The sequence below is a fragment of the Phacochoerus africanus genome, chromosome 11, assembly GCF_016906955.1.
Source record: "Phacochoerus africanus isolate WHEZ1 chromosome 11, ROS_Pafr_v1, whole genome shotgun sequence".
In the NCBI taxonomy this organism is placed as follows: Eukaryota; Metazoa; Chordata; class Mammalia; order Artiodactyla; family Suidae; genus Phacochoerus; species Phacochoerus africanus.
The window spans coordinates 6470365-6592260 of NC_062554.1; the positions used below are offsets into that span (position 1 = coordinate 6470365).

General features: G+C 55.6%; 1 protein-coding gene across 3 annotated transcripts; it reads right to left on the bottom strand.

The window, feature by feature from the left end:
- Positions 1-56384: 56384 nt before the first annotated feature.
- Positions 56385-121438, bottom strand: PDE2A (phosphodiesterase 2A). 3 transcript variants are annotated; one of them, XM_047752178.1, is made up of 31 exons: positions 121252-121424; positions 110301-110362; positions 87892-87981; positions 84352-84440; positions 76891-77000; positions 76117-76172; positions 70849-70908; positions 70065-70218; positions 69824-69876; positions 69552-69626; positions 69406-69447; positions 68801-68869; positions 68417-68547; positions 65654-65765; positions 65141-65180; positions 64947-65010; positions 64478-64550; positions 64169-64346; positions 63819-63931; positions 63133-63210; positions 61942-62064; positions 61421-61491; positions 61016-61138; positions 60650-60737; positions 60370-60417; positions 59332-59406; positions 59066-59165; positions 58753-58865; positions 58354-58392; positions 58097-58203; positions 56385-57786 (listed from the first exon to the last, which is right to left on the bottom strand). In XM_047752178.1, the coding sequence occupies exons 1-31, from the start codon at positions 121268-121270 to the stop codon at positions 57576-57578; spliced, it is 2766 nt and encodes a 921-aa protein (XP_047608134.1). In that variant the 5' UTR covers positions 121271-121424; the 3' UTR covers positions 56385-57575. The 3 variants fall into 3 exon arrangements, with proteins under 3 accessions (XP_047608134.1, XP_047608132.1, XP_047608133.1); XM_047752176.1 differs by lacking the exon at positions 121252-121424 and adding an exon at positions 111344-111536; XM_047752177.1 differs by lacking the exon at positions 110301-110362 and having other exon boundaries at positions 121252-121438.
- Positions 121439-121896: the final 458 nt, after the last annotated feature.

The following is a 121896-nucleotide window of genomic DNA, read 5'->3' on the forward strand; positions in this document are numbered from 1 at the left end:
CCCTCAATCCCTAGCAACCACCAATCATTTTAAGGTCTCCAGAGCTCGGCTTTTTCCAGAATGCCATCTAGCTGGAATCATACATATAAAGGCTTTTCACCTTGACTTCTTAGTAATGTGTATTTAAGGTTCCTCTGGGTCTTTTCATCACTTGGTAGCTCATTTCTTTTTAGCGCTGAATAATACTCAGTTTTCTGGATGGAGCACAGCGTATTTACCTGTTCACCTCCTGAAGCACATTTTGGTTACTTTCAAGTTTTGGCGATCATGACTAACGCTGCTGTAAATATCTGTGCAGGCTTTTGTGGAGATACATGTTTCCCTCTCCTTTGAGGAAACACAGCAGTGTGATGGCTGTTTCTCAGCCTCTTTCTCCCCGATCAGGTGGCATAGGATGGGCGGAGAGTGGGCTGGGGTTGAGTATTTCCCTTCCCCCAGGTTAGTTAGGTTCTGATAATACCCCAGTAGGTTAGACTCTGTTTCACTAGATTCTCAAATCTAGGTAAGGCAGGCCTTGTTAAGAAGGACAGAAAGTTCTTGTAAATTTCAGAAGGGTTCTCTTTCCTCTCTTCAAGCCAGAAGCAGGAGTGGGATGGTTGTTTATCCAATATTTATTCTAAGAACCCAGTTGAGCTCTTGGAGGTAAAGCTCACAATATTGTGGTGTCCCACCCCCCGAAGTGACTGAGTCCTCTTGAATCTTTGACTCTCAGACTTGTTCACCCTGAGCCTCCAACGATGCGTCAATTACAGTTTAGATTTTCCCACCTTGGCACTTGTTCCCAAGGAGGCGTGTTTGCTTGTGAGTCTCTGCTCTGGTAAACCAAAACTTCCTGTATTTGTCTGTGTGTCTCTATAATCCTGGAGGCAGTGGTTTGCTTGTGTCCTCCCAGTGCTTACAGATCCAAGAAGAGCTGCTGATCTGTCAGTCTGTTCAGCTTTTTACTTGTTGGGATGGAGTGGCAACTTCTAAGCTCCTTACGTGTGGAACCAGAAATAGGAAGTGAATTAAAACATTTTCAACAACTGGTTTTTCAATTTAACTTTTTCCATTTGGGTAGGCATGGGCAGAAAGACAAAAGTGGAAGAAAAATTCTGCCTCTGCGCTTGAACTGAAATTCTTCCCCAGGTCTCCAGCCTGCAGGTCTGTATTTTGGACTGGTCAACACTCCACAATCAAGTGAGTCAATTCCTTAAAATAAATCCTAGTCTGCATATGCACACGTCCTAGTGGTTCCCCTTCTCTGGAAAACACTAGTCCAGACTGATACTTTATAAAAATACAATAAAAACAGCAGTATGGAGATTCCTCAGAAAACTAAAAATAGAACTACCTTTTGATCCAGCAATCCCACTCCTGGGCATCTATCCAGAGAACACCATGACTCGCAAAGACACATGTACTCCGGTGTTCACTACAGCACTATTTGCAATAGCCAAGACATGGAAACAACCTAACTGTCCATCGACAGAAGAGTAGATCAAGAAGATGTGGTACGTATACACAATGGAATATGACTCAGCCATAAAAAGGAACGAAATACCGGCATTTTTAGCAACATGGATGGACCTAGAAACTATCATGCAAAGTGAAGTCAGTCAGACACTGAGACACCAACATCAAATGCTTTCACTGACATGTGGAATCTGAAAAAAGGACACAATGAACTTCTTTGCAGAACAGATACTGACTCACAGACTTTGAAAAACTTATGGTTTCCAAAGGAGACAGACAGTTTGGGGGGGTGGGGGGATGTGCTTGGGCTGTGGGATGGAAATCCTGGGAAATCAGAATTTATCACAGATGTGATAAATTCATTTGAGTAATTAAAAAATACAATAAAAACAAATTTCTAGGAAAATGGCCATATGCTTACATACTGTGGCAATGTCCAATTTATTTATTTTTTGTTTTGTCTTGTTTTTGTTTTAGGGCTGCACCTGCGGCATATGGAGGTTCCCAGGCTAGAGGTCCAACCAGAGCTGTAGCCGTCAGCCTACGCCACAGCCACAGCCACACCAGATCCGGGCCACAACTGCAACCTACACCACAGCCCATGGCAATGCTGGATCCTTAACCCACTGAGCGAGGCCAGGGATCAAACCCACAACCTCATGGTTCCTAGTCAGATTCGTTTCTGCTGCACCATGACGGGAACTCCGAAAATGTCCAATTGTTATAGAAGTTTCTAAATGCCAGTTTTCAGTTTTCATATTTGGCTTATCTGATTGGTAATTCCATATTTAGTTCATCAGGTTGGCAAATGCACACAACTGAGTTCTCTGTGGAACACACACACACACACACACACATAACGGAAGAAATTTTCACATGCTGGGGTATAGGGAAGTCATTCTGGCTTAGACATGATTTAACAAACTTTATGCTAACTAGAACAGCCTGTTTTGTGACCTACTAAACATACATTGTACACCTGTTTAAGTTTGAAAGAAAAAGGTACACTGAACAAAAGTAAAAAAAGTTTGTTTTGAAGAGAAAGATTAAGTGCCTCCCTCCCTGGGACACCCGTGCTAGTATTCCTTCAATGCTAAGGCTCCCTTCCCAGGTGACAGGGCCATACCTACCCACTGTATATGTGCTGATCTTTTTTGAAATCTGGAAGAAACGCGCCCCTTCATGTTTGACGGTCTTTTGTTCTGACTATTAACCTGTGCTGAAAACCATGCCTCTCCAAAACAGTTCCTCAGAGCTCTCCGAGAGGCTGTCTCCCAAGCTATAGTCCTAGTTTGGCTCAGATGAAACTCTCCTCTATTCTTACTATAGATGGTTTATTGTTTTTTTTCCCCATTGACACACACAAAGACAAAATTAGATCTAATGTTTTTCCTCAAAAGAAGTTCCACATGGCTCCGAGATGAGCCCATTCACCTTAGTGCTAAGTGAAACCACACACGGATGGAAGAAAACAGGGTGAACTCCTCCAGCACGCGGGGATGGCGAACATTTTTCTAACTCTGACTCAAGATCTAGAAGCAAGAGAGGAAAAGTAGGAAATACTTTACATTAGCAATAAGAAAAAAATCAGAAATCATGGCAAACACAATAAAAAGACAGAGGACCCACTGAGAGAAATATTTACAACTCCTATCACAGACCAAGGATTAATTTTTCTAATATGCAGAAGGCATTTAAGAATTGAGAAGAAATAAAACCAACAATCCTATGAAAAATGGGCGCTAGAGGTACAGTCAACTCACAGAAAAAGAATTACAAGTAGCCCTTAAATATAACAGAAGTTATTTAACCTTGCAAATAAGAGAAATATAAATTTTAAATACACTGAAATATTGTTTCTCCCAAACACGGGCAAAAATCCATCTCAGACATTGCAGTTTCATCTCTAGAAATCCAATTTGGACCTCTTTAATATCGTCCATGTCACCATTTAATGCAATCAATCTTTCCTCCAGTGTTTTGAACTTATGAAATACAGTTGTAACAACTATTTTCATGTCCTTGTCTGCTAATTCTAATATCTTTTGTTCTCTGTCATTTCAATTTCTGATTTTGCTCCTCATGACAGGACATATGTCCCTGGGGCTTTTTTTTTTTTTATGTCAACTTTTTTCCCTCTACCTTCCAAGTTTCTTATGAGTTTTTCCATTAACAAGTGCTAAGCCAGAGCACACAGACTGTGGGGAGAATTGTTCTCAGCTGTAGAAGAAAGCGGTGGTGCTACTAAATTGACAACAGGTGGCCAGCATGCACGCACACATGTGCACACGTAACAATACATATACATATATACATAAGTTGCCATTGTGCTTACCACGAGGTGTATGTTACAGCTTTGATGGCTAACTGCAATTCACATTCTTGCAAACAAATTACGCCATACATTCATCCTACTGCCAGGGGTTTTTGTTCAGCTGAATATTCTGCCATGTTTAACAGCTGATACCATCATAGAGAAAGATCAAATTAAAAATCAGGCTAAAGTTGGACACAAGGAGGGGGAAAAACAAAAAAACCAGTTTCTTCCTGTTCCCTTTGGATCTTTTGTGTAGCCCATCTCTTTGCTGTCTTTGCTTCTGTTCCACATGAGAATTCCAGGTGTGCTCACGAGAGCTTTAAACAAGGACTTTCGTTTCTCACTTCTACCCTCTTTTGGTTTCTTTTCCAAAACATTCATCACCTTATTTTCTCTCTTTCCCTCTTTCTCACTGAAACACAAACCCTCCTCTCTGTCACACTCCTTCCCTGTTAATACCTTTTGAAGACAGCCAGCAAGAATTTTGAATTTCAGGTTTCAAAAACAGGATGCTGATATGTAGTTAGATTCCAGACACTGTGGTTTTTATCTTACTGGATAGTAGGTATTTTGTTTTCCTGTAGCTATTCTTGGGCTTCGTTCTGGGACACAGCTAAATTATCTGAAAACAGCTTGGTCCTTTTGGGTCTTGTTTTCAGGATTTGTTAGGTGAGACGAAAGAGGCATTTGGTGCAGGGCTAATTATCTCCCTCTACGGAAGCAAGACCTTTCTGAGTCTTCTCCTGCAGTGAGAGGCCGGGGCCAGGGTATTTAATTAAAAATATGCAGGTTATGACCTGCTGAGTGAGGAGGCACAAGCCACCCCACGGGGGTGACAGGTTGCTCCCCCGGCTTGGGAGCTCCCACTTTGGGTTCAAAGTGCAGGGTCGATACACTCAACCCAAAGCAAGTAGAGTCACCACATGGATGACAATTTGCAGATCCCAGAAGCAGGAAGCGTGTGGGGGCAGCAAAATGAGCGGGGGTAGAGGCAGTCCCATGTCCCGGTCAGCGGTGAGCAGGGGACCCAAAGCAGGGTAGCGAGCACCGATTACGCATACGGTGGGTGGGGCAGAGGTCACCAACTCTTCCCAGGCTTAATTATCAGCGGTTATTTTAACAGATGTCCCAAGAAAGACAAAGTGGGAACTTACAGCAGGTGTCCCAAATGCAAGTCTTTATCTAAATGTCCAGACTCGGTGTAAGCAGGGTTATCATGGTGTAAAATGCCTGGGCAGCAACTAAGAAAAACAAGTCGTTTTTCTCAAAAGTTGTTTTTCTCATCACAATTGACCCCGTGATGCCTAGGCATTAATCCATAAGGAAAATTACACACACCGTCTGAATGCTGGAGATATTTAAAACCAACTGGCAGGGTTCTGGTCATCAAGTGTGTGAACTATTGGAGCAAGGCCGAAACACCCATCCATGGCATCAACAGACAAACGACAGTTTGAAATCCTCTCTGTCACCAGTCCCCCATTTGTCGTGGTCCAGCCAGGAAAGTAAATCACAGCCCTTGGGTAAAGTTAAGGTAGGTCTTTGATTAAAAATGTAGGCAACATTACGGACTTCCTGTACCCCGGGCCATCTTGTGTAAATCTGTCTGAATTTGTCCAGAATTTGTCCTGTACATGTGACAAGTTGTGCCCTTTAGAGCTCATACACCTCCCTTCGTGGCCAGTGAGTCATCGAAAGCTAAAGTTATCCACAACCACCTCCACTCAAGAATCACACGGGTGCTGCACTAAGGCTGGGCATTGGTGTCACAGCCCCATGTGCTCAGCCGGGGTGGCTGACAGGTTGGTGTCGCCTTAACAATCTGATGTTGTATGTCCAACATGGTGGCGCCTAGTCCAGTCCCAGTAAGGGTCGTAGCACCCTTATTCCAATGCAATGAAGCCCAACACAATGGAGCTGCAGGCTACTGATGGCAGAGGGGCACAGGGAGGGATGTATCAGGGATTCTGTTCAGTGATTGGTACGGGTAGTCGCGAGGAGACGAAGGCACATTGGCGTGAACAGACACGGTTCCCTGAGGGCGGCACTGAGACAGATACATTGCAGGGAAAGAGACGTGCACACACACAGAATCACTGTGTGACAGCCCCAGGCCACTCACAGTGGACACCGACTGCCCTATCAGGGACGCTGAAACAAGCTGGGACTCCCCCTGGATGGCCGGGCCGTGAGGCCGAAGACGACCACGGGGACTGTGCTCGTTGGGATGAGGTGTAGGCCACATTCATCCAGGTGGAGCTGCTACCTGGACAGATACGGAGGATTATAAAGGGCACGTGACGGCTCCCGGCAGGTGCCACATACAGCATGGCAGAGTGTCCTGCATGGGAGCAGCTGAACACCACAGAGTACCCAGACAAGCACAGGGACACAGGGGGTGCCTTCTGTTGGGTAGACAGCGACAGGGTCAGTAAATCAGCCCAAAGACCACTGACTCAGAAACAGTCTTTGCTGAGCGGATGACATTCGCAACAATTCCAGCGGCCCCCGAAGTGAGCTCCCATTTGTGCCCATTGTATAAACTATTGTGGGGCCTGAGTGGTGACTGCAGAGAAGGGTCCCCTTAGGTGGTGGAGGGAGGTGACCCTGTGGCTGCGGCTCTGGAGGATGTAGGGGGGCAGGGGGAGGGGGTCCTCCCCGCAGAAATTAAGTTCAGGAACTCCCAGCAGGATGCGTAACATGGGCCAATCTAACAGGTGCAGTGAAGGCGAGCAATCTGTGACGTGTTTAAGGGACTCCTAACTGCCATGGGGGTGTGAGACCTGACACAAACCATATGGCCTTGCGCTCCCCAAACGCGCAGCACAAACAGCAGCCTAGCGAGCACCGCCTCCTGCCAGGCAGCAAGCGCTGGAGTAAGATGGGTAAACACACAGTTAACTCTGCAAAATGCCACTCAAGGGGGTTCCTCAGCAGAGAATTTAGATAAACGAGGGCTCAGTTTAGCAATCAAGTCCCGGAAAGGGCTTACCGTCATCCGCGCCAGGTCTTCCTGGAGTCATCTCTGCCCTGGTGGAAGGTTCCAGAGGCAGCACGCAGGGTGGTGCCTTGCAAATGATGGAGCGGGGCTCTCCTCCAAGGCAAAGGCAGCTTCCACCTACGAACAGTCAAGGTTGGAAGCACATGTGTAGCCTTCAAGAAAATTTAGTTACATGCTCCCAACAATTTAATGTTCAGCCCTGTATTACCAGAGTTGAGTCTGAACTGCAGAAGCTGACGCCAAAGAGGATTGAAATCAGGGCAATGCAAGGGCCAATGGCCTTAGGTCAGGATGTCGGCGACCACTTGGGCAGGACTGGGGACCGTGACGCATACGTGACATCGTCCCATTTAAGACGGGGGATTTCGGGGGAGTTCCCCGGTGGTCTAGCCGTCTGGCGCTTTCTCTGCTGGAACCCTGTTTCAATCCTCGGCCTGGGAACTAAGATCCCACATCAATCCTCTGAAAGCTGCGCTCCACCCCACCCCACCCCCCAAAAGATAGCCAGCTTGAACGCCCCCGCCCCCGCCCCCGCTAGTAGTTATACCTGGTGGCATTTCAGGCACAGCCCCTCTGTGGCTGACTTCGAACAGGCGCCATCCCCAATCCTGGGGTGCCATACTGCACCAGGTAGAGTTGCCTCTGACGGGTTAGAGCTGGCTCCCCAAGTTCAACACCCCAGACCCGCCTCACCGACACAGTGGGCCCAGTCGCCGGCCTCCCGTACAAGCACTAAGCTAGAGGAACTGCCTTTGCCCCCTGAGAGAGCAGCTGGGACCTAGAATCCTCCGCTGCAATGCTTGCACCTGCACCACCATCTCTTTGAGCAAGAGTATGCAAAAAAATCTACAAGCTACAAGTGAGCCAACAACTGCACGCCTGCGCAAGGCAACCTCACGCATGCGCAGATGAGGAGATTGTGACCACTCTCCAACCGTCCCAGGGAGGCAGTAATGAGCTTGCCCACCGTGTCTGAGGGGGCGGGTGCAGAGATTAGGGATTGCATGCGTCCCCCCACGTCGTTGAACCCGCTGCCCTAAGAGGGCTGAACAGTCCGCCCAGCCCACACCTCCCGCCCAGCCCGTCATCCTGTCCCCTCCCCTCGCCCCATTTAAGGGACCAGCTGGCTCTCCGCAAAATGAACAAGAGCATCTGCTCCTTGTTGCCGCCTCCATGTGCTGAAGCTCAAACCCCAACAAAGACCTGCCTGAAATTCTCATGTGGCCTCTTATCAATTTCTGTGGATTAAAGGGTCCAAGGGCCCAGGGAACATTAGGACCTGATCCTCGCCCTGGTGCTTGCTGAGGAGGAAAAGGCAGAGCCCTACCGTCCCGGGTGGCCAAACATCAGGATTTTCCCATATGGTTATAGCCCATCGCCTCCGGCCCCGACACCCAGAGGGGGTCTCCTTTAGAGACTAATAGGCAATACACTCACCTTAGACTGGGGCCTGCTCCTGGGTCTCTGCAGGGGAGTCTGACCTCTTACGGCACCAGCAATGTAGGGGGATTTGCAGCAACAGGCGGCAACAATCATACTCAGCAGCCGCAGACCCCCAGCAAGCCGCGAGAGACTGAACAGTCTGGGAGAGAAAGTTAGGGTGCCATTCGCACCTCCAAGGCACTGGGGGGGGGGGGGGGGCCACATACTGTGCCCACCTTTCTATCCTCCTTGTCGCCAGTTGTTCTGAGAAGCCCAAACAGGTGTGTTGAATAAAAAAATGCAGCTTAAGCCCTGCTCAATAAGGAGGCACAAATCATCCACACCTGAGGGCAGGTGCCTCCCTCAGCGTCCTGGCTTCCACTTTGGGGAAGTTAAACCCACAGAGGGTTGTTTTGATTGAAGGGGAAGTGTCAATAGACTCACACGTAGGAAGTAGAGTCAGTCAAAAAATGTATTACTACTTACAGATAATAAGAAATATAAGAAGTGCTCTCCCCACCCCCACCCAACAGCCACCCCCCCCCCGGGGGGGGGGGGGAAGCAGCCCTGCAGCCTAGGTCATGAGATGAGGGAGCAGGAGATAGACAGCCGAGGAGCAAGCACATTTACTTATAGGGTGGTTGGGGTGGAGGTCCCTAACTTGTCCTGGACTTAACTTTAAGTGTTTATTTTAAAAGATGCAGGCAAAGCAGGAACTTAGGGAGAGCATCCAAAATTCAAGTCCCTATCTAAATGTCCATCTTCTGAGTATGAGTGTCATACTGTAAAATGTCTAGGCAGCAACTGAGAAAAACAAAATTGCTCTCAAACGTTTTTGGAGTTCCCACGTGGCACAGCTGGTTAAGGACCTGACATTGTCACTGCAGCTGTGAGTCAGGTCTGATCCCTGGCCCCGGGAACTCCATATCCATGGGGCAGCCAAGTATCTCCTGTATATAAAAACAGATGAGGATTCTTTAAACAGTTTCTGCCTCCTTTGGCCTTTTACATTCTAGGCGTGCTGGGAGGGAAGAATATCTCCTTTTTGATAAGATTCTAGTTTAAAATGCCTTACTTTTAAGAAGCAAACAAAATTCTATTATTCCTCTATATTCTTTGCTACACACAAAACACATTTTATGACTTTTGGGCAGCCCGTCCTCAATGCCGCATTGATAGAGCTGTACACACACGCACAGAATGACTACTCTGAAGCTAATTTCCTCAAACAAAAACTTATGACAATTATGTTATTATGAACTTTAATAATTCTCTCCAGTCCTGAGCTAACCTATGCAGAGTATGGATTTCACCAAGGTATAGACTCCACTAGACGGCACTTTATTTTCCTCACTAGATATGCGGTTTCTATCTTCAAAAGAGAGCAAAAAACTTTCTTTGGGTACAAGTTGATCAGGTCAAAAGATGACCACATTGGTAAATATTCTAAATGTATTATGTTTCAGAATTGGTCTCCTACATGCTCAGGGACTCTGGTGATGTCTTGAGAGCTTCTTATGCGGAGAGGACCTGACCCAGGAGTTCGCAGCATTCCTGGGTGTGAAACTGAGACGTGGAAAAAGGGTGGTTTAAGGTCACTTCAGGGGCAGTGGAAGAGGAGGCACTGGACTGGCCAGGAGATGCTTAGATATTACCTGGGTAGAGATTGAGATGGTCTCAGGAGCCAGTTTTAGAAAGAGCAGTGGGGAATGGACAATCAAGTCTATCTCAAAAGGCTTCCATTCAAGGTCTCCTTATGAGGTCCCCCAGTCCTCTGGAGGTGCAGGAATGAGGCTGAACGTTCCAACCCCCTAATCAATTCGTCTTTCTGGTGACAAGCCACACCCTAAGAGACCGCATCCTCAGTCATCTCATTAGCATAAACTTAGCCGTGATGGAAAGAGCCTGTTTTGAATAACAAAGACACTCCTATCACCCAGGAAATCCCTAGGGTTTTAGGAGCTCTAAGGGAGAGAGAGCTGGGAAGGAGAAAGGAAGAGCAAATAGGTTTCTTATTTTACCATAAGAAGGAAACCACTTAGAGCAGAAATTGGCACAACATTGTAAATCAACTATACTTGAATTAAAAAAAAAAATGTTGGAGTTCCCGTCGTGGCTCAGTGGTTAATGAATCCGACTAGGAACCATGAGGTTCTGGGTTCAATCCCTGATCTTGCTCAGTGTGTTAAGGATCCCGCATTGCTGTGAGCTGTGGTGTAGGTCGCAGACACGGCTCGGATCCCGCGTTGCTGTGGCTCTGGTGTAGGCCAGCGGCTAGAGCACGGATTCGACTCCTAGCCTGGGAACCTCCATATGCCGCGGGAGCGGCCCTAGAAAAGGCAAAAATACAAAAAAAAAAAAAGAAAGAAAGAAAAAAAAATGTAGGCATTCCTGTCGTGGCTCAGCGGAAACAAATCTGACTAGTATCCATGAGAACACAGGTTTGATCCCTGGCCTTGCTCAGTGGGTTAAGGATCCGGTGTTGCCATGAGCTGTGGTATAGGTTGCAGACATGGCTAGGATCTGGTGTGGCTGTGGTGTAGTCCAACAGCTGCAGCTCCAAGTCAACCCCTAGTCTGGGAACGTCTGCATGCCACAGGTGTGGCCCTAAAAAGACCAAAAAAAAAAAAAAAAAGGAAACTACAGGGCTAATTCTAATTTTGGATCAGCTTCATAGTTTATACCAATTCCATGATTTAAAAAAAAAAATACTAAAGACCGGGGACCACAACTGCCATATGTACATCGAGCAGAGTTAAGACTTGTCAACTGAAGGAAAAATGCACAAGGTAAGGGGTCTGAGTTAAGTTTTATCCAGAGACTTACTGGGGACTATAGCCTAGGAAGTACTTCTCAGTAAGTGCTCCAAAGAGATGCAGGGGGGCGAGCATATCTGTGGTTTCTGGCTGGGGAATACATGCATTCAAGTATACAACCTGGTAAGAGATTACTACCCGTCACCAAGAATAGATATCTCAGGTTAATGACGCTAGCGCTTTTCTAGGTATGGAAAGGTGCAAGCAGCTGGGTTCATTAAAATTCTTCCTGAGATACATCAAGCTATCTAAGAGATCTGCTCTCCCAAGCACAGAACATCCTGTTAGCATCTTTCATTTCCTCCGAATCACAGGCTGCTTCCTTCTGTTATTGGCTTAATCTCTTCTGTCTGAAGCACATAGCGCGCAGTTGGTCGGCGACTGCAGTAAACTAATCTCTGCAGAACTGGATGGTGAGCAAATTGCTATTTGTTCTTCTTTTGTTTGCAGACTCCTCCCAATGTGTTTATGAGATTACACAGGAAAAATACAATGTGGGAGGGCTCCCTTTACAATCCCTCCAAGAAATGGTAGCACTCAGAGCCCAGTGGTTTAAGGATCCAGCATTGTCACTGCAGGGGCTTGGGTCGCTGCTGTGGCACAGGTTCAGTCCCTGGCCTGGAAACTTCCACATGCCAAGGGTGTGGCCAAAAAAGAAAAAATAGCAAAGCTCTCTAAGATGAGGAATAGTTCCCTAGAGGCCTCATGGTTAAGAATCTGGCATTGTCAGCACTGTGACTCAGATCACTGCTGGGGTGTGGGTTCAATCCCTGGCCCAGGAACTTCTGCATGCCGCCAGCGTAGCCAATAAATACATAAATAAGAGACACTTCTACCACAAGAACTTCACTCTAAGAAAGAAAGAGTCCAATGAAGTAGAAGGAACAGAAACTCAGGCAGTGGAAGGGTTGCCGGGCATGTGTGGTCCCTACACTGCAGGCTCCCTCCATGAATCACAGGCTCTGAGTTCTTCCAGATCCAGCCAAGAATATAGTACAATGTTGGGGAAAATAGGATCACAGGCCAAAGGTGAGAGTTAAAATTTTGTTCCTTGCTAAGAGGGCCATGCAGGAAGGAATAGGTACGGGCTCACCAAGAAGCAGCTGGATGATACTCTCAGACCCGTGACTCACCTTGCCAGGGATGTGGTTTGTGTCCTTAAAACAGGAGTAATGGAGTTTATTTAGGTGCAGTTAATCACAGGCAGTTTGCGTCTGAGCAAGAGATTACAACACCGAAATGTTTTCTGTTGTGTTGACATAAAATCGAAGCCCTATATTGGCAAATGCTGAGACTCATTTGTCAAGAAGACAAAGAACGCACCTTTGCAAGAGGTCATGGTACTTTTCTACGGGAACAAAATGGAAAGGCTCGGCTTGGGATCCCTACTGGAAATAGCAAAGCCTTTGGAATCAAAACGGGCTCCGAGACCATCCTGTGGGCAGTCCGACCTGGGGAGGGGAGGGAGGGACCACTGCGCTGTCAGCATCGCCTGCGAGCTCTGTCTTTCTCCAGCTCTGGGTTGCTCCGTATTCTGCCAAGGCCAGCTCTCAACTCTACGGGAAGGAGCAAAACCTATGCACAATGAGGATCTTCTCATTTCCTCAGCTCTGGGTAGAGGAAGAAAACGTTTCCCTTCTTCTCTTCAAGGTTCTTGGGCTGCCCTGATAATTAAATTGGCATAAGACAGATTTACAAGAGAAAAACCATTTTAATTTCATACGTACGGGAGCCCATAAAAACACGAGACCTAAAGAATTGACCGAAGCAGGCAGCGTTTATACCTTTCAGTCAAAGAAACAGTGAGTTTGGGAAGGACTGACAAGACAAAGAAGTTTGGGCTTGGGTAGTAAATTAGTAAAGGCGGAACAAGATGTGTGGACACGGCCGTCTTGGCAATAAATTTCCCATCTCCAGTGATAAGTATGTCTCTCTTCCTCTCAGTACAGGGAGGGTAACTTTTACGTGCCTTCAGAGGAACAAAGGCAGCCAGAGTGTCCTTGCGCTGGCTATTTCATAAGTAAATGTAATTCAAAATAATTAGTATGCCCAAGTGGCATATTTTGGGGTGGCATATTCTGCTGCCTGCGGAAAGGACGGATAACTGAAGTTACCTGCTTGCCTCGCCTTGTTAAATGCATCTTTTGTGTAAAGAAGAGGAAAGTGAAAAACAAAGTATTAAGTACTGAGGCAAGCTGGTCCTGGGGAAAGCTCATAACTCTGGTATTCGGGAGCCCTAGCAAATTGCAAGACCTACTTGTAAAGACTATTGAGGACTTGCCGCTGTGGTGCAATGGGATCAGTGGCATCTAAGGAGCCCTGGGACGTAGGTTCAATCCCCAGCCCTGCACAGTGGGTTAAGGACCTGGCGTTTCACAGCTGCGGCTTAGGTTGCAACTGCTCCTCAGATCTCACCCCTGGCCCGGGAACTCCATGTGTGGTCAGATGGCCAAAAAAGAAAAAAATGAGTAAGAAGAAAGACCACTGATAGCATACTTTTGAAAGGAGTCGCAGTATTCACCTAGGAGGAGAAAATACAATGAGACTATGAAGGGCTTGCGGGATCTCATGGTTTTCGCTAACAAGTGTCTGCACAGTAAAAAGCTGTCTACCTGGGAGGGTGCCTTTTTCCATCGGGGGTCCTCTCTCAGGCAGGACCAAAGCCAGGTTCACCGCAACCCTGTATGTAAGATTCAGACCGTGGTTTCCAGGGCATCCAGGCTAGTCGTCGAGGAGGGATGAGAAAGAGAGGAGCCTGGAATAGTTGAACTTCACAGATTCGAAGCTGGGCTCTGCCAGCGCAGAAGGGATGCGCTGACATACGTACAATGAAGCTACATTTTCACACCTCACTTTGAAGGCATGCGTTCCTTCGCAGCCCCAGCCGACCTTGAGGATGGCATCGGGCCTCCGTGCAGGGGCTCGCGTTTCAATCCTGACTTGGTGTCTGAAAGTACAGGTGACATTTCCTGCCCATGAACCCCTGGCGCCCCCTGGCGCCCCCTGCGCTCCTCCCACAGCATCTGGAGGCAAAGAGGCCTCGGAGGGTGGGCTCGGTGAATAGGGCCTGGTAGAAATTGTAAAGATGAGATCAAGAAGCTAAGTAAACGCTATGAAGCTCAATTGTTTCAGAGTGTAAGTAGTATGCAGCCATCCCGCACACACGCGTATGTCATTCATGAGCTATGGGACCATGGCACGTGGCATGTATATCATGCTGAGCCAGGCACACATAAACTGGCTTCTGTGGAGGATGGAGAGCGTGCCGGCTCCTCGGTCAATGTGACGAGAGTGTAGGGGCAGAAAAGCTTGCCCTCTTCCCTTCTAGGTTCTTTGGCTGGTCTAAGGATTACACTGACATAAGACAGATGAACAGGAGAAAGACAAAGTTGATTATGTACGTACAGAAGTGCACAAAGACGTGAGACGCAAAGTCAAGTCACACGTGTGAGGCTTATAAGCCATCCTGGGCTAAGAAATGCAAGAGGGATCTGGGGCTTCAGAGGGGAAGAGGGGAAGTCACAGGAAGATAAGAAGAGCACATGTCTGCTCATCAAATGTTTGCCCTGCAATGTAGATGTTGTCTTTCAGATAAAAAAAAAAATCATCTCCGGTAATAGTTTCTTCTCTTATACAGGCCCCCTGTCTGAACTCTTTTAGGCAGTTAAGGAAGAGATAAAAGTTTTTCCTGAGTCTGCTGGTTCTTGATTGCTTTCACCTCAAACTAATCCACATGCCAAAGTGGCACATTTTGGGGTGGCGTATTCTGCTCCCCTTCAAGCGACACTGCTCCTTCTCTACAGGTGTCTAATCGGGTGGACCTAGACACGGCTGACAACGCATTTGATGATCAGTAGGTCGGCGGTACCGAAGAAATGGAGGAAGAGCACCCCAGCTGTTACGAGAAGAACTGGAGGCATATAAAGGCTTTTCAACCGAATGAAAATGGGTATCAGAGAAATGGAACTACATAAAGAACACAAATAGTGCTTCAAAGAAACTCAGTGATTTTCATGGCACAGCTCTAGTGCCTCTTCTAGCAGGGACAGCACAGAATTTAATAGAGCCGTGAGAGGATTTCGCAACGATTCAGGCAGTTTACCATTCAAAGCCTTCCATTCTTATCTGACAAGAGCTGTTCAGCTTCTTAATCAAGGAGATTGTTATACAGAACATAAATGCTCTGTCCCCATGTCTCATTACAATGGGAGTGGAGATGTATATTTGGGGGGATTTATCGTATCGACTTTGTCTAAAAGAAGAGGTACGTGTCCTTTCATTTGGAAAAAATGCCATTGGAACGTCTTTAAAATCACCACTCGCTTGGATGTTCCCATTAAAGAATATTCTTGCTGCCCACATGAAGAAGTATTGATTCCAGGGTATAAGGTATATCAAAAAGTCACTGAAAAAGGAAAAATAACTTTGAAATGACACTTGATGATCCCCCAAAAGATGAGTAATTTCTATAATAGCTTGAAAAGTAATTGGAGGACGGACGACTTCCAAGGTCAGGAGTTCAGGTGAGTCAAGGTCTGTGCTTGAGATGGGAGTGGCGGGACCACCCGGAGGGGAGTGCTATTTTACCAGAAGCTGCCCAGAGCAGACAACTGTCAACAGTCCCTGATAAAGAACTGGTGTTCCAGAATAGAAATCAGAACTCAGGCCTGGAGACTCCTGGCAATGCCAGTCCAGCTAAGCCTCCAACCTCCCCACTGGGCCAAAAGACCTGCTGGGCACCAGGGAACACAAGTCATGGAAAGAACCAGAGCGTGTGGCAATGACAAGGATTAGGGGAGTTGGGAAACCTGATTCTAGGCAGAATGGTGTGGCCACTGAAGGAATCCAGACAAATATCCAGGTGCCTGAACTGCAGCAGGGGCCGTGGTGATCAATGGAGGTCAGGGAACTGGTATTTCCAGGAGGTGTTCCAGGAGAAAGAGAGGGAAAAGTGTGTGGCCAGAAAGGAGGATGAGGCTGCTGGACCTTGAGATCCCCAGTGTGGATAGTTTGCAGGTTCTGAGTAGGTTAGAAGACATTTCCATCAAAGCGGGTGGCTAGAAAGAAGAGGAAATGAACAGTATTGGAGCCAAAGAGATCAAAGATATGAAAGGTTTGGGGAGTTCCTGTCGTGGCTCAGGGGAAACGAATCTGACTAGCACCCGTGAGGACACACGTTCGATCCCTGGCCTCGCTCAGTGGGTTAAGGGTCCAGCATTGCCGTGAGCTGTGCTGTAGGTTGCAGAAGTGGCTTGGATGCTGCATTGCCATGGCTATGGTGTAGGCCGGCGGCTACAGCTCTGATTTGACCCCTAGCCTAGGAGCCTCCATATGCTGCGGGTGAGGCCCCAAGATGAAGACAAAAAAAAAATAAATAAAAGTATCTGAAAGGTTTTGCATGAGTGGTCCATGTAGGAGGCCACACGCACAGGTGATACCTGGCCTGATGGAGGTTAGAGATGCGAAAACCAGAGCATACAAACCTCTGCGAAGGCAGATCAGAGATGTCTTTCTCTAGCCATGGAAAGCACAGAGAAAGCCTTACGTCTCCAGCCCCGGGATAGTTGAGAAGTGCCACCAGGAGCAGCCTCTCCTTTACCCAACCTTTCCCAAGGTGCCCTGGCTCTCAGGTTTCGGTGCATTTACACAGATTGTTCCTTCCGGCCTGGGGTCTTTGATTCATGTCATCTTCATCCAGGCTAAGACACTATTAGTTCACTACTTGCCTTTTAAGATGTCGCTCAAATACCACTTCCAATGGTAAGCCTTCATTGATAATTTCAGGCAAAATTTATGATCCAGGCCCCAGGTCTGGGGTCAGATGGCCTCAGTGGTAACCCAGGCTCAACCACCACGGGCCCTGTGACCCTGGCCTAGTTACCTCCAATCTGTGCCTCAATTGCTTCCTTTGCAAAATGGAGACACAAATAATAAATACACAGTAGTGTTTCTGGGAGAATTAAGAGAGAAGTCTATCACTTACTGCCTGGCACATAGACATTGCTTAACAAGTACTGTCTTTTTTCCAGGGAGAACCTTGTGCATGTCTCAGGCATTCCATCTCTATGATAACCATGTTTTTAAAGTCTGGGGATCATTTTAATGCCAGAGCTATTTTCTCGCTGATCTGCTTGCATCCAGAGCCTGACATTAATTCCCGGCTTGAATCAGGGCCCCAGTACCTGCTGTTGAAGTAAGTTAAGTTTTGTTGAGATGCCAGGATCCAGCCAGAAGTGGAAGCGAGCTGCCTAGGGACCAAGTGCACAAGTTTCAACCAAATTAGTCCTTAGGCTCTAAACGGATCCTGGAAAAAAAGAGAACTATTCAGAGTGGAAATGGGACCACAGAGCGTGTCTACTGGGGCACTCCATGCTTCTACAGAGAGGAATTTTTAATTTGGATCAAGCCTAAGGAAAGTCTGATGGCCACGTAAACCATCCAGCAGCAGAAAGCTGGACTGGAGTTGGTATTCATTCAAACTGAGGCAGGCTGAAGACCCCAGGAGAGGAAGCCAGATCCCACCAAGAGTCAGACTCCAGTTAAGACTGGTTAGGAGAGGAGAGAGTATCTACGTTGGTGCAAAAGATGAACCTACATGAGGTCCAGACCCAGAAACACCTTCCTGGGTAGACAAAGACAAGCACGGAAGGGCCCCACAATGGCCAGGGAGCCACGGGCCTCGGGTAGGGAAAGGCTCCCTGAGCCAGGTACATATATCATGGTACATGGGGCTGTGGGAGAGGCTGAGGGGCCCATCAGGCCTGAGAGCTCATTCAGCTTGAGGTGATCTTAAGTTCAGAACCAAATGGGTGCGTCCTTATGGTCCACCCTTTCCCCGGGGTCCCTGAGTACCTTAGGAGTCCATGAAAGGCAGGAGGAGAGTCTAGTTGCTGGCCAAGTATATGGCGTCCCTAGAGCCCAACCTCTTAGTTTTGGGTTTTTTTTTAGGGCCACACCTGCAGCACATGGAGGTTCCCAGGCTAGGGGTCAAATCAGAGCTACAGCTGCTGGCCTACACCACAGCCACAGCAACGCCAGATCCAAGCCACGCCTGCAACCTACACCACAGCTCACAGCACCACTGGATCCTTAACCCCCGGAGCGAGGCCAAGGATGGATGCTAGTCAGATTCCTTTCTGCTGAGCCACGACAGGAACTCCCCCTCTTGGGATTTGATCATAATGTAAAGCTCAAAAAGCTTGGGAGGCTCCCATCTTGAGCAACCCTATAGAGAACCCTTCCTTCTCTTCCTCTGTCGGCAGGACCCAGAGAAAGCCCTACGTTCCTTCTGCTGCTGCCTTGCCACCTGGTCCCGCTGCTCCTCCCTGATGAGCTGTAACCCTCCAGGGCCTGGTGCCTGGTTCTGCCTGGGGGTTTGTAAAGAGGGATGGGGGAGGGGAGGCAAAGGGGCAGGGAGCCGACTGGCTTGCCAGCATCAGCAGAGCATCGGACTTTCACATTCACCCGCTCAACCAACCACGGATTGAAAATACGGGGAGGAAAATTGAAGCAATTTCCACAAAGCAAAACTTGAATCTACCATGCACCCAGCAGCTATTTACATTGGACTTATATGGTATTTATAACTATTTACACGGGATTTACATGGTATGAGCTATTATAAGGAATTCGAGGATGATTTGATAGATATGCCAATACTATGCCATTTTATAGAAGGGACTTGGGCATCCTTGGATTTTAGCATCTGCAGGGCTCCTGGAACCAATTGCCCACAATCATTGAGGGATGACTGTATTCGGAGGGGCTGGGACACAGGATCATTTTTGGAGTCCACGTCAGTGCACATGTCGCCTAAGACCTCTGAGGGACCTGCAGGATCTGACTGCAACAGTGTAGGCTCCATCTTCGCATCTCCCAAGTCCCCAGCCCCGTGACACTTGGCTGTGATTAAAAAGCAATGTTTTTATGCACTGTCAGCAATCTTAAAAATGCAACTTCGTTGTGCTGAATGTTATAATCCAAAGAAAAAACCAGTTATAATCACACCTTGCTTAACGCTGTATTTCTACAGGTTGTATAACTCGCTCAAGGCGTTCTCCCAAAGCCTTCGATTCAATGCTGGCATTTTCACAGCTGAGGCGGTTCATGTCTTACCCTTGTCACAGGTATTCCTGAAGCCCAGATTCATGGAGCCAGAAACACAAGAGCTGTCTCAGATCAATCCCTCTTCCCACACTGCCCCCTAGAAATCGCAGCACTTACCAAGCTCTGCCACCTAAGTTTAATAATAGCTCCCAAATCTATTCCTTGCTTCTCACTCAATTATCCCTGTGGAAATAGACAGGCACATGCTGATGTGCAGAGAGCCAGGACATCTAGCCCCCGAGCCTGGACCAAGGCTGGGTATGACTCAGAGGATAGAGGACTTACCACTCCCTGTGGAGGAATCCCTGCTCTTGGAGTTCCTGTCTTGGCTCAGTGGTTAATGAACCCACCTAGTATCCACAAGGACGCAGGTTTGCTAGCTGGCCTCACTCAGCAGGTTAAGGATCCGACGTTGCCGTGAGCTGTGGTGTAGGTCGCAAATGTGGCTTGGATCCTGCGTTGCTATGGCTCTGGTGCAGGCTGGCGGCTGTAGCTCCAATTGGACCCCTAGCCTGGGACCCTCCATATGCTGCGGGTGCGGCCCTAAAAAGCAAAAAAAAAAAAAAGCAAAAAAAAGAATCCCCCTGCTCTTGGCCTACCAGCTACTGAGACAAATTACAGAGAAATCCTAAGTAAAATCATATCATAAAATGGTATGATAACAGACAAAAAGATCTCAGAGAGAACAAAAGCTCAAGAAGAAGACCCGAGCAAGTCCAGCCCTCCAGATGCGGCAGGGGAGTCTCACAAACCAAGGAGGCCAGGACAGTTAGCAAGTCCAAGCTTACCCTGTCCCACGACAGGCCCATAAATCAAGAGAGGAGGTGTTGGGACAAAAGGAAGTGTGACTTTATTTGGAAAGGCAGCTTAACTGGCCTAGCAGCCAAGGATTCAGTGTTGTCACTGCTGTAGCTGGGCTTCAATCCCTGACCTGGGACAAAAAGCCAGCAGACTGAGAAGATGGGGAACTCGTGCCCCGAAGAACCATCAGCCATCTTACTGGAGTGAGAATCCGGCTTCTTTTATTCTAAAAGGGGAGGGAGGGAGGGGACTGGTTGTTGCAAACTTCTTGGTGTGAGAATCCTTTGTTCTTCTGTCTGTGCACCCAGGTCAAGTCACAAGGTTCCTGTAAACCTCCAACAGGATGAATGCTATTCTCCGTTCTGCAACTTTTTACCTCTCTGAGAATGGAAGGGTGTTAGATCTTTAAGGGTCAGAGCCTTGAGAAAGGGTTATCCTGTATATTTCAGGCTATAGGCAACATTCTTTTTTTTTTTTTTTTTTCTATTTTAGGGCCACACCCACAGCATATGGAGGTTCCCAGGCTAGGGGTCAAATTGGAGCTTGCAGCCGCTGACCTACACCACAGCCACCGCAACACCAGATCTGAGACGCTTCTGCGACCCACACCGCAGCTCATGGCAATGCCAGATCCTCAACCCACTGCGAGAGGCCAGGGATCGAACCTGCATCCTCATAGATGCAAGTCAGATTCATTAACCGTTGACCTACGATGGGAACTCCAGGCAACATTCTAAACTTATAGCAAAGGCAATAGAATGTGAAGGTCAGGAGTTGCCATCGTGGCTCGGTGGTTAACGAATCCGACTAGGAACCATGAGGTTGCGGGTTCGATCCCTGCCCTTGCTCAGTGGGTTGGGGACCCGGTGTTGCTGTGAGCTGTGGTGTAGGTTGCAGACTCGGCTTGGATCCCGCGTTGCTATGGCTCTGGTGTAGGCGGGTGGCTACAGCTCCGATTCGACCCCTAGCCTGGGAACCTCCCATATGCCGCGGGAGCGGCCCAAGAAATGGCAAAAAAAAAAAAAAAAAAAAAAAAAGAAGGTTAAAGTAAAAGGAACAGGTCTAATATGGAGTCAGATGTGTTCTTCTCTATGACAGGATGAGTCATTGCATGGTATTGGGACGAATGGCTCTCCACATGACAGAAAACGAAAAAAGGAACTGGGAGTTCCCACTGTGGCTCAGCAGAAATGAATCTGACTAGTATCCATGAGGATGCAGGTTCGATCCTTGGCCTCAAACAGTGAGTTAAGCCTCCGGCGTGGCTGTGGCTGTGGCTGTGGTGTAAGCCAGCAGCTGTAGCCCCCATCCGACCCCTAGCCTGGGAACCTCCATATGCCGTGGGTGCAACCTAAAAAGACAAAAATAAAAAATAAAAATAAAAATAGGCAGAGCCTCCTTGCCTGCCTGCTTGCATCTCTCACAAGTGTCCTATCCTAATAAGTCTATTTTTTGCAAAAAAAAATAATAATAACAAATTTTAAATAAAAATTAAAAAAATAAAGGAATTGGAGTCCTATATTGCACCATACATGCAAATAATCACAAAGAAATTAAAGGCCTAAATATGAAAAATCCACTCCCAAAACTATTACCAAACATAGAGAAGAATTTTTTTTGAACTTCAGAGAAGGAAGATATTTCTTACCTCAGAGTAAGACTCCTCATCATAATTCTCTGATGTAAATCCTATGACTTTCCGATTTTCTGGTCGGGGCAGTGAGAGGTGCTGTAATTGGTGGAAGAGCAAAACAAACATAAGAAACAAGGGAAGGGAACAGAGTGGGGGCACCGGGGACTGTGGAGGTGTTGAGGGGTTATGCTGATGAAGCAGTGAAAACTAGCATTCCAGACAAGAGGGATGGAGTCCAGAGGTCCACACGCCGCTGGCAACGATACAGTCTACGGTTCTTTGGTTAGAACCAGAGTCTTCAGTTAGAATCTGGCATACAGGGGTCCTAAAAAAATTCATGATTATCAACTTCAGCAGGAAAGAACCACTCGTGAAAAAAATAAAACATTCTATTTTACTACCTCCTCGGGAAACGCTTCCATAAATCGAATTTTTCCTTTAACACAGCTAGTAAATGAAGCCAGTGTCAAACATGTAAACTGCTCAACGACAAAAGATACTGCAAACAAACTTAAAATGCAGAAGCAGACCAGGAAAGATCTTTGCAAGATTTATAACATGGAAAGAACATCTGTTAAGTCAACAAAAAGACAAACAAAAAAGTCTGGAAAACACATCAACAGGCAATGAATCAGTGAGAAAAACCGACATTTAAAAATGTTCCTTTTTATATAAACCACAATAGACATGCAAATTGAAATGGAATATTACTTTATACCTAAAAGATTGGCCATTAGACCTTATCAAGCTGTCGCTATTTAAGCCATAATCTCATCCTAGATTTGAAGCTGCATGAGATTACATACCTCTGGTTCTTTTTTTGCTTTTTTGTTTTTTTCTTTTATTTTTAGGGCCGCACCCGTGGCATATGGAGAGTCCCAGGCTAGGGGTCAAATCAGAGCTGCAGCTGCTGGCCTACGCCAGAGCCACAACAACGTGGGATCTGAGCTGTGTTTGCCACCTACATGGCAGCTCACAGCAAAGCTGGATCCTTAACCCGCTGAGCGAAGCCAGGGATCGAACCTGCCTCCTCATGGATACTAGTCAGATTCATCTCCACTGTGCCACAGCGGAAACTCCCCCATACTTCTCTACAGCTCTGGTTCTTTTTTCTTTTTTTTTAAACGACCCCCACCTGTGGCATATGGACATTCCCAGAAGTCAAATTGGAGCTGCAGCTGCAGCCTATGCCACAGCCACAGCCACATCAGATCTGAGCGGCATCTGTGACCTATGCTGCTGCTTATAGCAATGATGGATCCTTAACCCACTGAGCCAGGCCAGGGATTGAACCTGCAGCCTCACAGAGACAACATCAGGACATTAACCTGCTGAGCCACAATGGAACTCCCATACCTTTGGTTCTTACATTTTCCTTTCAGTGGCCCCCGTTTATCTAACATCCTAAGAAGGAGGGTTTGAGGCCATAGCGGATGTGCTGTTTACTAAGCAATACGGTGACGTAAACTCTACTATTTCCACACCAGTGCCCGCTCTGGCACTGGTTTTCATTCAGTTCAGCAATGCATGAGTTCAGAGTGTGGGAGGCCTCTTATCTTTTTTTTTCTTTTTTCTACTGCCTCCAAACATCCACCGACCAGACCTCGTTCTATGGGTTCCATCAGACCTCTCTCTCTTCCGCCGCCTCTGCTTTTCCCTTTGCACGATCGCACTTGCACAAACTCCTTTTTGTTCCAATCATTGCCTGTCCGCCCATCAGACAGGAACCTGCAGGAGAGGTCAGCCGTGGGCGGAGGCTCGGGCCTCCTTGGAACACCTGCCCTATGAGGGAGGAGCCCGCTGGGATTCAGAGTCATTCTGAAGACACCTTTGCTTTCTCCTTAGTCTGCTCAATAAATTGTGACTGGACTTAAACACAAACCCTAAACGGCAGAAGACAAGGGTCTGTGTTCAGGCTTCTCCTGTTCTCTTGGGCACCAGGGGTCTCGTCCACCCCAGCCATACCCAGACTCAACAACCTGTCCAGTAGTTTCCACTACGATTGTTCACCATCAGGGGGATTCTGGGAAGAAATGAGACATGTATTTTCTGGGGGAATGTTTCTGCTGATTGAAAAGCCAGAAGGTTTTCAGGGGTTATGGGCTGGAGCTTGAAGCGCAAAGAGCAAGAGAAGAAAATGGAGGGGGCAAAGACGAAGACCAGCCAAGGTTTCATGGAGAAGCCACTGGAGGGGCTGCTTTAGGAAATAAGGTTGTGATAGCCCAGAGCAACGATGCTTGTGGGAGTCTGGCTCAGCTCGTGGCAGGATCTGGCTGCTTGTTGTGGGTTCACCGATGCCAGCCTGGAGGGGCAGGTGGGAGAAGCCAGAGGTGCCTTAGGTCCTAACTGCTCCCCGGGATCATGAGGCACAGACAGGGCTTATTTACTTAGGGACAATGTGATGTCATAGTCACAAGGGTCCGATTGTTAGGATGATCGGTTATACACCCTGGTTCACAAAGTTCCAGCAGGAAGGGTTCAAGGGGGAGCCCCAGACACGTTCGTTTTGATGGATCTCTCACCTCAACATTCACAGCCTCATCACCCCTTTCTGCCTGGGAACCGTAAGGGCCAGTCTCATCTTGGCCCCTGTTTATGAAGCTGAGGTTTTCCAGATCAGCCACAGAGAGCGCCACACCTTCCATCTGTAATCCCGTATCCCACTTACCTGCTGAAGCGTCTCCGTGTGCCCCCCCGGAACTCATGAATGGCAAGTAAAATGCCCCTGATGGCTGCCCTCGCCGTCCTGCTCTAACTGGAGCATGACCTTCCAAGGCTGCAGCTAAGGAACTCAGAGCGAGCCTTGACGCCTCTCTTGCCCTCATGCCTCACATCTGGTCCATGAGCCAAGTGTGCTGCTTCTACCTGCCAACTGTATACCAGATCCAACACAACCACCTGTCGCCACTGCCCGCTATGACCTTGGTCTCAGCCCCAGCTATTCCTCACCTGGGTGATTTCAGGGATCTCTGCTGCAGACAGTAACCAGACTGTCTTTCTCAAACCCCTCATTGTTCTCCTCACTCTTGCAGAGGATGGATGATAAAAACCTCATTTCGTAATTGTAATGTATACATGTAAGGATAACCTGACCCCCTTGCTGTACAGTGGGAAAAAAAAAACCTCATTTCCAGGAGTTCCCACTGTGGCTCAGCAGGTTACCAATCTGACTAGTATCCATGGGGATGCACGTTCGATCCCTGGCCTCGCTCAGTGGGTTAAGGATCTGGCGTTGCCGTGAGCTGCGGGGTCCATCACGGATTCGGCTCGGATCCCACCTTGCTGTGGCTGCGGTGTAGGCTGGCAGCTGTAGCTCAGATTCGACCCCTAGCCTGGGAACTTCTATTTACCTCAGGCGTGGCTTTGAAAAGCAAAGAAACAAAAACAAACAAGCAAAAAATCCCACCACATTTCCTAGACACCACTGCCACTAGGACGTGTCAGTTAGTGCCTAAGGACAATCACACACACACGACACAGAAGTGTCGTGTTGTGGGAAGTGGAGGTCATCCTTTTGCCGCTGTGACGGCCAGGGGCAAAGGCAGGCGGACGGGACTCTGTTGGGGGTGAGAGCCTGGGCTCCCTGTGCCTTGCGAGGCCTCTCCACCAGCTCCGTGGAGGTGAGAACCAGCTGTGGACACAGCGGGAAGTGCCAGAGGAGAACGGTTTTCTGCCACTTGGGTTTCATCACAGAGGTGAGACTTCAAGGTCCTGTGCCAGGGGGACCCCTGCCCTCTGCTCCTCCAGCCCTTTCAACAGTTTCGCACGCGTCTCCTTCCGTCTATGGCATCTCTTTCTGCGTAAAACACCTGAGCAGAGCCAGCTTCCCTCACAGGACCTGCACGGACACAACCTCCTCACTCACCTCCTGATCCTACTCTCACCCACCACAACGGCTGAGTCTAAAAATGTCCTTTCTTTGCTCACATCCTCGGTGGCTAACAGCCAAAGTCCTCACGATGTTCCGAAAGAGCCATATCTGATGTGACAGCCCGTAAATATTCGGAGCGCCTCTTCTTCTGCGCTCCCACCGCTCCAGCTGCACCAACCTCCTTGGAATTTCGGAGACGCAGAGGCACGTTTTTGTCATATTCTCAGCTTCAGAGGCTTTGATTTGAGATCTTGGTGCCTGGAGTTTACTTCCCCCAGATATCTGCCTGGCTGACAGCCTACTCCAGGTCTTTATTCAAAGGCCTCCTTCTCCGTGAGGCATATGCCACGTTGATCCGAGATTGTAATTCCCACACACACAACACACGCACAAACACACCTCCTGCTTTATGCTTCTCCTTAGCATTTGTCACAAAATAATATATATATTTCACATCGCAACATGCCTGCTCCACACTCCTAGTCCTTCTTGTCCTGCTCTATGTATTCTTTTTGCCATGGCAGGTATACCTGCAAGCATCCTATACCATTTATTTGTTTGTTGCCTGTCTCGCCCCCATTTCTAGATTTTAAGCTTCAAGAGGGCAAGGATCTCTGTGTATTTACCTTACCGATCAGTCCCAAGCACTTGGAACAATGCCTGGCATATATTAAGGGCTTAGGAAACCTTTATTGAATAAATGCATTGTCTTCATTCTACAAATGGGGCAACTAAGGTGCAGAAGAGGATGTCCAGGCATCCAACCCAGAAGAGGTAGACCTGGACTAAAATCCAGGGAACGGGGGGTAGAGGAGGGAACTGCGTTAACTTCATGGGTTTTATTGGGACTTCCTATTGTGACTCAGCAGGTTAAGAACCCTACTAGTATCTATGAGGCTGTAGGTTCCATCCCTGGCCTTGCTCAGTGGGTTAAGGATCCGGCATTGGCACAAGCTGTGGTGTCGCAGATGAGGCTCAGATCGGGCATTGCTGTGGCTGTGGTGCAGGCTGGCAGCTGCAGCTCCGATTAGACCCCTAGCCTGGGAACCTCCATGTGCCTCACGTGCGGCCCTAAACAGCAAAAAAAGAAAAAAATAAGTGGTACAAATACACAATGGGATACTACTCAGCCATAAAAAAGAACAAAAGAATACCATTTGCAGCAACATGGATGCAACTAGTGACTCTCATACTGAGTGAAATAAGTCAGAAAGAGAAAGACAAATGCCATATGATACCACTTACATGAGGAATCTAAAATATGGCCCAAAGGAACCTATCTACACAACAGAAACACACTCAAGGACAGAGAGAACAGACTCGTGGTTGCCAAGGGAGAGGGAGTGGCATGGACCAGGAGCTTTCTGAAGGCTGACCTTTAAGGGTATTACTTTTTTCCATTTTCATTGCTCTATTATATTCCATGGTGTGGATATATGATGATTTATTTGCCCATATTCTGCTGCCCATGTTGATCTTTCCAAATTTGAGCTGTTTGGAATAATGCTACACTGAACATCATTGTACATGGCGTATACACACCGTCTACCTGTGTACACATGATTTTACACGTCACTCAGCTCTGTTGGGTACATACTTAGGAGCTGGTCTACTGGGACATATGATATACACATATCTCATAAGCTGGTGTTCAGCTTTAGTAGATACAGCCAAAGAATCTTCCAGAATGGTTCTATTAGTCTACACTCCTACCAGAAGCAAATGAAGCTCCGACTGCTCCATTTTGTCATCAATACTTGCTTTTGCTGATCTTTTAAATCTGGCCATTCTCGTGGGTATCTCATTGTGGTTTTATTTGCATTTTCCTGATATCCGCTGAAGTTGGGTTTTTTTTTCCCGTGCTTACTGATCTTTTGATATCCGCTTTTGTGAGGGGACATTCATGCCTACTGCCCAGTTGTCCACTGGGTTTTGAGTATTTCTCTTATTCATATGCTGGAGTTCTTTATTTATTCTTTAAACGAGCCCTGTTTTGGCTATATATGTTGCAAATATCATTACCCATGCTGTGGCTTACTTTTTCACTCTCTTAAAGGTATTGCTTTTATAGAAGTTTTTCATTTTAATGTTGTCCCATTTATTCTCTTTTTTTATGGTGGGTGCTTACTGTGCCCAGTTTAAGAAAATCTTCTCTATTCCAAGATTAAGACTTTTTCCAACGTCATCCTCTAGAAGGCTTGTTATTTTGTCACATGTAGATCACCAACCCACTTGGAACTGATTTGGGAGTATGACTGAAGGAGAAGTCAAATTTCATCGTTATTCACATAGAAATCCAACGAAGCGCAGATCGGGGTTAGAACAGAGGACCAGCCTGCGGCTCTGTACGACGGCCAGGAGTTTCCTGGAAGCTGTCCTATCCTCCCTGGACCTCCACTGAGAAGCCCTTGGTCCTTGTGGTTAGAAAAGCAGAGATTCATAGCCAAAGGCTGTTCGATGGATGGGGGATATTTTCTTTGAGTGAGAACATGGAATCGAAGATGAAAGTCTCTGGCACCTGTCAGCCAGGTAGCACTTAGCAAGGCTTAACAGGGTCCCTTCCAAGGAAGTTCCAGCCACATCTTCCTGTGACAAACGATACGTGATCTCAGTCAACAGCCTTTGCCATTCCTCTGTCTATGGCGGTCAGGTGCACTGGGTATAGAATGCTTAGATGTGCATCCTTAGTGCTTTGAAATAACTGACACAACATCCCCTTGCCCACAAATGGTATAGCCGGGGAGTGCCCGTGGGGGAGGAACCAAAAATTGCACAGGCCCCCCATAGCTGGATCAGGTGCAGAGTCCTGGTCTTCACTGGTGGCAATGTCATGCTCAGGAGGGTGTCTGGCCCCTCTAGTCCCGTTTCTCCTTAAACCCTGACGAGTTCATCTTCTTTAGAATTCCATTTGTTTTCTGGCTTTTTTTTTTTTTTTTGGTCTTTTGTCTTTTTAGGGCCACACCCACAGCCTATGGAGGTTCCCAGGCTAGGGGCTGAATCAGAGCTGAAGCCACCGGCCTACACCACAGCCACAGCAACACAGGATCCAAGTCGCATCTGCGACCTACACCACAGCTCATGGCAATGCTGGATCTTTAACCCACCGAGCAAGGCCAGGGATCGAACCCGCATCCACACAGATGCTAGTCGGGTTCACTGACCTCTGAGCCACGACGGGAGCTCCAGAATTCCATTTTGAAGTTTCACCACCTTCTCTGATTCCAGATAAATAAAGGCCTGCCTGAATCAACAGGGCTTTACAAATTATTCATAGACAAGGTTAATCCAAGCTTAAAAATAAACCTTTAGAAAAGCTGCAGAACTCTTTGCCAACAGACATTGTGTCAATGCTTGCACCTGGACTTGCTTTAAAAGTGCATGCAGTTATTAAAATCTATTCATGGGTATAAAATTATCTTTTCCCAAGCTGGGGCCGGTTTCGGAGGGGTGGCGGCGGGGGGGAAATAGGAGTTAAGTCTCTCTTCTCATCTTAACAGCTTTTTCCCACGTTGTAGTCTTGAAAAACATATAGTTCTTATAATAATGTTGCAAAGTGCTGAGAATTCTTGTGCATTCCAACATATGCTCACCATTTCTGGATTCCGTGTGTTTATGGATGTCAGGCTCAGGGTGATGGGCCCAGGGAACGAGAAACCCTTGGTGCTGCCTCCCGGCCATCTAGGGCACACTGAGGGTGATCTGGGCAAAAAGATGCCCTGCTCCGTCCCCAAAGGCCATGAATACAGAGCCCGATCTTAGAGTGAAGCAACATCTGAAAGAGATGCTGGGAGATGCCAGTTGATTAAAAATGAGAACAGAAGTGTCTGAGAAGAGGAAATGGCCAAAGCCTACTGAGTTATTCATCAGAGAAAAGGTATTTTATGGCCGTCACAATAAAAGGTAAAATGAGACCAGAGGAAATTTTAGTTCCGGAGTTCCTGTTGTGGCTCAGTGGGTTAAGAACCTGGCTAGGATTCATGAGGATGCGGGTTTGATCCCTGGCCTCGCTCAGTGGGTCGGGGATGCCGTATTGCCCTGAGCTGTGGTGTAGGTCACAGACACGGCATAGGCCGGCACCTGCAGCTCCGATAGGATCCCAGGCCTGGGAACTTCCATATGCTGCAATCAAGGGAAGGAAGGAAGGAAAAGAAATTTTCGTTCCTTCCCTAGTGAGGAAATAGTGGGTATTTTTTCACAATTGTCTAAGGTCATGGAGTACTCAAAAGCACGGTGAGAACCAATACAAACGTGAACAGAATTTTTGTTGTTGTTGTTATTTTAGGGCTGCATCCATGGCATATGGAAGTTCCTGGGCTAGAGGCTGAATCAGAGCTGTAGCTTCCAGTCTACACCACAGCCACAGCAATGCTGGATCCAAGCCATGTCTGTGACCTACACCACAGCTCACGGCAAGGCCGGATCCTTAACCCACTGAGCGAGGCCAGGGATCGAACCCACATCCTCGTGGATGCTAGTCAGGTTTGTTTCCTCTGAGCCACAATGGGAACTCCCGTGAGCAGAATTTAAGAAGTGAGACTGCAGATTCAGGAAGTACAGATTTTGCTACCAGAGCAGAAAATAGAGAGGAAATCTCACTACCCCATGTTACCAGCGGACTGCATAACCCAAGGCCGTTTTCCTTTCCTCTGAGCCACCCGTCACTGTTCGGGAGGGGTTTTCAGCCCCTACCTGTGCTGTATGCGTGCGCACCACCTCAGATTCTCTCCGCCTCGCCCACAAGTCCCACCACATCTGCAGGGAACTGTCCCCTGCCGGCTCCTGTTGACACACTCTCCCCAGATGTGCTCGGCCTCTTGCTTCTCATCTAATCTAACACAGGGCCCTGGAAGCCTGGGAGAATCCACGTTCCCCTCAGGCCTGTGCAAGCCGGAAGGGCAGGGAAGTGCCACTTCCACGGGGACAACCCTTAACCAATGGAGGTCACAAGCCAGAGGAGGCAAATGTCTCTATTTGGTCTCACAGGTGGACGAGCCTGAGCCTCACTTCATAAAGCTCGCAGGGCCCCACAGAATCAAGCCGCAGTCGCCCAGGCCACGGGCCTGGCTGCCTGCCCCACTCCCCCCTCTAGGCCCTGACCTTCTGCAGTTAGGACCCCTTCCCCAACAGGCCGCCTAAATGTGGAGTGGGGGGAACTACTCCCTTCTGTCCAGTCACTGGAGCCTGGGAATTAAACTGACGAAAGACAGATCAAGGAGAGAAAAAGGGTTTACTTCTAGGTGTAACACGCATCTATGCAGTACTGGTGATGAGTAAAAATCTCCGGCTTTGGAGTTCCTGTGGTGGCTCGGTGGTTAACGAATCCGACTAGGAACCATGAGGTTGTGGGTTCGATCCCTGGCCTCGCTCAGTGGGTTAAGGATCCGGCGTTGCCATGAGCTGTGGTGTAGGTTGCGGATGCGGTTTGGATCCCGCATTGCTGTGGCTCTGGTGTAGGCTGGTGGCTACAGCTCCGACTGGACCCCTAGCCTGGGAACCTCCATGTGCTGCAGGTGGGGCCCTAAAAAGACAAAAGACAAAAAAAAAAAAAATTCAGGCTTCTATAGCTAACTGAGTAGCTGCAGAGGAGGGGAAGAAAGGGCACTTAAAAACAAACAACTTTTTAGAGATAAACAGGCCCCTTAGGAGAACAGACCGGAGACAGGACAGTCTTTCTAAGGAGATCTGGATGGATGCGGCGCCAGTTTCTAGCCTCCAAGATCCAACTTGCTCCCAGGGCAGGGATTTATGACACTTGAGTTCTCTTGGGAGACTCTGCTTTTAGCAGATAACAGGTCCCGGGAACTCAAATGCCTCGGCTCAAAATAGCTATTATGCTAAAGTGGCAGATTTTGGGGGACCATATCCTGATCCCCTTCAAATGTGAGCCAAACGTCGCAGGTTAAGCACATACTCACATATCGTCCAAACAATATGCTGAAACGAAAATGTCTAGCTTTTTAATCATAATATTATCACCCTTATAATACAGCAATGTTTATTTGCTTTGTTTAATTTACCCTCTTAATTGGAGTATCTCAAAGACCAAATGTGTTTGTCCGTAGAAAATAACACACAGGTTAGAAATGTGCCTGGGGATTATATGGTAACCACATACTTTATTTTCCGTTTCTCTGGATTTTAATGTCTTTCAAAATCTCCAGAGAAGTTCTCTTATAACACAGCAATTAAGGATCCAGCATTGTCACCGCAGGGGCCGGGGTCACTTCTGCGGCGCAGGTTCGATCCCTGGCCCAGGAACTTCCACACGCTGTGGGCGCGGCCAGACAAAAAAAATCTCCAGATAAACCATAGTAACCTAGTAATTAGCTTAATATTTCATCACCTATGATTCAGAATCATTTACAGATTTTAGAAAACATACAATGATAACAATCAATGATTATTGATTATAAGCATTTGTAAGAGAAATAGAGTAGTACAAGCAACAATTTATAAACTCTTGATTCTTTAAAAGAAGTCCATTTCGTTTAATCCTCATGTGCATACGCCTACCTATTAGTGTAACTGATAATCAATAATCAGGAAACTTGCAATTTCCACTTCCTTTAGCTTTTGGTGGGGGGAAAGGAAGAAGTTACGTTCAAAGTATTGTAGGGGCTAAAATATCACACTTGCATGTCCATTTCCCACTGAGGTAAATGCAAGAAGACGACGCTTTTAACTAAAATGCACAGTATAATTTATTTTATCAAAACGTGGCCTCGCCTGAGACGATTCAGGGCACAGGTACGAGCATTTCATTTCCTGCTGTTTATTTACTTTTCCATTTTACGTCTGTCTGTTGGCGAACTTAGCCTGTAAAACTCCGAGTTGATAAAGGCGCATTGTTATAAAATACCTCGGGGACAAAAAAGGCAGATGTCCGTCCATCAGATAAAGGAGGCACACAGGCAAGACTGGACGGCTGGCCCTTCTTCTCCCGCCCCCCCCCCCCCCCAATTTCCAAATCACAAACAGCAGCTGACTTCAATGTCCGAATCTGTTCCATCCAGCCCCATCCTGGCCGTGAGGGCCTCGGTTACACTCGCTCGAAGATTAATTCCTCAAGCGAGCAGGATCCTACAAAACGCACATTCCTACCCCGAGCACATTCTTTCTCTTAACCGCGAGGATTCGCAGGGGCCCCTGCTGCTCGAGAGTCCAGGATTTTGACGCCTGGCATGATTCTCAGTCAAACAAAACCAACAGAGGACACGCCCCAAGGGTGAGGGTAAGACAGAATCGGTGGTTGGTCCCCCACGTTCGTCTTGGGAAACCCAGCCTTGGCCTGTGCTGCGGGGGAAGCTGAGCTAATGAACATGCCAGATACCCACTCAGGAGAAAAATAACATTTTTCTCTCAGAATTCAAACGGCTGAATCGTTCCAGGTATTTCCTTAGAAAATGATACAATGAGAAACATGCAGGAGATGCTGGCTGAAGCGTTTGAGTGCAGGAGCGGATAGAAGCGGGGAAAGGGGTCATTTAGGGGCTTGGGGTAGATACATACACACCGCTATGCAGTGACCAGACACTGTAAATTCATACTCTCTCAAGAAAGGCATCAGAACCAAGCGGGCTTGCTGAACCGTAAGACCATCAGTAAAAGCCCAAGATATGCCTCAGGTCATGAAATGAAAGATAAAATGAGACCTGCATTCAAGTTCAGCAAGCTAATCATCCTTCAAACCAAGAACCGGGAGGGCCCCTTGTGGCTCAGCGGAAACGAAGGACACAGATGAGGACACATATTCCATCCCTGACCTCGTTCAGTGGGTGAAGGAGCTGGCGTTGCTCTGGCGTAGCTCGGACCCCACGTTGCTGTGGCTGTGGTGTAGACCAGCAGCTGTAGCTCAACCCCTAGCCTGGGAACTTCTAAAGTGGATGCGGCCCCGAGAGAGCAAAAAAAAAAACCCCAACCAACCCAACAAACAAAAAAAGACCTTCATGATACGGAAAACCTGAGATGAGGCAACGTATCTTAAATGTAGGTTACCAGCCTTCTGCTGATTTGAATAAGCATCCTGACAGTCCTAGTTTGACTTCACAGGGTCAAATACTCTCTTACCCAGTACGAAGGAGGAGCTAAAGAGGTAAGCCTGACATCTGGCTGAAGAATGGGGAAGGTGGTCTTTCCCACCCCCACTCCCCTTGGATTATAAAACTGCTGCCCACCTAATCCTCCGGGCACAGCCTCCTTGCCTGCCTGCTTGGATCCCTCGCAAGCACCCTTTCTTAATAAATCTATTTCTTGCCTATCACTTTGTCTCGCCAAGTTTCTTCTGTGCCGAGACACAAAGAAGCTGAGCCTCTGTAAGTCCAGATACCAGGGGTGTGATTCTAATTTAAAAAAAAAAAAAAAAAACGTGGGTTCAAGTCCCAATCTGGGTTTAGGCTGGGTTGGAGTCAGAGGTGTTGCTGTTTCAGAACTACCGTATGATCCAGCAATCTCACTCTTGGGCATGAATCTAGAGAAAACCATAATTCGAAAAGATACATGCACCCCAATGTTCATTGCCCACCATTGCAATAGCCAAGACAGGAAAGCTACCAAAATGTCCATCAACAGAAATGGATAAAGAAGACGTGATAAAGATACATAACAGAATTTACTCAGCCATAAAAAGCAGGCAATAATGCCATTTGCAGCAACATGGATGAACCCAGAAATTATTAGAGCAAGCGAAGTCAGAAAGACGAATATCATATGAGATCCCTAATATGTGGAATCTGGTAAGAAATGATACGAAAGAACTTATTCACAAAACAGAAACAGACTCAAAGATTTCAAAACCAAATTTATATTTACCAAAGGGGAAATGTGGGGGGAGAGGGAGAAATTAGGGGGTTGGGAGAGATACATACCCACTACTATATATAGAATAGATCCGGTAACAGGGAAATTTACTCAGTACTGTATGGCAACCATACAGGAAATGAATCGGAAAAGGAATGGATATAAGTGTATATACATAACTGATGTACTAATTAATTTTTTATTTACACCTGAAATTAACACAACTTTGTACGTCAACTATATTCCAATAAAATTTAAAAAAAAACATTTAGGGACTGTTTCCTTGTGGCTCAATGGAAATGAGTCGGACTTTATCGTGTCCATGAAGATGCAGGTTCAATCCCTGGTGTCGTTCGGTGGCCTTGCTGTGAGCTGTGGTGTAGGTCATAGATGCGGCTTGGATCCGCAGTTGCTGTGGACCCGGCAGCTGGGGCTCCAGCTCCTATTTGGACCCTTAGCCTGGGAACTTCCATATGCGGAGTATGTGGCCCTAAAAAACAAACAAAACATGGAGCCTGTCGCGACCCACTCAAACCATAGACAAGTGCGGCCACCAGGGGGCGTGATGAGCACCCAGCGCACCGTCAGACCAGCCTGGGCTTGTTTCCCTTACTTTGGGAAAAAGTGGGTCATCAACATGATTAAAGGGGAAAATACCCTTAAAGAGACTAAAACTAAGAAACTGAAGTGCATGGTCAGTAGTCTGTGTACACACTGTCACTTACTGGTCATACGCTCCAGATAATTAACCAAGGGACCAGTTACTTTGGAAAAAAGAGAACTCTGGAGAGGAGAGGGAGGAGCTTGGGGGTTCCCAGCAGGAGAATTCAAACGAAGACTATGCTGAATCTCTGTCTTCAGTAAAATGTAAGCTGGGCGGGGTGTCTTATGTGAAAGCAGCAAAAGGAAGCCCCGTCATTCCCAGACCTGGGAGGAGCAGAGCTGTGGCTGTGGACCAGCCACTTGGCAGAGGCATCAAGGCCTCCTTGTATTTATTCCACAGAGTAGTAGAATTCTTTGAATCTTATTAGAATTTTTAGTACTGAAGCATTTCTTAAAACCTTTGTGACCCAATTTTTGGCTTGGCGTAAATTTACATATCATCCGGCCGGATCTGCATATTTATTTTGTTAAATCAGCAGGAACCTTGAAGCTATTAAACCGTCGATTTTCCCATTTCCAGTCCAAGAACACTTTGAAGAACGGGCTTAGACTTGAAAATGGGAATCGTTGTTTAAATTTGTCTTAACAACCTAGTTTATTTTCCAAGGTTATTTACACATATTCTGTTTTATTATTTTAAAAATACAAAATTTACCTTTTGCACAAAGGTCTTCATGCTCGATGGAATAGTTTCATTTTTTTTTTCACTTGCAAGTCATTTTTCCAAGTTGAAAACTATTACAAGATTCATTCTTTTGCAGACTAATTATTTAAATGTATTAACATAAATTACAGAGTGCAACTTACAGCGCAAGGCTCTTTGTTTACATGGTGTTTTGCAATTTGGAAGGTTTTCTTTTATTTTTCTCTCAGCCTAGAGGGCTCTTCATAAAGGGCTAGCACATTTATAGTACTGAAAGTGTGGCTTGAACTTGGGTTTTTTTTGTCTTTTTTGGGCCGCACCCGTGGCATATGGAGGTTCCCAGGCTAGAGGTCAAATCAGAGCTGTAGCCGCTGGCCTACACCACAGCCACAGCAATGTAGGATCTGAGCCACATCTGCGACTACACCACAGCTTAAGGCAATGCCAGATCCTTAACCCCGAGTGAGGCCAGGGATCGAACCTGCGTCCTCATGGATGCTAGTCGGGTTCATTAACTGCTGAGTCATGATGGGAACTCCTGGCTTGAAGTTCTTAATCCTCCACCCCCACCCAGGGAGACACTGAATCTTTTCATATAAACCTACAACTTACATAGAGGTCTCCAGAAACCCCTGAAGTACAAATAGGAAACCCAATGAGATTGAGAGACATTACAGAAGTATTTTCTACAAATCTACAGAAGAGGTCTAATTAATTAACTCATTCCTGCGTTATCTGTGGTTTCCCCAGACCAATCCTCTGGAAACCAGCCGGCTGAAATATCTATTGGGGTTCCCCACTCCATATCTATTGGGGTTCCCCACTCCCAACACCTCAATTCACACCACTTGAAACACAACAGAGCTGGGCTTTTACAAGGGACGCCAACCTCTCACTCAAACAACAGAAGAAGTTATTAAATTATTGAACAATCTAAAGATTAAGCAGCAGCATTCTTCTCCCCTCAAGGAGAAGAAACAGCACATAAATTCAGAAAAATACACAGCTGTCCCAGCTTCCCTGAACCACCAGTTACCTTTTTATCCTCTAGGGGGCAGTAGTTCCCTGTTCCTGGGAGAAAACAACCTCCGATCTAGAGTTTTGCCTCTTGGAGACTCCAGGGAAAATTCACTTAGCTGGGCCTTAATTTGAACAGGAAAAAAAAAAAAAAAATCACTCCAGCTTCAGAACATAAAATTCTAACCTAGAAACTAGAAATATTCATTCCGGGAGACAGAAGCCCCAAAGCTCTTCCACCTGCTCTTAACTGCAGGCAGGCTCCCAGGTAAGATTCCACCTGTATTCCTGGGATTCATACCCATGAACATCTGGCAGAAGCCACAAGACAATAATTCACAACAACCAGAAACAGAAACTGCACTTTTTCACTTGTCGATGCTCTGGAGACAGCCAGCTGCAACTGGATGTCCTTATTTTGAACTGGTTAGAAACAGGTCTCAGAGGCAGGCAGGTACCCCCAGAGACCCAAACAGGTTGCCAGAGCCTGGGATCCCTCTGAAAACAGCGCCTGAGAAAGCACTTGCCTGGAGAGCAAGATCTGAGGGTGCAGGAGTGAGGAACCGGTAGGGCAACCAGTTGGCCGGGGACAGAGGGGACAGAGATGCAAGACTTTCGTTTGCTCAAGTCGGGAGAGACCCAGGCAAACTGGGACAAGCCGGTCACTGTAGGAGCCGGAGTGACAGCCGCAGAGGAGGGAGACCAGCTCGAAGCGGAGCTGAGCAGTTGGTTTGAGCCCCTGGGACCTTCTAAGGTACGTCTTGGAACTGGGGAGCGTTGGTCCCCCAGTTCTCACCCCCCACCAGTTAAGCACTGCCCCTCGGAGCATCCATTCCACCCACCTTCGGGGCTCATATGCACGAGGCCCGTGGGTTCCCGCAGGCATTTCCCCCTGTGGCTTCAAAGAAGCCCCGGGCAGAAAGTGAGAGAAACACCATGCAGCGGAGCCCCAGCACGAGGGGGCTACACCCACCCAGACCTGGTTGCAGCAGCAGTTTGGCTGGAGTTGGAATTGGACTGACAGGGTGGGAGGCGGGGCACCAGCGTCTAATACGTGAAGATTAATTTCACCTCCCTTTGGTTGGCTCATATCTGAACTCTGCATGGGGTCACCAACCCCTGCTCCTAGCTTCTCATTAGTTTATTGTTTATCACTTTAAATGAGATACAACGCGCAGACTCTTGTTTACATAAGTTCTGCAGGAGTTCCTGCGGTGGCTCAGCGGTAACGAACCTAACTAGTATCCATGAGGCTGCAGGTTCGATCCCTGACTTTGATCAGAGGGTTAAGGATCTGGCGTTTCGACCCCTAGCCTGGGAACTTCCATGTGCCACAGGTGCGGCCCGGAAAAGCAGGAAAAAAAAAAGAAAAAAAGAAGTTCTGCAGCGTGGTTTTATTTTACTTCCTGTACGTGGAGGAAGATGCCATGCCAGGGAGCCCCTTCTGGTGAAAAAAGAGGCAATTCGCAGGTGTTTGTAACCCTCCCCAAAACAGAGATATCAATGCAAAGGTCACGACCAGTTTCAGTCATTAAGGCCACCAGTGGAATCACAGACTTTCTAGAGGTTAAGTTGTACTTATGAGACAGGGCGACAGTCTCTGAAGCCTAGACGTCTTGCCAGTTTTTTCTGAACTCATATTTACAAGGTTGATTTATATAGAGTCTCAAATTTCTGTAGACCTTTTCAAGCTTTGACTACAGAAAATTTTCAGAATCCCCTTGTACTATCAATAACCATCAACTTTTGGCTCTTCTTCTTCCATCTCCCTCCCTTAAGAATGCATGAAGGAGCAAGCAACAGAAAAACTAATTATATGATCTTTACAAATAAAGGCACTCTTTGGAGTTCCTGTCGTGGCGCAGCGGAAATGAACCCGACTAGGAACCATGAGGTTGCGGGGTCAATCCCTGGCCTCGCTCAGTGGGTTAAGGATCCGGCGTTGCTGTGAGCTGTGGTGCAGGTCACAGATGTGGCTCGGATCTAGCGGTGCTGTGGCTGTGGTGCAGGCTGGTAGCTGTAGCTCTGATTGGACCTCTAGCCTGGGAACCTCCATATGCCACAGGCGCGGCCCTAAAAAGCAAAAAATAAAGAGAAAGGCACTCTTTGTCTCAGATTACATAAAGTCTAGAGATAGGCAGTCCAGGCTGGTGTGCATCTGAATGACATCTTGAAAATTCGGCTCCCTCTACCGTTTTGGTCTTCCGTCTTTAATTTTTTTTTTTTGGGGGGGGGTATGCCCACAGCATGTGGAAGTTTCTAGGCCAGGGATCAAACCTGTTGCCACAGCAGCAACCTGAGCCACAACAGTGGCAACACCAGCTCCTCAATCCGCTGAGCCCTCGGGCAACTTCTTGGTCCCCGTCTTTAGATGTGGTTGCGAGATGGCTGCCAAGCCTCTGGAAATCACATCCTTGTCCCAGGAAGGAAGAATAAGGAAGAGCAAAAGGGACCCCAGGATACGGCAACTACCTCAGGTTTCCTCGAGAAACCTTTGCCCAAATCCGTACTCAGCGTGGTCCTACTTGTTGCAAGGGAGTATGGGAGGTGAGCAGTTCCTGTCGGCGGAAACAAAGCCACCCTGTACCGGAATCGGGTGCGTGAGTCACGAAAAAGGGGCCTCTGCCCCTTTCCTCTCCATGTCCTTCTCTCCGCTTCCAATGTCCTCTCTCCCTTGACCGCCTCGGTTACTCCTTTATTCAACAAACACGCATTCAGTACTGGCTGCCGGTCCCCAGGCTAGGTCCTGGGGCTCTAAAGAGAATAAAAAGTAATATTTGGTCTTGAACAAGCCCTAATCGCATCTAGAGGAGAAAGCCAATACATAATATCTAAACTCGCTAAATGCAAAGTCACACAAACACACTATTTAAAGATACAGAAGGAAACTCTCAAAGCTCTAAAACCAGAAACGGTTCAAAGGGGGCTGCCTCTGGAGGCCAGGCTGCGACAGGAAGATGAAGAGCGGGTATTGCTGATGCCATTATAAGCCCTTCTGGGCGGCTGGGCGGCTTTTTTTTTTTTTTTTTTTGTAACTGTGTGCTTCTATAACTTTGACAAAATATAAAAAGCAATTCTGAAAAATAATGCTGTAGCAAACATCTTTGTGCATAAAGAATGGCTGCCACTTTTGGTTATGTTTTCATGATGTATTCTTAGAATTTCTGTGGTGGAGACGGCAGATACGAATCTGTTTCCAGAAAGGAGGAAAGACTGTGGAGCTTAAAGGGAGTGACATATGTGAGCGCCCAAGCACGTCGTGGGCACTCAGGACACATTGGTTAGAAACAAATAACTCACCCAGCCTTTTGCCCGGATTCCAGCCCCTCCCCACAGCTGCCAAGTGCAGCTTTCTTGCTGATACTCCTCTGGGTCCTTCGCTAAGACAAACAGTATGACAGGGAGTAATCCTGTGCCAGCGTCCATTCGGGTTTTTGCCGGTGGGTATTTGGGACCGGTTCCTGGAAGTGGGTAAGTGCACATGGCATGTTGCTGGGTGTTGCTGGGTATTGCCGGGTCCCCTCCAGAGGGGTCATACCATTTAGCACTCCCCTGCCCATGATGGGGGAACATGCCTTTTCCTTGCAGCCTCATCAAGAGAAACTGTTGTCCGACCGTGGGGCTCATGCCATGTGATGGGTGAGACATGGTCTCGGTGTGAATTTACAATTCCAACAGCTGTTTGCCATTTCTCCCCACCACGGCCCATTCTAAATTTCCCTCACCCTCAGGCTGCTTGCCAAGGGGATGGCCCAGACCCTTGTCCCTGAAGGATCTGAGCCCTTGGTGGCCTTGCCTTTGTCAGGCCAGGGATGCCTCGGTGGCCCCGGCGGTGGCACAGACGTACCACGACGCGACCTAGGGAATGTGACCTCCAGACACTCCCCTCTCTGAATGCCAGCAGCCCTGCATCTTTGTGACAATCAGGGTCGTCACCATCGCAAGTGACTTCTGCCTTCTGAACCTCTGGTATGGAACCCAAAAGTGACCGGCGGCAGTTATAGGTTTGGGTTCTGTGGGACCCTCCTGTGTCCCTTGGTGAAGAGCTCACCCCTCCCGGAGTTCCCATGGTGGCGCAGTGGTTAACGAGTCCGACTGGGAACCATGAGATTGCGGTTTGATCCCTGGCCTTGCTCAGTGGGTTGAGGATCCGGCGTTGCGTGGGCTGTGGTGTCGCAGACGTGGCTCGGATCCCACATTGCTCTGACTGTGGTGTAGGCTGGCAGCTACAGCTCTGATTAGACCCCTAGCCTGGGAACCTCCATATGCTGTGGGTGTGGCCCTAGAAAAAGAAAAAGAAAATAAAAAGAGCTCGCCCCCTCCCTGGGAGCCAGGGCTTCTTTCCAGCAGAGCCTAAAGTGGTAGAAACGGGATTCGAGCAGCTTCTGCAACCTAGACCACAGCTCACAGCAACGCTAGATCCTTAACCCACTGATCGAGGCCAGGGATTGAACCCGCAACCTCATGATTCCTAAGGTGGCTTCGTTTCCACTGAGACATGACAGGAACTCCAAAACTGTCAGACTTCTGACTACCTGATAAATACACTGGCATAGTATCCTCAGTGTGACACATTCTGCTTCCAAAATCCAAAGGACCCATCCAACATGTATCTCCTGCTTAGCAGGGAGGAGCAGAAGGTATGATAACTTGTTCTTGGCCTCAGAACGGATGTCCCAGCATGTCTCAGACCTAGACCCCCTAAAACCTTCGCCTATGTAGCAGGCGCCTAAATCCTTGAAGAGTTTATCTCCCCGTGCCCTGGCACGTCTGGGTCTTATTAGGACCATATTTCTGTTTACCAGGTCCGATCAGCATGATGTCATCAATACAGGAGACCCGTGCGGTGTTCTGCAGAAAGTCAACGTGACTGTGGTCTGTGCAGGCGACACTGTGACAGGGAGCAGGACAATTATCACCGTCTTGGGGCATGACTGTGAATGGCTACTCTTCCCATATACCTCGAAAGCCTCTGGGTTCTCCTCACTAATGCGGCTTGCGAAGAACACAGGGACAGATCCAACATGACCTAGCATCACGCAAACGGCTTTTGCAGACACAAATACAGACGGATTAAAAGGAGGATATACTTGGAGTTATCACCCCTCTAGCTTTAAGTCTTTAAGGGAGAGATTAACTTCTAAGCCCGAATTAATTGCGCATCTACAGATTCAGAAACTAAAAGCATGGTTCTAGTTTTAGCTACTCAATGTGGGGCATGGTTGTCACGTAGAAAAAGCTGCATTGGACATGCAGGCTGGAAATATAGAGGAGAAAACTTGGAGTTCCCATTGTGGCGCAGTGGTTAACGAATCCGACTAGGAACCATGAGGTTGCGGGTTCCATCCCTGGCCTTGCTCAGTGGGTTAACGATCCCATGTTGCCGTGAGCTGTGGTGTAGGCTGGCAGCTACAGCTCCCATTCGACCCCTAGCCGGGGAACCTCCATATGCCGTGGGAGCAGCCCCAGAAAAGACAAAAAGACCAAGAAGAAAAGAAAACTGAACAGGGCGTGCAGATTTTGGAGTCGGAAGATGGCAGCTGAAGTCAAGGCAGCGGATGGGGCTGTGCTCGGACATCATGGAGACTAAGCACAGCGCGAGTCTCCCAAAGTCAGGACTCGACTACGGTCAGTAACTCCTGTCTCAGAAAACGGCACCACCATCTCTCTCCAGGCACCCGAGCGGGACACATCACGCTGCCTTTCGGGACCTGGCCCCGGCAATCGCACCCAATACGCCCGCAAAACAGAGTTTCGGGTGCTCCTGACAGGTGCTATGCCCTCTTTCCAACACCACGCCTTTGCCCGTGTACGTTCTTCTACCCCGAACTCCCCCTGCAGCCCCTTCCTCCCATATTTACCTGCCACTTCAAGCTCATGTGTCACCACTTCCGGGCAGCCTTCCCTGACCCCCCTAACCTGAAATTGGGCTCTCCTCATCCCGTAGCATGGGGCACACATCCCTGTCGGGATTGTTTATCTCCGCCGTGATGTCACATCCTCCCCACGTGCTCTGTGGCCACGAAGGGCATGGACTGTGACTTGTTTTTCAATGGAAGTACAGTTGGTTTACAATGCTGTGTTTGTTTCAGGTGCACAGCAAAATGGTTCATATATCTATATGCGTGTGTCTGTATATACATATGTATATATTCTTTTTCAGATTCCTTTCCTTTATACATTATTGCAAAATATCGAGGCGCGGTCCCTGTGCCCTCCAGTGGTCCTTGCTGGTTATCTGCTTTATATACAGTAGTGTGTATATGTTAATCCCAAGCTCCTCATTTATGTCCCCCCTTTCCCTTTCGGTAACCATACATTTGTTTTCTATGTCTGTGGATCTATTTCTGTTTTGTATATAAGCTGATTATGTCCTTTTTTTAATATTACATATAAGCAATATCATATGGTATTTGTCATTGACTCACTTCACTTAGTATGATAATATCTAGGTCTATCCACATTGCTGCAAAAGGCACTAGTTCATTCTTTTTCCTGGCTGAGTTATATTCCATTGTATATTTATGCCACATCTTTTTCATCCATTCCTCTCTTGATGGACATTTAGGTTGTTTCCATGTCTTGGCTATGGTAATAGTGCTGCAATGAACACTGGACTGCACGTATCTGTTCGAAGTATGGTTTTCTCTAGATAGATGCCCAGCAGAGAGATCATAGGATCATATGGTGGCTCTATTCTTAGTTTTTTAAGGAACTTCCATTACTGTTCTTGAGAGTGGCTGTTCCAATTGCCATTCGTGCCGACAGTGTAGGAGGGTTCCTTTTTTCCCACACCCTCTTCGGCAATTATTATTTGTAGACTTTTTGATGATGGCCATTCCGACCAGTGTGAGGTGATGCCTCAGTGTGGTTTTGATTTGATTTCTCTAATAAGTAGCAAGGTGGAGCATCTTCTCCTGTGCCTTTTAGCCAACGGCATGTCTTCTTTCAAGAAATGGACCGTGTCTTTTATGTTTATGTACTATCAAGAACTTAGATACACACTGCCACATATAAAATAGATAACCAACATGGACCTACCGCATAGCACAGGGAATGATACTCACTATCTTTAAGAGCCTCCAATGAAAGAGAAAGTTCAAAAAGAATCTATTTATATACATATGTATAACTGAATCACTTTGCTGTGCACCTGAAACTAACCCAAGGCAAATCAATCATATTTAAATAAAAAAATTTTTAATAAAAATTTCAAAAAGAACATAAGAGTATTTCTCTGGGAACAAAGACATCTAAGCAGGGTTCTGCTTAGGATGGGGAGATTTCAGAATCTGAGAGAAAACAAGTCTGATTATCTTCTTTCTAGAGAATGCATAGCAATCACTGTTGATGGCTCATGCAACACTCATCCTCACACACTTCCCTTGTTCCCCTAACTACAGAGGCTAGAAAACTTAAATTGTTTCCACCTTTATATTTAGTGTGGCCAATACGGGGAAGCAGAAGTCTCCTCGAGCCTTCTGGGAAGGCTTGTGCTTCTCTGATCAAAAGGACACATGAGCTGGCCTCACTGCTATCTCCCTTCTTCCTGCCAGGAACCCAGCTGTGCAGCCACCTTGTACCACGAGGCAACCAGCCAGCACACCAAGGGCGGCAGAGTGAAAAGCAGCCACGAGCCTGAGCCTCTGATGGCATCTGGGAAGCTCTGCCCCAGCCTTGGGCGTCCTGCCTCCAGACCTCTCCTCGTGTGAGATAATTAAGGCATCTGATTGTTCGAGACACGGCTTGTCAGGTGTTCCGGGGCAGGGCAGGAAGCAGTCCTGACCGAGAGAAAACGTACAGAGCGGCAGGAGCTAACTGCCAGAAGAGAGGTCTAAGTCAAGGCCGTGCTGGAACCAGCGTTAAGGACAAACCTATCAATTAGGGAATACAGAGGGTGGCTGTTTTTCAGCTCAGCTCCTGGTTCTGTGGGGGAGACTTGGAAACAAGAGATGGAGCCTCTGTTCTTAAAGCGTTTACAGCCACGTGGGAGGCGGTCTGATGAAATACCACACCGAACAGCAGGCAGCCAAGAGCTGGGTTTTATAAGCTCCAAGGAGGGGAGGCTTAGTGCAGGGGCAGTGGCTCAGACGGGGGTGGTTTTCTGGAGGCTGAGGGGCTTGAGCCTCGAAAGATGAAGGGGGCTTGCTGACTCATCATTAGCCCATCCATGATCTCTGCCTGGAGGCGTAAGGATGCTACAAGGAGGTAACCTGCTGACAAGGCCCTGGGGCACAGCAGCGGCTCTTTAAGTCTTAATGCCCTTCTGATTCTCCACGCGAGGTGCTTTAGGGGGATGCTTCCTCCCTCTCAGATTCATTTACTTCACGCATATCTACTGAGCCTTTACCGTGGATGAGGAATGGCCTCCGATGCTGTGGATACAGGTGTGGGCAGCACACACAGTACCTAACCTCAGAGAGCTTCCGCTCCAGGGAGGGAGGCAGGTGGCAAATGAGAGGAAAACCACAAGGTGACCCTGCTTCCCGGAGAGTGTGGCAAGTACCAGAACTCAGGAGGACACCACCGCGGGTACCACATTCCGCCTCTGTGCCCAGGCCACCCCCTGCTGCTGCGGCGGCCATTCCCCCCACCCCCGCGTCTCCAGGCTCATCCACCGCCCCATCTCCCTCTCTGCACGTCCCACGCAGCGTGTCCGAAGCTCCACTTCACACGGCCCGGCCCTCATCCTTCGGGGCGGCTGCGCCATCGTCCCAGCCAACACCCTCTGCCACGCCGATCTTCTCCTCAAGGTGGCAGCACTGATCCCTCAGCCTAAGGGGCCCCTCCGGGAAGCGCTCCCGCACGTCCAGAGCTCAGGGACCACGCAGTGGATCACCCCAAACTGGGACACAGTGAGGAGGGACAGGGCCGCTCTTAATAATCACCTCAGAGGACCGGCAAACCAAGGCGTGTGTGGCCTCCTAGCCAGAGCCCAACGCTGAGGTCGGATGCTCCAGACAGCCGCTTCCTCTGTCACCTCGCCGTTTCCCAAACCAGGGAACACCTGGGAGGTATCAATAGGGACAAAAAAGAAACTACAAATTCCACATCGGACTGATTTTGAGAAACGCTGGGTCAATCCAAGATGACCAGGTATTAGTGAGAATATCACATGTCCTGTCACCCCAGCCCATCTGACCATGGAATCCCTGTGTGGAGAGCATCGTGTGGAAGTAACACAATTGGAGAAATGCTGTCCCAGGCGAATCGTTCCTGGAGTTTGTCTTCTCTCTGTCCTGGTGTTTAGTACTAAGACGTGAACAGCAGGATGGAGACAGGCTCATACCCAGCTCTGCCTCTTTCCAGCTGGGTGCTGTTCTGGCTGCAAGTAACCCATCAGCAGAGATTGTGGTCCATCATTCTGACAGCAACGACGCCTGAGCTAAGAGCTTCTGGCCCAGCAGTGTTTTCCAGGACCCAAATGTTTTCCATTCCTTCACCCTGCTGTCTTCAGCGTGTTGCTTAACTCGTCTCGTGGTGGCAGGATGGCTCCAGCACCTCCGAGCACAGCACACAGAAACAAAGACCTCCTGCAAAGAGGGACATGTCCTCCACGTGTGTAGCCTTGACCACTGATTGTTAGCAAACAGTAAGTTTTCCAGATGCCCCATCTCCATCTCCAACACACACACACACACACACACACACACACACACTCACACACACCCTCACACCTCTATAGAAGACGTCTCCTCCCCAGGTCTCTGGCTAAGCAGGGTGACCAACCAACCCAGTCTACCCAGTCTGCCCAGTCCACCCCGTCTGCCCAGGACTGATGTTTCCTGGGATCCGGCACTAACAGCACTAAAACCAGGACATTCCTGGGCGACTTGAATGAGTTCGTAGCTGGATGGGAACGGACCTGAGCACTGCCTACATCCATCCACAGACAGGGGAACGGATGCACCACGATGAGCTTAGACGCATCGGGACTTAGACGCCGAAACAGGCTAGGGAGCCAGCTTTCCTGAATGCAGAATGAGAACCACCTGCACAAACTTCCCAACTCCTCACGGCGAGGAAGAGGGAAAGGCTGCTGGGGCGGCGCTCAGCAGCGCTGCCTCTTCTGGGAAATGAGATGCAGTGGTCATTCGCTCCCGGCGAGGTGGCGGGGAGGACTGGATAGGACAGGTGACCGTGCCTTACACGGAAAACCAACAACAGCATCTTTTTATTAAGCACTTACTGTGTGCCAAGCACGGTGCTAAAGCTATTACAGTATTCTCACCACATCCAAACAACATTCCAGGAGACAGATGCCACAGAGATTCCTGAGACACAAAGAGGCCGGGTAATGTGCCCAAGGTCATACAACGAGAAAGCCATGGAGCCAGGTCTCAAAGCCAAATTGAACACTGTGATGACCATATATTTTTGGGGGGGCGGGGTGTGAGGGGGGTTTAGGGCTGCACCTGGGGCATATGGAAGTTTCCAGACTAGGGGTCAAATCCAAGCTGCAGCGCTTAGCCTTCGACCTACACCACAGCTCAAGACAATGCTGGATCCTTAACCCACTGAGCAGGGCCAGGGATTGAACCCCCGTCCCCATGGATACTAGCCGGGTTGGTTTCTGATGAGCCACAACAGGAACCAAACCATGCCTCTCCATCTCCCTGCCCCACTGCCTTGCAATGTTAATTTCCTTCCCTTTCATCTCCAGCACCCGGCACAGGCCCGGCACACAGCAAGCCCTCATTAAATACTCTTTGAATGAGTGGATGGTAACAGCTGATATCCCTCAATCATAGGGTTTATACAAACTTTTGCCTGAATTTAGAATTTTCTCCCCCAGATTTGGTCCTCTTCCAGGGATCCTTCTCCCAGCAAACAGCACCACCATCTAGCCGTTTGCGCAACCAGAGAACTAGGAGTCGCCATCCGCCTCGCTTTCTCCCACACACCATGTCCAGCGCATGCCCAAGGCTGTCTCTCAAATCTTTCTTTCCATCCCCGGTGACCCTGGCCCACGTTCAGATGGCGTTCTCACCTCAACCGCTGCAAGAGCGCCCTCCCTGGTCGGCCCCCAGCGCTGAAGCCGCCCTCCAGGCCCCTCCCCATGCTGCAGCCGGCGGGGGTGGGGTGGGGTGGGGCTGTCTCCGTTTCTGCCCAGGCCCCCCGGCCTCCTGAAACCCCTTAATGTTCATTCCTTTGGGGCTAAAGCCCCAACTCAGACACAGCCTGGCTTCCTCCTGCCTCGTCTCTCACACACCACCCCCTCTCGCCTCGTAGTCTCCCAGCCGCCCCTCCACTGACCTTCCCGAAGTCCCTCCAGCCGCAGGACCCCCCCTCCGCCTGCGACCTCTCACCTCAGGCCTCAGCCCCGCCTCCCTCTTATTAAGGCTCCGCCGACGACCACCACGACCAAGTCGGATCCCCCCACCCCCCGCAGAGGCTCTTGTAGCAACACCTGCTTTTCCTTCGTGGCCCCGGGGGCTCCTACGCAGATCTACGTCTGCTTCTGAGTTGGTTCTGTCACCCCTGACTCGGGCCCTTGGACCTTTGAATCCACAGACATTGATGAGAGGCCAGGAATTCACACAAGGCTTTAGTGGGGCTCGTGCTGCAGCAGAGAATGAAAACACAGAGCAGGTGCCCTGCGTGCTCCGAGGACGGTGGGCTGGTTCCTTCAATAGCGTGTGTGGGGGGGGAATGGTGGGTAAGGCAGGAGGGGTGGCTTAGGTGGCCTGCCTGCCCCCCCCCCCTTGGTGGTGCTGTGTGCAGGGACCACACGCAGTGCCCTGCTTTTGCTCTGGGCACCTCCGAAGTGGCAGTTTGTTTGTGGGGGGGGGGTTGTATCCGATGGTTCCTCGTTGCCCAAATGGGCAGGCCCTCATAGTGTCTGCCTTCTGCTGCTGGAGGTGACAGGTGTCCAGCAGCAGGCACTCCAGTCAAGGGTCCCGGGCCCCAGCCTGTCTCAGTTTGCTTGTCCATCCGTCTGTAAGCCTGGCATCTGTTTTTTTGGTCGTTGTCCATCTCTGCCGTCCCTCCACTGCCCAGCCAGGGATGGCAGAGTGTGTTTTCAACAAATGTGTGTTCAATTCATTTCAGTAACTAGTTGATTAATCAATAAATTCACATGTCACCCAGGTTACTGTCAACCTCCTCAGGCAGGGCCCCGCCTTAATGCACCACCACAGGCTGCCGGCAGCCAGGGCACCCGTGGGGCTGAGCCTGGGGAAGAGTGTAAGGAACATTCCGAGGGACAGTGACCTCCGGGGGGGTGGGGGTGGGCGTGTAACTCCTGTGAGGGGGGTGAGGCAAGCAGGACAGGAAAGGGCAAGAGCTGAGGACAGAAGTGGCCTAAGGGGACCCCAGCCTCGGCCTGGTGGGGAAGGAGGGTCTGGAGCATGAATCAGGGGTTGTACTGAAGCGATGTCCTATTTTGAGGCAAGAGGACCCAGCTTTTGTGTGTATGTCTCATTTATTTATTTATTTGTCTTTTGAGGGCCGCACTCACAGCATACGGAGATGCCCAGGCTAGGGGTCCAATCGGAGCTACAGCCACCTGGCCTCCACCACAGCCACAACAAGAGGGGATCCAAGCTGTGTCTGAGACCTACACCACAGCTCACAGCAATGCCGGATCCGTAACCCACTGAGTAAGGCCAGGGATTGAACCTGTGTCCTCATGGATGCTAGTCAGATTCATTTCCACTGAGCCACGACAGGAACGCCATGTGTGTGTGTCTCAGATGGTCTTCAGTGACTAAGTGTCCTGCCAAGCGGCCCCAAGACTTCAAGGGGGGAAATGATGGTCAGCCACGTCCCGTCCTCTCTCCACTGCATCCACCCTGTGAGTGGAGGTACCCTGCCCCCTGCCTCACCTGCTGTGCCCTTTCCTAACAAAGCGCCACAAACCGGGAGGCTTCGAACAACAGAAATGGATTGTCCAGCTGCAGCTGCGCTGGATCCTGTTAACCCACTGTGCCGCCGAAGTCAGATTCTTAACCCACTGCGCCGCAGCAGGAACTCCACCGGTGATAATTTTCGATTGGTTCGATGATGATAGAATATGAATTCAGTTCTCTCTCTCGATCCTTCTTTTATACGCTGCTTCCTGGCGAGTATCATCTTGCCTCCTAGAACCTGCTGGGGTTTGGGAAGCCGGTTTGTTTTGACTGATGCTCAGAGCCGGTCACGCCAGCGTGATCCTACCGTGGACATGTTTCCTCTGATGGGAGGCCGACTGCTGGTCACGCCGGCATGGTTTTGCGGAGAAGATGATTTTCTTCCGCCGAATGGGGTAACTCGTGCGTGACCAGGATCATTGCAGAGACACGCCTCAAGATATGCAGGTTGGCCCCAGCCGCCTCGGAGGACGCAGTCACTCGGGGCGGATTCATAGAGCCTAACATTTCATTTAAGCAGTCAGTAAATTCTGCTGTGTGCCTACTCTGTCTTAGGCTCTGTGTTGGGCACCATACGCTCCCCTCAAGGAGCTCACATTTTATGGGGGAAGAAAAACCATTGCAACCAATGGGATCAGGGCTTCAAGGGAACCGCCGTTTGCCGAGGAGGAGGGGGGCAGGGGAGGGAAGGATGGGGAGTTTGGGATTCACAGAGGCACAGCAGAAATGACAAGGGCCTACTGTGGCTCCAATTCCACCCCTAGCCTGGGAACTGCCATATGCTGAAAGTGTGGCCCTCAAAAGCAGAAAGTAAACAAACAAAGCGCTAAAATACCACTAACCTAGACTTCAGTAGCTGCAAAAGCATCCTTCAAGGATAAAGGGAAAACAAAGATATTCTCAAACTAACAAAGCCAGAAGAATTCGCCATCAGCACATCTGCACGAAAGGGAATGCGCCAAGAGTGTTTTCAGGCGGAAAGGATGGTTCCAGATGGAAGCCAGAAGATAACACATCAACAACAGAGGCAGATAAATAAAGATATGGAGGAGGTCCCGTTGTGGCGCAGCGGAAAGGAACCCAACTAGGAACCATGAGGCTGCAGGTGCGATCCCGGGCCTCCCTCAGTGGGTTAAGGATCCGGTGTTGCCGTGAGCTGTGGTGTAGGTCAAAGACGCGGCTCAGATCCCGCGTGGCTGTGGCTCTGGTGTAGGCCGGCAGCTGTAGCTCCAATGGGACCCCTAGCCTGGGAACCTCCATATGCCATGGGAGTGCCCCTAACAAGCAAAATAAATAAATAAATAAATTCCCATGATGGACTACACAAGATACATGCATACAGAATAACCGTCGTGAGGTCGTGATTTCTCGCAGCCAGAACATTACTACCCAGCTGTCTGTCAACATTCCCCCGTGGTGACCACGCTGCAACGACAGCTAATAACACAGACTTACATGCCCGTCAAAGATGGACTAATAAAGACTAGATTTTAGGAGTTCCCATCGTGGCGCAGTGGTTAACGAATCCAACTAGGAACCATGAGGTTGCGGGTTCCATCCCTGGCCTTGCTCAGTGGGTTAAGGATCGTTGCCGTGAGCTGTGGTGCAGGTCGCAGATGCGCCTTGGATCTGGCATTGCTGTGGCTGTGGTTGTAGGCCAGTGGCTACAGCTTCGATTAGACCCCCAGACTGGGAACCTCCATATGCCGCAGGTGCGGCTCTAAAAGATAAAAAGACAAAAAAAAAAGACTAGATTTTACCCTCCTGCCTGAAAGAGCCGCAACAATAAAACTGGACAAAACGGATGACATAAAGGTTTTCAGGGCACTGGACATGGTGAATGGGATCCTAAGATAGGCAGAAAATATGCAAATCCTACCATGGTCCCTACAGCGGGGCGGGAGGGGGGCAGGGTTTCCGGGCCACCCCACAGGCCGAGTGAACCCAGATGAAGCCTGGAAGTGCCCCTGAATTGAGGAGCTGGGTCTGGGAGTCTGAACAGGCCAGCTGGCGAGCGCGCACAGGGCAGAGGGCTAGAGATGAAAGAGCTGCAGAGAGAGAGGAGTGTGGGGCTTTGCAGAGGGTCCCCCTCATTGTTCAGCTGCATCTTGATCAACACGTGCTTTGGAGTCCCGACTCTGCCACTTCCTAGCAGTCAGCGTGGCTGTTCCGAGCACCTGCCCTGTGCCAGATTCTGAAGGCGGACGTGGGAAACGGGAGCTGAGGCAGATCTGCTCCTGCCCTTCCGGGGCTCTGGGTGCACGTGAGGAGAGATGCTGCCTGCACCCAGCAGGCACAACCACCCAGGGTGTCTAAGCTGAGAGCCAGAGGAACGGTTCAGGGTGGATGTGAAGAGAAAAGAGGGTGGCTGTTCTAACCTGCACGGGCCCCTCCCCACCCTTGACCCCAGCACAGCACGGATGGGGGGGGGCGGTGGTGTGGGAGACACAGACCGGCTCCCCAGGTCTAGTGGGCAGTGTGAGTCCTAGGTGGGGCCTGAGGAAGCAAAGCCTGCCCCCCGCCCCTGAGGAAGTGGGGAGACCCTGGACCAGGACCTGGGAGGTGCTCCCCATCCCTGCTCCGCCGCTGGATGGTTGTGTGGGCTTAGCGGTCTCTGCCCTTTCCCGGTCCCAGTTTCCTCATCTGACCGGGTTGGGTGGGTGTGCCCCCAAGCTCCTTTCACTCAGGGAGGTTCCCACCAGCTGAGCTTCTGGGTCTCAGTGTCTCTTGCCCACAAAGGGGACAATGATCCCTGCCTATCCTTGGGAGAGCCTCCCAATCAACTGGTCATTCTTTCCCTCCAGCTGCTGCCCAAAGGCGTGGAGAAGCCCCCAAGGTGATGCAGAGATGGGGGACCCGCCATGATCCACTGTCCAAGGTCCCAGGCGACGAGGCAAGTGCCCTCTGCCAACCCAGCAGCTCACTTTTAACTCCCCCAACTCCCACCACCCTGTGCCCCAGCCTGTTTTTGTTAGTTCCTAGAATTCCACGCTTCCTGGTCGGTCCTATGGTTTCTCCAGGGGCGATTTAGGGATGGAGCGGCGGTCATCTTGTCAGGAAGTTGCAACCCTCCAAGCCCCCCTCCTCTCACCCACCCCACCAAGCACCCCCAACCCCCCTCCTCTCACCACCAATCACCCCCAAACCCCTTCTCTCACCCACCCCACCAATCACCCTCAACCCTCCTCCTCTCACCACCCCACCAAGGACCCTCAACCCCCCTCCTCTCACCCACCCCACCACTATTCAAACTTGATAGTGTCCTTGCATCCTGGAGGCACCCATCCTGATGTGCCCCCAGAGAACAATCCGGCTGTGTCCTCTATAAGCGGATTTACCCACAAAACTTCGCGGAACCCGGCAGCCTTCCCTCACCTCCTGTACCTTGAAGGCCTCCAGAGAACACATCACCCGGGCTTACAGACAGCAAAAGAGACCAGTGAGGAATCCCAGTGCTCAGCCTGCCAGGAGAAAAGGGAGTCTTGGAGGCGCTGCCCAGAGAGTGGGGGTTCCAGTGCTCCACCAGAACCCTTGTTTGTGTTTCGGGAGAGAGGACTCAGCAGTGCAAATTCCTGCCGGGTAGGAAGCCTCCCGGACATTCTCCCTCCTCCCCCTCTCCCGAGGCCCACCTCAACCCCAACTCTCCCTCTTCTCCGCAGGTGCCAGTCCAGAGTCTGGCCGGGCTGCCCGACTCCCCAGAGGGCCCAACTTCTTCTGCTCAGAACAGGCCTAACCCTTCTCCTCCCTGCACCCCTGGCTGCAGCTCAGGCTGTGACCAGTATCTCGGGCCATCCCCTCTCACACGCACCCCCCAGGGCGCTGGGCCACCTCACGCCATCCTCTGGCCTCCCCTTCCCACCTGCAGGCCCAGCGCACACACGCACCCCTGTCTCAAGCAGACTGAGCCCTGAGAGGCTGAGCCCCGAGGGCGCGCTGAGGCCTTGGGCACGACCCCCGTGCCTCCCACCACCCGGCCCGACCTGCCTGGGTCTGCAAAGCCCTCTCCTCCGGCCCAGTCCCCGCCGTCCTAAGAGCCAGGGCCCCTGAGCCCCAGCCTCCTCCTGAGGCCCCTTCATGCTCCCGCCTTCCTGCTCTGCATCTCACGGCGCAGGACCAAGCCTTCCAGGCTCCCTCTCGCTGCTTCAGGTCAGGAGGGGTGCTGCCCACACCTGACCCGGGCCGCTGAGCGGCCCACACCCCCGGGGGCCACGGGGTCTCCCTCGGGTAGAGGTGATGGACCCCAGTCCTGTTCGGGGAGCAGCGAAAGCGGCCAGAGGCTCGCGGGAAGCATTTCCCATCTTCCCTGTGGAGTCTGCAGACATTCGGTGTAGACTGTACGGTCTACATCGAGAGCGTGTCCGTGTGTAAGAGAATGAGCATGTGAGTCTGGGTGTGCGTGTGCCTGCGTGAGAAGGCACCTGCGTGTGCAAGGATGACACCCGTGTGCGCGTGGACAGGTGGCAGGCTACCCCGCCCTCCCACGTGCCCCCCCCAGACCGCGGGGGAGGTGAGGCCATCGGGGGGTTCGGGGCGCCACCTGGTGGCTGTGAGCTGCACTACAAGCCACCGTCCCCTTCGTCGCCTTCCTCACGCCCCACCCGCCCCGGCCACCCGGGGGCGCAGAGTGGACCCCAGACCCTCTCTGGGGCCCCCACCCACTTGCTCACCACCCCTACCCTCCACGACAGTCCTCCGGAGGCAGACGGGGACCCCGCCCTCCTGAATCTCCTTCGTCTGTCCCTGAGAAAGAGCCCTTGGAGAGGAGGCAGGCGCTCACGGCGCCCACGGCCGATTCCTTAACCTCCTGAACCTCAAGCTTCTCGGCTACAGAAGGAGATAATAGTATCTAGGCACAGAATCAAGGTGAGGTTTCCTGTAAAAGGAAACCATTCAGTTGGGAGGGCACGGCAGCAACCAGAAGCCCGGGGCCAAGCCTTGCCTTCTCTGAACGGGGGAGGGCTGCCCGCAGGCTCAGCGCGGGGCAAGGCCCTCCTCCCATCTGTCCTCCCACTCCCACTCCCGTCCCCTCCCTGGCACCCCCAAGCAGCTGCCCTGCCCATCTCCCCAGGGAGCTCACCTCACCTGGCAGCAGGGGCTCCACCCTTCACCTGGCAGCAGGTGAGAGGGGCGTTGAGCTGCGGGGCGGAGTTTTCCGGGGCCCTTGCGGGTCCTCTCACCGCCCCCGCCCCCGCCCCCATCCCATTGGTCAGAAGCTCTGTCAATCCGACGCGTCTTGCACGCCTGCTCCCTCGCCCCGCCCAGGGCACGGAGCCTCCGCCCCGGGACGACCCCCGCCCACCCTCTCCCGTGGTTCTGGCTCTGCCCACCCCCTGGAGCTTTCTCAAGAGCACGTGAAGCCAGTCTCCGCCCAAAACCTTTCCCGGCACCCCTGTGCCCACAAAGTCAGGCCGAACTCCACAGCCGGGTATTCCTGGCGCCCCCTGATCCGGCCTTAGCTCGCCCTCCACCCCTGGTTCCACTCCCGTTCTCCGTGCCTTTGCTGGGCCGTTCCTTCCAGGACGGCCTGTCCCCCTCCGCCCGCAGGACGACACCCCCTGCTCATCTTCCAGCCCGCGCTGTGGTTTTCTCAGGCCCCACACCTGGGGCCAAAGGTGAGATGGCCTGTGCCTGAGTTTGGATCTGTCCCCTCTACCAGGGTCTTAGACCCTCCAGACCAGGGACAGGGACGAATTTAGCTCTGGGCCCCAGCACAGGGCCCCACCTGCATGAAGAAATATTTGTGAGTTGCTGAATTTGGTGGCAGAGGGATGTGTCACAGCATGGGCCTCGAACAGGAGTAAGCATCCTCTGGGGAGAGCTGGGCTGGGGACAGCAGAGGTAGGGGAGGGAGACTAAGGCCCAGGGGTGGGTACCCAGGTTGTGCTTCCACTTTGCCCAAAGGCTTGTGGGAGAGGAACACACACACACACACACACACACACACTCACATACACACACTCCCTAAAGGAGCCACTGTGTCAGCACACAGCCCTCACATGCCAGCCTTGGGGCTGACTCACTGCCACCTGGGGCCCACTGATCAGCCTGGGTCCTGTGCTGTGAGGGGACAGACAGACCAGGGGAGCCCAAAGCAAGGGCTGGGCAGGGGAAGGGCCTGGACCCCATGGCCCCGGGGGAGGCCAGAAGCCCTGGGACCATTCAGCCCCAAGGAACAGAATCCGAACTAGGACAACCTGCCGGGCAGGAGCAGCAGACAGAGACTGTGACTCCAAAGGCAAGGCTGGGTCCCCAGGGCCACGGTGGGTGGTCACAGCATGGCCCTGGCCATCTCTTCCCAGGCGTCCCTCCCCTAGAAAGGAGAGTCCAGTGCTCGGCCCCAACCTTTACTGATGTGGGGGAGGTGAACCAGGAGGGGATGGGAGGGGGAAGGCCACTGGGGGCTGGGAACTGGAGGCTGTGCCAGTCAGGGCCTCCTCGTGGTCCCCACTCTGCAGTCTGCCCCCTCCGTCTGCAGAAGCTGACCCTCTCACAGCCAGGAGAGCAGGGAACTAACCCCGCAGATACAACCCTGGACCATATCTGATATAGAGTCAGACTCAGGGATACCCCTGTGGCTCGAGTAACAGGGACACAGGCAGGTACCTGTGTGAATAGGAAGGGGTTCAGAGGCCCAGGCTTTGGCTCATGACTAGGGTAAACCAGCAGACAGGGGGTCTGGGAGGAGCACCAGGCCACCTCCTCCAGGCAGCCTCCTTGATTGCTTCAGCCCCTCAATTCTTCCTTTCTAGTTCCCACTCGCTGCCCCATGCTCAGGTCTCTGCATCTGCCATCCACACCTAAGTCCCCACTATCTGGCACAGGACTGGTCCAGGGGTACCCCAACAGGTCTAGGCTTCCTCCCAAAGAGGGCTAAGCAGCAGAGGTGGGAGCTCCAGTGGCCAGGGAGTTCTAAAAGGCATTGCCGCTCCCCATGCTGTGCCTCCCCCCTCAACCACTTGCACAAAGTCTGCACACGGCCCCTTGGGGGAGGGTTGGTAGAAAGAAATAGATTTATTCTCATGTACAAAGCGGTCAGCCCACGGGACCATATACAACAGTTGCACAGAGTCCTAGAAAAACGCATCTCTCTAAAGGCAACTCAGAATAGGTAAGGCAGGTGGCCCCCCTCCCCCCACCCACGACACTCCCAGAATAAAACAGAGAAGGGAGAAGCTGGCAGCTGGGGTGACCCCAGAGGCCTGGCCCTGTGGGGTCTCCCAAGCCCCGGAGCACGGGCGGACATGGCCTTGAAGAGGAGAGAGGCCAGGTGCCCCTCTGGCTGCAGGGGTAGGGGAGGGGCTCTGGCCAAGGGGTACACTCAGGGGGCTAGCCAGAGACTCAGCGTCCTCAGCTCTCTGCCCCAGGGTGCCAGGGACACTCCATGGCCTCTCCTGGGACTCCACAGAGCCATGGGGACTTTGATCTAAAATGGATGTAAGGGAAGAGATTGTCTCAGCCTCCTGTCTCACCCAGAGAGAAGAAGGGACTTGCCCAGGGTGGCACAGCCGAGAGGAAGCACTGCTGACCCACCCCAGGCCTGCGTCCCAACCCAGGGACCCTGCCTGCCCACTGCGCCTATCCTGCCCTCTTCCTGAGCCCCCTCTCCCTGTGGTGCTGAGCTGCCCCCACCCCCGCCGGCAGCTTCCTCCCGGGGCCCCTGCATCTCCCTGGGACCCAGTCTCCAGCATAAACACAGCGCAGCCCCTGGGCTACCCACTGGCCCATGGCCACGTCTGGACCTCCAGCCAAGCTGATGACTGTCTCTTAAGACCCACAACGAGATCCCACCTCCTTGTATGAAGATCCTGGGGGGCAGGGGGTGCCCCCAGAGGAAAAAGGACACAGATCTGGTGGGGCGGGAATGGGACCCAGGAGAAACACCAGGCTGCCTCCGAGAGGGAGTGGCTTGTGGGGGGTGGGGACTTGCCAGGGTGTGGTCAGAGGTGCTCATTGGTCAGCCAGTGCTCTCAGAGGACAAATGACAAAGTCTCGGTGAGGCCAGAAGTCTTGTCTCCATTATACAGATGAGAAAACTGAGGCCTGGAACGTCAGCCCTTGGCCAGGGTCCCACGGGACGTTCTGGTCTGGAATCCAGGACCCGTGGCTCTGGTCGCAGGGTGTGTGGCCAGGCCAGGGGCGGGTTGTGGGAGGAGGCCTGGGCGGGGAGAGGTCCCAGGAGGGGCTCACTCAGCATCAAGGCTGCAACAGCCATTGACGGGGGCCCTGGCACTGCCCAGCTCGTGCATCTCGTACTCCTCATCCAGGAAGTCCAGCGAGTTGTTGCTTGGGAGGCCGCGGATGGTGAACTTGTGTGACACCTTGGTCCAGTGCTCACGGTTAGAGGCCACACGTTCATACAGCTCTGCCGCCTTGGGGAACAGGTCCTGCAGCAGCCTGGTGGGGTGGGGTGGGGGCGGGGGGTCAGAGGCAAGTCAGACAGTGAGCAGCAAGAAAGATTAGGGCTGGACGACAGGTAGAACTTCCACGAGAGAGGTGAGGCATATCATATCGGACGGGAAGCTCAAGGGCAGCACAACGGTCTCTTGCCATGAGGGACCGAGGATGACGCAAAGGGCCCGTTTAGGGGCAAAGCTGGAGACAGCGGAGTCCAGAGGTGGATCAGCTGGCGCCGGGCCAGGCCAGCCCCGTCCCACCCACCCCACTGTCTCTGGGCGGGGTCCCAGCGGGCCGCGAGCGCACTCACTTGTAGATGGGCATGGCAATGTGCTCCATGAAGCTGATCTGCAGCTCGGGGATGTAGGCCTTCTCACGGTCCATCATCTCCATCGGCCTGTTGCCCATGGCCTTCTCCTGCAGCCATCCAGCCATCAGGCCTGGCCTCCCCTTCCTCCATCCAGTTCACCCAGCGCCTCCCAGCCCCAGGCCGGGAGCCTGCCCCTCCCAGCCCCAGACCGGGAGCCCGCCCCCAGCCCGGACCCCCTGAGGCCACTCCCCACCTACCAGGTCTCCCTGGGAGAAGAACTCTTTGTAGATCAGCTCCTGAAAGGCCAACAGTCTCATCACCTCCTGTGAGTGGCATCCAGCCACCCACGCTCCCCCACAGCCCATTCCCAAGGGGGCAAGCTGAGGCCTCACTCAGGGCCTGTCCTCACCGTCCCCACCTGGCAGGGGGACGGCCCCAGAAGGGGAGTGGCTGGATCCTGGCCCACCTTCCACCCGCCACAGACTTGCTGTGTGGATCCGTGCCCCTCCATCCGTCTCCCCATCTGTCACCTCTCGGTATCTGTCCCCCCAACAGGCAGCCGGGCTGAGCTCAGACAGGGAGGGTGTTGGGGCTGCAGGAGCCGCCCTGGGCTGGCAGGTGCAGCGTGCGCCTTCCTAGGGAGGGGCGGCACCTACCGCAATCTTCCGCGTGGTCTTCCAGCCCTTGGTCTGGTCGGAGAGGTCGCAGGAGGTCATGAGGAGGCAGAGAAGGAGGCTGTGGTGCTGCTTGTTGGTTCGGTCATAGCCCACTGTCGGGAGAGGAGTGGGTTAGGAGAGGGGCCCAGCCTCCTGGCACCTGCTCTCTGAGGGCAGGGAACTCAGCACCCTGGATGGGAGCCAGGGATGCAGGGCTGCGTCTGCCTGGTGGGTTGAGGCTGGGGGGGGGGGGTCTGAGATTCCCCCTCTTGGGGTCCGTCCAAACCCCGAGGCCTGGGCTAAAGGCAGGCACCTTCGGCCATCTTCTGGAGGTCCTTGAAGATGCGGAGGTGATGGGCCAGGTCCGTGGCCAGGATGATATCCCGCATCAGGTCCAACATGCGCTGATAGTCCTGGGCCGGGGGCAGCGGGGTGTGTGTGGTGTCAGGGCCTCTGGCCAGGCGCCCCGCCCCCTCCCCCAGACTCAGAAGCCCCCACAGGCTGGGCTCCGCGCTCCTTCTCCCATCTCAGGCCAGCTCCCAGGTCCCACTGCCCCACCCCCACCCCCGACCCCATCACCTTCCGGGAAAAGTGGTCAAAGATGTTGCAGCCGTGGGTGTTGAGAATGGCGATGGCCTGAGCGAAGTGGTGCCTCTGGGGGGAGAGTGAAGTGGGGCCAGCTGGGGCGGGGGGGCGCCCCTCACCACTGACCCCAAGGGAGGAGCAGCCCTGGCTGGCCCAGCCCCAATCCCCGAGGTGAGCACAGCAAGCAGAACTGGGGGTGGGGGGACCGTTCCCTTTCTGGGCTCTGTTTCAACCCTCTATGAAGCCCTGGCCAAGTCCCTGGCCGGCTCTGGGCCTCAGACTCCTCAGCTGTCACACGGAGGGACATGACAAGCCAAGCTCTGAGGGCCTCTCAAGCTGGAACAATTCTGAAATGATTCCTCCGAGTCCCGGACGTTAATTCATGCAGCCATTTGTGGGCTGACAAGAAAGGGCAGCGATGAGGAGAGGGCCAGGCCCCTGTCTCCTGACGCCGAAGGGCTGTCACTCAGAGACGAAGCAGGCTTAGCCCAGGGCGCGGAGGGCACAAGCAAGGCCACCACCAGGCTGCCCCGGAGGAAGCCAGCCCTCATCCTGGCAAGTGTGCGAAGCAGGAGCAGTCTCTGGAGGGCAGCGTGGGCCAAGGTGACCTTGGAGTTTAGCTCCCATCCTGTGCCACGCTCTGTGCCAAGTGCAAGGAGCTCAGAGCAGTCTCTGCGTTTGTCTCTCTGCCCATAGGAGCTCCCATCTGGGGCGAGGGGGCCCCAATCAAAGGCAGAGCTGAGTGTGATAGGAGTGGAGCCCGTGCCCACAGGGCGTCCTTGACACACAGAGAGAGATGTGCTAACACAGGTGCTCCTTTGGCGAAGCTGGCCGGGCACAACCTGCAGCCCGACCCGCACCTGCCCAAGTGCATCTGCGTGGAATAAGCCAGATGTGCTCCGGGCTGGCTCCAGTGCTCAAGGCCGGTCTGGAGGGCGGGGCTTGGGAAGGGCAGGCGCTGGGCCTCAATTTTGTAAGTCAGTGGCCTTAAGGGGATGGTGGGGACAGGGATAGTGGGCAGAACAGTGGTACCTCCATGACAGAGCCCTCGGAGCTGTAGAGCGCGGCCAGCACAGATTTCTGGAAAAGCCCAAAACAAAGCCATCACTCCTCGTGTCCAGAGGCAAGAGCCACCACATGAGGCTAAGAACTGCCCCGCTCCTCCGCCGCAAGTGCTCCCCCGTCTCCCAGAGCCTGCGGGCGCCTCCGCCTGTCTCTCAACTGGCTCCTGGCCTCACCCTCAGGTTGGAGGGGTGGGACTCCCAGACACCCGGGGGGGAAGGTGCCCAGCGGGAGGAGCGTCGGGTCTCACCGAGGCCACCTGGAAGGAGTTGTTCGTGCCTCTGTGGTCCAGGTCGTGACACATGCAGGAAATAAACAAGGCAAAGATCTCGATGTCCCTGGATGGGAGACGGAGGACAGGCAGGTCAGGCACGCCCCTCCAGAGGAGGGCCGGCTGGCTGAGAGGTCCAGGAGTCACCGGACCGGAGCTCAGGACCCCTGGTCCCCTTCTTGGAAAGAGGTGCTGCACCTTTCTCACCGAGGCTGTTAAGAGGGTCCCATGAGGTGGTGCAGGTAAAGACAGCTGCCACACAGGAAGCGCTGTCCTGTCCCAGGGCAGGGGACCCCCCCCCCCCACCGCATGGCTGCCAGATGTGGGGGAAGGGCTGCCACTCACTCGAGGTAGTTGGTGAGCTCCAGGTTCTTGTAGAGCAGGTAGCAGAAGTGGGAGACAGAAAAGGCGTGCATCCAGTTGTGGTAGGGAGGATCCCGGTAGCCCTTCTTCACCATCAGACAGAACCTGGGGGAGCGGAGGGGGCAGCGCAGGACCTCAGGCTCGCCTCTTCCAGGGAGCCCACCAGGCTCTTCCCTGCCCCCATTCCTCTCCTTTCCTCTTGGTGCCAGGGTCTGGGAATTGCCTCTCACTCGCGGATCTTCCCTGGTCCATAAGACTGGGCCTCCCCCCGGCCATCCTCAGAGAGCCCTTCCCAGAGCACGGGGGGGCAATGGATGGGAGGGTAGGGACAGAGGAAGGCAGAGACGGGGCTGCCTGCATGCGGAGGGGAGGGCGGGGGGCACACACCGGGCCAGTGTTGGGCAGTCAATTTTGTAGTTATTGATGAAATTCATGTCCTGCAGCATGCTCAGGATGGCCTGCAGAGGGCGGAAAAGAGGGAGCAGAGACTGTCAGTTTCAAGATAAGCCCCCTGCCCCGGCCCCTCTTGAGGCCTCCAAAATTTCAGCATCTTAGAACTTCGAATCTAAACTACAGAAGCACAAAACGGTAAAGCCAAGCATTCTTAGAGCCATGAACTTAGAAATATGAGCTCTAAGAACTCTTGGAACCCCGCTCAAATAAAATCTTAGAAAAACATGGAGGGAGGTGCCAGCCCTGAGGCCATGGTTGGTTCGAGTCCAGCCCCTGGCTCTGGGCAGGACCTGTGGCCCCTGCTGGCAGACCACGTGCCTGCTCCATCTCTGAGAAAGACGCCGTGGCCTTCCTCGATGACTCCGTCTTGCCAGGAAATTCCTAGGCACATCTAACTGGAAGCTCCAGCTATACAGCCCCCAGCTCCGCAGTCAAGTGGGGACAGGCCAGCTCACCATGGACGTGTCATCCTCGGGCAGAGAGCGAGGGGTGTAGGTGAAACTGGCAAAATTGGAGTCAATGGCAGCCACGGGCTGGATCCCATCATGGAGAAGTTTGGTGTATTCGTCATCAGAGACCTAGAGGGGACCAGCCAGGGCAGTAGAAGACAAGACACCCCATCCAGGGCCTGCGACCTCAAGTTCCCACAGTGGCGGGACCTCCCGCTCAGCATGTGCCTGGGGGGCCATCCACTCCACGGCTCTCAGTGGGCAGGAGACCACCACCCTCCCTTCATTGTCCTGCAGCCCGCATCCTGCGCCTCCTTGCCTGTCGCCACCCTCATCTGTGACAACCTAGCCTTGTCAAAGACAGACAACACCTCGTTGTGACACCCCCAAACCATGGCAGCCTTTCATAGGCAATAACTCAAAGATTCCTTCTTCTTCTTTTTTGGGGTGGGATGGGGTGCGGTGCACGTGCCCTCAGCATCCAGAAATTCCTGGGCCAGGGGTCAAACCTGCACCACAGTAGTGACAAGGCCAGATCCTCAACCCTCTGCACCACCAGGGAACTCCCTCAAAGATTCCTTCCTTTCTTTTGGGAGAACCATCCCAGTCTAGCCTCAACCCTTCCTGCTACAGCTCTGACCCTAGCCACAAAATCTGGGGCGCTTTGCTTTGTACACAGATGAGAGGAAACGTCCCAATGAGCAATGACACCGCACACTCTGAACTGAAGTCTGGGCCAGCTTTCCTGCGCGGAGTCTGGCAATGGACAGAAGACCAGCAGACTGCCCAGGTCTGCCTGACCACCGTGCCAAGGCGCTGGGGTGGGCCCTGAGCGGGCTTCCCAGCCTTCAGTAAGTCCCAGGGTAGGAGTCATCCCTGGACACGGGGAACACCTGCATGAATCGCATTCTCCCCTGGGCTGAGTCTTGCCAGCCTGGGGACTGAACTGGAAACTGCTTTGAAGAGGGGCTGCCCCGCAGGAGAGCAGGAGAGCAAAAGGCCAGGCATTGCTCTGGCTCTACCTTCTTATTTCCAAGAGAGGGTGATCGGAAAGCCCAAGCTGGGCTTGGGCCCCTGAGGATCCGGGAGGCAGTGGAGGAACGTGCGCATTCTGCAGGCTCGGGAAGGAGGGCAGAAGCTCTGGGCGGGGCTTCCCTTCCCGTGGGCGGGGCTTCCCTTCCTGTGGGCGGGGCTTACCTTCATGTGGTACATCATCATCTCATTGGCTAGGTGGCTGCGATACTGGGCCTCATTCACTTTCTTGTACAGGAGGGACTGGGGGGAAAGAGGAACAGATGGGGGTCAAGCAAGGCGGCTGTGAAATCTCTGAGTGCCCAGGACTGGGGCCCAGGGATCAGATAGAACCCCTCCCTCCTGTGCCACGCAGGCCCCAGGAGAGCAAGGAGGCCGCTACGACTTTCATCCAGATCTCCCCTGCGCCCCCTCTCCAGGCCTCTGGCGTTTGCAGGCTCTCCTGAGTCTGCCCCTGTCTTCGGTGATGGAGCCTGAGAGCCACAACAGAGAAGGAGAAGCAGAGGGATGCGTGGCTGGTGGTCAGGGACCTAGGTTTTGGATTCCCAGGCTGGAGCTGCCGGCTCTGGACAATGAGACCCAACATGTCCCAAAAAGAAGCTGACCGGGGGGCTTGGATTGAGGTTGCTTCCGGAGATGGGGGAAGCAACACGGGTCTCCCATGTCCTGGCAGGCTAACTGGATAAGACAGGAAAGCGTATCTCCAGCTTTCTGATGGTGAATTGATGCCAGAGGTACTGAAGGCTGCTCAGCCACCCGGCAGCAGGGCCCTGAGTCCCAGGCGGGGGCACGGACCAGTGTGGAGAGGGAAACAGAAGGTCGTGCACGGGTCCCGCCCATGAGCTGCTCACATGGGCGATGCTGATGCCGCAGTAGATGGAGAAGGCTGTGGCCAGGTCCTCATCGAACTTGCTGAACCACGGTCCATTGATCTTGTTCACCAGCTCGGCCACACCGATGACCTCTGGGGACCAAAGAAGGGTTAGGAGGGGTCCGTGGATGTGTCTGACGGAAATCTACCCTCCCAGAGTGTCCTCAAGGGACGTCCCACGCCTGGGAAACCTGGTCCCTACTGCTTTGGGACGCTAGGGCGCAGAAACCTTGTGGACCCTCGGGTCGACTCCGCCCCCATCCTGCTCAGGCCCCGCCTCGCCCCCCCCCCCCCGCCTCCCGCCCCGCGCCCAGAGGCCGAAGAAGGCACCCTGGTTCTCGTTCTTGATGGGGAAGCAGAGGATGTTGCGCGTCCGGAAGCCGGTGCTGTCATCCACGCCGCGGTAGAAAAGTGGGTGTGCGTATGCGTCCGGGATGTTCAGAATCTGGCCCGTGGTCGCCACGTGGCCCGCGATGCCCTGATCCGCCGGGATGCGGATCTCATAGCTCTGCCGGTGCGGGGACGGAGTAGAGAAAGTTAGTGGCGGGCCACAGAGCAGGCCTGCTCCCCAGCGTCCCCTGCGGACTCCCGGCCGCCAGGACGGAGGCCACACCCTCGCTCTGCGCCGCCCTGCCTCACCTCGTCATCCACCACGCCCCCGTCGAACACTTTGGCCACCAGCTCGTTCTGATCCAGCAGGAACACGGAGCAGCTGTGGAGAGAGGGCCTTGGTCCCCAGGGCCCTGACATGGCTCTCCCACAACCCCTCAAATCTGGGCATAAGGCAAAGCCTGGATTTCTGAGGCTGGAGGGAGTGACTTGTGGTGTGAGACTCTCCTCCAGACCAACGTGTGTGTGTGTGTGTGTGTGTGTGGCACCTACTATGTGCCATGCCCTGTGTTGGGAGCTGAGGACCCATGGCCAGCAAAGCCTCACCCCTGCTGTCGCTGGATGCTACAGTCTAGTGAGGGACACAGGCATGAAACAAAGGACCACAGAGACTGTGACAGGGCCCCACAAGAAGGCAGTGGAGTGGGGGAAAGAGGGGAGGAGAGGGGAGGACTGGCCCCTGGCCTCTGCCGCCCCGCCTCGGGCTGGACTCACTCACATCTCAGCGTTGCTAAGGTTTCTGGCCTCAGTGATGATCTCCTGGAGCAGGACAGAGACGTCGTCTACGGGAGGAAGAGGCAGGGGACAGCGGTGAGACTGGGCGAGAGGGCTGAGCCCCACCACCGCCCCTCCTCAAAACGCCAGCCCTCACTCCCACCCACAGCCAGGCTTGGAGGAGGGCAGTGCACTCACCCAGGTGAGTGAAGAGGTTTTTGGCCACTTGGAGAAGAGCCTGGGATGGAGAAATGGGTTCAGGTTGCAGGTGGCCGCCCTCTCTAGCCCCCTGCCTCCACCAGACCTGGGGTCTTTTCATCCTTCCCCTAGGGCTCTCCGGACCGGCTGGAGATGGGCCGAGTCTAATTACATCATTGGGCTACTACGTGAAGGAGTGGGAGGAAGAGCCCCGGTGAAGGCGCATAGTTATCCCGAGTCTCGTGCGTGTTCACCTGCCGCTCCGGCTCCCCAGATGTTACTGTAGTGCGCGACCTGAACACTAGAGGGCGAGCGCGTACAGTGCCTGCAGCCCCAGGTGCCGACCTTTGGCGCCGCTGAGTTCCCTCTGGAAGAAGCCTCCAGGGCACTAGGTAGCCTCCCTAACTAGTGGTACAAAGAGATGCGGGCTTTTCCCTTGTGTTTGACTCTCTGGGGCTGAGAGCCGGGCGAGGCGACCTGGTCCCCGAGAGAGGTGCAAAGCAGGCCACTCACCTGGCACTCACACTTGAGTTTCTGCTCCTTCTGGAAGGCCAGGGTGCTGGTGAGCACGGTGCTGGTGTAGTGGAAGCAGTGCTGGATCACATGCTCGTCCTGGTCTGTGAACCTGGCGGGGGGGCAGGGTCACCAGAGAGGGGCCAGACGGGGGGGCAGTCGATGGCTCTCCCCAATCCACCTGCTTCCATTCCTCCAGGACGCCCGCTCCGGAATCCCCGGCTACATCCCTCTCCTCTGCTGGGGATGCTCACACACAGCCGGCTTGGGCCAGCTTCCCCCTCGGACTAGGGCCTCCTGGGTGGGTGGGTGAGTGGGGTTCTAACCTTTCTCTGACCAAAGTGTGTATTCCTCCTCAGACTATTGCTTCTCGAAGCCAGAGTCACGTCTCCCTCCTCTAACTTGATGTGCCCGGACTGAGCTGGGTCTCCGTCCTCAGACTGGAGATGCGCCCAGGCCAGGGCTGGGTGTCCTGCTCTTCTCCAGGGCTCCCTCCAACCTCAGGGAAGGTAGGAGCAGCGGCGCTGGCCTGTCTCGTGCAGTTCCTGTCACCATCTGACCCTCCCTGGACACTGTGGGCACTGGTTTGGTACCCCCCAAGATCCTACAGTAGCTGTGGCCAGGCCCGTGCCCTTCAGACACACGGAGCTGGCTCTCTCGAGATCAGCCCCCTCTCCTGAGGAGGTCCTGCCATCCGGCCACCAGGTGTTTTGTCACCAGGGAGTTTTGTGGGACTGGATGGACCAAGCTGGGGTGGGACCTGGGCCGGGGATGTGCGTGTGCCTCTCCAGGTGGGGATGATGGGGAGATGGAGCTTCCTCAGAGATCGGGACCCTTTCTCAGCCCCTAAATTTTCCTGTCATTTGGGGGCCAGATCAGCGCTGCTCTCGGCTGGGGTACCCACACTTGTGCTTGCTGTCAGTGATCCGGGTCCAGACCCTGGTCCCCAACCCGCTGCATCTGCCGCCCACCCTCCTTCCCGTGGCATCTGAATCCCCTCCGTCTGGGCTCATCCACCCCTCTCCCCTCATCTCCGGGTGTCTCAGCCTCAGCCGCACTAAGATCCTCAGCATTCGGAGAAAACCTCAGGCTCTTTCACACCTTCCTGCTTTTCCCACACTGTTCGCTCTGCCTAGAATACCTTTCCCACCCTCCTCCCTCTCTGCCCTAAAAATAAACCTCCAGTCTTAAAGGCAGCACCATGACTGCATCCCCCCTCTGTCCGATGCACAGCCTGGTACAGGGGAGATATTTGGGAAGTGTTTGCTCAGTGTCTTAACTGTACCTCTGCCCTTGGCCCCAGCCCCATCACACCCCCGACAGAGGAGCTGTTGGGGTCCCTGCTCCCTGGGTTCCCAGCAGCAGAAACTGCAGGGCCTGCTCTGAGCTGAGAGCCACCTTGGCTCTTGCAGGTGTTCAGCACTCACTCCCTGAAATATGCAGAACCCAGAGCTGAACTTGCCCTTGGCCTGGGCCTCACAGTTACCACTGAGTCCCCATCTCCTTTCCCTTCTGATACCCCCCACCCCCCACCCCTAGGCCAGGACCATCTCAGACCCAGGCCTACAGCCAGCAGCCAGAGATCCCAGCCCCTGCTGGACATCCCCCCACCCGCCCCCCACACTCCCCTCCCTAAACGCCTTTTAAAGCCATCTGACCAGCACAGGATCAGATACAGCAGGTCTTCGATGTGTGTTTACTGCCTGGCACAAATTCTCCCCACACGAGGGGGCCCCAAATGGCACAGATCCCATCTGCTCTCCGGCTCAGCCGCCTCTGTCTTGTCCCTGGCTTCATTTCCCCAGGCCCAGCCAACTGCCAACAGAGGTCCTTGCTGGGAGGCCCTACGACTCAGACCTATGACGCCCAGATCCCTGTGTCCCCTCTGCAGACTCCATCCTTGTGCTTCTGACACCTCTCTCGGCCCAACATCTCCAGCCTCCTCCTCCTGCAGGAGCTCCAGGCCCTCGAACCCAGCCTGCTTGCTTGGGCCCCAGGGGCCAAGCATCTTGTCAGCATCACTCTCTATCCGGAATCAGAACTCAATGCCTCACCTGCCTGCTGCTCCCTATGGCTGGCCCAGGTGTGGCAGCCTTCACATCCTGAACCTGCACCCGGGACAGACCTACTCAATCCCATCGCTGTGGCTCGCAAACTAATACAGCGCTTCAGGCAGCTGCTACCCATTAATGAGTGGGCGTAGGAAAATCTATGATACACCCCGTTCTTGAGACAGGCTTCCTCAGCCTGTTGAGACACTGTGTCCTGCCCACTCCCTCTCACCTGGTTCTTCCAGCTGCTCCATCAACACCTCTAAAGCCCCTCAGCTTAGCCCAGTCCCCATGCCTCTTCCCGTGAGTCACCGTCCACCGTGGCAGTGAAACTGTGCAGAGAGGTCACCCATCCTCAAGCTCACTGCCCCTCCAGCAGGCAGTTCCCAGCAGAAATGCCAAAGCCAGGGGTGGCAAGAGGGAGAGAGCCAGGGTCTACGAGCCGGTAATCCAAACCACAGGAAGCAGGCAAACAGCGGAGAACTCTCCTGGACCTCCCCAGGATTTTAGAAAGCCAGGACGGAGCAGCGACAAGGGACCATCACTCCCAGAAGCCTCTCGTCTCTTGCGCGGACAAACCATTCAGCCGGCCGCCGCTGCTGCTGGAACAGTACCGCCTGCCGGGTACCCTTCCTACACTGTTACCCTGGTCAAGCCCTGCCCAGCCTCTCGGCTCCACCTCCAGACCCGCATCCCTCCATCCGGGACTCACAAGTCTCCTCCGAGCTTGTTGAAGGCGCAGGCCAAAGCCACCACCTGGTCCGTGGCTCGGCTAATGACAGGGACACAGAGCATGGCCTGCAGCTCGCAGCCCAACATACTTTCCAGCTGTTGCACATCCTCCTGCAAACACGGGGGGGGGGGGGCAACGGGAGGCAAGTCAGCATGGAGAAGGAGGAAGGGACTACACCCCCCCACCTCCCCCACTATGCAAAAGGAGGGGCTGAAGGGCTCCTGCAGCGTGGGAAGTGCCGTGACACGGGGCTGGTGGTCTCCCCATCACTAGGCTGCCCTGGCCCAGAGACCCTGGCCCTGGGGACCCGGCAGTGGTCTCTCCCCTTGTCCCCTCCTCTGGTCCTGCCAGGCCATGGCTTACAGAGGTGAGGTCTTGCAGATGGATGGACTTCTTGTCTTCCACCACCTGGCCCAGGCGTCCTGTCGTCAACTGTGGAGTGAGGAAAGCCAGTCAGGGTCCAGCTCTTCCCAGGATCAGGCAGTCTCAGACCCCTCCCCACCAACTCTGGAGGTTTCAACTGCCTCTTCAGTCAGGGCACATGGTGGATGGAATAAACTAAGGTGTGAGGGCTGGTGAGTGTAGGGGAGTCGGCTCTTGGCCAGAATCCCCTACGGAGGTCTTGAGGGCTTTGCCTAACTAGGAGACAGAGCCGAAGCCGAGGATTCTCACTGATCCTAACAGATGCTAAGGAAGCCAAATCCAGATATACTCCAGCAGAAGTGAACTGGTCCCAGTAAGCCTTTCTGCAGACTGGAGGAGATTTCTCCTAATGGATCCTGATCGTGAGACGCTCTGATCTCACATAACGTTTCTAAGTAGGTCCCAAGATCCAGATAATTCCATCAGATGCCGGGAGATTCTAGCAGGTCCCAGCCTCTCTGGGCAGACCCCAGGAGTGCTTAGCTGGCGTCAGGCTACTTCCACAACCCTCCAGACTCCACACGGGAGATGTGTGCAGGACTCACTGGGAAGCTGGTCTCCTCCTGCAGCACTTTATCTCCGATGACCTGATGGGCAGAGCCACGTGCACTGGTTAAAAGATAGGCAAGGACTATTCCTCCCAGAGACCCAGGGCCCTTGCCCTGCCCCCCCAGTGGAGCCGGGCCCTCACCTTGCAGGAAAGCTGGAGGTTGTCCTCGGAGACCAGCAGGAGACAGCAGCGGGACGCCTGGGTCTCCTGCTGCAGCTGAGAGGGGAGGACACAGCGAGCGGCTGACCCGGGATCTGGAGGCCACCCCCACTCCCCACCCTCTCGCCTCTCTGGGGCTCCTCAAGGAGGTGGAGAAGAGGGACAGGGAGGCCGTCGGAATCTGAACTGAGACGAAGGGCTGACAGGGACGTGGGTCCCGGGAGGGACGCAGTGGGAAGGGCGCCGGGACTCACGTATTGGAGGACTTTGAGCTGCAGGGAAGAGGCATCCAGGTCGTAGAGCTCCCCTGCAAAGGCCCCGGGGCGCGGGTCAGAGAGAGGGCCCAGAGCCTCCCCCAGCCCGCGCCGGCCGGCTCCGGACCTGGGTTCGCACCGCTCCCCCGGCCCCGCCCCTGGCCGCGCCCCACTCTCAGGCCCCGCCCACCCACGGCTCCTCCCCTCCAGGCTCGGCCCCGCCCCCCCGCCAGGTCCTCACCGCAAAGTTGCAGGATCTTTCGGTCTTGGTCTGTGTACCCGACTCCGCCCTTCTGGTCTCCTGCCACCCCCTCCGGGGGCTTCTGGGCCGCTTCGGGGGCCGCGCCGGGCCCGCGCTGCTGCAGAGCCTGCACCCTTTTCAGGGCCACCAGGGTCTGGGGCGGGCCGCGCAGAAGGTGAGACACACGCCGCCCCACCTTTATCTCGCTCGCTATCTCGAGCCTTTGCTCCTTTGCTCGAGCGACTTCCTCTGCCCGCGGGGCCATCGCCTCACACCCCCACGCCCCCGGGTCCCAAACAACCCATCCCTTAGCGCCCCGCTCTCCTGCCGGCTTCCACTGCCCCTGCGGCGTCCCTCGGGTCTGTGATCAGCGGAGTACAGGGTTGGTCTCCATTCCTAGCCCCCAGACTCTTCCAAGACAGAAGAGGGCCGGATTTCTCCGCCTCTGGCACCCACAAGGAGTGGTCAATTCTTGTTAAAGTCACAAAGTCAGACTCTCAAGAAAGAGCCTCAAAATCATTAGGTAGATAGTCCTTCTTGTGTATTAACAAGCTGTTTGACTCGCCTGATTTCACCTGTACCCTAAGGCGGCACTATTCTTGGCCTCATTTTCAGATGTGCAACTGAGGCTCAGAGAGGTTAAGTGATTTGCTCAAGGTCACACAGCCCAAAAGCTGTGGACTGGAACCCAGGCATGTCAAGCTCCCTGGCTGGACCATCTTCCCATCACTTGTGACAACTGTCTTCAGCTGCCCGCATCCTACCCGGCACTACGCCCACTCACATGCTTCTCCACGGCTTGCAGGCTCCACTCATCGCTGTCACTCAACTGGCCACAGTGCACCTGCGGGGAAGTGAGATGGGGACCAGCGTGACCTCCTCTAGCCTCTCCTTTCTGCCAGAGCACCCTTCCCATGCCCAGCACACACCTCTCCCCACCAACACATACACACTTCAGCCTGTGGGCCTCTCTGATAAGCCCATTCTCTGCCCCGGCAGATGGCTCTGGGAAAATCCTCTCCTCCAAGAAGCCTTCTAGGACTAATCCAAAGAAGTAGGCTTTTTCTGATCTCTCCCTTTTCAGCCACTGCCCCACCAATCGCACAATTCCAGTGGATGGTGAGGGAAAGGGGGCGACCTTGGACCCCTCTCCATCTCTCCGTCCACGGAGCCCTTCAGGTCCTGATTATGGAATCAGTGGTATCGGCCTCGGCCTCCCAGCCTCGCCCTTTCTGAGTGGGATGTGAGCCACCCCTAAGTGCGGGCAGAGGCAGAGGTCTGACGTTAATGATGTATCTGCTAAGCCTTAGAGGGTGGATGAACGAATGAATGAATGAATGGAGTGATAAAGTGCTTTACCTCGAGTGTGATTCTCACCAACCTGTGTGCAAGCTTCCACCTTGCAGATGAACCAAGGCCCAGAAAGGTTGGGTGACTTGCCCAAGGTCACACAGCCAAAAGTGACAGAGTTGGGACAGCACCACGAACTCCCTCCCCTTCTCCGCCTATAGCTTCCCTTCTCTAGATCCATTTTCACCACCAGCCCCATCATCCCGCCCCTCTCCAACTTCCCTGTGTGGGTCACCTGGAATCCCCTCGGCCCATGTTTCATACTTTGTGAGGCCCCCTCCCTCAACCCCGCTCGGGTGCTCAGCAAGGGAAATGAGAGCTGAGGGGGGCCCACGGCCCGCCCAGCCAGCAAGGCTCCCACCTTCATCACCAGGTTCCGGCGCCTACTCAGAGCTGCGCACCCCCTGCGGGGCTCCCCACAGTGCTTGCCTTGGGGTCTCCTTCACCTTCCCTCCCTGCTCAGCAGCCCCTGCCCGCCTCTGCTCTGGGTCCCCTGCCAGGAACAGATGGAGAGGAGGAGACCAGCAGGTCTCAGGAAGCTCTCAGGCTGGCTGGGGTGGGATGGAGTAGGGATGGGACGGGGGGCTGCAGGGCTGCATGTCTGAGGAGGAAGGACAGGGAAGACTGGGTGGGGGGGGAGCTTAACGACTGTGGGAGCACAGAGAGGGTGGGTTCCTGGAGGCCACTGGAATGGGCGCAGAAGGCCGTCCTGGCAGGGCTGGGGAGTCCGTGGGATGGGGAGGAGAGGACCTGGACAGGGTGCTGGCCGCAGTACCAGGGGGGACGGGCCTGAGAGCAAGGCTAAGGAATTGGACTGTAGCTTAACCATCCTGGGGCTCCCCGGCAGACTTTAGCATCTGCAGACCATGGCCTCTAAGGTCCGGCGGATCGGAGGGAGTCGGACTGGAGGCAGGAAGACCTGGAGAGGCCCAGGCTGCCAAGGGTGGGGTGGAAGGTGAAGTCCTGGTGAGGCTCCGTCTATAACTCCCAGGAGACAGGCTGTCTAAGGGGCTGGGGACGTGGTTCATTTGCACGTGGTTTGCAGAAACGTGGTGGCATTTTACTGGTAAGAGATGTGGGGAGACATCCTTCGTGTTCCTTCCACCTGGACTCATCTCTCAGGAAAAGAGGAGGTTGGGACCCCCCCTAGGGCCGTGGGGGCAACCCGTCCCTGGGCTGGCAAAACAGCCTGGTCCCCGTACAGAGCTGGGAGACCCAGTGAGAGGCTCGGAAGACTGGAGGGAAGGAAGGAATGGTGGGGGCCTCGCTCCCCCACCCACTGGGCCTGCCCCTCCCTGCACCCCCTCCTGCTGCCTCAGCCCATCCCCTCCCCGAATGTGCACAGACCCACTCTCATGGAGACCCTCAGAGCCCCCGAACACACACCCACACCCACACGCACCCACACGCTCAGTGACTGCCATCCACGGTGCACATTTGAACCTGTTGACAGGATGAGCCATGCACACGCCCCCCCCCCCATATACAGACACAATCACCAGCACACACACACACACATGGCTTCTGCTCACCGTAGGAACACATACCGTAGCACCCACTCTTGCTGATCACGGGTGGGTCTGGGGCCCAGTGGGAACACGCAAGAGTGGGCGCTGGGGCTGCAGAGAAGGTGAAAAGCCCCACACAGCCCCCACCCCCCTCAGCCACACCAAGCTAAATGTGACTTAGCTCATGAACACCCCACCCTCGTGGAAGGATCTGGTGCGGCTGGCACGGCTCGGGGGAAGAGTGGGTGCAAATCACACATCAAATGCCAGAGACCAAGGGCTGCCTGCTCCTCAAAGGGACTTATTATCCCGGAATTGAAGAACAGAGCCAAAGACGCCACACAAAGAACGTGCAATCAAGGCACCTTGAACCGCAAGCTGCAGAGGCCCAGAGCTCAGCCAAGCAGCCCTGCTCTGAACGGCATATTCCTGGGAGCCCCCCCACACGCCCCGTCTCCGACCCGATCTCTATTAGGGCCATTCCCCCCGCCCCCATATTCCTTGCTGGCTCCCTGGTTTCCTGGCTAGCCCTGGCCATCACTCGCAGTGCCCTCCCTGTTTTGCGAGCCTGTTTAATGTCCAGCACGCCCAGCCCTGCAGACCGTGTTGTCTGGTAGTGCAGGGCCTGTCTGGACTGCTCGGCCACTGCCGCTGTGTCCATAGCACCAGTGCTCAGTGTCCGGCGGTACCCAAGAAGTCTGCCTTCAATTGATGGATGGAGGGACGATAATACAAGAGCAGAGACAGAGGAGAATGAGGCTTGTCGAGGAAGGAGCCACGGAGTCAGCCCTCCAAAGAGATCTGCCCTGTGCCCCCCCCCCCATTTCCCTCCAGACCCTGAGCCCGCAGGATCTGGCAGCAGCTAGGAGGACCCCCAGCTGCCTGTGCTTCCTCCCAGAGGAGGCGAGACCCTGTGGCCCCAGGAACACGGGGGTGGAGCAGTAGGACCAGATCTGTCAGACATGTGTGCATGAGGGAGGGGGTGTCCTGGAGGAGAAGTAGACCGAAAATCCTCCAAACACCTTTCCAGAGCCCTTCGCTGCCCAGGGTTTTGAGGAGGTGAGGGAACTTCTGGCAGCCAAAGCTGCAGGTCAGTGGCACACGGCCCACTCCCCAGCCTTGCCGGGATCACACTGCCTCTGCTCCTGAGGCTCCCTCTGTCTAGAAGAGCCCCTCCCTTCTTCTCTGCCTGTTCCCCCCTCCACTTGCAACCCAAAGCCCCATTCAAAGGCTGTCTCCACTGCAAGGCACCCCTTGCAGCTCCAGCCTCTGACAATGGAGCTCCTGCCAGCAACATTTTTTTCTTTTTTCCCTTTTTCGACCGTAGCCTCAGAAGTTCCCCAGGCCAGGGATCCAATCGACCGAAGCTGCACCTGCAGCAATGTAGGATCCTTAGCCCCCTGTGCCAGGCTGGAGATCAAACCGGTGCCGCCACAGAGACAAGCCGCATCATTAGCCCGCCCGCATCAGGACCACAGCAGGAACTCCCAACATTATTTGGCCAGTGGTGGTCTGAGAGTGACCCTGCCTTCCCCTAGACTAAGCTTCTAGAAGGCAGAAATAGGTCTGACTTATCTCTCTGTCGCTGCACAGGCCTGGAGCAAGGCCCAGAGTGGGTTTCTCTAGGGCAGGGTACTTTTCAGTGATCTGACCTCCCCCCCTCCCACCGCTACACACCCTCGGGCCTTTTCTCCTCCCAGGAGAAGGCTGAAGCCTGAATTCCTGGCCTAACCTCAGCCACAGCGTCCAGCAGTCATGGCAACCACCTTCCTGCCCACGAGACAACAGCTTTCCAAGTGTCTTCCCTGTTGCAAGAGCTGCTTCCTTACTGATGCAGCCCCCACAGCCCCAAACCAGGAAGTCCTTCTCAGGAAGCTGCCCGCCCCCAGACCCCTTTCCACCAACAGAGGTGAGTGATCAAAGCCATCATCTCCCACCCCCACCTCTGCACAGTGTCCCCAGCCTTGCTCCTCCTCCAAGGGACCAGCTCTGGTACAGACTGGGGCCAAAGGAGAGAGGGAAGCGGCGCTGAGAAGGTGCCAACAGCAGATCTGTTCCCTGCAGGAACAGAAGCTGAGAGTGGGGGGAGCAGCTTGCGGGAGAAACCAAGGGGGCCGCGTCCCCCTCAATCAGGCAGATGGGGCGCCTGGGAGAGCCAGCCAAGTACCCCTTCCGTCTTCTCCCCGCGCGGCCGCCCCCCACTCCCACCGCCCTCCCCCGCCAGCGGCTCGGGAAAGGTCAGGCGCCTCGGAAACCTTTAATTCCGTTTTAATGAGCTCGGGAGGAGTCCCCGGGGCGGGCGCACCAAGACCAGCTCATGTATCTGTCGGCGCCCCTTACTGAAGTGGCGGCCGCCTTGGCGGAAGCTGGTCCCCAATAACGGCGATCTGTGGCAGCGAACCTTTCCGGATGCGACAAAGATTTTGAGCGCCCACCTCCACACCCTGGGAAAGACCCGCAAGAGCCGCAAAACTCCGCCCAAACCCACAGAGAGCCGAACGTGGGGAGCTCCGCCAGGGGGCAGCAGAGAGCGAGGGGGGTCTCGGCCCAGGCTGCCCGCCCAGCACCCCCCAGCAGCGCATCCGCCCTCCAGCTGAGGCTCCCCCCCTCCTCCATCAGCGACCCAGGAAGCCCGTCCTGCTGCCTGGCGTCTGTCCCAGCCTCAGCCGTGGGTCTAGCTGGGGCTGGACGCCTGCCCGGGCAGCTCTTCCGCGTGGGGCCTCATCTCCTCCTGCCCCCTAGCTCCAGCCACTCGGGTCTCTGAGTGGCTTCCCACACGGTCGGTAGGTGTCCTCTCTGCCCATCTCTCCTCAGGGTCTCTCAGCCCTTTCCCCCCTCACCGCATGGAGGCCCTCTCAGAACACTGCCCCCAACCCATCCCAGAGGACGCCGAAGAGGACACAAGGTCCGGGCTGCTCTGGGGACCAGACCCCGGACGGGGCTTATACATCTGCGGCGAGTTTTAGACGGGGTGGGCAACTTCATCCTGCCATTTGAGTGGTGCAGAGGGCTCCTCCCAGGCCCCCCACTCCCCCAACTGCAGCCCAGCCTGTTTCTCTCTCTCTCTCTCTCTCTCTCTCTCTCTCTCACACACACACACACACACACACACACACTCACACTCCAGCGAGGCTCCATCCAGCGCTCCCTCCCCTGCTCTCCTCTCCCCACATGCCACCCACACCTGCTCTTACCAAGACGACAGCTGCCAGAGCCCCGGCCTCCTCGTCCACCAGCGGAATGACCAGCACTGAGGGGGAGAGGGCAATGAGGCGGTCCTGCGGGGCCAGTGAGGCTCAGACCCAGGGAGGGAGACAAAGACACAGACGGAGAGAGGCCCGGACAGAGACACAGAGAGACCCAGAGACCCGGAGAGACGGGTCCTGAGGCGGAGACAACAGCGACCACGGTAACGAGCCCTGCACGGAAGGAGACCCCCTCACTGGACACCTTTCTCGTGGTCCTCCCGGCAACCCTGGGATGGAGGGAGGCAGATAAGGCTGAGCACCCCTAGTTTTCAGATTGGGAAACTGAGGTTCCGAAAGGGGAAGTGACTTGCCCAAGATCACACAGCAAGTCAGGTCTCCTGACTCCCAGTCTTGTGCACTTTCCACATCGAGACAGAGGACAGAGACCTAGAGAGACTGAGACACGAGGCAGAGGGACATGGCGGACGAGGGGCATGGAGAGGAAGAGAAAGAAAAACAGACAGTGACAGAGAGAGCATGACAATGACAACGGCCCAGCTAGCCACTGGTACAAGCAACACCCCCTCAAGCTAGGTCCTGTTGTGCCCGTTTTACAGATCAGGAAATTGAGGCGCAGAGAGGTTAGTAGCCCAATAGAGAGAGAACTAGATGGTGGCTTTGCTAGAGACACAGAGCAAGAGAAAGAAGGAGACAGAGGGATGGAGACAGGGAGAGAAGACAGATGGTCCCTCCCTGCCCCGGCCCAGCTCCCAGCCTTACCTTGGGTGTCAGGAGCCAGTGGAGCCACCAGCCTGGCCAAGGGCCTCCCCTGCAGGTCCGAGGGGCTCAATCCATTGCAGCCCACCCGCTTCCGGGAGATCACAGCCTCTCTGAAAAGAGGAGATGATGCTACCTCTCAGTCCCTGGATCCGAGAGGCGCAGGCCCCACCTTGGGGACACACAGCGGGCTGGACCCTGCACATCTTCCAGGGTCTGGACAAGCTGACACGCTGCAGGGTGGATATGAGGAGGGCAAAAACAAGAGTCAGGGGTGGGCGGGGTGGGGGGGGCTGACTCCCCCTCCCCACGGAGAGGAGCAGGCAGCTACTGTCTGGCCTCTGGTGCTTCCTGCTGGTAGATTCGGGAAAGGGCCTTCAGGGTCCAGCACAAATCTCCCAGAGCAAGCGAAGCCGGGGCTCAGAGCAAGACTGTCTGGGTTAAATCCTGCCGCAGCTACCACTTGACCTTGGGCAAGTGACCTGGCCTCTCCGAGCCTCCCCAGGAGACCTAGGGTGGAGAGAGTAGATTCCTAGACAGCAGCATCCTCAGAAAATCATTTTGGAGCATCTTGTGAGGCCAAAGTACCAGCAGGGAACTCCGGAAGGCTACTGGATGGACGACCTCACACAGTCCAAGCACCTCGCCCAGATGCATCGGAATTCCCAGCTATCCTATGGATTAAATATTATCATCACTCCCGTGGTCCAGGTGGAGAAACTAGGGCGCCGAGAGGTTAAGTAACCTCTCCAAGGCCCCACAGCTAATGAGCGAGAGAGCCAGGACTTGAACTTGGCAGTTGGCCCCAGAGCCCAGACTCCTATCCAGCACCCTTGAATCTTCTTCCTAAAGAGCTGAAGGGAACTGAGCCTCCAACAGGGCCTGGGATGAGTGTCAAGGCGGCAAAAGGCCAGGCGTGATGGGGCGGGAGGGAGGTGGGAACCCAGACAGGGGAGGCTCTGCTGCGGGAAGAATGAGCTTCTCTGCCCTCACACGTCCCACTCTCCCCACCCCACCCCCCGGCCTCTGGCTCTTCCTGCTTAATTAAGCGCCTGATTTTTCACCAAATGTCACTCTCCGATGATTAATTGTCCTGGGTTCTTCATCCCTCATGCTGCCTCCACTTAATTGTGTTTGTAGGAACTGCCTGGCCTGGAAAGGAGCGAATTCAGGGGACCTGGGACTCTGATGTGTTCATGTTGGGGTCACCAAGGGGAGCCCAGTGAAGGACAGGTGAGGAAAAAAGAGGGGGTGGCCGGCAAGGCTCCAGGTCAGGGGTCACAGAGAAATCGAGGACCAGAGGTTAAGTATCTCCGTCAAAAGCTCATGCAGCATTCTGAACATGCGCGCCTGGCCCCTTAGTTCAGAATCTCCAATAAGCAGGGGTGTCTCCCACCTGCCAGCCCTGGCACCTGGACCTTTAGGCTCCTGCAGTATGGGCTCCTCTTCTGAGCTGTCCAACTGTGCCACTCACCCCAGGAAGGCGCAAGGATCTAGGGTGGCAGGAGGCACATTTCCTCGTGACTGAGTTGACAAAGGCTGGGGCTTCACGGAGGGGGGGGGCTGCCCTTAGTGACCCTCAGCCAAACCCCTTCTAGGGGACCCCACCCCAGACTCTTGGCTTCAGACAATCTGGTTCCTGGGCCGCCACAAGGCGGCGCTGGTCCCTGCGCGGCTGGTCCCCGAGCCCTGCAGCTTTGTCCCACTGACTCCTGGTTCCCAGCTCAGAGTGTGGTGGCCTTGGCCGCTCCCTCTCCTCCTCGCCCCCACCTCCAGGGACCCTGATGAAAGAATTACCCTCAGCCTTTCTCCTCGGCCTTCCTGGCCCCATGCCTCTCCAGCTCCCATGCTCTTGGGCTCTAGAAGCCAGACATCCAAAGGCCTCCTGGGGGCCGCCCTGGGTGTCCCTGGAGTCGCCAAAGGCACCCAGTGCCAATAGGAACAACTTACCCTCTCCTCCGCTACCCCCGAATGGCACAACCAGCCCCGGGTCCCCTGCGGCTTGTCCACAAAAGGTCCCGGCCGCCCCCCTCTTCTCACCTCCCTCACCCAAAGGGTGGGTCGCCTCCCACGCATCTCTCGCAACTGTCCCCTGCTCTCTGTTCCCAGGCTACTGCCCAGCTCCGATGGAGACACCTCTCCCCAGATCCCGCCACAGCCTCTCCCCTCGCCTCCTGTTAACTCCGTCCCCCCTTCCAGAGCCAGGCGAGTGTTCTCGATCGAAACGCCTGTGGGAACCTTCCCCGTAAAGTCTTTCCTTCCACAGAATATTCACTCGTTCCTCAGAGTCCTTCTGGGTCAGGCTCGGTACTGAGGACGGAGATCAGAAGAGGAGTCGTGGCGTCGTGCGGGGACAGACATACAGACACACGGCTGAGGGCAGGGACGAGGGCTCTGACAAAGGAGGGAAGCGGAGGCCCTGCTACCCAGGTGCAGGACAGAAGTGAGATCAGAAAAGGCTTCCTGGAGGAGTTCCCGCTGTGGCACAGCAGGTTAAGAACCCGACGTTGTCTCCATGAGGATTCGGGTTCGATCCTCGGCCTCCCTCAGTGGGTAAATGATCTGGGGTTGTCACAAGCTGTGGTCACAGATACAGCCCAGATCCTGCATCTCTGGCTCTGGCATAGGCCGGCAGGTGCAGCTCCCACCTGACCCCTAGCCTGAGAGCTTCCATGTGTCATGGGTACGGCCCTAAAAAGAAAAAAGAGAAAGAAAAGGCTTCCCGGAGGAGGAGAGGCCTGAGTTGAGTCCTAGAAGACAGTCCCAGGACCAGGAGCTTAGTGCGGCTGGACGACAAGGAGCAAGGCTGGGGAGGGCGAGTGCCCTGCGGAGCTGGGCGTGGTCCTGAGGACAGTGGCAGCTCCGGGAGGGCCTTGAGCCGGAGAAGGTTCAGTTTCAGGCTGATGATGCTGGCTGCTGAGTCGAACTCTCCCTCGAGAGGGAGGTCCTGAGAGGCAGGAACTGGGTTTCAGTGAGGGCCCCAGAGTCACAGCGGTCCCTGGACAGCAGAGGAGAGGCTCGGCCAGGGCAGGGCACCTTAACTGGGTCCAGATCTTCCCCAAGCGCTGGGGCCTCAAAGATCCTCCACCCTCAGGAGTCCTGGCACCTTGGGCCTCGCCTGGCCCGGCCACACCCCACAGCCCCAGGCAGGGCTGTGCCAGACCACGCTCAGCTCAACCCAGCCCCGTGTGAGCCCTTGCCCTCTGCCTCCCCCCTCCCCCTGGAGGTTTCAAAGAGGCCAGAAGGGGGAGGGGACCCCGAGGCGGAGCCTCCCCCACCCAAATGGGGCTGGGGGCTTCGTCTACTGCTCACATCCCCCGTGACTTCCCCTCCACTCAGAGCCCCCGCCCTGCCACCTCTCCCTGCCACTCCCCTGCCCCCCCCCCAACCAGGCGGATGCTGGAGGTGAGGGGGGAAGCCACAGCCCAGGGCCAGCTGTCCAGGTTGAAGGCTAATGACTCCGCCCCGGGTGCCAGGGCGGGCATGGGCTGCCTCGGTGCAGATAAAGACAGATGGGCACATGGGGCGTGGAGTTTATGACGCTTCCATTCCTTTAACGACTATTTGCTTAGGGGAGAGAGGTGGTGGGGTCAATGGCCTGGAACGAGTGAGTGCCGGGCCCTCTTCCAGTCCTCAGAGCCCCTTCTCAGGTGAGCGCTCCACCTCGCCTCCTGGGGCCTCAGCCTCCCCCTCGCCTTCCCTCTCCTGGAGACTAGTTATGATTCAGGCCGGGACCTGGACCCTCCTCTGCCTCCCCCCACCCCCCCAGAATGTGAGGCTCCAGGGACAAGAACGGACAATTCTCTGTGTCCCTTGAGAGAAATCAGAAGGACAGACTGATTCTGCAGTGAGCGGGGACCAGGTCCGCTTCAAAGAAGACATTTCTCAGGGTTGGGCCCTGTCCCCCCCCCCCCCCCCCCCCCGCTGGTAGCAGAGGGGGACCACCAGCTGGGGCTGCTGTGGGCAGCGTCTCCAATGCACCTGCAAAGCCCCAGATCTCCCTGCCCTTAGCAGCCAGTAATCCAAGGCCTTGAGATGGCAGGAGACACCATAAGAAGAGGAGGGCAGCAGGGCCGGGGGCTGAAACAGGCTGGGAGATTGCAGCACCCGGAGGAGGGAGGCCAGGAGTTCCCGCTGTGGCACAGAGGGTTAAGAATCCAACTGCGGTGGCTTGGGTGACGGCGGAGGCCCAGGTTCCATCCCCGGCGCGCTGCTCAGATTCCATCCCTGGCCTGGGAACTTCCATGTGCCACGGAGTGTCCATAAAAGAAAATCAAGAGAGAGAGGGGAAGGCGAAGGCTTCCAGGAGGCTCCTCACCCAGGCAGCCCTCCAGGATTCTCCCCTCCAGCCCTGAAGCCCCCTTGCAGCCCCTCAGGATTCAGAGCAGGACCAGCCCACAGACATCACGGAGTCCCATCTACCACGTCCCAGAAGTGGAGACAGGCCCACAGAGACTGCATGAGACTGACCACAGCCGTGCTGTCCAGGATCCAGGCTCTCCCCACTGCCAGCCCAGGGTCCTTCTGGTGGACAGACCCATCCCACATGCCTTTTCTGAAAATTGGAGCCTCTTCGGTGCTGGGGAGCCATGGAGCGGGCTTCCTAGCGGCCCTCTGGCTGGGCCGAGGCAGATACAGAAGTGGCTTGGAGAGGGAAAGGGCTCCGGGCAGGACTCTGCGGGGAGGAGAACCTGCCAGCAAGCACAGGGAGGCAGGAAGCCCCGAGCCTGAGCCCACAGAGGGTAGGGAGCAGAGGCAGGAGGGGCTGTGTGGCTGGCGGGGCCCCTGGCTGCCATGGTCCCCCTCCACCCGCCGCCCGCACCACCCTGGGCCGTTATCTGTCTCTATAGTCTGCCTCCACTTCACACCTGCTGCTGTTTGCCAGCCCTGCCAGCCCTCCAGGGTTTCCTGGAAGAGCATCCCCTCCGCAGGGGGCAGCCAGAGCTCAGGTTCCACCCCAGCAGGGGCCGTGCCTGGTCTCCTGATGGGGCCAGGGCCACAGAGGTCACCTTTAGAAGGACCCTGGAGCCAACCCCACCCATTTTACAGAAAAAGAGGTTGAGGCCAAAAGGGAAGTAGTTTTCTCAAGGTCACCCAATGAGTAAGTGTGTTTGGACGAGGGGGTGGAGGGCAACCAGCAACCATTAAGCTCCTACTGTGTGCTGGCTCTGGGCGAAGCCCTGGGCATCTACTATCCCCTTAAGCCAACACAGGGCCCATTATCTCCATTCTATAGTTAAGCAGAGAGGTTTGGAAGAGGGGGGACCCAGTGAAGCAAGGATGGGGCGGTGCTCGAATCCTGGCCTGGCTGACTCCCAGTTGAGTGCTCTTCCCTCTCCCACAAACCTTGGGCTCAGCCTAAGCTCAGGAGGCAGGTCACCATCAGACACACGGGTGGGGGCAGGGGGCCAAGCACGGATTTCAAAAGACAGGACTGGCCTGAACTTTCACCTCCAATTCTTGCTGGTGAGACTCCCCCACTGCCTCCCCACCCCACCCCACCCCCACCCGTCTGGCCTCCTGGGCCTCCAGGGATTCCGGAGCACCCCCCCCACCGCCACCCCCAACTCCCAGCCGGCACTCACCTCCCCATCTGCACCCCACCCAGGCGAACTGCACTGCAACACTCCCTTTGGATTGCTTTTTTGGGGAGGGGGGCACTTTTTCCAAAGCTTTTCCTGGGGCTGGGGCCACTGAAAGGGCTGCTCATGCAGAGGACCCGAGCCCCCTCCAAAGCCTGGACCACAGGCCCCCTGCCGCAGCTTGCGGTGGAAGGCCTACAGGGAGCATCGCAGGCAGAAGAAGCAGAAGAAAGCCTGCAGGATGCCCCCTCCTGCCTTCTGAGCCCAGATCCTGCGCCCGCCCATCTCTCAAGAGGCCCTTCCCAGCTGCTATGAAGAAACTTCCCGGATGGGGCAAGCGCATATTAAGCAAAGTGCCTGAGGATTGGTGGGGGTGCAGGCTCAAGGAGAAAAGGGGACATGGTAGCATTTTTTTCCCCTTAAGATTCCAAAGACCTTCCAGCCCAATCTGCCTTCTTGCGGGTGGGGCACTAGGGGCCAGAGAGCAGGCTGGCTTGGCTTCCACTGTCCTCGAGGGGTGGGGCGAGTTGTCAGAGATGCTGAAGAGAACAGTGACACCCACCACCCACCCCGTGGGGGAATCGCATGGGAGAACAGGAAGCGGGAAGTCTCTGAGCTATGGGAGAGGCCCCAGCCCCTTCCCGGGGGGATGGCGGTGGGGGGAGAACAGCAGCAAGGAATCCAGGGTTCCAAGTGCCAGGAGGGGCCTCAGGACCGCCAGCATCCCCAGCCTCAGTCCCCCTGGCATCCTCAAGCATCAGTTCTTCCCTGGGCCTCTGTGAAAGGTGACCTGGAACAGCCGCCTCCCTGACTGCCTGGCCCGTTGGGGTGGAGCGTTGCCTTCCGGGAACACCCCACTGGTGTCCACTGAGCCATCGGCTCCCAACCCCGCACTCGCTGCACCCCCAGGGGCCCTGCCACAGTGCTTAGAAGGCAGGGCTGCATCCTCCTCCGAGGCCTGCCCTCCTCTGAGCCAGCACTCTTGCTTGTCAAGACTTTCTTATCGGACAAGCTCCACTTCCCCTCACTGTGCCCCGGACAGCCAGGAGCCAGGGGACCATGTCCCAGACCTGGCTCTGCCTCGTAGCCGGTACGTGGCATCAGACACAGCTCACGATGGTTGCCCATCTGGAAAACAGGGAGTCTGCATTCAGTAGGCTCAGAGGTGCGTCGGGGACTACAGGGCGCTGAGCCCGTCTCCCTAAAGTCCGTGATTCCAGGGTTGCATCGTAAGGAAAAGGAAGCCCGACATTCAGCTTTCCTTACAGACGCGGTGTTAAGTGCTTTGCATGCGTTCAACTCACTCAGTCCTCCCACGACTCCGCTCATCATCCCCTGCAAGATCAGTGCTACTGTTATTGCCGTTTTGCAAGCAGGACAGCGAGGGCAGAGAGAGGCTCAGGACCTTGCCCTCGGTAATTAACGGGACCTGGGGTTTGAATCCAAGCAGTCAGGTTCCAGAGCCCACAGCAGGACACCGCCTCTGATCTCCCTGTTCCCAGATTCCGAGTTGACACCGAGCCGCCCCAGCATCCTGTGATTCCAAAGCCCGTGATTCTGAGAGAACCTCCAGTTCGCGTAGCCTGCGGGGGTTCTAACGGATAAACCGTGGCCCCGACCTTCTGAGACTCGCAATTCAGCAAGGACGCAGCGAGAGCCCGGCAGCTGGCACTTCCACCGTGCCCGCCACTCCTAACACACGCAGGAGGAGACACGGCTTCTCTCCTCTAGGCTGGCATCAGCGACCCCGCTAAGGGAGCCCACCCAGCAGGGAGGCCGAGGTCAAGGTCAGACGGGGAGGGTCAGACTTTATGACCTCAGAGGGTGCCCCAGGCCGGAGACCCTCGACGGTGTGAGAGGGGCCGAATGCAGAACAGCTCACCTCACTTTGCCCTCCTGGGGCAGCTCGTGGCAGGGCTCCTCACACACCAGCCGGGATTCCCCGTCCCGCAGGTAGGTGTAGACAGTCTCCTGGGACGGAAGGCACTCGTAAGACCCTGGGGAGAGCCCCTTCTCCCCCCGCCCCCGCTGCCCCGTCCCAGCCCGTCCCAGGTCCTCGGGAGCAGGCTCAAGCATCAGTTTGCTTTCACTCCTCTGGAGATGCTTCCATGCAGCCGGGGTGTCAGCATCTCACCCTGGAGGGACTCTGGGCGGCAGTGATGCACGACCCTGCCAGCCTCCCTCTTATCACCCCAAACCCGAGGTGCCGGGGAGAGGATCTGAAGGGCTGAAGGGCAGACAAACCCCACCCCCACCCCGGGACACTTCCCCGCTGAGACTCCAGCCTCAGCAAATGACAACCGGGCATCCCCTCCAGATGGGACTGCAGGGGGCGCTCAGAATGCCTGGGAGGCTTCCCTCCTACCTCAGATACACAAACAGCTCTGTAAGCAATCACACACTGTGACCCAAGCCCGGAGGGCTTCCTGGAGGGAGTGACTTTTGAGCTGTAACTTCCGTGGGAGTTAGACGCATTCAGGAAGAGGGTGAGGCACAGAAGAATGGCTTCTGCGTAAAGAGCCCAGAGCATCTATGCAACTGACCGTGGGCGCTGGGGGCACAGGAGGTGGGCTTGGGGTCAGCGGGGCTGAACTGGAAGGGAGCTGGGGGAGGTTGCCACCGGGAGCTGCTGCAGGGACGGAGGGGCTGGTGAGCCCTGTGAGACGGGAGCTGATTTGTATTTTGCCGTGATCACTCCCCAGCGTGAGAGCAAAGCCGTGTTCAAGTATGTCAAATCTGCAGCTTGTCAACCTGCCCTCCCCAAGGGCCCAGAGCGGTCTCAGCCCCAGGTCCAGACCATGGCCCCGCAGAGGCAGTCACCCTCACTGACCCACCGGCAGAAATCCACATTTCCTCCAAGCAGGGCTGGCTCCTCCTGGGGACCCACAGCCAACTCCCGTTCATCACAACCTCACACAGTGTCTCCACTGCCCACACTGTACGTGATGCTGGGAGACCCGGACGCCCAGCCGAGCCCACGTCCCAACGAGGGGGCACCCTCTTGTCTGGCTAAGTGTCCTGAAAGGCAGGTGTTTTCTCAGCAGGAGAATGGAGCGCTGTCCTCTCTGCTGACCGTATCAGGGAGGGCTTCTGGAGGAGGTGACCCTGGGGCCAGGTGCTGAGGGCCCGCCCTCAGTAAGCGTGGAATCCTTCTCAGCAGAGCAGCTGCCTCTCAGGACGAGGAGTCTCCACAATCCTGCCAGCCACGCTTGGTGCCTTTGGCTGTCCCCAGCCAGCCCCACCCTCTCCCAACTCCAGGAGGTGTCCCAGTCCTGGTCCTGTGTCCAGAGAACCTGAGCCAAGCTCAGGGGTGGCGTGGGCTGGGAATGACAGGGCCTGAGGACAGTAAGAGGGGCCAACACAGGAAGGCCTGGAGCCCCTTGTGCCCCTGGGTGGGGGTCTAGTTGGGGGAGTTCAGGGAGGAATAAATCAGTGGGAGGGACCCCCGCCTCCCCAGCATCCAGCCTCCTTCTGGTCCACCGACCCCTTAAGCGGCCTGGGAGGGGCCTGAGGGAGCTGCCCCTCCTGGAAGAGGTTAACACACCACCCAGCACCGGGTCACCCAGAGGGTCCCGCGCTGGCAGAGGAGTGGGCAACCCGAGGGCGGGGAGGCGGGAGGACCGAGCCGCACCTCACTTCCGGGTCTCCGTCTGCCTCCCGCCCCCGCGCTCGCAGATCTCCCGGTTAAAATTAGCCGAGTTTATCGGCGAGAAGGAGGGACCGATTTCAGACACATCAGCAGCACCATCTGCATTTGCGGCGGCCTGTCACAATGGGTGCTGATGAGGGAGCCAGGTGCAGCGGCTCCCCTCCCTGGGACCCCCCTCCACCGCCCCACCCCTCCCTGGGGACAGTGCAGGCCTCCCATCGCCCCCCCCCCGAGGGGGGGGGGAGGGCTGAGCCCCTCCTGCCATCCAGGCAGAGCTCCCCAAAGTCAGGGTTCCTCTAGCTCATACAGGTCCCCCGGGTGAGCCAAGGACATTTCCACTGTCCCGGGAACCTAGTGGCCCGGATCCGAGCTGGCTTCCCAGCCTCCAGCTTCACGGATGCGATACACCCTGTGCAGGGCAGCTGTCCCCCCACAATCCCCAGGTATCCTGCCCAGGATGCCTGGGGCCAGTCACCATCTCTTCCCCACTCTCTGGGCAGCCTTGGGGACATTGACCAGCCAACCTCCCCACCCCCTGCTTTCCAGATGTTTCTTCACCCCAGGCCAGATGTTGCCTCAGTCCCATCTCCGGGAGGATTTATTTTGGGAGCCAACACACCACCCACTTCCTACCAATTTCACGCTCAATAAAGCTCACTCATTAGCCCTCCTCCTGGCTCTGAACTTCCAGGAGGTTTTGAGAAGGCAGAGCGAGGAAAGGGAATGCGGGTGCTCAGGCGCCAAGCCCCATTTGTTCCTGCCATGCTGTGTGACCTTGCGGGATGTGCCCTCCCTCTCTGGGCCTCAGGTCGTCCATCCATCCAGCAGATTCAGGCACAGCAGGCTCTGCTATGGAGGAGCGGGGGACCAGTAGAGGGGCTTGAATTAATCTTATTTCTTGGAGCAAAGACCGCCCTTGGCTGGAATCTGGAGTAGGGGAGGGGGCCAGTCCAGGCTACGAGACTCAGTCTAGGCACCTCCTCCTCCAGGAAGTCTTCCGGGCTCCTTAGGGTAAAATCAGGGCCCCCTCCCCAGATGGACAATCCCCGGCTTGCCTTGATCTGGCACAAGGGAAGTACTGCTGCTTTGGGTCTTGAGGGCCAGTTTATCCATCCTACTGCCTAAGGGATGGACAGTGACCATTGGAGCCAGGTTGGGGGTGGCCTGGGGCAGCTGAAGAGGGGCACAGTCCTGTCATCAAGGCACTCCAGGCCTAGGCCACCGTGTAACCGGGTACCCGTGGGCCCAAGCAACCACCCTCTACCTGCCCCCAATTTGCAATCTCATCCATGGTGTTGGGATGGGTCAGAGAGAAGCTTAAAAATGTCTATAGATCCTCTTGTCCCACTTTAGCTTGGCACAGATCCATTCATCAAGGCGGAGCCCCATTCCAGCACCTCCCGGATCTGGCATCAAGGAAGTCCTTCTGCATGTCTCCTCTCGATCCTTCCTGCTGTACATGTTCCAAATGACTCTCCTATGTCCTAGCTGTTATCCTAGGTGAATCCACTTCATTATCTGAGACATGATCGTTCCAATAAGCTCTAAGCCCCCTCTGTCTCAGACATTCCGGGATTCCCGTAGAAGTTCAAGCTTTGGGCCTTCGCTTCAGCCCCCCTCCTCCAGGAAGCCCTCTCAGAGCATTCGCCCAACCCCTCACTTCCCCACAAGCATCCTCCGGGTGGGGACCTGTCTCTTCCTTCCTTCTCAACCCTGTAGGTACAGCAAAGAGCTGGACAAAGGTTTAGGGCAAATGTGGGGCAAGGTACCTACCACTCTGGGGAGCACGGCTGACAGGGCCTCTTTGACAGCCCGTTGCAAGCCTGCAACGTCGAGGACGGAGCCCAGATTCAGCAACGCATCCTGGAAGAGAGGGAAGGGCGGTGAGGGCCTTTGCCAGACAAGCCCGGGCAGCCCCCCTGCCCAGGGGGCTGTGAACACAAACTCCCAGCTGAAACCAGAGGCCGAGGCGCTCAGACACGGGAGTCCCAGGACCTTAGGACCTCGGCAGCCACCAGTCTTAAAGCCCCAGAATGTCCACGTCCCTCATGGTATAGATGGGGAGACTGGGACTCCGAGGAGGGCCAGGCACGGAGCAAAAACTCACAGTGAGTCAAGAGGTCAAGTCCAGACTAGAGCTCAGGTATCTTTTTTTCTTTCTTTCTGTAGGGCCACATCCATGGCCTATGGAAGTTTCCAGGCTAGGGGTCAAATCAGAGCTATAGCTGCTGGCCCACACCATAGCCCCAGCAACACTGGATTGGAGCTGCATCTGTGACCTACACCACAGCTCACAGCAACGCCAGATTCTTAACGCACTGAGCGAGGCCAGGGATGGAACCTGCATCCTCATGGATACTAGTTGGGTTCTAACCTACAAAGGGGACTCCCGGGCCCCAGATCTTATACCCTTGAGCCAAGGACAGCTCCGGCCTAGTGAAGAGAGCCCAAACTTCCGCAGGACCACATAGCCAACCTGGCCAACGCCCCCTCCCCCCCCCGCCCCGCCCCCACCAAATGTGAATCCCAGCGCGCCACTGTTTCTTAGCGGGGACATCTTGTTCATGTCGCTGAGCTCAGCCTTCTGTGTGTAACCGGGGGTGACTGAGGCTGTCTCCCCCTCAGGCTGAGGCGAAGGTAAAATGACATCGAGTCCCAGAAGGGCCTCACGGGGTCCCCGCACGGCCTAGGTGCCCAGCTCAGCGTTTGCTGAATCTGGGTCCCACTTCCCCGAGGAGGGCGGTGGCCTCGCATGGTCTCAGCCTAGCGAGGGACTGCAAGTGGCAGGAGTCTAAGCGGGGCATGAGCCCACGGGACGGGAGAAACCCAGTCAGGCCAGCCCCGGGTGCGGGAGGAGGGCAAGAAATTGGGCAGCCTTCCTGCCGCAAGCACAGGCCTCGTCCTTGGAGAGCCGGAACCGAGACAAGGAAGCTCCCTGCTTCTCGCTCTATTAACTCGGCCAGAACCGTGGGGATCAAAGAGAAAGGTAACGGATCAGAGGATCTGGGGCCAAGGCCGCATCGTGACTCATACCCTCCTCTCAGCCGTGCCCTCCCCGCCAGCCCCTGGAAGTCCTGTCTGATGTCTTCCCTGTGGACGGCTGGGTCTGCGTCCAAACAGCAAAGTGATTCACGGTTTAAGATCTGAGCGCTGGTCGGGACTTGACCGCTTGACTCACCGTGAGTTTTTGCTCTGTCCCTGGCCCTTCTCAGAGTCCCAGCTCCCCATCTATACCAGGAGGGACGTGGATGGGGCGGGGACATGGCCTGGCCCCATTCCTGTGAAAATCATGGGAGCCTGAGGGTCTGAGTGGACCCTCGGCTCAGCAGGAGCCCATAGTGTGAGCATGGCTGGTCATATATTACGATGCGAAGACTGCAGGCCGTATTCATAAAGAGCTGCTAATCCACGTCCACGGGCTGGTAGATCAGCCCCAGGGCACTGTGTCCCGGGTAAGGACAAGGTGAGACTCGTTCAGAGGAGGTGCCCACATAGAGGGACCTGGAAACCAAGTTGGGTGTGTGACTAAGCCTGGAGAATCCGGGTGTGCCCAGCCTGAAGCAGAACAGACCCTGGGGGGCTCCGTCTCCAACATCTCAGGCTTTTCTGGGCAGGGGGACTGGACTCTATGGCCCAGGGACACCCTGGAGATCCAGAGGATTTCCCAGGAGGCTCGCCTTGGCCTCGTGGGATGAAAGACCTTCTTCCAGGCAGAGGCCACCAGGAGAGGGAGAGGGAATGAGCTCCCCATACCTGGAGGTATGCAAAAATAAGCTAGAGGCCCGTTTTTCAGAGAGGCTACGCAGGGGAGTCCTACACGGGGCTCCAGATTTCCCCCTTGTATCTTCTTGGCTTCAGTTTGCTCCCCTACCCCTGTCTCACCCAGTCCCAGGTTCCAGGCCAGAGGGCAGCTGTGGGATTTCTCTCACTTGGCATCGCATCCCCAACCCCTAGCCTCCCTCTGATCCCTCCCGTGGCTCATTTGGGTCCAGGGAGATACGTCTCTGTCCTTGGACATCAGAAGCTGCTGACTCCAAACACCACAATCTCCAAACTGGATCAATTGTCCTGTGACTCTCGGGCACTCCCTGTCATAGCTCACACACGCCCCCCCCCCCCCCCCCCGCACCACGAACACCCAGCCACGCAGCCATAGTCCATCCTAGCCTCCCAGAAACAGCCCGGCCTGCCTTCAGGCACCCTCCAGGTACACCCACATCTAGGCTCCCCTGGGTGCAGCTCCCAGGGCTCAGTAACAGCTGCACACATAGTAAACACGTGGGCTGTTGTGGCCTTTTGAGGTCAATTCTGCAGACTCAAGAGGGGAGGATCCAAATAATCCTGATATAAAGTCTCTACCAACCCAGGCTCCCGAGACCAGGGCTCCCAGGGCCCAGCCCCAGGGGATGGGCTGGGTTAGGTCTGTTCCTCCCTTGAGGCAGCGGGGATGGACAAGCTAAGCCCTGAGGGGCCCTGCCCTCCAGCGGAGTTTCTGTGTGTCTCGTGGATGTTGGAGAAGGGGGACCAAAGTGATGGTGTGAGCGCTGATACTGGGGAAGAATTTTCTCAAAGCCACAGGCTTAGGACAACGAAGTCTCCCCATTTGACAGATGAGGAAACTGAGGCGCCAAAAGAAGCAACGCCCCCTCTGTGGTCAGCCAGCCAGTCAGGGTGGAGCCAGGTCCAGAACCCAGGTCTCTGGATCTCCAGCCCCCATCTTGCTCCTGCTCTGCACTAGACCCCCAGCTCCCTCCCCAGGAGGCTTAGAGAGAATAGTCTGTCTTTTGTTCTGATTGGTGGCTCCTCAACCTGTCCTTTTCTTAGACTGGGGGATGCCCAGACCTGCCCTTTACTGGATTGGTGGGCGCCCGGCCGGCCTTTGTTTGGATTGGTCAGTTTTCTGTGACTCCTCAGGCTAAAGGCGGGACAAGGGTGGTGAGGGGGCAATGGGAAAGGAAACTTGGGGAGAACTGGGGCAGCAGGAGGGAGGGGGCCCCGAGTGGGCTGGATGCAGCCATGGCTGATGGAGCCCAGGGCTCTCTGCCTGGCATCCTCTGTCCACCCACCTCCTGGACCTGCCCCGCTCTGCCCACCACAGGAGTTGGGGGTGTTGAATACAAGAACCCCAGCTGGGAAGGGCCACACCATACTTGGCCTTCAAGACTTACTCACAGGCCACTTTCCCCAGATCTCAAAGCCAACTTCACCTCTTGCATCAACTCAGGGAGGAAATAGCTCGAATTCCAAAGCCCAGGAGGTCTGGGCTCAGAGGGGGGCTGAGTGGCTGCCCAGGGAGAAGAGGATCAATGGGGAGCAGCTGAGAATGGGACATGGGACAAGTCCCAGTGTGGAGGGCCCAGGTGGGGAACTAACGAAGCTCAAGTCAAGGCTAGAACCCCAGAAGTCCTAAAAGATGAGGAACGGCCAAGTACAGGCAGCGCCATGCCTGCTCTCATGCACATCTGCGTGCATCACACCCACACACACAGCCTCACACACACACAGATAGGAACGTAACCCTGTGTACAATGCACACTTAAGTGTGCACTCAGGCATGTACACACACTCACTCACACACATAGCCGGCCTCAGGGTGGGGTGAAAGAGGTCACATTTCCTGCCCTTGCAGCTTTTTTGAACAAACATCATTGGTATAAATATCAGCACAACAACCAGGCAATTTCCCAGACCCCAGAGGAGAATCTGTGTCGTGTATAAAAGTATAGCAATTTCCAGTCCTGTCCCACATCCTTGCCTGTGGAAGCCCTGTGAGGCCATAGCAGGCCCCTTTCCTCTTCTGAGCCTCAGTTTCCTCAGTGAGTAAAAATGGGCCCTTCCAGCTTGCAACCTATAGGTCTATGATTCTGTGTGTGTGGGTGTGTGTGTGTGGCTGCACTTATGGCATGTGAAAGTTCCCAAGCCAAGGATCAAACCTGAGCCACAGCAGTGACAATGCCAAATCCTTAACCACTAGGTCACCAGGGAACTCCATTTTTGTCTCTTAATTCAATGAGGATGGGTGGATGGATATGCGAGTGGGTAGCAGTATGGAAGGAAGGAAGGAAAGATGGATGGATGGATGGATAGATAAATGGATAAATGGATGGATGGATAAGTGGGTGGATGGATGGACGGATGGATGGATGGATAAGTGGGTGGATGGATGGTGGGACAGGTGGATGGCTGGATGAAGGGGATGGTGCCTTCCCGCTTTCCCCAGATCCCCACCTGCAGCTCTGTGGTTGGAGGTAGGTCCACTCAGCACTATAGACAGGGCCATTCCCCATACACCCGTCTTTCACTCCACACACCAATACAGGGGAGACTGTTCCGAGCGAGGGCGCCTCTGGAGCCAGCACTGGGCCGGGATCAGCCTTCCTGCACTTGTTTGGGCAACGGGGAGAGGATCTGGACAAAATTACTCCTAACCCCTTAATGGATTATACGGAGCCAGAGACCCTGGCCCATCCCTACGGGAGCCACCAGCACAGGGACTGTTGGCCTTCTTAAAGGTCAGTGCCACTGTCACAAGCTGCTCTCCTGTCTTGTCTCCATGAGTCTCGATGTCTTTCCCCACCTCCATGAAGACACCTCCATGTCTTTCCCCTCCTGTGACCCTTCCTGCTGTCTGGAACCCAGAGCCCACCCGCCCTCTCTGGAGGGAAACGCGGTGCCCCACGGGAGCCTGGAAGGGGATAACATCAAACCCAACAGTCAGCTTCCTCCCGAGGCTCGTTATATGACTGGGACCGGCCATGCCTACTGCCTCTTCCCACTGTACCTGTGCTGGGTGCCCTGGGTGTCCTGAGTGGGGAGCCCTCCTCTCTCACTGGGCTTTGGTGGCCTGATCTCTAAAGGGGGTCCTTCAGGATCCCCAGGACCTTGGGCCCCTCTCCCTCTCTGCTCCCTTTCCTTCCTCTGGGGCTGTCCCTGGCTCAGGCTCGGTCTCTCTCTCCTTCTCTCCACGCCTCCCCGAGTCGGCCTCCACCTCTGTCGCAGGCGGCCCTCCTGTCTGGTCTCCACGAGTCTTTTCCCACCTCCAAATCCTCTCTCCTCTCTGACGGCTTCTGCCCACTCCCTCCCCAAACCCCCGAGGCATGACCTTGAGAACTTAGGGAGAAAGCCCCCAACTCAAGAGGACACCCATAGAACGAGGGAGCCCAGGAAGGGGGCCATGATGGGGGAGGGCAGAGGTGCCCCACAGATGCCACCTGCACACTCGCTTTGCTTCCCATCCCGGTGGGCATGATGCACCATCTCTCCTCTTCCCAGAAAACAGCCTTCAAGGGCGAAGGAGCATCCCTGTCTTTGTGCCCAGAGTGTACCTGGCAAAGCTCCCCAAAGGAAGCCTCCTGGGGGCTCAGGCCAGAAAAGCTCCCCTGGGCTGGGCCTCGGCCCCCAGCCCGAGCCCAATCACCCCAAGCTTACTCTGTGACACTCACCACCCTCATGGCGCGCCTGGCCCCACATTCGGGAGACAGCAAGGAAGCCGGAGAGGCAGCCCCTCCCGCCCGCCTGCCCAGGCCTGCCACCTGCACAAGGAGCTGCCTCTGTGAATGACACTGGTGCCTCAAAGACGCGACAAGAGCTGCTCTTGCTTAAATACACCGACAAGATCTGTGCTAAGATGTTGCAGCCCAAGACCTCCCCTCACAAGGCTGAGCTGGATCAGGGGCCGGAAAATAGAGGAAAGGGACTTGGTGGCCCTTGGGGACCTGATGTGAAGGAACCATCAGGAGAGAGACCCAGGCCGCAGCTGGACAGGCTCACATGCCAGTGCCCTGCTTTAGTGGGGCATCAGGCTTCGGGGAAGAAAAGGCATGTTTCTCAAGCACGTACTGAGCATTCGAGGTGCCACCTGTGGTTCTCCAACTTGAATGAGCCCCAGAAGCCCCCGGAGGGCTTGGTGACACACCAAGAGGTCTGGGATGAGGCCAAGAACTTGCATTTCCGGGAGTTCCTGTCGTGGCTCAGTGGTTAACGAATCCGACTAGGAACCATGAGGTTGCGGGTTCGGTCCCTGCCTTTGTTCAGTGGGTTAAGGATCCGGCGTTGCCGTGAGCTGTGGTGTAGGTCGCAGGCACGGCTCAGATCCCGCGTTGCTGTGGCTCTGTCATAGGCTGGTGGCTGCAGCTCCGATTGGACCCCTAGCCTGGGATTCTCCATATGCCGCGGGAGCAGCCGAAGAAATAGCAAAAAGACAAAAAAAAAAAAAAAGAACTTGCATTTCCAACACATGCCTAGACGATGCTGGGGCGGCTGGCCCAGGGACCACCCTTGGAGACCCCACGACACACGTGCCCTAATCCTCCTCTGAAACCCGGGAGGCACCTGTCTTGACCACTGCATTCCGTGGATAAGGATCAGAGGAGGGAGGCCTTGCTTGGGTGAGAAGGACCCAGCCCCTGGCCGCCAGTCCCTGCTACCGCCACCTCGTGAGGGGGACTCCTCGGGGAAGGTCCCAAAGGAAGGGAGAAGCAGGGGTCCTGGAAGGAGACAGTGAGGTGGGGCCGTGCGGCGACACAGGACCAGGGTGTGTGGGAGGGGCCCCTTGGAGCGCAGGGGCCCAGTCCTAAAGGAAGACCCCCCCAGCCCGTCCTCTCCCTCTCCTCCCTCCTGCGTGCCCCTCTTCCGCTCCCTGCCCCTCGCAGACTCTGGCATCAGTTGTTACTCCAACAGGGCCGCGTCTCCAGCCTCCGAGCCACACTGGAGACACGTGCACTGTAGAATACACCTGAGCCCGCTCCTGGGCACCCCCGACCGCCCCCCCACCAGCTGCCCGATGAGCTCGGCCCCCACCCTGTGGTCTCCTCGGCAGGATATAGTGAGAACACTGCAGGAGCCGATATTCACAATAGCTCTGCCCAGCCCCGCCACCTGGTCCAAGCCAGTTGCGGCTTCTCCTCTAGCTCCAGCCTCCTCTTAAATGCCTTCCTGCCTGTCCCAGGCCCCCCCAGGTTCCTCAAGGGCTAGGTTTGGGGGGTGGATGAAGGAGGGGAAGGGGAGGGAGGTGGGGAAGGAAGGTAGGAATCGTATGAACAGTCGGTTCTCTGAGCGCCTGACTCCCGGGACCCCTCAGTCCCTTGCACAGGGTCGGGGTGCAGAAAGATGGGGAGAAGAGCATGGAGGGAGGCCAGAGCCACGTGAGGGATGGGGGAGACGGCCCGGGAGGCAGACAGCAGATCAAGGGGCCCAGGACCGGCTCGGGAGCTGCTCCCCCAACCCCACGTCCCGCTGCCTCGTTTAGAGGGCAGAGCCGGTCGTGACCTCCACCCCCACAGCCTGAGCTCTGCTCGGCGACACCCCAGCCTTGCTCCTGAGCCCATGCGGGCTGTTAGGCACCGCCTTGTAGTCACAGGGAGGCAGACAGACGGAAACGCCTTGCTGGGAGTCAGTCACACCACAGAAGGGGAAGCTGGGCAGGAGGGAGGGGAGGGCCCTGTGCCCAGCGGTGTGTGAGGACAGGGGCTCTGCCCGGGGGTCTGTGCCCTGAGAAAGGGCTTGGGGGGCCTGGCCGGCCTTCAGCTCCGGGTTCCAGGACCCTTAATGTCTTCAAAGCCTCCTCAGCGTTACCCACTCCCATGGCCTTCATGGTGGGCTGGGAGCTGGACAAAGCAATTCCAGGAGCCTCTGAGAGGCGGGCACAGTGGCCCACGTGGCTGGGAGGATGGCACTGAGTGACCGGCTGGATCAGTGTCAGGAAAGAGTTTATGCCTCTCAGGAAATGATGGCCACGGGAACAAGTGGATACATGCATAAATGAACGAATGAATGAAAGAGTGAATGAATGAACGAATGAATGAATGAGCGAAGGAAGGAACGAATGAGCCGAGTGAATGAACAAACGAATGAATGAATGAATGATTGAATGAATGAATGAAAGAACAAGTGAATGAATGAACAAATGAAGGAACGAATGAATGAGTGAATGAACGAATGAACAGATGAATGAATGAATGAACGAATGAAAGAATGAATGAACGAGTGAATGGGTGACTGGCCTCCTTTCTCTGGCTTCCCTCCGGGAACATTTTGTCATTGCCCCCCCTCTCGGGCAAATCTGAGCCTCCCACCCAGGGCTCTTCCAGCCCTGGGCTCCCTTTGATGGCGCGGCGTGCGGAATTGCCACTCCTGTGGGTCGGGCCCCCTCATCAGACCCGGGGCTCCTACAGGGCAGAGCCAGGTCCTCCTCCCCCCAGGGACCCCAGTGTCACGCAGCCCACCACAGGTGTCAGGAGGCGTCTGCTGAGCCATAAAATGATTGGCACTTCTGAGTGCCCGGGGCCGTCGGGCTGTTGGGCTGTATGCCATCAGTGAGCAGAGGGGTGGACCCCATGAGCTCTGGAGGCCCCCAGGCCGGGAAGACAACAGAACCCTCTCAAAGTCTCCCAAGGCTGGCGCACTGACTGTCTTAAAGGAGCCTCAGGAACGACGATGACTTGTGCTGAGAATTCTGGCGACCTTTCCAAGGCCGCTCTGCAGGCCAGGAGGCCCTTCTGCCTCAGAATCACCCCCCGGTGCCCACAGGGCAGCGGACAGCGTGTCAGGAGGGAGGGGCTCTTCCCCGAGGGGAGCACTGTCCTTATTACCTTCTTTCATGAGTGAGGGCCCCTCCTCCAGGCAGCCTTCCTGGGTGGGTCATTTGTCCTCCTCCTGAAAATTCCCGCAGGGCCAGAGTTTACAGGGCCCTCGGTGTCCAGTTCCCAGCTGGACGGGTAAGGCTAAGGCCAGGAGAGGCGGGAAAGGACATGACCAGGGTCTCGCCTGGACTCAGGAGGCTGTTGCCCCAGGCCAGAGCCCTTTAGGACACCCCTCGCTGCTGTTTGTCTTAGGGGTCCCTCCAGTCCCACACCTGGGCCAGCGGATGGGCTGAGCCCCTCTCAGATGCCAGGTGACGCTGAGTGTCTCCCTCCAGGCCAGGGACAGGGCCTCGGGTCTCTCTCTCTGTGTCAGACACGGTGCCCACAGTGGGAGGGCAATGCTGGATGGCACCTGCCTGGCGTGGGGTCAGTGAGGGCCTGCAGAGGGCATGGGGAAGGGCCAGCCTGGAGAGGGGCTGGCGGGGGTGACGCGAAGGCGGGCCTGGCAGAGCGTCTCCTCCAGTGCGAGATGGAGAGCAGGGCACAGAGGGGCTGCCCGTGCCGGGGGCTCTCCCCCGCCCTGACCTGAGCTCTCTGTTTCCCTCTCAGCGTGTCTGTGCACCCCATGCTCCTTCTACTCTGGTGTGTGTCTCCCCCGCAGCCTCACTGCTGGCTACCATGACTGTATTTGGCTCTGTTTTCAGGGCCTGGCCCATCCTGGCTGTTCCCCAAATCCTGGGGTTGGGGGGTGGTAAGGGAAAAGGCCTGGGACAGAGATAAGGACCGACTCAGAGGCAGAGGGACGGATCTAAGAGCCCGGAGGGGACCCTGGGGATGGGGCTGGCCGGGGTCAGAAGCCTCCCCAGCCCCAAGGGAAAGGCCCTGGGGACCCAGCCAGAGCCAGAGGGAGGAGTGGGGTCGGCCGCTCCCTCTGCCCTGGCTCCTGGCCCCCCTTCCCCTGAAGGAATGCAGGGGTGCTTTCGTCCTTCCTAAAAATAGCTCCACTGTACTGGGGGTTGGAATGAGAAATCTGGGCAGCCTTCATCTCAGGCCCGCCCCCTGCCTCTGGGCTCCCACCCACTCTGTGCCCCAGAGTAGGGGCATCTCTGAGCCCCCCCTCCTCTGCCTGCAGCAGGTCTGGCTGTATCCCTCCCTGGCAGAGGACTGCTGTGGCCCCCAGGTCGCAGGATCTGCTCTGAGCTCCCAGTTGTGTAGGAGTTGTTCGTAAATCGCACAGCACCTCAGAGGCGCCAGCACTGTTCCTACTGAGGCCCCAGGCCGGGCCCCAAGCTCTAGCCTCTTCCCAATCTCTTTTTTTCTGTCTTTTGACAGAGAGCTCAGGTCAGAGCCAGGGAGAGCCCCCTGGCACCCGTGGCATATGGAGGTTCCCAGGCTAGGGGTCTAATCGGAGCTATAGCCGCTGGCCTACACCACAGCCACAGCAACGCGGGATCTGAGCCGCATCTGTGACCTACACCACAGCTCACGCCAACACTGGATCCTTAACCCACTGAGCAAGGCCAGGGATCGAACCCGCAACCCCATGGTTCCTAGTTGGATTCGTTTCTGCTGCACCACAACGGGAACTCCCCCTCTGACCGTGCTCCCCACGCCCTCATTCCCCCACCTCCAGGCCTTGGCTCCTCCATCTCCATTTCTGGCCCCGAGGTGTCCTCTCTTGTCCCTCCTGTCCCCCATGCCAGGTGCTCTCAGCCCCATCTCCCCTCCACTGCTCCCCTCGGCGGGTCAGCAAGGGCTGGGCCCCCCACGAGACGTAAGCACAGACACGGCAGGCCTAGGGCCCACGGCCGTGCCTCGAACCCTGGACCCTCTCAGGCCCTCCATCTCCCCACCTCGCTCTGGTTCTCCCTCTGCACCCCGCACCTGGAACGTCCCTCGGCTCCAGTCTCTGGGGGAAAGGCCCATCCAGCCTCACCTCCTCTCTGCCTCCATTTCTCAGACGGGGGAACCGAGCCCCAGAGAGGGGAGGGGAGGAGAGGGGGCCCCACAGCCACGGAGCTGCCCGTGGGCCTGCGTTACACTGCCTCCTCTGCAGGGACCCCAACAGCGGGGCTCCAGGGCCCGGGCCAGGCTCCTCACGACCCACCGCCCCGCCCAGCCCGCTGTGGGGGAGGCTGGCCTCCAACCTTATTTGCCTTTGGAGGGCCCGGGAAGCCGGAGAGCAAACATCCGGGATCTGCAGAGCTTCCCCTGCTCTCCCGCCTCATATCCCAGGGTCCGGGAGCCACTGAGCGCGTGCCCCCCCCCCCCCCAAACACACACAGAGGGAGCCCAGGGCCAGGTGAACATGCCAGCCCGGGAGATCTCATAAGGTTGCTGTGCCTACGAATCTGCTCAGGGCCAGAAGAGACAACGGTGTCCCCAGACCTTACACTTCGTCTCAGAAATGAACACTAAACTCTTTTGTGTGACTTTTTTTTTTTTTTTAGTGTCTTTTTTTTTTTTTCTCTTTTACGGCAGCACCTGAAGCATATGGAGGTTCCCAGGCTAGGGGTCCAATCGGAGCTGCGGGTGCAGGCCACAGCCACAGCTGCAGCCGCAGCAACACCAGATCTGAGCCACATCAGCGACCTATACCACAGCCTGTGGCAACGCTGGATTCTTAACCCACTGAGCTGGGCCAGGGATTGGACCTGTGTCCTCATGGACACTATGTTGGGTTCTTAACTTACAGAGCCACAGTGAGAACTCCTCGTGCGACTTTTCTGATTGCAAAATTCTGCATACACTCATCATAACGGCCTCTTTCCCCCCACTTTGCAGGGAGCTCCTGCTTTGCTGGTGACCTAAGCGCAGATGTGACCTGCCCATTAGCTGTCCGTAACGCATGTCCCTATGGGCCATCATGTGACCACAGCCCAAGAAGTCCCTTGGGTCCTTAGCAGGATGTCACACAGCATGTTGGTTTGTGACTGTGGGAGAATGCGTGTGAGAGTGTAAATGCGTGAGCACCCCGAGACCACATCTGTGCACGAGCCGTCTGTGCGTGCAGGTGCCCAGGATGTGATGTGGGTTGTTCACACCCACGTGAGCCTGGGTGTGAGCAGGGAGCGTGTAGCTGTGTCTGCAGGACTGCGAGTGCACCAGTGGCTGATTTCATGTGCGAACCAGTGAATGGGTTTATGGCTGGGGGCTGGCAGCTGCACTTGTGAGGGATCTGAGTCTCTTTCCCTGGGCGCCCCATCACCTCTGCTCACGTCCCTACCCTGCCACGTGTCACCTGTGTGGCACTGGACAAGTTCCCCTTCCTGGGCTCCGTTTCCTCATCTATAAAATGGTGCCTTCTCCCAGAGCCACTAAGAAGCCTAAGCTGTTCCTAGCAGGGGGTGAAGCCACCTCTGCGCAAGTTACAAAGAGGTGACCCCAACCCTCTGGGCAAATGCAGCCTGAGAGGCGAGGATTGGTTGGGGTGGTGGGGAGTAAGCCGGGTCTCAGCGCCGCCCTGCCTCTGCTGGAGCCCTGTGCCAGCAAGGTACAACCTGAGAGGTGAGAAGCTGCGGTCCTGCAGGTGAGCAAGAACTAGCAGCCTCCTTTCTTCCTGCCCCAGCTGCAGGTATGTAGCCCGGGAATAGAGGGTCTCTGATGCATGCCAGGCTCTGAGGACACCCTCCCCCTGCCATCTTCCCCTGGGACTCTGTCCCCTTCACCCAGGCCACCCTGCCCTCTCCAATGCACAAGAGGAGATCCTCCTAGAAGCCATGAGGGAGACTGGCAGGCCAAGGAATGGGGGGGCAGCAGAGGCTCAGAAGCCACTCTCCACACCGCTGCCCAGCTGCGCTGTGAGACAGGGAGACTGTGACCTGGAGGGGGCCACGGAGGGGACTCTCCCAGGGACAGAGCTCAACCCAGCCAGTCCAACCCAGTCTCAAGACCTCGGTCGTGGAGTTGGGGAGACCCGAGCTCTGAACTGCATTGGCTCCGGAATGGAGCCCAAGGGAGTAGGCGTGGCTCCCAAGGGACAGGCTCTTCCAGACCCGAGTCCTCAGCTGTTGGCGAGGATCCCCTCCCCCCCGACCCCCCGGGCCACCCACCGGGGCCAGATTCCCTGCTGGTGTGATTAACCGAATTATGGCATTTTTTCTTGAGCAAATTGCATCGGCCTAATTGAATGAGGCTGCAGGAGCCGGGGCTGGAGGCTGACAGCGGGTGAGGATGGCAGGAGCCGGGAGAGGAGGGGCTGGGAACAAGTTGGGGGGGTTGCTGACAATGCTGGGCAGCAGGGCACAGAAGGGGTGAGAGAGGGAGGGGGAGGGCTGTGGGCACAGAGCACATCACTCACTCGGGGCACGCCGCCTGCACACCCACTGAGCTCCCGCCACACAGGGCGCCTGGGCACAGGGATGTGACAGGCGCTCTTCCCAAGAGACCACTGAGCATTCGTTTAGTGCCAAGCACTGCGTTCACTTAAAAGCACCGTTTCAGGTAATCCTCCCAACAGCCCCAGTTTACACTTGAGGGAACTGAGGCTCAAAAGATGAAAAGACTTTTGCTAAATGTCAGAGCCAGACGGGGCTGTCTGACACCACAGCCTTTGCTCTCACCGGGTACCTGTGGCACCCCACTGCCAGGCTCCCAGCCCACCTCCAGGAAGCCTTCCTGGGGCCTCACGCCCCCCCCATACTTGGGCCCAGATGCCATTTCTGTCCCCACTTCCCCTCAGCCACTCTGCGGTGTCTGTCCTTTGTCTGACGGTCAGCAGCTGAGGCTGGGGCTCATCTGACACCATCGCACACCCGCCCCATCACTCACAGAGCACCTGTGACCTCTCTCCTTCCCACGCAGCATCCACTCCGTATCACAGTCATCGCCTCAGGGTGACACACAGGGACAGCATCGCTGCCACCTTCACCTGGCATGTCCCACATACTCAACGACACATTTCACAGTATCCATCATGTCACACATCACTGAGTGTCACAGAGCCACACACGGGGAGAAACTATGACTTTCACCCTCGCTCGGGGTGGCCCACCCTCAGTGTCACACACCGTGTTCCCAAGGTCCCCGGTGCCACCCTCACACAGCCTCATACACACAGTTCCCAGCGGGCTCTGTGTTGCACCGTCTCATTTGCAGTGTCATCCAGGACTTTTGACCTTAAAATATCCGCCTTTGCGGAAATGACATCATGTCTGAGATGTGCATGAAAATTCTTCAGCAAAGAAACCAATAAAATGGGAGAAAATACTTGCACATCATATATCCGAAGAGGGGCAAACATCTAGAATACGTGAAGAAGTCCTGCAGCTCAACCCCAACATAAACAAACAACCTGATTTTATTATGGGAGAAGGCCTTCCATAGACATTTCCCGAAAGCAGATGTACGAACGGCCAACAGGCACCCGAAAAGATGCTCGGCCTCACTAATCACTGGGAGATGCAAATTAAAACCACAATGAGATGCCAGCTCAGACCTCTCAGGGTGACTGCTATGAAGAAAAAAAGAGAAAAAAACAGAAAATCAGTGCTGGCGAAGATGTGGAGAAACCGGAACACTAGCACGCTGTTGGAGGGGATGCAAAATGGTACAGCTGCTAGGGAAGACAGGATGGTGGTTCCTCAAAAATTAAAGACAATCCCACTTCTGCGTAGGTACCCGAAAGACCTGAAAGCAGCATCTTAACAAGATACTGGTACACCCAGGTTCACGGCCGCCTTATTCATAAAAGTCAGAAAGGGGAAGTAACCCAAACGTCCATCAGTGGCTGAATAAACAAAATGTGGTTTAATGGTGAAATATTACTCAGCCTCGAAAAGGAAGGAAATTCTGATATAAGTTACGACACACCAGGGGTGACCCTTGAGGTTATTATGCTGAATGAAATGTCAGTCATGAAAGCATACATACTGCATGACTCCGTTTATATGAGGCACTAGGATATTCAGATTCATAGAAAGTAGAATAGAGGTTATCGGGACTGGGGGGAGGGGGAGTCGTTTAATGAGTATACTTTTCGGTTATGAAAATGAAAGAAGTTCTGGAAAAGGGTTGCATGGTGACGTGAATACCGCGGAACTCTACATTTTAAAATGGTTACAACAGGGAATTCCCTGGTGATCTAGTGGGTAGGGTTTGGGGCCCTCTTCCCTGCAGCATCACGGCATCTCTGCAGTGCTGAGACGAGAGTCAGGGACTCAGTGTTGCTGCAGTGACAACCTATGCTGCAGGTGGAAACTGATCCCTGGCCCGGGAACTCCATATGCCACAGGGAGGCCAAAAAAGAAAAAGAAAAAAAAAATAAAGTACTTTCAGAAGGGGGAAAAAAACAGAGGAGTAGATGAGCTAAGTATATCTAAATCTTAATAACTGTTAGACTTCGGTGATGAGTACATGGCAAGCTTATTGCATTATTCTCCCTACTCTCGTGTGTTTAAAATATTCCGTAATAAAAACAATTGTACTCTCCCCTGACCTCACATCTCTTTGCAGCAACCGTGCTTCTCTGCATCCTTCACAGCCAAAGGTCTCCAAAGGGCTGACGATGCTGTCTTTACCTCCCTGGCCACCCACCCAGGCCATCGGGCTTCTGGCCCCACCATCACCCATGTGGCTCTAGTCAGGCTAATTGGTGCATGTCGCCCAGCCCAGCATAATCTCCTTGTTCCCGCCTTACCTGATGGCCCTCCCGCACCAGCATCCCTTCCCAGTGACTCTCTCCCCTCGGGCGACTGCCAGCTGGTCTCCTCCACCTCCCTAGCTGCCCCGCCTCTGACTCTTTGCTGCTCCCTTCATTTCCGGGCTCAGCCCTCCATCGTCCCCTCACTATGCCCTCTCCCTAGGTCACCCCAGCCAGGTCCATGGTTTAATAAACCAGCCCTGGAGTTCCTGTCGTGGCTCAGCAGAAAGAGAATCTGACCAGCATCTATAAGGACGCAGGTTCAATCCCTGGCCTCGCTCAGAGGGTTAAGGATCTGGTATTGCCATGAGCTGTGGTGTAGGTGGCAGATGTGGCTCAAATCTGGTGTTGCTGTGGCTGTGGCGTAGGACGGCAGCTACAGCTCCAATTAGACCCCTAGCCTGGGAACGTATATATGCCGTGGATGCGGCCCTAAAATGACATAAAATAAAATAAAACAAACCAGCCCTGCCTGCTAAGCACCAAATCTACCCCCCAGCCTGGCCTCTGCTGCCCACTGGAAACTTCACCTGGATGTTTGACTTAGCATCCAAAGCCAGTCTCAGGTGTCGTCTCCCATCCCGCTGACCCTGACCTTCCCCTGGTCCCCACGCAGCCCAGTAACATCCCCACCAACCATCGCTTGGCTCTTCACGCCCGAGACCTGGGAGCCATCCTCTGTTCTTTCTCCCGGTCCAGTCTCTGATCCATCAGCAAGTTCCGTCATTTCTCTTTGCAAATATCTCCAAAGTCTGTCCATGTCTCTCCAGCTCTTCTTGCCGTCCCCCAGCCCCCACCACCATCTCCTGCCTGGGCGGCTGCAGTGGCCTCCACTTGTCTGCCCGCCTCCTCTCAGCACCTCCGAACAATCCCCCACGTATACACACTGCAGCCGAAGCAATCTTTCAAAATCATAAATTGGACCTTGGCGTTCCCATCGTGGTGCAGTGGAAAGGAATCTGACTAGGAACCATGAGGGTGGGTTCGCTCCCTGGCCTCACTCAGTGGGTTCAGGATGCAGCATTGCCGTGAGCTGTGGTGTAGGTCAGATGCGGCTTGGATCCTGCGTTGCTGTGGCTGTGGCGTAGGCCGACAGCTATAGCTCGGATTCTACCCCTAGTCTGGGAACCTCCATATGACGTGGGTGCAGCCCTAAAAAGCAAAAAAAAAAAAATTAAAAAAATTAAAAATAAATAAATTGGACCTTGTCACTTCCCTGCCTGAAGCCATCGGCGCCTTCCCGTGAGAGCGTCACACACGGGGTCGTGTGCTCACATTTCACATTGTCACAACCATCACGCACAGCATCACACACGCGACGTCAGGCCCAGGGTCACACACTGGTTTTCACGTGCTTGGTGTCACTCCGTGTTACCCTCCCGGTTGCACACTCAGCTTCACCGTGTGCTTGGAGCCCACGATGACAATTCAGGGTCAGACACTTGAGCCCCAAACTCAGGCCCACACCCGGTGCTGCCCAGTGTCATTCGCCTGTGTTTACATATTTGAGCCTCACGGTGTCACGCTCGGTATCATTCGGCATCACACAGCCAGTACCAGACAGCAGCACGGTGTCCCACAGTCGGTGGCACATCCGCTGTCCCGCACAGTCCTGGACAAGTGGTGTCACACACTTGGTGTCGCTCCATGTCACACACGCAGTGCTGCATTCAGTGACTCCCCCGCTCTCCACACAGTATCCCGAGATCGAAGTCACACTTGATAACATACAGCATCCCAAGCTCCGTGTCACCCAGGAGAACACCTGCTGCCCCACAGTCAGGGTCCCGGTGTATGTCACCCTCAGCATCACCCTGGGTCCCACGAGCCACTCCCCCCCTGCCCGCCCCCACCCCCCCGCTGGGTACAGTCGCAGGAGCTGCTGCCCCGTGTCAAGGCTGTTTCCTGTTGTTGTGCTCAGAGTCCTCAGCCACTGCCTGTTCCTCAAGAATTTCCTGTTGTCAGGGCCCCGTCAGGCCTGGCCCAGCCTGGGATCCGCAGCCTAAAGGCCAAGAGCGGGCAGGAGCCCCGGGCCCTCTGCCCGCCCCGCCCTCGCTGGGCCGGTGGGATTTTTCCCCACCCAGCAACCTGCATCCCGTGGGCCTGGGCTTGTACTGTGCCCGCTGAAAGGAGATGCCCTCTGGGCCCTGCCCCACGCCCAGGACCAGGACTCCGGGGCAGCCTGGATGCAGCTGTCTGCACCATCTGAGCGGCTTGGGACAAGACCGTAGCTGGGCTGTGGGGCTGGGGGCAGCCAGAGAAGAGGGACGGGCCATGAAAGGGGGAGACAAGGCTTAAGTGGCTAGAGAAATTGGGGACGCCTTTCCAAGGATGCCAGCGGAGCACTGGGACCAGAAGGAGGTCGAAGAAAAGGCTTCAGGCAGGAGCGAAGGCTTGGAGGCAGGTTGCCGGGGATGAGAAGGGAACCCCAGGAAAGCGGTCACCCTGCGGGCGCCCCTCCCACTCCTCCCCACCCCCACCGCGCCCCACCGCAGCAGCCCTCAGACTCCAGCTCCAGGCGGGAGGCTCGGGGCACACCCTTCCTGGCCCTGCCTTAGGCGCCCCACCGATTGCCCCCCGAGGCTGTCAAGCCCCTCACCTCCTGCCCCAGGCCAGCCCGCAGGAAGGACAGGCAGAGGCCAGCGCACGCTCCCCACACGGCCTGAGATAAACATTTCCAGGGAAACGGAACTTGTCCTCTCTGTGTTTACAGCCAAGGGCCAGGCGGTGGGGGGAGGGCAGCCAGAGGAACCCCGTCCAGTCCCGGCCCCGCAGCATCTGGCCCAGCCTGGCCTCAGACCTGCTGTGCGCCGCTGAGCCAGTCCCCGCCTCTCGGAGCCCTCAAGGGGACCTCCCTGGGCCTTGGCCTGCCCACCAGCCTTGCCCCCGGCCCACTGCACCTTTCCTCCGTGCAATTCCTGGTGCTGGAGGCCTCGGCCTTCAGACTAGGCTTCCTAATGGCCGGACCTGTGTCGGCCCATCTCCGCCCTGTCCTTGGCCAGTGGGGGGTGTGGACAGATGGAGGGACAGACAGACAGAGACACAGGCGGCAGTGGCAGCTGAGAATGCCTCCTGGCCCTAAGTTCCTGCACACCCCGGGCCTGTGTAGCCCGACAGGTGGGCGCAGACAGATGGCAGGACCTCGGGCCTCGTGGATGCCAGATGCTGTAGCCAACTTGCTGGCAGCAGCTCCCTCGGGGCTGTGGGGCATCACCGAGTCACTAGTTCCCGGTGTGCAGAAGCCGGGAGGAGGCTGCGCAGTTAGGCGCATTCACGGAAGGATTTTAAATCCAAGGCTGAAAATCGCTGCCTGCAGCCGCCCCGCCAGCCTCACCCCAACGCCCCTTGCATGGTAACCTGGGTTCCGCTCACACGTTTGCCTTCTCCTGTGGAGGCCTGGGGACATCGGGCCACATGCCCCTGCACGAACTGCTCCTCGCATCTGCGTGGCTTTCCCCACCCCGTGGCGACGCTACCAGCCAGGACCACCCTGGCTCCTGCCACTGTCTGGGGCTCTCCCACTCACCCACCAGGGCCGGCCTCGGCCTTACTCCAAACTCGGAGACCAAATGCTCCTCAGACCAGGACCCATGGGCAAAGAGATTTTTCGAGATGGGTTCTCAGCACCAAGCCAGCCTCTTGCAGCCCCTCTGAGTCTTTGTTCCAGGCGCCTTTGTGTGTTTGGTCCTGGGCCTGGGCTGGTCCTTGGGGCCCCCCCCGTGGTCCCCTCAGAAGCTGACCACATGGACCTCTGTGACTATCCAGCTGATGCCTGGCCTCATCAGTCAGTGGCCTTGACCCTTCCCATCCTTCAAAGTCCCAAGGCTGCCTCCTCCAGGAAGGCTCCAAGACTGCATCCCATCCAGCACTTGCCCCCTTCTTAGAACACCTCCAACCCCCTCACAGCCATTCTCCTCCCATCAAGAAGCATTTATTGAGCACCTACTATACACAGGCCTATGCCAGGCCCCATGTGGGCCCAGAAGAGACAAAGGGGACTCAGCCTTGGTTCCTTCCCACCAGGCGTTTACCCCTGTGTGGGAAAGGATATATAACCGCCTGGGGTAACAAGTTCAGGGGAGCTTGGGGCTGTGAGTGCCCACGAATGAAGGCAGGCTGATCTGACCTGGGGTGGAGGGAGCAATCTGAGAGGACTTCACAGAGGAGGTGACATCAAATCTGGGCTTGGAAAGGGAGTAGGTAGAGAACAAAGGGACAGGCCCTCCAGAGAGAGGGGTCAGTGCGAACTAAGTCAGGGAGGCCCAGAAGAGCTAGTATCCTGGTAGTGAGCCCTGCCATGTCTGAGGGCCAGGAGGGGGCATGAGGGGAACGATGCCATGCTGGGGTGTTGTCCATCCGCGAGCAGCAGCAGATGCTAACGCCTGGTGCCAGGCAGAGCATTAGGAGGCTCGGTACGGCTACTCATACCCTTGTCCCTGCCTGCCTCGCCCCAGCCCCTGCCCCAGGTGGGGCTCCTTGTCTGGGCCCTGAGAGCCAGACAGAGAGGGCACAGACCTTGCAGGCTCAGCTCCATGCTTGAACTGCCTCAGCTCGACATCTCGAGAGAGGGATGGCCCTGCACCAAAGGAGGAGTCTGGGCCGAGCCTGAGGAGCCCCTTCTCCACGCGGGCTACCTGGCACAGGCCCAGGGAGCCGTCCCGAGAGGGTGTGCTGAACGGACGCCTGCTAGGTGCAGGTGGGTACCAGCAGCGCTGCTCTCATGGCTGTCCTGTTGTCAGTGCCAGGGGAACGGGCTGTGTCCGCAGAACCTCCACGAACCCCAGCCCCGCCCTGTCCAGCAGAGCACAGCCTGGACTTGGCTCCAAGGATCTCACCCGGGAGGGAAGCAGTGAGGGTGTCAGTTCCCTCCAAGGACCCTCTGGGGGCCAGGCCTGGAGCAGGCGCCTCACACATACTCTTTGTAACTTCTCCCAGTAGCTCTCCTTGATTACGTCCAATAACAGGGATTATGTCCAACAAGGATGGAGCTTCTTATCCCCCCAACCTTTTTTTTTTTTTTGCTTTTTAGGGCCGCACCCATGGCATATGGAGGTTCCCAGGCCAGGGGTCGAATCAGAGCTACAGCTGCCGGCATCCATCACAGCCACAGCAACGCGGGATCCAAGCTGCATCTGCAACCTACACCACAGCTCACGGCAACGCTGGATCCTTCACCCACTGAGCCAAGCCGGGATGGAACCCACATCCTCATGGATGCTAGGTGGGTTCGTTACCACTGGAGCCACAGCAGGAACTCCTTCTTATCCCCTTTGGACAGGTGAGGCGACTGATGCTCAGGCTGGTTAAGCGACAAGGTCACACACCTAGGAAGTGGTGAAGCTGGGACTTGAACGGATGCCCGTCTGACCCCATGGTCTGTCTGCTGGATGAGGCCGTCTTATCTCCCCAGCGCCACCTGACAGGAGGGCTCCTTATCGGTCTCCCGTCCCTCTTCTGTCCTTCCATCCGGTGGTCCCCGCAGTCGTCCACCCCAGGCCCCTGCTCTCTCCAATCCTATCCGATGTTGGGGAGTCCCCAGGGGCACAACCAGTCTCTCCCCAGCAGGGCTGAGCGTGGCCCTGGACACTTGGGAAGGGGTGTTGACCGAACCCAGAAACGGATCAGGCTCTGCCCAGAGACCAGGCAGACACCTGCCATTTTCACGGCGTGTGAGAGGCTGGGGGGCAGGACAGAGCTGAGAACCGAGGGGCTCAGAGCTGGAGATCCTCCGTCTGAGGGAGGGGCCGGGGGACCCAGGCAAAGGATGACCTGGGGATGCTTCAGGGAGAGTGAGACTTGGTGCTAAAAAGGAGGGCAGAACTTGAACTTGTAGGGAGCAGGCCCCAGGGCCTAGGGCAAGGGCGCAGTGCACAGAGGCATGAATGAGGAGCCTGGGCCTGGCTCCTTCCCTCGGGCCCGGCTCCCTTGGCCCAGGAGGGTCTCCGTTTCCTGGGAGGATGATAGATCCAGCCTTTCCTGGCAGGTGGCAGCGGCTGCCGAGGCACGGCTGGCTCCCAGGAACACCATCTGGCCCAGCTCCGGGGGGAGCCCCCGCCCCATGGGGAATGCCACAGCCACAAATAAATTAATAATGACTTTCCAGCCCCTTCCTTTCTCCCCTCCCCAGCTCCCAGCTGCAGGCGCATCCTCAGGGCTGGGCTCCATGTCCCAGCGAGGAGCCCGTGATGACCCTCAGGGATGAAAAAGGCACATCCCCAGGCTCGAGATGTCCACTGTCCACAGGGAAAGAGGTACAGAGCCACATGGCATGGAACAGAGGGCACTCATGGCACAGACAGCAGAATGCCCTAGCGACTGACCGCCAGGGCAGGAGAGCTCAGAGGAGGGAGCATGAGGCAGGGAGGGCTTCCTGGAGGAGGGGAGGCTAGAACTGAGCCCAGAAGGATCGGGAAGCTGAAGGGAAAGAGGCCGGCGGGAGAGGTCTGAGGGAGGCGGGAGCGGAGGAAGGAGGGCCTGGGACCCGGCGGGGGCTACAGAGGGAACGGGGGAGGGGAGCGTGGAGAATTTTTGAGCAGAAAAGGACCAGTTCAGGTTTGTGGGTTCGAAAGATCTTCCTGGAAGCCACATGGAGAAGAGGGGCACCGGAAAGCAGCCGGCCAGCGAGCCGTCCAGGGGAAACGACCCGTCCAGACTGGGTCAGGCAGGGGAATGGAGAGCGGGCGAGGAGGGCAGAGCATCAGCAGGGAGTTGCTGGATGAGGGCGGGGAGGACCAGGGAACTGTCTGCGTGGTCTCCCAGGTGACGTGTAGGACGGGACCCCAGGCAGGAGTAGGGTGGGAGAGGTGGTCTTGGTAGGGGGTGACCCGAGGCCGGAGGGAGTGGGGCTGAGATTCGGCTCCAGCCTCCCAGTCCTCCCAGGGGTGGGGGCAATGCTCAGACTGACCCCCACCTGCGCCCCCCCAGCCCCAAGCCCACCCACTCTCCCTCCGCTGAGCTCTCACCTGCAGTGGGCGGTCTCTACTCCCTGGGGGCACTGGCTCCTGTGCATGGAGGTCCCAGCCGGCTGCAGAGACAAGAAGGCCAGGGGCTGAGGCCTGCCAGGCCCTCTCCCCTTCTCCTCATCCTGCCCCTCCCCCGGCCCCTGGCAGACCTGGGGCTTCCTGTCTCCCCCAGGCGGCCTCCTCCAGGGAGCCCTGCTGGATTGCACCCCACTTCCCAGGGGCGCCTCTGGCTCTGGCGTATCTTCAGTCCCCGAACTCTGAGAACAGAGCCTAACTTTCAGCCTCGGGCTCCTTGGGAGGGGAAATGACTGCATTTGTCCCCCCTCTGTGGCCCCCTCCACTTCTGCTTCCCTCCCTTCCCTTCTGCTCTCTCAGCCTCAGCTTCCGCATCTATAAAATGGGATTTGTAACAGCCAGTTCACCCGGGCACTGGACTGGGCTCCCAGCTGGGGTGGCTGTGAATCCTAAGTGAATGGGGTGGCATGTGTGAGTCCTCAGCCCCCAGCCTGGGCCCATCAGCACGAGGCCACTGCTCCCACGTGCTGGCAGACACACCTGGACCCGCTCATTCACTCCAGGTCTCAAGAGCGTCCCCCTGCCGCCCAGGTGGCCTCCAGAACCCCAGCCCCTCTGGGAGGCGCTGCCCAGGGCCCGGCTGTCGCTCCCCACCCCCACCCATAAGCGCACCCAGGCATCGGACAGGCACAGGCGGCGGGATATTCTGAGCCTGGCTTGGTTCCCGTCAGCTGCTGGCCGCCATGCCAGCCTGGCGCGGGCACAGGGGCTGATTTGATTTGGCAGCTTCGAAGCGTGCGGCGGGGAGGGGGAGGCGGGGAGGGGGATGAGACACCCATCCCTGCTAGGGAATAAACAGCCTCGGGCACTCAGCGAGCTGCAGGGAGGGCACAGGCTAGCAGCGCGGGGTGGGGGGTGGGGGTCCTGGTTCCCTGCCTGGCGCCCCCTTCTTCTCCCTGGACACCTGGCTGTGACCGCTGGCATCTCCGGTTCTCCCTGGGTCACCACAGTGGTCACAGTAGCCGCACCTGGTGTGTGGACGCTTGTGGTGTGGCTGCGGACGGGTCCAGTTGTCCCCCCTGTCCCTGTGTCCTGTGGGGTCTCCCTCCGCAGCAGTGCCTTCAGCTGGGCCCACGTGGCCCAGCATGATGGGGTCTGTGAGTGTCTAGATGGGGTCATCTCCCAGAGCGACTGTGACCCCGCGGCTGGGCCTCGATTGGGGGACTGATTGCAGCCCAGGGCTGACAAGCTCGCCCGTGTGCATTGTCTCGGCCCGTTTCTTCCCTCTGTGCGATGACCCGCTAACCCAGTCACGTCCGGCAGAGGATATGACGCAGGCCAAGATAAGCGCCTGACCTCAGGGCCCATCCCTTTGTCTGCAAGCCAAAGGCTTCTTTTCCACCCACAGCCACCCTCGCACTGCCCCGGGACAGCCCCCTTCCCTGCCCCAAGAAGAGGCAGTGCTAGTTTCGCTGGACGCTAACTGCCCCCCGGGCTCTCCCTGGAGAGGCTCCTGCCCCATTCTGTCCCCATCACCCCCTGCAAGCACAGGGGAGGTGGACAGGATGAGGGGTGTCTCGGCTAGGCATCCACAGCTCCTCCATAATCTAACCACCCTCCTGCCCACCCCCCACTCGGAGGCCCACTCGTTAACATGCAGACAGCCCTGGGGAACCTGGACTCCACGGCCTCTGGTCAGACACCTGCTACTGGAGGTCAGGGGTGCTCATGTTCTGACCTCTGCACTGAGAGGGCAGGGGTGTAGGGTCAGACCAGGACCCTGGTCCTAAGGGGCCCACAGGCCAGAGCTGTGCCCCAGACATCAGCCAAGAGGTCAGGGTAGGGTGGCGCCTACTTTGGGAAAGACGCAATGTCTCATCTGTCACTGCCTCCCCATTGTCCACTGTCCTCTGGGGACCTCAAGACGCTCCCCACCCAACCACAGGAAGCTGAGCCCCTCCTGGAGACAGAAGGAGGGAACACTCAAGAAGGGACTCCAGGACTCGCGGGAGACTCAGCCATGCGCTTGGGGCCACAGAAGAGGGACCTAGGCTCATGGAACTCAGTTGTCACAAAGGGGCTGGTGCAATGGAGATAGCAGAGAGCTCCTGGGGGCCTTCCTGGAGGAGGTGTGGTGCCTCACAGGAAGAGAACACTAGGTACCCGGACAGCCTCCCCACTCTGCGATATAGGTTTATACCTGGGACTCGCACGTGGTTGCAGGTGTCTGTGTGTCCATGTGGGCACGGGTGTGCAGTCATGGAGCCCTGAGCTCGGGTCTGTCCCCAAGGGCAGGGTCTGCCCGAGGTAGGGGTCAGCCAGGCAGCAGGCACAGTGACAGAGAAGAGTGCAAAGAAGCAGAAGGGAGAGGAGGCCTCTCGGTTTGGTCATAACGGAGTCAGTCCTCAAACCCTCGGTGCCTGTGGCCAAGACAGTGTGCTTCCGTGACCTGGGCTCTGCCACTGGGCAACTTCAGGCAGGACCGTGCCCTCTCTGGGCTACTGCCCTCATCTGAAGAATAAACGAGATGGACTTGATGACCTCCTAGGGCCCTTCCAAGCCTAATGGTGTTTCGGAGAGACGGACACAGACAGAGATGGGGACATAGAGGGACGGGAGAGTGGCCGCGGGGAAGCAGAGAGAGTGAGAGGGCTGGGACAGCAGGAGGATGAGAGGAAAGCGCTCGAGGCCCCTGTGGGTCAGGCATCTGGGGAGGAGCTCCCGGCTGGGGACCCTATCCTCAGGGCCACGACAGGATGTGGTAGACAATGGAGCCTGGCGATGGCAGACAGTAGTTGTCCCCACCCCACCTGCCTCCTGGCCAATGGGAGGGGAAGGACCAAGGGGGACAGACAAAGGCTAAGCCCCCCACCCCGAGTCCTGCCTCCGCTCCAGCTCTCCAGGTGTTCTGGGGACGGGGGGAGCTGCGGGCAGTGGGGAACGGCCCGGACTGGGCATCAGGCCCTGCTGTGCTGTGTGACCCGGGCCAGCTTCCAGCCTCTGTCAGTTGATCCGTGGACATACTGGGCTGGGTATGGCGCAGTGGTATTGCATTCCGAGGGACCCACCAGGATGGCTCTCTAGAGGGCCGAGGTCCTTCTCTCCTGCTTGGAGGTTCTTTCCCTGCCTCTGATGTGGGTGCCGAGACTGGGCGCAACCCCAGAGAAGCCAGCCGCCGGACAGATGAGCCAGCCATGCGCAGGGCACACTTCAGGGGAGCCCCATGGGTCATCAGCCTCCAGGCCCCCGGCTTGGGACTCCCTTCCTTAAGCCCTTCTTGTAGCCATTCTAGGGCACAAGCAGGATCCTTCCACCTTGGCCTGCGCTCTAAGGGTGCCAACGGGTCCGCAGCCGATGCCCACACTGCCCCTCTGGCTGCCTGGCCTCTGCCCTAGTCTTCTGTCTTGGGTCCCCGCCGGCCGGGGCAAGTGCATTCCCGTGTGTGCGTGCGTGCGTGCATGCGTGTGTGTGTGTGTGTGTCCAGGAAGCGCTGTCTCCTGTTTCCCCCTCAGGCCAGGACTGCCAGGGATGGAGCGGATGGGGGCCAGCAGGCTCCTCCTTCCTCCTCGGCCCGAGGTTTCTCCCAAAGACTTTGGGGGCTCGGAGGACAGCTGCTCCCCTCTCTGCCACGGTCAGAAATGACTGGAGATGGGAGGCAGGGGGACGAAGGGAACCACCCCGTACCCTGCCAGCTCAGGGAGGGGCGGATCCCGCGTGTGCACACACGTCAGAATGCTGCGGCAGGAGAAACTGCCCGTGGGACCCAGCTTGAGAGGGTCTCCTACCCCGTAAATGCCAGCCCCTCCGCCCTCCCAGGGGCTGAGGGATGCCCGCCAACCAGAGCTGTCTCCACGGCTTCTTGTTATGTTTTTAAAACTGAACGTCGACATTAACAAGGCAGGTGGTTGCAGCTCTTCCCAGCAACCCCATTTAGAATCATTGAATCATCAAATCATCAAATCCTAGAATCCTGGAATCACAGACTGTCCGCGTCTTTGGCTCCCGGAGTCTCAGCATCTTAAAGTTACAGAATGTCGGATCACACAACCACACATCCACACCGCCCTGGCTGCGAGCTGAGAGCCTCGGAAGGCTGGAACCCCATACAATGACAATGCCAGATTTCCCCGAGGGCCCTACACCCCGCGAGCCCGTCCATCCCAACGTCCTCCTTGTGTGGGTGAGAAAATTCAGCCCAGAAAGTAGCCTGAGTCAAGATCGCGGAACAGTGGGAACCAAGCACTGCCCAGCCTGAGATCATAATTCGGGACCTCAGCACCCCGGTTTTCCGGAAATGGCCCAGCTTTTGCTTTTGGGATACAGAATCCAAGGGAAGGTGCTCTTTTAACCCTGCTCACTCCGCCTTCCCCCTTCTCTGCTGCTGCCTCCCACCCACCACCCCAACGGGGCCCCGCAGCAAGCACCTCATCTCCGGCCCCTCGTACCCTCAATTCCTACAACTTCCTCCTGGGGTCTGTACCCGGGCCCCTCGAATAAAGGCAGCCATAGATGGGTGAAGTTCAAGGGGACAGTCCCTCAGGGTAGGGGACAGGAAAAGCAAAATGCCTGCCACTTGAAGCCACCAGCCAGAGGACCGGCTTCCCAGAGGAAGTGCCCTGAACAAGAGGCCAGAAGGTCCTGGAGTCCCCCGGGGGTCCAGCCACACCAGAGCAGCAGCTTCAAGGGACCCAGATCCAAAGGGGAGGAATGCGGTGGAGGCTTGCCGTCGGTATTAGAAGCATCACAAATGTATGCGTAGCATCTTCATGAATTTACATTTTAACTCATCTTGGGATGTACTCATACATTTTTGAATTTGAATTTTATTCACTATTACATTTTGCAGATTGTTTTAATGTTTGAATTCTGAACGCTCTTTGCCCCGGACGGATCCCGAGTCCCCAAACCACAGATGAGGATGCGGCAGCCCCCAGGGGGGCTCCTGGTCTGTTTAGCCTCAAAGCTCTTGACCAGGGAGGCCGTCCTGAGACCTTCTGCTCCTCAGAGACCCTGACCAGGCCCAGGCATCTGCCCTTACGTCCTGTCTGCCCTCACGTGGCCCCTCAGACCCCAGGCCGGCGCTCTCCCCCGGGTCACCGCTCCAGCTGACGGCTGCTTTCCCCGCCTCTGCCCCTCTGTGCCTTCACTTCCCTTTCTGGCTTTTTCCCGTTCAGCCTTGTCATCCTTCATCTGAACCACACTGACCCAGCCTCCCGCCTCACCCCTGCTAGGTGCGCTCCACTCCGTCCGTGGCCCAGGGAGCTCCCTCACAGGTGGATCTGAGCAGTCCTGTCCGCATTTTTTTCTTTTCTTTTTCTTTTTCTTTTTTTTTGCTTTTTATGGCCACACCCAAAGCATATGGAAGCTCCCAGGCTAGGGGTCTAATCGGAGCTACAGCAACTTGGGATCTGAGCTGCGTCTGCGACCTTCACCACAGCTCATGGCAACACCGGATCCTTACCCCACTGAACAGGGCCAGGGATTGAACCCTCATCCTCGTGGATAGTAGCTGGCTTCTTTACCACTGAGCCACAGCGGGAACTCCAGGCCTGCCTTGCTTTCAACTCATCCCCTAGTGCCCGGTTCCCCTGGAGAAAGTCCACCAAGTTCCTTGACATGGCAGCAAAGTCCTGCACAATTTGGCCCCTGCCAGCCTCGCCAGCCTCATCTCCTGAGGCTCCACCCTCCCTGGCCCTGGCTTCCCAGCCCTCAGCCACCCTGGCAGTTCCGGATCCAGCTCCATGGAATGGTCCCCTCCCTCTGTCTGTCACCAGCAAGGCTTCACATTCGCCATTCTCTCCTCCTTTCTGTCCAGAACTTTCTCCTGGCTCATCCCTCGGTTCTCCATTTAGATATGTTTCCTCTTGGAAACTCCCCAGTTTGCCCTCCCTCTCGCTGAATTAGGGGCCCCTGTTCTGTTCTACCACGGCCCCCGAGTTTCCCTCCAGCATCGCCTTCCCCACACGAACTGTCAGCCTCAGCCTTTGTCTCTGCCCCTCCTCCACCCCATCACCTGTCCCCTGGTGGCCCTGGTACCTGGGTCAGTCTACCTGCCGAGGGACAAATGCCTTGTTGCTCAGCATGTGTGGCCGAACCTTAAAATGCTCGCAGTGCTCTCTACCCACCCTCTCCGTTGGGCACAGAGGAGGTGCTCACTAAATGGCCATCCATAAAGGCCTGGCAGTACACAGTGTGTGGCATGGACAGGGTGGCCTGGTGTGCCCAGAGGAAGCGAGAGTCCCTGGGCTGGGCTGGGGACGTCCTAGAGGAGGCATCTGGAACGATGGTCCGTGTGTCAGTCCTAAGACAGCCACTGAGATCAGGCCCCAGGAAGTCCCCGGCCCACATTAGGGCCATCAGAGCCTGGCCAGAGTCTGCAATGAGGGAGATTTGGTGACCAGAGCACAGGACAGGGCCCCCAGAGATGCTGGCAGGGCAGTCAGGGAAGGCTTCCCGGAGGAGGGGCCACTTCCGGTGAAACAGGGGGCAGGGGAGAAGGTGGAGATGAGCCGGGCTGGAGAGAGAGATGGGAAAGAGAAAGCCCAGCTCCTTGTCGTCCTTTACCCCTGAGAGGAAAGAGAAGCGGGAGTTGGATGGGCAGGAGGAAAGGAAGAAGCCAAGGAGGCACAGAGATAACCTCAGTGCCGCCACCATAGCCAGGGTGGGTATGGATGGCTGGGGCTGGCAGGGAGCAGATCCCCAGCTGTGGTTGGGAAATGTTTCCTGTCTCCTTGCCAGGGGGTCATTAATAATCGTTTACCCGCCACAGGCAGCACAGAGGCCAGCCAGGGAGCAGCACGGGGCCGGGGCCGGAGCCCAGCCTGGCAGCCGGGAGAGCTATGTTCCAGGCCCAGCTCTGCCACCTTGCTGGGGAACCTGCACGTGCCACCTGCGCTCTCCTGGTCTCCCCTAATGCTGGTGAAAGGAAGGTCGCTACCGACTTCTCGGCTCTGGGCCTCAGTTTCCCTAGGTGGCACCTGGGCTGCCAGCCCCACAGGGGGCGAGGGGCTGCCAGCCCCACAGGGGCGAGGTGCCTCGATGGTCAGGATGAGCATCTGGGCCCTGCTGAGCCGAGCTCAGGTCACATGGCATGGGCAGACCCAACCCAGGCTCCGCAGGGCTCAGCTTCTGGGGGAGCCAGACCCCAACACAGTGGAGTGCAGGCCTGGAGCCCATCGGACGGTGGGAACCCAAGGGCGGACGGTCCGCTAGGGCCTGGGGGGCTGGAAAGGCAGGGCTTCTCAGACACAGGACGTGGGAGCCCTGCGAGGCCTATCTGGCCACTGGTCTGACCCCAGAACTTAAAACCGTGCCCGCCTGGTACACAGCAGGTGCTCAATACTTATGGAGACCAGAAAGAGTCCATCTGTTAAAGGAGACGCTTGTGAAAGGAGCTTGGCATTTGGAAAGAGCTGCCTAAAATGTGACGGTGAGGACGAGGACAACAGTGACCCTGGCCAAAGACAACGCGACGGTAGAAGCCTGAGCAGGCAGGAGGCCCGTGGCCGCCAAGAGCCCACCAGCCCCGCCTGGGAGTGAGCGCCAGCCTTCGCAATCCCTTTTTCCAGTTGGGCCATAATCTTCCTCAGCCCAAGGCCACATTTCTCTGCCCATCCCATACCTGCTCCAAGGCTCAGCTTAAGTCCACTCACTTCAGAGAACCTTCTGGAATGTGGTGCTGAGGCGCTGGCCTCCAGCTCCCCTCACTGACTCTGGGGGTCTCTGCGTCTTCCAACCACAGGGAGTCCTGGCCCCGCACACTCGCAAACCTGTCAGCAGGCTGGCCTTTCGGCACCAAGGCCTCCCCAGAGCTTTCTGTGGAGGGTACGCCCTGGGTTCTCCTACGGAACCATCAGACTAGATCCAAAGGCGTGATCAGGCCTCCTTTTTCAGAGAAACGTCTCTGTGAGGACAGGAACTCTCCCCCCGACCCAAATCAGATGTGGGGTCAACAAAATTAGAGATACGTCGAGGTCTTCCTGGTTGCCCCCCAGCCCGGGACCCTCCTGGGCGCCACCCAGAGAAGAGAAGAGGACCAGCCAGCAGGCAGAAGGGGGCGCTTGGCTGCTCAGCACCCCGGAGATGACGTGAGCAGGAAGGGCACTGGGACCCGCATGGGACTAAGACCTCAGGGGTGGCAAACCCGCCCAACCCCAAGCCCCGCTCCAGCTGCTCTTGGGCTCCTCTGCCCCCCGGCGCCCTGCTCCTGGCACCCCCCCCCTGGGCAACCACCCAGGCCTCGGCCTGCACCCAGACCCCTGCCCTCTGCGGAGCACTGCGAGGTGGCGGTCAGCACAGCAACCCCGCGACATGCGCATCCTCTCCCCGTCCCTCCCCATCCCAGCCCCAAACACAGGCGAAGAGGAAAAGAACAAAGCTTCCCGGAGCGTGACATCGGCCGTCTGTCCAGCGCCCGCCTGGCCGGAAACCCAAGACAAAGGCCTTGGTCAAAGCGAGGGGGACGAAGGGCAAAGGGGAGAGGCAGCCTGGCCTGGGCATCTCTGGGGACCTAATGGGAGGGAAGCAAGGACAGGATGGCAGCCAAGCCCTCCCTACACACACACACACACACACACACACACACACACACACACACGTCACTCCACAAACATTTATGGGACACCAGCTGTATTCTGCCACCACAAACATCACACCCCTCATTCCTCACCCCCCACACCTTCTGTACACACGCCTGCACCCCCTGCAGTGCCTTCCACAGCCCCCCCACCCCGCCTCGCACCCCACACCCCAGCCCCCTGGACCCGCGTCCCACACTGCTCACCACACACGTGAACAGCTCTCAGGGAGAAAAGATCACGCATTCCATGTGTCACATCGAAAAGTCACAGAGCCCACCCGCCCCCACTTACACGCCACCCTCACCCCCACCCTCCCACAGGCACCTCGCAGACCCTACATACACCGCGCCAAGCGCGCGCGCGCGCACACACACACACACACACATCCAATTACATTCCACACACACACATGCCACCCAGACAGAGACACACCCGCATAGATAATGTGCCCACTTCACGTCACCCCAAAACGGCACAGGGTGGGGGCACACACAGCTCCTCAGCACACAGTCCTGCATGCACACTGCCTCCTCCCCACACACACTGGGGGTGCACACGCGCGGACCCCTGCGCCTCGGCTGCTGCACTGTTTCCTACCTAGAGCTGCACAATCAGCCACCACACAAACACGTGACACTCCAACACCAACACACAGGTCCTGATTTCCTGAGCCACTCCAGGATGGAACTCGATGACGGAGCCAGTCCCCTGGGCTGCAGACACACCGGGCCACTCGCAGCCCCTCCCCCGCCCCCCCAACGCGCCCAGACAACCCTCCCCTCAGGCCCCTCCGGTGGCCCTTCCGGTTTCACACAACAGCTTCGAACACACACAAATGCACACGCGGCCCTCCGTGTAAGCTGCCCCTGCAAACTCCCCATCCCACCCTGATACACACACAACCATGAACACATGTCCCCCCCCCAGACACAACAGTCACTCACACAGCCGCCACCCTTCACCGACGACGAGGCCACCCAAATGCCACACGCACCATCCTCACCCTCCAAAGCCCCCACGAGTCCCCCAAATAAGCCCACTCGTGATGACATGCACATCATACTGCATGACACAACACACATGCTCACACACGAGGCACACCCGACACCCCCCCCAACGCATCCTACTCGAGCGCCCCCTCCCAGACTCACCCAGCCCGCCCACCTCCCACCACAGGTGACTGACCACGGCTCCCCTCCTCCATCTCAGGCTCCTGCTTCCTCAAGTCAAGGCCAGGACAGTGGGGATGAGGGGGTTGGAAGTGATAAACCTTAGTGCCCCACGTGCAATCCCCACCCGCCTTAAACCCCTGGGCACCACCCAAGGGCTGCATGCTCCATGTTTAGCCCCTTCCACCAGCACCCACGCCATGCTATGCCTGACACCACAGGGAGGGCTAGAGGTCCTGGGGACACGGGCCTGGCACTCTGAGCGAGTCCCCTCTCCACCCAAAGGCAAAGGCCAGTGTAAGGGGAAGAGATGACCAAGAAAAAGGCTCTAGAACGAAGATAGAAACCTCGAGAAGTGGGGGGAGTGGTGGGCAGCCAGTGAGAGGTGGGCACATGGGTAAGAGACCAAACAAGAGAGAAAGAGGGGGGCAGAGAGAGAGGTTCCCCAGAAAGACTTGGAGAAGCCAGAGAATAACGTGGGGCCACCATACCGGAGAGATACAAGAGGGGAGGGCGAGACAAGCCGGAAAAAAACTGGGATCTCCGATGCGGGAGGGAGGAGGGAGAGCAGGAAGGGAGGGAGGGATCCTGCAGGGAGAGCAGCACTGTGATGGAAAGAGGTGTCTGGACCCTGGAGTGGGGGGTCTCCAGGGTCCAGACGTTTGAGTGGGAATCTGGGTGGGGGCACTGATGAGGCTGTGGAGTAGGGGTTCAGGGGTTTAGAATGAGGCCCCAGCTCCGAGGTGAGGTCCTGGCTAAGAGCTGGGGGTTCAAGTGTTCTGGGTGTGCTTGCGGTCACACACACACACACACACACACATGGGGCTCAAGGGCGTGGGGAGGGGTCCTCCATTAATCTGGGAGGCAGGGGGTTCCAGGCTTGAATGGGGGGGTCCCACTGTGGACTGGGAGTTCAGAGCTTGGGGTGGAGTCCTGGATCTGAAAGGGGTTCAGAGTCTGGCTTTCGGTTTGGACTGTGAGCTGGGGATTCGAGGTCTCCGGGTATGGGCTGCAGTCCCAGCACAGGAGTGGGGTTTACAACTAGGGCAGGGGGTCCCCACCCTAGGAGGTTCCAGGGCCAGGGTGGACCGTGGGGCCGGCGACTGCACGCTCCGCGGAGGACCGGGCCGGGCGCTCACCCAACACCCCGTTCCCCTCGTGCCCAGAGCTGGGGGGGGCCCCCCCTACCTGCAGGCTGTCGGCGCATGGCTGCGGCGGCGGCGGCGGCGGCGGCGGCTCGTCCGGCTTGAGGAAGACCTGCTGGCCCCGCCTGAGGAATTGGACAACAGCGATGAGGATGTGGTGCAGCACCAGGACCATGCTCGCAGCCGCCCGCCCGCCCGCCGGCCCGGCCGCTGCACTCGGTCAGCGCGTCCGCGGCAGCTTCGCCGGGTCTGAGCTGGTGTCCGCCCCGGCCCCGCCCCGGCCCGCCCACTCCCCGCCTCCGACCGCCTCGGCCCCGCCCACGGCCCCGCCGCGGTGGACGGCACCTCTCGGCTGGTCCGCTTTTCGGACCTCGCCTCGAGCCCTCTGCTGTCTCCCACCTCCCGTACCTCTTCGCTCGCAAGATTCTTCCAGCTCGTCCCGCTCTTAGATCCCCAGGTAGCCAGCTCCCAGCCTCCGCTCGCTCCTCTTGCCCCTTTCCCTCCTGTCGCTCCCTCGCATGGGTCTCCTCTCAGAGCCCCTCTCCTGTCTGATCACATCCTCTTCCGCCCCCACTTAGAAAGTCCTCGAGCCAGGCCAGAGCCCCAAAGCAGAGACCAGCGCAGTGAAGGGGTGTGTGTGTGCGCGCGTTTGGGGCGGGGGGCGGGGTGCGGGGTGCGGTCAGTCCGG

Coding starts and splice junctions, on each gene's coding strand:
- PDE2A (XM_047752176.1), bottom strand. CDS start 111,494: ATGACCCCATCTAGACACTCACAGACCCCATCATGCTGGGCCACGTGG. Junction 63,211..63,818: donor GCGGCATCAGCATCGCCCAT/GTGAGCAGCTCA, acceptor CTTTCCCCCCAG/TCCCTCCTGTACAAGAAAGT. Junction 59,407..60,369: donor CCGAGGGCTCTGTCATGGAG/GTACCACTGTTC, acceptor CTCTCCCCCCAG/AGGCACCACTTCGCTCAGGC.